This window comes from Euleptes europaea, chromosome 13, assembly GCF_029931775.1.
Source record: "Euleptes europaea isolate rEulEur1 chromosome 13, rEulEur1.hap1, whole genome shotgun sequence".
NCBI classification, from domain to species: domain Eukaryota; kingdom Metazoa; phylum Chordata; class Lepidosauria; order Squamata; family Sphaerodactylidae; genus Euleptes; species Euleptes europaea.
The window spans coordinates 37,723,412-37,866,792 of NC_079324.1; the positions used below are offsets into that span (position 1 = coordinate 37,723,412).

Genomic DNA, 143,381 nt, shown 5'->3' on the forward strand with positions numbered 1-143,381 from the left:
GCTAGTCCTAATATTAATAATGACTGGCTATGCTTATGGAAAGCCTCATTAAGAGGTTTTGGATTGGATTCTGTGCCAGGGTTGGCAGCTCTTGGTTGGGAAATACCTGGAGATTTTGGGGGTGGAGCCTGAGGAGGGTGGGGTTTGGGGAGGGGAGGGACTTCAATGGGGTATCATGCCATGGAGTCCACCTTCTAAAGTGGCCATTTTCTCCAGGTGAACCGATCTTTGTTGCCTGGAGATCAGTTGTAGTAACGGAAGATCTCAGGCCACCACCTGGAGGCTGGCAACCGTATTCTGTGCTGACAGAGAATTAATTCATGGGAAGTGGTCAAGTCAGAAAGCATTCCAGAAAGGCTGTATAAATCCATTTCTGCTAATACTTCTTATTGGGCTGAAAATTGTGACTCGGAATCATGTTTTTTTACCGCAGGGCATTCACAGTTTCAAATTTTGGCCACGTGTGTTTTTTTAAATGAGGATATTGGAAGGCTTTTCTAGACTAGAGACCAGTTCATTCACATGTGAGACTTTAAAAAAATATTAATTGATAACCCACTTTTCCCCCACTGAGGAAGCTAAGTGATTTACAACATCATTCTCTTTTCCTCCACCTTATCTTCACAACAACCCTGTGAGGTAGGTTAGACTGAGAGAGATGATGGACACAGGGTCACCCATTGAGCTTTCATGGCAGAGTGGGGATTTGACTATGGGTCTCCCAGATCCTAGTCCGACACCACACCACACTAGCTGTTCAGCAGGGCTGAAGATGAACGTAACTGTTTTTCCTTATTTCAAAATGCTTTTTCTGATGTTCCAAGGAAGTAACTCTTGAGAAAGCTGTTAACACAGATCAGGGAAGTTGCTTACAAGATTACTTTCTGGTTGTTGTGCACTTAGTATATGAATTGTTGTTGCTGCTGTTGTTAACTTCGTTTATAGTCTACCTTTCTTGTTAATATTCATTGTGGATTCCCCAATTCGAAACAATGCCATAATAACAGTTGTTCTGCTGCTCAGAATCTCAGGAAGGAATTTGTGCAGTATTATGTGGTCGACTGCCAAGATTTCACACCACATTTAATGTTACATTTTACCATCTTGTTTCTCTCAGTGGTGGCAACTTCTTTCATTGGTCAATAAAATGAGAGTTTAATACTTTTAGATTCAACATACTTGATGTTTGTGAAAATAAAAACATTTTACTAAAAAACAAAAACTAAACATGTTAATGGACATATTCAATCTGATTAAATGGGCATTTTCAATCTGATTTTAAACAGCAGAACCTCCAACTGTGGAGCAGGAGCGTTGGGACAAGTACTGTAAGACAATGTTCCACACAGTGAATGGAGCCTACTTTTATTCCAGTGGGGACCAGGGTTGCCAGTTTTGGCTTGGAAAGTTCCTGGAGATGGGGGTGGGTGGGGGTGCTTGGTAAGTGCAAAGTTTGGGGAGAGGAGGGAACTTGGCTGTGAGGATATGATGCCATAGAGTCTGTCTTCCAAAGGTATCATTTCCTCGAGATAGGGTACTAGCTGGAGATCTCCTGCTATTACAACTGATCTTCAGCCGATAGAGATCAGCTTGCCTAGAGAAAATGGCTGCTTTGGCAATTGGACTCCATGGCATTGAAATATCACCCCAAACCCTCCCCTCCTCAGGCTCCGCCCAAAAAACCTCTCCCCGGTGGTGAAGAGGGTCCTGGCAACCTTACCTTGAGGGGAACCAGTCTCTGTAATTCCAGTAGAATTCCAGCACCCATTTGGAGGTTGCCGATCCTGTGGGGCATCCACTTCCCCATTAAAAATGCTGGAAGCTGGAACTACAAGACATTGGGTGGTACAGCCTGCATAAGGTATTTCCTCTTATGTTCCATACTAAAATATCTGGTGGGCTCTGTCATGCAATAACTTACAGAAATGTTTTGTAGAAACTGAGGTCCATCAGTACTGGGCAGAAAAGAATAGCCAAGCTACCTTGGAGTCATAGAGCTAGCTTAGAGTCCAAAGTGTACCAAGAAGTATTTCCTGTAGAACCTAGATGTCCCTAGGCAACAAAAGTGGAAGTTTGTTACAATTGAGTAATGGTAGAAAAATTGATGAGTCTGTTTGGCTATAGATCTCTTTTCCATGCTAACTGCTGGCTTGGCTACCATTTGCACTGTGAACACACCATGCCTCCACAATATACAAGAATCTCAATGGCATCCAGGAAACCACTTATTTGAAACCAGCTAGGTCAACGTCACTGTGAAGGGAAACATTTCCCAGTTCAAGCAGCCCCTTTCCTGGAGGCCTCTAGCTGCTCACAAGAGACAGCAATTGGCACTGCGGCCAGTTGGTGACAGATAGTTGCTGCCACCTGCTGGTTGTTTGGTTTGCCAAACCACAGAATTCAGTGTCATTGGTCTTTTATGCATGGCTCTTTCACTCGCCATCACCCTTCTGACGACTTCAGGTCTTTGTGTTGATTATGCATGCCGTTTCTGACCATCAGGGGTTGCCTCGTTCTCTCCCTCCGTCTCCCTGAGTTTTCAAATTTGAGATAAAACAGGTCTCTGAAAACGTGGGCAAAATGGGGGGGGGCTTAGGGGGAGAGAGAGGTGACCTCTGTGCATAAAAGACCATAGCAAAGAGATCAAAAAGTGTTGAAGCAGGCTACAGCTTAGAGAGAGAGAGAGAGAGAGAGAGAGAGAGAGAGAGAGAGAGAGAGAAAGAAAGAAAGAAAGAAAGAAAGAAAGAAAGAAAGAAAGAAAGAAAGAAAGAAAGAAAGAAAGAAAGAAAGAAAGAAAGAAAGAAAGAAAGAAAGAAACTTTGTTTTGGAGAATATCTTGCTTTATGGTTTTTCCAGCTGGGCCTTGAGAGAGAAATGACAAACATCTGAAGCAATACCCGCCATCTCCTCCTTTCCAAGGTGAAACCGATATGTTTGTTCAAACTGCTTTCCAAATGTCCTTCCAAACTACTTCTGCTGCTTTATGCTCTGGCTGTTTTTTTTTTTTTTTTTAATGGCTGGATATTTTATTGGTTTGCTCATTTTAATGACGGTTTTGCTCTTTTTTCTTTCATTTTATCATGTTTCGCTTTGCGAACCACCCTGAGCAGATCTCTGGAGAGGTGGTATATTCATTTTCCAAATGAATAAGAAAGCAAAACATCCTCTGTGTGGTGATTTGTCAACTCTTATTTTTGCTATGAAGAAATGCAGTGAGGAACATAACAAACCTCCTGTTCAAGAATGGCCAAATGGAGTTTTTCGTTTCACAGTTCACACAGTCCGGCCGCCAGTGTATTTCTTTACTCTTCCATAGTGCGATCCTAAACTGAGTTAGAAGGGTGTAATTCTGTTAAAGTCAATGGCTTAGAAGGGAGTATCTCTGCCCAGGATTACACTGGCAGTGTTGTACTTTTTTTCAATTTGAGCCTCAGAAGTGACAGTTATTACAAAGAATTAACAAGACTGTGAAGCTTCTAAAATGGTTTTATTAGGTGCATTAGTAGTTCATCACAAACAAATCTGTAAAAGTGCTTTCCAGGCCACCCTCCCCCAAACCCACAAAAGTTCCACCCATATTCCCTAGGAAGCGCACTCACACGCAACTCTCCTTCCCTCCCCACTCGAGCTGTGTTGGTTTCTGATCCCAGTGCACAGAGGGAACCAACGGCAAGTGGCTCTTGAAGCCAAAGGTTTGGAGCTGCAAAGGTACCATGATGAGGTTCACTCATGCCTCTAAGTGTGCCTGAGGACAAAGCTGAGGGCCTCTTCCTTCCCATGAGACTCTCTCAAAATAGCAGTGACAGGAACTGGCATGACAATGGCTGCCCCATCGGCCTCAAACCAAACTCCATTTGCCCCAAGGGTGACATCATGACCTGGGAGTCTGTAGTGGAGGCTTGGAAGAAGAATCTGACTCTGGTCTGTGGACCGCAGTTGTGCAGAACTCTCATTGGTGTTAGGTTAGATGAGTCCATAACTGTGTCGAGGTGATCCCAAACCATTGTTAAGGAAGTGGCAGAAAATCAGTAGGGTTCAGTGACCGACTCCTTTTCCAGAGCTGGTCTGGATCCACCAAGCGGGCAAAGTTACGGCAGAGTGACCATACGGCTTGTGTTTGTTAGTGCTGTAAAGTGACGCTTGTGCCACAGGCCAGAGAACCTTTCATTCAATGTCAAGCTTGTCTAAGGAGAGAGGGAAAAGTGTTAACCTGCGTTCACTTTCAGCCCCCCCCCCACTTAAACACACACAGCTTTGGAAAGAGAAAATTGCAAAATCATTCTGGACACTACAGGGGTGTAGCTCCTGGAGCAGGAGTAGGGTTGTCAGGTCCCTCTCCACCACCGGCAGGAGGTTTTTGGGGCGGAGCCTGAGGAGGGTGGAGTTTGGGGAGGGGAGGGACTTCAATGCCATTGAGTCCAATTGCCAAAGTGGCCATTTTCTCCAGGTGAACTGAACTCTATCAGCTGGAGATCAGTTGTAATAGCAGGAGATCTCTTGCTACTACCTAGAGGTTGGCAAACCTAGGCAGGAGTGATTTTGAAGCTTAGAAAAGGAAGCCCAAATCTTCTATTGCAGGGGTCCCCAGCATGGTGCCTGCTAACACCTTTTCTGGAGCCCATCAAGTGTTGTTAGGAAGTGGGTGGGGCCAGGTAGGGCTTTTGCCCAGCAAGGCTTCTGATTGATTACTGGAGATTTGATCGGCTGTACAAATTTGTTTTTAATGTTGCTTTGGCAGCAGCTGCCACCACAGCACAAAGATCTGCATTGTGTTACTGAAATTAAGGTGTAGCTATCATTTTGTGGCTGGCTCCGCCTCCTGTGGCAGCCATTTTGTTGCTGTGTCCACCATGCTGTTTCAGAATTCCAAATGTTCCTGCAGGCTCGAAAAGATTGGAGACCCCTGCTCTATTCTGAAACCTCAGAACTGATTCATGCACACAAGCAAATCATTCCATAAGCAGCAGTGGAATGTGTGAACTGCTGCACTTTTTGCACAGCCTTGAGGAACTCTCTCTACCTGGTTCGCCATGGCACGGAAGTTGAACCTCAAAGGCACTCCCTTGGGCTTGGGATGGATCATCTTTGTTGAGGTGCTTCTCCCTCTCAAGAATGGGCGCTTGGCTCCTGGCCTGTCAAACATACACAGAATGAAAAGATGTCTTTCTCACTTAATGAGGAAAGAAAAGTAGAGTAAGCCACTCCTCTAGATCTTTCTTCACATGAGATGGACTAGTAGCATCACCTACTAATTTCTTGCACTGTCCACAATGAGGGAGGATTTTAGAAATATAGAATCTCCAGCATGGCAGAAAAAAGGAAGTTGTTCCCATCTGTTGGGAAAGATGGACGTTTATCCAGATCCATGTTGAGTTAAAGAAACAGGGATCTAGAAAACTGGGCTGACCCCACTTGAATAGCCCACTGTTTGGGGTGTCTTCTCTTCCTTCCCCATTCACCAGTAACAGAATATTATAGTTCAGTGCCATCAGGCACAGACAGCCATAATAAAAACAGACTGTTAAGCAGTGTGGTGTGGTGGTTAAGAGCAGAGGACTCTAATCTTGAGAACCAGGTTTGCTTCACCGCTCCTCCACATGAAGCCTGCTGGGTGACCTTGGGCTAGTCACAGTTCTCTCTGAACCCCCTTAGCCCCACCTACCTCAAAAGGTGTCTGTTGTGGTGAGAGGAAGGGAAGGCGATTGTAAACTGCTTTTAGACTCTTTAACGGTAGAGTGGGATTTAAAAACCAACTCTCCTTCTTCTCCTACTTTAAACAGGAGACTCTGCAAAGCCCTAGCCTGAGCATTGGTCATGAGGCCTTTTATACAACCACCTTTCTGGCTGCTCTTATACAACAAAATAATTGCATGAAAACAGGCCATGTGCTGGTTGGCACAACAAGCCAAAAATACGAGGCTAAGAAAAGAAGAACAAAGGGAATCCAAGTTGAACGTTCACTTACATTTTTATTTGACCAGCTTGGAAGTTAGACACAGAGATGGTCAGGACAGCTCCAGAGCTGGGTTGAAGCTGCCACCTGCCACAAGAGGGAAATGTTCTGGTTTTATTATTGCTCTTGACCAATTTACTTTCTTTACAAAGGGGGAGGGATTCTTCCCCTGAGTACCTTCTCGTCCGTGGCTGTTTTCTGTCTGTAGACTCTTTTTGCTGTAAGAGGAAAGGGAACAAAAAGCATAACATTTGGCTCCTCCCCAAAATAAATTCTGACAGGAACTATTCTTTGGTGGTGTCAGTGAACCTCATGCTGAAACTTGAGCCTTTCAGAATTGATGCAAAAAACCTGGTGTGTCATAGCATGGGCCAATACATCTGCCCATTACTCACTAAAACATTAACTGTTAATAGAACCGTCATGTTCAAAGGCAGTCTGTCTCAAATTGGGGTGGGGGTGCAATGGGAAGGAGGAATTGGTGAAAATTGCCAGTTTAGTTCAGATCCTACCCAAGGCATGTGAAGGACCTTGAAAGCTGAAAATGCTATATAAGTGCTAAGAAGTACTATTATTAGTTTTACAGCTACTTGTCTAAGAATGGATTTCAGAGGCAGCTGAAACCAAAGAGTGAGACTAGTAAACTCTGCATTTCACCAAATCCTCAACATAAAATAACTCACCCTTCTGCTGAAGTTGAACCTGGTTTGCCTCTGCATAAAAGCTGGTCTTCGATTTAGTTGGAAAGGCCTATTATTGGAGAGTGGGAACGATCAAAAATTAACACAACTACACTCTTTGCAAACTAAACATTTATAATGCCAGCCTAAGCAGAGTTACACCCGTCTGATGTCAATGGGCTTAGAAGGGTGTAACTCTCCTTCAGATGGCACTGCTAGATGCATTTCCTGAAACTAAATGTTGACGTTAGAAATATTTAAAATCTGTCTTGCTCCCTGCTCTCACCCCCTCCAAATCAAACTGCTGATTGGAAACTCCGGATTTGGAACCATTGCCCTGAATTTTGTCGGGCAAACTGATGGCTAGATATCCTTCCACAACAATCTGAAATTTGCTTCCCAAACTGGACACTATATATTTACAAAGCAACATTTGAAATCCAGAGAGGATGAATGCACCAAGCTTTTACCTTTTTGCAGGTGGGAAAGGATTTGGATGTCTGAACCGCTTGGCCCATGTGGGCTGCCCCTGCTGCAGACTGGCTGCCACTCCATCACTGTTCCCCTCTGATATGGTTTCATCCTGCTTGCCCTAGAAAATAGCCAAAGATTGTCCATTCATTCACCATTAATATTCCGAGTTTGACTTCCTCACTAAAAAGCTCTTTGGAAAAAAGGGACATTACTTTGGCCTTACCTGCTGTTCAGATGATGCTGGCCGATTTAAGGGACTTGTGCCATTTGGCCTGGGGGCCATTCTTTGTCTGGGACCAGTCATGCCATTCCAAAACTGTTTTCTGTAATACTGCTGTTTTCTAAACCCTCCTCGAAACCTGTAGGTTCCTAAAGAAATACATGGTTGAGATTGTGGATTCTTGTGTTGAAAACAAAGACTTGGAGGTCTGTTGCATTTAAAATGCTTGCTTTTTATTCTTCATGTCTTTACTCACGTCCTCCAGAGAGCTATACATTGGGTTCCCCTCATTTTTATCTTCACAAGAACCCTAAGAGGAAGGTTAACCTGTGAACGATCCCAGGTCAAGATCACCCATGGAACTTTGGGGATGAATAGTTTTCAGGGCCATCATCGAGGCATGGCTTGGCTAGACATCTGCTGACACCTGCGGCCCAATAGAAGGCCCATCCTTGGCTAGAGAGTCTGGGCCCATTTGCTCCCATCAGGAATGAGAGAGAGCCCCTGTGATAGTCGCCAGTAGCCCATGCAATCCATTTGCTTCTGGGAATGGTGTTTGGAAAAGGGAGGGAAGCACGGCTGTTTTGTGCTCCTACAGAGATTGCCAACTCTGTTTGAGCTTGACAGTATGAAAACATAGCACTTCATTCCTTCCTTGAGGATTGTGTATGAGTATAAATATATGCATATGTGGAGAAATGCATTTTTCTTTGGAGGCTTGAACTGAGAAAACCCTTCTCCTGGAGTTTTAACAAGCTTTTCTCTCTTGGGAAGAGAACAGGCAGGAGGGGGGAAGTCAATTCAATTGCTTTCCAGCCTCCACGCAGCCACCCTTTTAGAAATACTAATAGGTCCAGCTAGAGACAATGGGATGGTCCAGTGCTCCCCCACCCCAGCTAGATGGGTGATATCTAGCAGGGAACAGAAATTTGTAGGAGTTAAGTGCTAGAAAGACTTGAGGGGGAAAATTCCTGGCAACTTGAGGAAAAGCTTCTTTGACCTGGCCTGACCTGGTCAGTGGGAGGTGAAAGGGAGATGATAAAACTCCTGGGAGCAAGAAGGAGGCTCTCTTTTGGTGCTGATTCCCTCGAGACAGACAGAGCTCTTAACTTAGGTCTGTAGGAGGCAGCCATTGCCATGTGCTGGAAAGGTAATGGGAACCCTGCAAAACACCTGTAACTGTCTTAGCTAAGGAGCCTGCATTCTATTTAACATCTGCTAGGCACTGGCAAACCACCTGTGGTAAGCTGCAGTACTGCAGTCCAGGCTCTGCTCACAACCTGAGTTCAATCCCGATGAAAGTTGGTTTCAGGTAGCTGGCTCAAGGTTTCCTTCCATCCTTCCAAGGTTGGTAAAATGAGTACTCAGCTTGCTGGGGGTAAAATGTAGATGACTGGGGAAGGCAATGGCAAATCACCCCATAAACAGAGTCTGCCTAGTAAACACCGGGATGTGAAATCACCCCATGGGTCAGGAATGACCCGGTGCTTGCACAGGGAACTGTGTGTGTGTAAATTGCCGTCAAGTCGCAGCCGACTTATGGCGACCCCTTTTGGGGTTTTCATGGCAAGAGACTAACAGAGGTGGTTTGCAGGTGCCTTCCTCTGCACAGCAACCCTGGTATTCCTTGGTGATCTCCCATCCAAATACTAACCAGGGCTGACCCTGCTTAGCTTCTGAGATCTGACGAGATCAGGCTAGCCTGGGCCATCCAGGTCAGGGTGCACAGGGAACTACCTTTACGTTTTTAAACGACCTCTTAAACTTGATAGCGCATAAAAACTGATTGCTGCCTTCCTTCGCCTCTGAAGTCTCCTCTTCCCACTTTTGTGTTTTGTACTTACCTTCCATCTTTTGTGGTACCCACCTCCGGAACGGAGGTCTTCCATTGCTATAGGATGCACTTCTGTTCTTGAGCCTCTGCCTCCATCTGTTCCCTGTTGCCGTTATATGGGTCTGTCCTTTCTTGTTACGCTTTATGATGTCATCTAGATTAGGAAAGACACCCCCCATAAGCAAATCAAGGAAGCTTCTTTGATCTGCTTTCCTTACAGTCCCATAAGGAAAGGATCAAAAGCTAAACTTTGTGAAAGCAAGGACAAATGTGGCTTGGAGAGCTTACCCCATACACCCCATGGACCAAGCTTAACTAGATATTTATATCCAGCTTTTATCCCCAATGGGGACTCACAGTGGCCTACAACATTGTTCTCCCCTCCACTGATTTATCCTCACAACAACCACACTGTGAAATACATTAGGCTGAGAGAGTATGACTAGCCCAATGGCGCGGTGGGGATTCGAACCTGGATCTCCCAGATCCGAGCCCAAGACTAACCACAGCACCACCCTGGCTGTGTTGCTTGATCATTGCATGAAACTCCACAGCCTTCACCTCTAGGTGAAAGTATTTGGCATTTGACAATCCCCCTGTGACATGATTGTCAGGTGCCAGGCAACATAGTGTACCATACACTGATCAAATGGGTGAGTGACAAAAAATTTTTTGAAAGAACTGCAGCTATTTTAGGGGCTAGGCTAGAAATTCAGTGGTCCCAATTGAATGGAGACCCGCTAACAAAATGATGAAATTCAACAAATAATTTCAATAAAATGTAAAGTGATAACTGAAGAAAAGGCCATTTATTTGTTTAAACATGTCTACACTATTTCCCTGCCCAGCTGTCCCAAAGTATGTGTGTGTAGGGGGGGATATACTTTGCCAAGAATGATTGAGGGCAGGCTACAAAACTGAGCATGTCAACATCGTGATCTGGGTCTTGACAACTTCAGGATTATATTCAGAGCTCCATCAAAGCAGATAGGAAGTGTGGCTTTACTCTACCCAGAAAAGCCCAAATCTGGAATAGCGAATTCATATGTGTTCAAGAAGGTCATTTACAAATGAAAAGATATGCAGACAACCACAAAAAGGATAATACTCTCCAGAAAGAAACCTTTAGGAAGAAGCCGAGGAATGGCACCTGACGCTGCCACCTTGCTTAAGCTGCGGCTGGTCATTGACTGGGTGGAAGACTACTTGGGAACAGCCACGCACGCAGCCTTGAATTCCATAGCGGAAGAATGTTGGGATACTAATGCCATAAATACATAGCTTTTACTTATTGCCATCACATATGGACAGCTCCCGAGACTCAATCTTTAAAAGAATGTCAGATAAGAATCGGCCCCAATGCGACCAGCAGATGCAGGCTGTGCAGACAGTTTCAAAGGGTACCTGTGTTGGTTTGCAGTAGAAGGGCTAGCTTTGAGCCCAGCATCATCTTATGCAAAGTGCAGTCAAGTCGCAGTTGACTTATAGACACCTTGTAAGGTTTTCAAGGCAAAAGACTAACAGAGGTTAGGTGGATAAGGTAAGGCTGCCCTCACTTCCTGGGAGCTTTTCCTGAATTCTACATCCCTTTCTTCCACTTTCCTCCCCTTTTATTAACCGCTGTAACAACACAACAAGCCAAAATGGCTGTACTGCACAACCCATGGATAGTGACTAGAGACAGAGGGGTACCTTGCCTGGGGAAGACCCATCCCCTTCTCTGGCATCTACCCTAGTGTCTTTGAGGTGTCATGCTTTTAACTAAGGGGGTTGATCTTTTACATTGTTTTCAAAGTCGTCTTCTAGATTGAAGATCGAAAAGGAGGATCATTGTAGGCTGGTACCCGAGCCTCAGACCTCTACCTGAGACCCTGGAGGGCCGCTGCCAGTCTGAGCAGACAATACTGACTTTGATGGACCCAAGGGTCTGATTCAGTATAAGGCAGCTTCATGTGTTCATGTGAGAGATGGGTTTGCCATTCCCTTCCTCTGCATAGCAACCCCGCTATTCCTTCGTGGTCTCCCATCCAAATATTAACCAGGGCTGATCCTTCTTAGCTCGGAGATCTGATGAGAGCCCACTAGCCTGGGCCATCCAGGTCAGGGCCTGCAGCAGCTTATAGCCAGTGGCGGACTGGCCAGGGTGTCAGCTTGCCCAATGGTAAGTGGGCCCTGTGGGCTCCTGATGAAGTGGGGCCCCTTAAACATTAGACAATATGTTTAAAATGTTAATGACCTTTTCGTAGCTTGAAAATATAATAGATTTATTTAAAATTTAAAAATCAATTATAACAATCTGTATTTACATTTAGTATCTACTGTATTCTGCCAGTAATATGTACAATATGTGTACATTGTAATTACTAAAATATACATTTATTTTGCAAAAAAATTAATTGCACCTTTTTTCCACTTATGTATTTTTTGACAATTTTATTTATTTCTTACAAAAATTAAAATATAGCCTTATAGTTGTGGGTGGGCTCCTCTGTCTCCTGGCAACCAATATTTTTAGACCCAGTCCGCCACTGCTTATAGCCCAACACGATTTTTCTGGGCATCAGCTTTCCCGAGTCGAAGCTTGGTCAGATATCTGCGGGTGGGGGGGGGGGGGCACCAGAGCAGCCCCGCCCAGTTCCAGGAGGCGGGGATCTGTCCGCTTCACCGGGCGTGGGCCGCGACTGCCCGCTGGGGAGCTGCTTCGCCCGCCTGCTCAGCTGCCATAAATAGCCCGAGCCCGCATCGGGTCAAGTGACTACCGGAGACTGGCAGCTCTATTCTGGGAGCTTGCCTGGGGGTGTGTGCATGGGTATGAGTGTGCATGGGGGGGTGCATGGGGGTGCATGGGGGGGTGCAGCCCGCCTCGCACTCTCTTTCCCAACCCCCCCCCCCCCCAGGTTTCCAGCAAAAACATTGCAAAGTTTGCAGAAGGCTCCCGGGCCGGTTCGACGGCCTTTCCTGGCCCTTCTTTAAATCAACCCCGTTCTCTCCAAGGCCACGAGAGGCTGACTTCAGTGTTGAAGGTTTTTTTTGGGGGGGGGGGTCTTCTTTGGGCAGCGACGCTTCGAACGGTGCCGCCCCCTGTCGAGCCTGGTGGAAGGCGCCAGGAAGGGGCTCAGCCCCCCTACCCGCCCCTGGCGCAATGGGGGTCAGACCTCCCCCGCCGCCTCCCTCGCTGCCCCTTCTAGCGGGACGCGCCCGCCCACCCCGGCCCGCCTACCCAAGGACAGGTCGATCTCCTCGGAGCCGCTCGGCCCCGATCCGGGCCCCGCAGATGGCTCTTGCCCTTCGCCCGCCGCCTCCATGACCGAAGCGACCGAAGAACGCCTAGCTGAGCGCCCCACCAGCGCCTGCCTCCAGACAGCTGTCTCGGCGGCACCCCCTCCCCCTGGCACTGGCACAAGAGCCTCTCCCGTCCCGGATTCCTCCCTGGCCTGCTGCTTCAAAAACTTTCCTCTTGAGCCTGGCATGGGTACTGGGGAGTAAGTCTTTGCATTTCCAGGAAAGCGCGCATAGAATTGTAGCCTGGACCTTTGCAAATCTTTTTTTCCATTCCGAATGATGAAAGGATTCCAGAACAGCTCGACGGAATTGCTTTCCTTCCATCTTTCTGAAATTTGGTATTTAAGATTCCATGGGTGAAGGATGCAGTCCCGGAAAATGTCTCTCTAATTGAATGGGAAATGGGAGTTGCTGCCAGAAGTGGTCCCGGCTGAAATCACACCCCTTCTTCCAAGGGGCTTAGATTGACATGCATGATGTTTTCCTTCCTCCATTGTATCACTGCAAAATCGCTGTGGGGTAGGCTGAGTCCCTTCAGTCTTAGACCAGCACTAGTCACTATACCAGACTGGTTCTCCTCATTTCATTTTAAAAAAAACCTACATACACATACTGTTATCCACATATTTGTCAATTCAAAAATAAGTTACAATGTTGAGAGCTACAAGCTGAAACACTTCCAAAGATTTCCTGAGATACAACAAACACACCACTTGTCAATCTGCTTCCTCAGTTTGGACAGCTTCCCTCCCTCCCACTCAAATCTGGCTGGTAAACTTTCCCTCATGTTGCAGGTATCTAATAACTTTTCGATCTGCCAATTTTGCCTCCTCCCGTCGCTGGCACTGAATGGAGAAAATCTGTGTATTCCAGCATAAACTTTGTGTGTTTACGTCATCAGATGCATGAAGCACACATCTGTAGGCAGATATACATATATTTAAAGCTCACTTCATCAGATGCATGAAGCACACATCTGTAGTCAGATACACATATATTTAAAGCTGAAAACAACAGAAAGGCCTTTCTTTGTAATATCTTTCTCCTGTTATCTTTCTATTGAACTATGAAGAAAAAGTAGCGGGGTCAGTGGATCATAACCAAACAATTCCCCCCATAGCTTTCTGAAAAGGCTATGATTAAAAGGGAATGATGCTGGTCTTGCTGCTGTTTGAGCGCTTGGTCCCTGCCCAATGGGGAAACTGCTGTGGTTGCATCATCTGGAGTCCCAGTATGAACATTCTATCCTGCAAGCTGCATGTGGGTCTTCGTAAAATGCCCTGCAGCTCAGACATGGGTGCCCGTCCTGCTCTGTTAATGTACAACTGAGAATCAAGGGTAGCTTACCTGCTTCACTTCTGTGACTCTGGCTGTAGTTAGTCATAGAACAAAGGGTGACAGCCACAAGAACACAGTGGTTATTCCTAAACCAGATCCCTCCCCCAAAATCACAAGGAGACCTCTTGTACACTCAGTGCTGTTATCACAGTTTACCCTAGTAGGATAAGATGACAGAGGAGGAGTAAGTTAGGCTGATGCCCAGTACAAGAGGAACTGCAATTGAGAAACTAGCAATCAAATTAATCTTTGTGACTGTTCCTTCCCCCCGCAGCAATTTATCAACCTACCTAATGTATAATATAAAGGTCAGATGTTTTTGTTTTTTTTAATTTACAGGTCCAGGTTGCAAATGCGCAAATTGGCACCTGTGCTTCGGATTAGCCCTACTAAATCCCACTAAAAACAAGGCCAAGGCTTGTGGCCTTGTTCATTGTATCTTTCCCAAGAAATGCCCAAATATATGCCTGGGGGGGGGGGGGAAGGACAGACAGCTGACTGACACATTTAGAAACAGCCTTGCAGTGGGGGAAAGCAGCAGTTCTCCAAACAAGTCATTTCTCACTCCGTTTCACATTTCAAAGGCATTTCCCATTGTGCCATGCAAGGACATTAGGAAGTCTGCTACACAGACACAACTGAACCTAAGATTTTACCGCTTGAATTACCTCTGTCCACTGGTGAATCAATTGACAGACTCAACACCATTGATTTTGTTTGTTGAAGTCACTTTTCTTGGATTGTATCTTTTATATCTCTGGCAATTCTCCCCTCCCTCCATGAAGTAGATAAATATAACAAAGAATATTGGAACACCTTAATGACTTATTGATTGTAGAATAAGTTTTTGTGGGCTACAATCCATTTCATCTTATGAATGGAGCATATCCTCAGGTGGCAGATATAGATATATCCTATCTATATATAACTATAGATATATATAGAAAAAAGAGTTGAAAACAGTAGGGTCCAAAGGCCACTAACTGTGACACTTAAATATTGAGGTTTTGATCTTATTTGCATGGTACACATAATAAGGAAGACAGCAAAGTGATAACCACATTCATTTAAGTTTGGTGGAGGTGAGCAAAAATGGATATCAGGTGGTGGGTGTGTGTTTGCGTGGGAACCTTGGATACATATTGCAAAACTGTGGCTGGATTCATATGCCCCTTTTTAGTGCATTAAGTCAGGATTAACGTTACCCCAGCTTGCTGCTGGGCTCAGGTACACACCTTACTCCTTCTCGCCTTTTGCACAGAAAACTAGAAACTAACAACAGCAACCCGTGATGTATGAATATAGGAGCAATGCACGTGTTAGCAGGAGTTTTCTGTCTAATTTGGTCTAATAATTAGCTACTATACTATTACTATGTTAAATAGCCTAAAGAACCCTAAGAGGTTATCAACAGTAACAGCATTGCTACTATTATTTAAAATGCGAAACAAAACAATAGCAATAATCCAAATAAACAATGGCAATACTAATTCCCAGTGGGTCGCCGTGTTAGTCTGTCTGCAGTAGTAGAAAAGAGCAAGAGTCCAGTAGCACCTTAAAGACTAAGTGAGCTGTGGCTCACGAAAGCTCATACTCTGCCGGAAAATATTTTTGTTCGTCTTTAAGGTGCTACTGGACTCTTGCCTTTTTCAACTAACGGCAATACGAGTTATTTAAAACGTTCTAAACAAATGAATGAAACAATAGCAACCATACTGGCATTTATTTAAATAACAGTAGCGACATTGACACTAATGCAAGTCCATCAGCTAGGCGCTGTACCTAAAATAAAGAAGAAGAAAAAAACACAAAATAGCCTTATGGCTCCGCCCTCGGGTCTCCAAATTGGGCTTTCCCTTTTGTCGGCTCTGAATAGCAGCAACCTCTAACCCCGCCTTCGGGTCCGCCCCCTTCTCGGCGCCGGCGCAGGCGCGCTGAGCCGCCCCTCACGCCCTCTTCTCCTGTCGCGCCCCGCCCTCTGCTCCGCGCCTGCGCGGTGGGCAATCCTGTGGCTGCTGCTGCCGCTGCTGTTGTTATTATTATTGTGGCGGGCGAGTCGGGGCGTTCTTGCGGCGGCGTCCATGGCGGCCGGGCAAGGCGGAGGCACCACGGCCGGCGGGGGCGGCGAGGGTCCCGGCGGGCCGGCTCCGGGTCCTGTCCCCGGCCCGGTCCCCCCCAGCGCCGCCGCCGCCTCCTCCTCCTCGGAGCCCGGCTCGGGCTTCTTCGGCCTGGGCCTGCCGGCTCACCTGACGCTCTCTTACCCCGGCACGGGCCCGGCCTGGGGCGCGGCAGGCGGGTACTCGGGCTGCGGGGCCGGCGCCTCGCCGCCGCTTTCTTCCGCGGCGGCGTCGGGCGGAGCCGCCTCGTCGTCCCCTCACACCGGCCGCAGCCTTGACAAGGCCCTGGAGGAGGCCAGCTGCTCCGGCATCCTCTGCCTCAGCGGCAGGAAGCTGCGCGACTTCCCCGCCAACGGCTCCGCCAACGGCGGTTACGACCTCAGCGACACCACGCAAGCCGGTGAGAGGGGAGGGGGAGGTCTTGACCTGGGCGCTTCGGGGGAGGGGGTGTGATGGAGACTGCCTGTCACGGGGGACCTAGAGAATGGCCGTCCAAGGGGGCGGGGCTCCGCCTCTCCTGCTCAGCGCGCCCTCGGCGCCTTTACGGCCCTAGCGAGCAGCCCCCCCTCCCCGCTCGAGATATTTTGTTAGGGGGTGTGTGGGGTCATTGGGGAAAGGGTGGTTGCTGTTGCACGGTTGACGACACTATTGCACGGTGCTGCGCTGGAAGGCAGAAGAATGCCTGCCCAGACGGCGGCATTGCAAAGCGGGAGGTGGGGTGAACTTGTTTTTTTTTTTTTAAAGATTTTTTATTTTGTTTTTCCAAATTAGTTCATATTCAATTACAAATATTAACAAATTATATATCAAACGTATTCTTATCATAACTAACATATATATCGTTGACTCCCCCTCTCCCCTCCTCTGTCTCTTTCGTATCATTGTTGCTCTCTTTGTAATTATTGTCTAATTCTTTATAAGAAATCACCCATATCATTTACATATAGATATAATTGTTTCATATCTTCTCTTAATTATTTCAGCAAATCTGAATTAGATCAAAACATATCCCTTAATATCACAGTTAAATTTATTCATACAGTACTTTGTCCCATGCCTCCCATTCTGCCACAAATTCAGTATCTTCTTTTTGATGTATTAATGCTGTAAGTTTTGCCATTTCAGCTAGTTCCATCATTTTATCTATCCACTCAGTCTTATTTGGTATCTCAGTCAGTGGGGTGGACTTGTGGGGTGCACGAAGGAAGGGGTGAGGCGGTGTTGAATGGGCTTTGTGGAGCCTGATGTCGCAGAAGGGGTGTTGTTGGGGGTGAGGGGCTGCACTGCTGAGCCGCCGGGAGGGGTTTTATTTGGGGGGGGAGGCCAGAATACCGAGGGGAAAGGGAGTTGGCGCTCCCGATGAAGGAAGGGCAGGTGGGCTAGTGGTTATATTGCGGTGTGGCAGAGGATTTCAGGAGGGTGTTTCATTGTCACTAGAAAAGACAATCATGCTAGGAAAAGTTAAAGGCAGCAGAAAAAGAGGAAGACCCAATAAGAGATGTATTGACTCAATAAAGGAAGCCACGGCCCTCAATTTGCAAGATCTGAGCAAGGCTGTCAAAGATAGGACATTTTGGAGGACATTGATTCATAGGGTCACCATGAGTCGGAAGCGACTTCACGGCACTTAACACACACACACACGCACACATTTCATTGTGGTTATTGCCCACTTATCAAGCTGGAGGGAATGGGTTGAGATTCTTTTGTGGTAGATGGTACCAGTTGTAGGGCAGGTGGGACTGGCGGGTGGGAGGAAGGTGCTGTGGGGATTAAGGAGCATGCCTATTATCTTAGGTGCTGTGGAACGCAGGCAGAATGCTCCTGCGGTCATCTTGTTTGTGGGCTTCCTAGAGGCACCTGGTTGGGCACTGTGTGAACAGACTGCTGGAGTTGATGGGCCTTGGTCTGATCTAGCTTTGTTTTCTTATGTTCTAAGGTAAATGGGGACAGATTCTGGGCTGGAGACTGCATGCATGTGGAGTTGACATTTTGTGTGATCGCTGCATAAAGCTTTGGGAGGTAAGGCTAAGTTGAAAGCTTGTTGGAGTGAGCACAATAGGGAAAAGGTTAGTGGGTTGGGACTGCAAGAGGAAAGGAAACTGGAGGTCTCATTCTAGGAGAATGATGGTGGATTTCTATTGTGCCCAGTGAAGAGACCAAATTGATATTATGAGTAGCTGCTGTTCATGAGTTGGTTCAAATACAGAATACAATATTGGTTTGATTATGAAGAAGATTTGTTGTTTGTAACTGTAGATCCATCCAGGTATAATTCCCCCCAGTATGCTTTTGAGAGGGTGTCGCATACTGAGAAGACAAGGATGAAAAAAATACATTCAGTGGCTACAAACAGTTTGTGTTTTGCTGTTTTATGCAGCTGCTGTCATTTAATAACCCAGATTGGTCTTTCAGCACTGCATTTAATGTAGATGATATGAAATTAATGGAATGTGTAACTTCTGTTTTACTGTAACTTCAGTAAGATTATTGCACACATACATGTCTGTTAGGGTTATCCTCAATTATTTCTGGTTGGGTTTCTTTAAGTACTGTGTGAAAAGACAATAATAGAGTTCAGATGCTCATGTTAAATCCAGCCTGGTGTTTTCTCTTTTTCAAAAGTGTCAGTTACATTAACTTGGAAGCTGAGGGGGTGGCTTAGAATGTGATGCTCGATAATTGTTTTATCATTCTGAATGACACTCTGAATGCCAGAGTGCTGTGTTTTTGCTTGCCTGTAACAATTATTTGCTCCCTTGCTCTCTACTGAGTCTCTGTTCTGGACCGCATTTAGGACTGTATATTGTACTCTGTGTTTAAAGCAAAAAAGTTCGAAAAGGAGAATGTTTTGGAATAGTTGCTGATGGTCTTGTTTGTGCAACTTCAGGCTTCAACAAGGTACAGTTGCCTTAGAAATGAGGTACAGCTTCAACAGAGCATTAAGTAATTACTGGATTTCTAACCTATAGACATTCTATATGAGATTTAGTTGAATTAGTCTAGATGAAGACGGAGCTACTGCATAGTCAGTGACTTGGCTTATAGGTGATCTTGGGACTCCTGGAGCAGTTTGTTGACTTAAAAGGTAACAGCCACTGTAATATGTATAGGTCATGGTACCTTAAGACATCTTGGGTAAGCAAGGTAAGCCTGGGTTCATGGTCCTGTAGAGATCAGTCAAGTGCATCTGAAGCTAGGTGAAAGCATGATTTTCGAACCTTGACTTGACAGTTCATGTTCTGTGGGCCTAATGGATAAGCAGGCATGCTTTCTGTTTGCATGGGTTGCATTAATTTAGAGCTTCAGCAGTCTTGGAGTAACATCAGCTGTTAAATTTGTGAGATGTATGAAGGTTAATAAGAATTGGGGCTGCTCAAAATGGTATAAAATGGTGTTAAGCCTTTATCCTTCTTGTGAAAAATTAATTACATGAAAAAACCTTGGCAGCCTTACATTTTGTTTTAAACTAGGTTTGGTATTGATTGCTATGCCTTTAAGGAAATGCTAGTTTTGAATTTGAAAGGCTTTTAAAGTTAGGAGCACTTGAAATGTTTGAGTTGCTGGTGTTTAACTTTGCTTTGTAGTGACATAGGTTTTTTATATTAAGAGCTATAATGTGTGTGTGAGAGGGTGAAGGCCCTCAACCACTGAATGCAGATTCATGCATTATAAACTAGACAGGCTGAGTCTGGGGGCCCTAGCTTGTGACATTTGCCAGTCAGATATGAGTTGCACATCCTCCTTAGCTTCTTTCTGTGGTGTCTGATTTGGATCATGACCATAATGCACATGGAGAAGGGCTTTCCATACATACAGTACACCCACATTGTATTCTCCAAATAGTTGCACATCAGGAGAACAATCTTTAAGGGAACCCATGTGGATGGAAGCCAGTGGACACCATGATGTGGCTACTTCTTTAATTCTTCCCTGACCTGTAAATAGTGTGCATATTTCTCCTGGGTTCTTCCAGGCATTCCGTACTACATAAATATGCTGTTATTTAAAAAGAAGCATAACATTTCAAGCTAGTCTCCAGCAGAATATGTAAAGTGAAGCCTATTATGTGGACAGGAATGCAGACAGGAAAATTCACATTCTGTACATTTGCTTGCTTCACAGGAATGGGATGTGGTTTCCTGAGAATTACTTTTTTAAAAAAAGGTTGTAGCACCCCTAATTGCATAGAGAAGTTTTAAAATGTAAGGGCAGTGTCTAGTTAAGGATAAGGGAACAAGTTCTGGCTTGAGCTGCCAGTGGTTAGAGGGATTTTGGTAGGAAGTGGTGAAATGTACTTTAAATTGGGCAGTTTGTATGTTGTGGATGCAATACTTTAATTTCTTTTTTGTTTAGAGAAATGCCAGGTCCTGTGTGCTATGCCAAGCTAAATATGCGCTTCCACAAAAGAGCCTTGTGTGTCAGTCATAGGTTCATGAGGCTTGGAGTAAGGTTATGCATCTTTTTTCCCTGGTATTTTTTGGGTTCAAGTTGAATAAACCCAGAATTTAAATTTGTGTGTGTGTGTATATATAATATATGAGATTCAGCTTTTCCAAAAATTAAAAAAATTCATGTATCTTAAACCGGAATCTGAAAAATGCATTCAGTTCTGTGCTGCTTGCCCCCTCTGAAGGTACTTTTCGGGCGGGAGGGGGGTTCAGTTTGGCTTTAGACGAATACACACCCCTAGCTTGGAGTGCTTTCCCATAACTTCCATCAGGATTCCCAGTATTGCTGAGCCCCTGAGCACCTTTTTGGAGAGTCTAGTGGTAAAGTGTCACTGACTGGGTAAGGCAATGGCAAACCACCCTGTAAACAAAGTCTGCCTAGTCAATGTTGTGCTGTGATGTCATCCCATGGGTCAGTAATGACCTGGTGCTTGCACAGGGGGCTACCTTTACCTTTAGTGGTACCAGCCCTGACCTGGATAGCACAGGCTAGTCAGATCTCATAAGCTAAGCAGGGCCAGCCCTGGCAATGGCAAATCACCTCTGAACATTTCTTGCCTTGAAAACTCTACGGGGTTGCCATAAGTTGGCTATCACTTGATGGCAAAAAAGTGGATATCACCACAAAAAGACTGCTACAGAGGGGTAGCCAGTCACAAAATAGCTGCTATGGAAAGGTAGGGTAAGGGTTAATAGCTAAATGTTGGGAGGCTTCATGCAACATTGGAAGGTTCCAGGCCAAATGTTCTCCTATGATACAAGCAGGTTCTTCCGAATAGCTGTTCCCTGCAGATGCAGAGGTGATGCTTCCTGTGCTTTTCTGAAATACCTCTTATACTGAGAAGGTGGAGGAAAGTCAGAGTTGGCTCTTTGCTGTGGGGAGGAGATGGTTTGGTTTCAGTATGGAAAGAAAAAGGAGAACAGTAATATGCATGTGTTTATGACATAACCAAGGGTGCACAGCTTTGATACACCTAACTAAGAGCTCAGCATTTTGCTAATGTGTCAGCTGATAACTTGAAGGTCCCTTTTTTCTCTTTCATTCAGTACCTTTTGGATTTTACTTTCAAGCCTCAGGGAGCAACCGAAAAACACATTGGCAGTTGTCATAGTGTCCCAGGTTCCATGTGGGGTTCACTGCCTTAGATATTTAAATGGAGCATTTTTGTGTTGTCACATATGCTTACCCATAACATAGCTTGTTTTGCATAAGTATTCCCTTTGCCATCTTTTACCACACATTATAATGGAGGTGAGCTGTGAGGCATTTGTGTGGGGAAGGTATGTGGGAGGAGAACATTGTGGCACTTGGTCTTTGGAATTCTATCTAGAGAAGAAAACTTTCCTTGAGTGCCCCCAGTTAGGAAAGATTAATCAAACCTGTACAGAATAATAGTGTTGGAAGGATCTGTTTCACCCCCTTGTCCTGGAAAGCTACCTTGTGTGTATATCAGAGAGTATTGTGGCCAGGGTTAGTTTCAAGTTTGGATGGGTCTTGGGTGGTTCCTTCCCCTCTTCTGCCTACCACTGTGCCCCACTCGCACTTCCCTATCTACCTTCCTGCATTCTCCTTCCTCACTGCCCACCCATTCATCCTTCCCCCATCCACTCATTTTCCACTCTTCCTAGTTATCACACACCCACTTTCCCTGACTGTGCTGGGCAGTGCATGCAACTGGGAGCATTGCTTCTGTTCACCTTCTGCACACCCTTCCCCCAGTTGTCCTGGCAGCATGTGCAGGCAGAAATGTGGGTGGTGGGAGGACTCAAAGCAAGCAGATGGGCAGCAGGGAATGCAAGTGTGTTTGGGGGGGACAGCCACTGCCGCACCTCATGGTGTATGACTTTGAACCTGACTGTGAGACAGTACGGAGAGTTCCCCTCCAGAACATGTTTGAACCTAGAAGCAGTTTTTTCTACTTTGTTCAACCTTGGGGGTTTACCGTGTTTCCTTAGCGTATATGTCTTCCTGTCTCCTCTTTCTATTAAAAGTGTTTCATTGTGGCTGTGTTGGCCTTTACAGAAAATACGAAGAAAATCTAGTTTCACCTTTTAGATTAATTTCTTATTGATAGATTGTGAGCTTCAAATTGGCTTCCTTAATTCACCATTTTAGTGTAGGTTTTGCATAGTAATCTTTGTCATAGTTGACTTTCCATTTTCTGTACTTATTTTTTCATGTCCAATCCAGTCCAGCAAAGCCACCAAGACACTTTATTCTATTTTATACTGTTAGATGTTTCTCCTAAATAGAAATCAGTTCTGCTTTTAGCCAGACTTGTAGCTGGCTTCTTCTTTTACTTCCTCTTTATGGACAATTAAGGCAAAAGTCCCTTGGAGACATGATTTATTTGCATTTGCTCAGAACTAGTAAAACAGAAGGGCTGGAAATGTTGCTTCACTGCCCCGCTCCCTACACTTTCCACAAAGCCAAAGCATACTTTTCCTATTTAAAGTTGTTGTTTTTTGGTTGAGATATTAATGCAGTACTCATTAGAGAGGAATTGTGAGGATAGACATCCCAGGCTGCTTCGTTTTCTGGTGCCTTTGCCTATTAAGGAGATTTCCTGCAGCTCATGATCAGGTTTGTCATGCTGCTTTGAGTTTTGAAGTTAGGTATTTCAATTCGGGGTCTGTGCAAATAGAACTTAATCCATCACCGACCCCTTGAGGCCCTCAGGTATAATTTCTCATCAACCTTTTGTGACTGTGGCTGTAAATCAACTTATGTATGGTATTTTGCATGTGCTGGCCATCATGCTTGCTTGTACTGGATTAAAAGAACATCCAGTCACATGAACGTCGGAAGCAAGGAGGCAACACCTCAAACCCAGCAAAACCAAACAGGTTCCTGTAGATGGGCAGTATCTTATTACAAAGGCTTGTGAAAGTATTTTTTCAAGGGGGGAAAGGTAGTAGTGTGAAAAATGTGGTTTGGCACTCAGAGCAGTGTAAAGAAGCAGCACAGAGGAGCCCACCATGACAGATCCGGAGGAGCCCAAAGATCACATGGCAATATTTTGGATGTGAACTCTAGACACTGGAAAAATGGCTTCAAATATACTTGTAAGACCAAACTTTCTTGGTGTTTGGTTGTATGTGCCCTCTACCATTGACTATAGCCAGACTTTGATTTTTATTTATTTACATTTTTATAGTCTGCCTTTCTCACTGAGACTCAAGGTGTATTACATAGAATAGATGAAAGATTAACAGGAAGAAAAAAAAAAGGAATAAACCTTACCAAACAAAGAAAAAAATAAGCCAGACCCTTCTTTCCCAAAGATTACCGTATTTTTCGCTCCATAGCACGCACCTGACCATAACACGCCCCCCCCAGCTGGCCATCGGGGCGGGGAAAGCCGGCTCGCACTGGAACGACACAAGCCGGCTCTGTGCGCCCCGCCCGCCTCCCAGCTGGGAGGCGGGCGGGGAAAGCCAGCTCGCATCGTTCCAGCGAGCCTGGGGCGCACAGAGCCAGCTGGGCGCGCTGGAACGATGCGAGGCGGGCGGGGAAAGCCAGCTTGCTGTTCCAGCGAGCCCAGCCGGCTCTGTGCGCCCCGTCCGCATCCCAGCTGGGAGGATGCACAGACATTTCCCCTCACTTTTGAGGAGGAAAAAAGTGCGTGTTATAGATAGAAAAAAACGGTAGTTGTTTTACTGACATGGTACATGCATGCTCGTTCCAACCCCCCCTTCTTCATGATTATATAGAAACAAGCTGCATTCCTTAGCAACAAAAAGATAAATTTCCTTCTGCAGAAATGAATTAATATTATCCTCTGACCCTCTGGTTGAATACTGTGAAAATAACAGATGTTGCAAACCAGCTACCATGTCCTCTGTTTGTGTATAAGCATCTGTAATGGATCACTCTTCAAGATTCTGCTGTTCTGGTTCAGGGCAGATAAGCCAGAAGAAGAAAGAAATCGATGGAGACTTCAGAGGTGAGCCCTTCTTATTCTTTAGGAATGGGGCAGTGCAAGATGAATACAAAGCATACATTTAGAAGCTTGTTTTCTAGAATAGTTGTGATTTTGTATCTGGTTTCCCCCTGCAGAAAACATGTAGTTAATTAAAAATAATAGATACCAACTGAAGAATAAGCAGGAGGAAAATAGCCTTAATTTGCTATCCTGTCTCTTCATATATACATATAACTATGAACGCTAATTCAGAATGAGAACACTATGTACACCATGCGTAAAGCAGAATGATTTAGCTGCTTGTTCCCCTACCACAGCTTTTACACTTTCTTTGCAACAGAAACCCCGTACTCTTAATCAGCCAACTATCCTTTGTTTAGAACCAAGTGAGTTATAATTGTTTACAATTAAAATGTCATGTTTAGGAAATGATGGCCAATTTACTTTGATGGCATGTGTCTGTCATTCCTTGTTGGGTACAATTAGTCTTTTGTATAGTCTTGAGCAGGACTTGTATACTGAGCTAAGCAAAGAGATGCATTGGGCTAATTGCCAGAACCTCTCTCTTTGGAAGAGTGAAGAAATAGGCTTCAGGTATGCAAGCTGCTGTAGTCTTGTTTTTTCCTTATTTCTTTTAAAAGGGCTTGCTATGAAGGCATCAGACAAGCACAACATTGGCCATTTGGGCTGTGTTTAAAATATCACATCAGCTGCCCCTTGCTTTTGTCTGCCTCTGCTGTTTGGTATCTTGTCCAAGATCATAAACAAGTCTGTAATAGAACAGTGTCATAGATCTGAGAAGAATTGCCAGGTCACATTCCTAGGCTTAAGCAAATGTGGTATTTTAACTTGGCATTTAGCCAGTGCCGTGTTTCCCCGAAAATAAGACATACCCATAAAATAAGCCGTAGCAGCATTTCTAAGCATTTGCTTAATATAAGCCATACCCTGAAAATAAGGCACCCCGGGGCTGGTGTGGAGAAGACCAGGAGGAGCCCAGCTGAGCAGATGCAGTCTCCCGTGGCTGCTTCAAAGGCCCGGCAACCAGCGCGCCCGGGGCTGGGGTGGAAAAGACCAGGAGGAGCCCAGCTCAGCAGAGGCGGTCTCCCGCAGCCGCTTCAAAGGCTCTGCAACCAGCGCGCCCGGGCCTCTGGGGGCGGGGAAGACAGGAGGAGCCCAGCTGAGCAGATGCAGTCTCCCGCGGCCACTTCAAAGGCCCGGCAACCAGCGCGCCTGGGCCTCTGGGGGCGGGACCGAAAGGGGGTGGTAAGGGGAGAACGGGAGCCGAGAGGGAGGACAGTTCTGATTCCCTCGGAATAAGACATCCCCTGAAAATAAGCCATAGTGTGTCTTCTTGAGGAAAAATAAATATAAGTCAGTGTCTTATTTTCGGGGAAACACGGTATATTGAATTGAGCATTGGTTAACTGCTTGTGGGATACTGAGATCTGTGTTGGTCCACTTAAAATGCAGAAATGGCAACCAAGATAACACAAATCAGAGAGCAAGTGCTTCAGTTCCCCAGACTGCCATGATTATCTTTATGACTACTCTCTGCCTTATATGGGACTCATATGCTTTAGTTGGCACTAGAGCAATCAAAATTACTGTGGCTTTTATAATGTCCAAGGGAGGCTTCGCCATTTTTTCAGTGTCTCAGATGAGTCTGCATAAAACTTCTTGTGCACTGTCTGAAGGCTGTTGTAGTTTATTTTGACATCCCCCTCCTTTTGTGTTTGACATCAAGCCTCATAAAGAGATCTGAGGAACTTCAGAGTTTGCTTACCAATTTGTGACTTGATATATTGGAAAGCAAGCTTAAACATGTGAAACTGTCTTATGCAGAGTCAGACCATGGGCCCATCTACCTCTGTATTGTTTACTTTGATGGACTGGTCTGTTCCAGCACCAGGGATCTGATACCATCTCTGCTACCAGTGATTATCTTAACTGGAATGATCAGGGACTGAACCTGCAACTTGCTGCATGCAAGGCATGTCCTCTACTACTGCGCTGCAGCTCTTTCCAGAAAGATGTCTCTTCCTTCTGCTTTGTAAAACCACAGACAACTGAAGCACTGTTATTCAGTTTAAAGTCAGTGATTATGTCTTTGGTCAGGCGTTTCTCTAGTATTAGTAGGATTTGTACCTTCGCTGACTCTGGTATGATAGTAATAAAGAATATTTTATATTCCAGATTGTTAAAGAAAAACTTTAAAAATGTTCTTAATGATTGCTAATGTTAACCTTCACTAAGTTAAACTATACACTTTCTTTAGCATCCCGAAAAATTCACCTATATTGATATTTTGGTCATATGCAGATTTGAAACTTAAAAGGTACATGTGACTTGAATGGCCCCTTCCCTTACTCTCTTATTTTTGTACCACATTTCTTTGTGTGTGTGTAAAGTGCCTTCAAGTCGCAGCCAACTTATGGCGACCCCTTTTGGGGTTTTCATGGCAAGAGACTACCAGAGGTGGTTTGTCAGTGCCTTCCTCTGCACAGCAACCCTGGTATTCCTTGGTAGTCTTCCATCCAAATACTAACCAGGGCTGACTCTGCTTATCTTCTGAGATCTGATGAGATCAGGCTAGCCTGGGTCATCCAGGTCACGGCAGCACATTTCTTTACATCATTTTATATAACAGATCTGTACCTTCTCAGATCTCTTGAACCTAAGGTGCAGTCTGTTTCCGGGCCTCCCTCGGTACCATTCTACCACTATACTGCCACTAGGATCACCTTTGATCCTCACTCATTTAAATCCCCATTTTCAATTAACAAACAAACCCAGTTAGCATGTAGAGATGTGGCCGGGAGTGGGGGGGGTGGGGTTGAGGAAACGCTTTAAAATCCTATGAAATATTTTCTCTCTTTGAATTGGAAAAACCTTGTCTTACAAGCATTTCATTCATTCCAAATGTACAGCATGAAGCTGCCTGAGGTTTTTCATAGTGTTTCTATTGGGAAATTTTAGATGGAACTGGGAAAAAAAAGATGTTGTAGACATAAACATTTTCAAGAATTTGTATTTAAATGTAAATTATTTGGGAAACAATATTCTGTAATGTGCTTAATGATAAAACATTGTTCAAGAGTTCAGGGTTTTTAATATTTACAAAGTTTAGCTTAATTTCCAAACATATTGGTTGTCCTACTTATTGTGACTCTATGAGGGTCTTATTTACTATGGAATTTGTTTTCTACCTTCAGTTCCCCCCCCCCCAACCTTTCAGATGGTAAAAATTAAAAATACATGTGCTATGGTATCATAGGGTGCAACAGTTTGCAGCTGTTCAGTACTGGGTATACTTGCACTTTTTCTTATAGATAAATGTGTAATTTTGAAGTCCATAAATATGTCAAATTGTATAGTTCTGTATGCTAACTAATTAATAAAGGGTTCATTTTATGTTGTTAAATCAGAAAAAGATGCTTAGGTTTGATAGGAAAGTAAGAATTGCATATATTTAATTCTCCAAAAAGTGGGAGAGAACCATATTTCCCTCCATGGCTTTGAAATTACTGCAAATTTTACAGCACTACTAGTGTGAGTGTTGTCTCTGAAACCATTAATCTTAAAGAACAGTTGAGACACACTGTTTATAATATAAACAAGAATAAGCTTTATTATAAGAATCACAGAGTTCGGAATATTCCGTCAGTTATCTCAACCTCCAGTCCAAAATTGGAAAAATATGTATCAGTAGGAGGCAAATTGACAAAAGACACAACAATAAAAAATCTCATTAATGACATCTTCTTTTTCTAACTACTTCACTACATAAATCCTTATCTATCCAGCATAACCCCTCCTAATTTGACCTTCTTTTCCAAAGCTCCTGACCTGTTCTGTTTTCCTCTCCTTGGCCTCTCCAGTATGTCCTCTTGGTCACATCCTCCGGTTCAGTCAGAAAAATGTCATTCCTAGTGTGTGTTCTGTCTGTTGCTCTACTTCTGACACACACACTTTCCTCCTTCCCAGCCTGTCAAGAACTGCATATACAACTCACAACATTTTAGGGCATTATGAACAGATCTCAACGTTCATTGCATCACAGTAGATGCTTTGCCAGACTTTTAAACCAGCCAAAATCCTTATTTCAGAGAGATGGGAGAAACCTTGGTCTACCTCCTTCCCTGTGTTCTTTTATTGGAAGTGAATCTATCATGGGATGGTAATATTGTTTACTATAAGAGGAAAAGTTGCGGTTGTGCTCCTGCTTAACTGTGGGCCACTGTTTATACCAGTTCATTAACTCTTTCCTTCCTTTAAGAGAGGCACTTTAAATCAATCTTTGTGCCTAATGAGGCAATTTAAATACTTTTCAAGGAATTATATTATAGTTCAGAATTGGAATAAGTTGTAAACATCAGTTGATATTTATTTAATGTTACTCATTTGGAACAAAGCATGCAAGTTTTTCATTGCAGACTTTTAACTCTACCATTGAAGGCAGAACAGCTTTCCTTGTGTATAATTGTTTAGTGCATACTTAAATCTAGTTATATTACCGGTAATACTACTAGATAATTTCTTGCTGCTTTTCAGTTCCTGCATTTTAAGCTTAAATGGATTTCTGAGCCTAATCCTGGTGATTTGTGGCTTAGGCAACATGCAAAGGAATAAAATCTTGAACTTGGCAGCTTGAATGAGAGGCCACTTCACCTAATTCAACTCAAGATGTGCAAGAACATCTTTGACATAATTCCTATTTTAGGCATATGCCAGGAAATTCAAGTCACTTTGCATCCAAATACATCTCCTCACTGATGTGCAGCAATTATTCTGCCATGTAAAGCTATAGGACTATATTGTAAACATAGAGGTTGTAGTACATGGATGTCAGATGTGCACTTGCTGTTTTGTGTGTGTATTAAGGATGTGTGGTGATGAAGAAAAGAGATGTAGGTGGATGAAACACTGTTTCCTGGATGCTTGTTTATAAAATTCATAAACTAGTGCCAGAGCTCCCAAGCCTACACGGGGTCCCTAAAGGCTGTTCAGGTGCACACAAGCTTCAGCACTGTCCTTATAATGAGTAATGCCAGGTTTTATTTGCATGGGTACTTTGGCCTTCAGGAGATTTCAGTGCTTTAAGATAATTTTTTATTATTGCGTCCAGAAGTGCCCCTGTGTTGAAGGGATTATGATTTTGATGCAGTGTCTTCAGCTGTGGAGTCTGGATTTTAGGGGGAAGGCCAAATTAGGTTTCCCCCTCAAGAGAGTGGAAAGGAAAGAACTGAGTTGGAATGGAGCCACTGTGCCTGAGGGATTCATAACTCCAGGAGATTGCTGGACTAAAGCGAAAACTCCAGGAGATTGCAGGACTAAACGCTTCTACAATCCATTTGTCCCACTTTAATGTCATACATAGCAGATGGTGTGAGTATACTTACCTCTCTTTAGAATGTTCTTCGGAAATCCTGCATTTGGTTTGTCATGGAGAAGAAAACTTAGTAATATATGGCATTACAGCAAATATCTGTGAATATTAAGCAGTATTTGTGCAGTATTTGTCCCATGTCCTTGGGTTAACCTTCATGTTCTGTCAAGAGGCTTAACATTTAGTGCAGAAAAACTGAATGAAGCTTTCTGTAGTGTAGCATGATTATTATCTCATAATTGTTTCGGTACAACCTGTACAATATTTTGTAAATACCTGTCTGGCATAATATGGCTTAGTTGCTAGTATCACCCCCCCCCAAAAAAAAAAAATTGAGGTGACATGAGATGAAGTTCTAGATCAATTGGGGAAATAAAAACCAATAACTCATCAAGTCCTGAAGGAATACACCCACAAGTTCTTCGGGAGCTCAGGTATGAGGTGGCTGATCTACTAACCCATATATGTAATTTGTCACTAAAATTAGTCACTGTACCAGAAGACTGGAGAAGAGCAAATATTACACTGATTTTTTTTAAAAAGGTCCCAAGGGGAACCTTGAAATTACAGGTCAGTTAGCCTAACGTCTGTCGTAGGCAAATTAGTAGAAACTAATCAAAGATAAAATTATTAGGCACATAGAGGAACAAAGCCTGCTGAGAAAAAATCAGCATGGCTTCTGCAAAGGGAAGTCCTATGTCATCAGTCTTTTGGAATTCTTTGAGAAAGTGAACATGTATTCAGATAATGATGACTCGGTAGACATTATGTACTTGGACTTTCAAATGACTTTTTTCAAAGTACCTCACCAAAGACTCCTGAGTAAGTTAGCAGGGATAAGAGGAAGGGTCGTCTTATGGATTAAAAATGTGTTCAACAACAAGAAGTAGAGAGTAGGAATAGAGGGAAGTAAGCAGTGGGGTCCCACAAGGATTGGTATTAGGCCTGGGGCTCTTTAATTTGTTCATAAATGATCTGGAACTGGGGGTGAGCAGTAATCAATTTCAATACCTTTATTGGCATATCATCAAGCAGTTGATCAAATAGAACCAACCCTCTCAACATCATTTAACGGGTGAGCAGTATACTAGCCAAATTTGCAGATGAGACATAATTATTTGGGATGGTGAAAGCCAAAGCCAACTGTGAAGAGCTCCAGAAGGATCCCCACAAATTGGGTGAGTGGGCAACAATGTGGAAAGTGAGACCTATCCTCCATTAATCTGCCTAATCTATCAGTGGCTACTAGCCCTTGTGACTAAAGGGAGCCTCCACATTCAGAGGCAGTAAACCTCTGAATATCAGTGCCAGAAGGCAATATCAGGGGAAGGCCTTGGCCTCTAAGCCCTGTTACTGCACCTCCAGAGGAACTGGTAGGGCACTGTGTGAGAACAAATGCTGGACTACAATTAACCATTGCTCTGAGCCTGCTGGGCTGCTCTTATGTTTTCCACCTGCAATGCTCTTATTTTAAATATAGTGTCTCCAACTTTGAAATATTGAAATGTTTTAATGTTTGCCACCTTGGGGACTCAGAATTGGGTGGAAAGGTGACACAGAAATGTTTTAAATAAACTTGCAAAGACCCTTGCTGGATCACAGCAAAAACCCATCTGTTTCATCAGTAGTGAGTCAGATGCTTCTGAGAAGTCTACAAGTAGGATATTCATGGAATGGCCTCCCGTATTGTTAATGCTCTGAATAAGGCCATTTCTTAACCTGTTCTCCATGAATTTGTCTATTTCCCCTTTTAGAGTAATCAAAGAGCCACCTTACATATTTAGTCCATTGTGTGGGTCTGCTTATTTTACTGTGTTAAGTGTTTTTGTAAATGCTTTCCCACCTGATTTGTATTAAATTGTGCCTTGAAATATTCTCTGATCTCTGATTCTCCTTCAAGATACAATCTCTGAGATAGGCTATGTAGAATGGATTGGATATGCATGGATTATTGTTTTGTAATCTTTATGTACTGATTTATGTTGAAATGTGGAAAAACCATTTGCTTTTTTACTACCTTTAAAGCAGATATCCTTAAATGAGAGGGTGGAAGAAAAAGCATGTGAATCTAAAAAAGACTTATAATTTCAAAGAAAGCTGAAATAGGAAGTAGTTCTTCTTTGTCTGTCCTAAATCTGCCAGTGTTTTGATGACATTAGAGTATAATGCGAGAGAAGTGGAATTCTTTGCTTTTCCTCTGTATAATCTTATAAACCTCTGTTGTGCCCCTCCCTGTGTTTTTCCCTAAACAACAGCAGAAGTCTAAGATGCTTTAGCCAAGGGGATACCAACCTATTCTTTAATGAGAACTACTCTCCCTACCCCTTGGCTTGTTATCCAGTTTTGTTCTCTCCTAGAACATGCACTAGGAAGAGCACCAGGAAAGAAGCTATCAGTGCAGCAGCACAGAGAAAAATGGTATGGAAATAAACCCTTTAAAAAGAATCCTAGATCAGATCTGTCCGAGATCTTTTCCTCAGTCTTTTATAGTATGCTCAAGCTATTCTGCAGCAACTGGTGGCAAGCAGCAGGTAGCTCGTGAACTATTTGTTGAAGACCCTTTCCTTAGCCTTTCCTCGTAGGGAAAGCTACCAAGTTTTTGGTTGCTTTGGTTGGCCTCTTCTGTAGCTGTTGTAGCCTATGATAACCTTTTTGAGGATGGAGTGATGGTGTCTAGTTTTCCAAATGTAACTGCACCATAGGTTTACATAAGGCATTACTGGTTCTGGCAATCTTCTAATTTCTTAGTTTGGAATTTGCTTCTTACTGCCACTGTACACTAATCTGCCAGTTTCCTTGAACTATATACGTCATGACCCCAAGAAACCATTTCTGGCTTGTCATTGACAAATCAGACCTCTTCAATGTATGTGATTTCCCTCCCTTTTGAGCTCTTTACAGTCTGTTCTTGCCATTTTAAGTAATTTGGCGTCATATTCAAATGTGACAACATCTCTCACCTCTCTCCTTTATATTAATATGTTAAAAGGCACCAGTACAGGTCTTTGTGGGACCTCATGCATGCTGCCTTCCATTTATTTATTTTCTTCATTTATACACTGCCTTTCTTTCTAGTGTCTCCTCCATATTCTCACAACATCCTTTTTTACAAGAACTGTTTACTCCTTTGATCTGTTTCCTGTTCTTTAGTCTACTGATCTACAAGAGAATTTGTCCTCTTGTACCATGTTGACTTCTAAAGACTCCAAAGGGTTGGCGAGGGTAAATTTTTCTTTGTACGAGCTGTACTGCTTTTTCCTCTGCTTTTCAGTAATTCTGGCTTTAATGATGTTTCCAACAAATTCCGCTAGACCTAATGAGTCTGCAAATCCCTGGTTTCCCTTTTAAATGTCAGAGTTAGGTCAGGTACCTTCTACTCTTCCTGTGAGGAAACTAGTCTTAGTGACAAGTTGCATATTTATTGCAAGATCATCCGTTTAATATTTGAATACCTGATGTTCTCTTGGGTGTTTGCCCTCTGTATATGCAGACGTGTTGCTTTGTCAGCCTGAGAATATTGTTTCTTCTCACTTCTTCTCACACACACACACCCCAAATACATTGGTTCAAAAATAGGTATCTATCCAATACCTTCCTCAGTAGATTGCTAAAGCATTCCTCCTCAACTTTGTTATCCAGCAATCATGTCACCTCCCTAGCTGATTTACTCCTCCTTAATTAAATTGTTTTTCATTGCCTTGTTCCTTGCAATATGTTTTTCAAATTCTTATTGTCAACTCTTTGTGTTGCCAATGTTTGTGCTCTGTATCGCCACTTTTTAAAAAGCCTTTTTGCCTTTCATAGCTTTCTTGACTGCTCATTAACTATGCTGGCCTCTTAGACCTTTCCTAAACTTTGTACATTGTACCTGCTGATTATTATTGTGGTTTGGCTTCCAAGCATCTTGAGGATGCTTGAGGTGATAGAAAAGACATGGGCTATTTGTGATCAAATCTCCCAACTCCATTCATTTTATTTTATTTAAAAGCAGTCAGGGGATTAATTTGACCTGGATCCATGGGACAGTGGGCCCTTTTCTTTTGTGCCATTTCCTGGTTAGAAGGGGCTGTGGCTCAGTGGTAGAGCATCTGCTTGACACACAGGTTCAGTCCTCGGCATTACCAGTTAAAGGGACTAGGCAAGTAGGTGATGTGAAAGACCTCCACTTGAGACCCTAGAGAGCTGCCGCCGGTCTGAGTAGACAATACTGACATTGACAAAAGTCTGGTTCAGTATAAGTCAGCTTCATGTGTTCATGTGTCTCCTTGAACCAGAAAGGGGCAAAGTATTATTTCCCCTCCCCCTTCCCCTGTGCCATGGTTCTGATCTACATTGTGGTTCCTTTCCCTGGCTGTTTTAAAGATGAAGTTAAAGACATGGGATGAACTGATCATGGATCTCTTACATTTGTTAGTTATGTCCTAAGTTTTGTCTTTTGAAATGCTACCAATATGAGAAGTTCTGGATACTGAAAATATTGCTGTGCTTGGGGTAGTGAACAAGCCCAGGGGCTTTGTTTAGTTGTAACTGTAGTACAGAAATTCTACACTGGGGTTTTTCATGTATTTAACTTTTTCCCTATTAAATTTGCTTTCCTGCCATCATAGGGGCTGTGCTTATGGACTTGCCACTTTTTAATGCCTTCCTGTAAGTCAATGGTTTTTGCATTAAGTAGTGGATTATTATACTGTGTTTCCGATTCCATGATATGGTCTCTTGCAGATAGTCTTTCTAACTCTAAGCAGGGCAATGTCTTTTTGGTATGTGAGACAGAAAAGTACTGATTTTTCTGTTCAGCTTCCTTTTTTTCTGGTAGAATGAAGTAATAGCAATATTCTGCAGACAGGGAAGGAAACACTGTAGCCTTGGGAAGTATTAATCAGCGTTTGGGGTTTGCTTTTGTTCACATTTGTTCATGTGACAGCACAAAAAGATGGATGGAACCAAAGATGTAATTTTTTTTAAAACTAAAATTTAGTGTTAGTGATGCCTGATCCAGTAACTGGTTCTCTTTGTTGTTTATTTGAAAGGATTTATTAATTAGAAGACTTGGTAGAAAAATGTCTACAAATTGCTTTCAGTAAATTTTTTGAAAGGCTGTACACTGCTGATTTTATCTTCATAGACAATGTGGGCATTTTATAGCCTAGCTTCATTGGTGCCTGCATCTGATAAAGGGTGCTCATGAAAGCTTATGGCATTATAATGGTGCGATTTTATGCAGGGCATCTCTGGATTAAGCCCATTGATTCCAAAGATCTTGGGCTGTAGTAACTCTGTGTAGGGTTCCAATGTGCATCTGTAATTTTTAAGTTGCCACAGTACTATTCTTTTATCACTTATACATGTATCAGATATTTTAAGCCAGCAGTTGCAGCAGAATATCTACATAATGTTGATTAGTACAGTGCTATATTTAATACAGTGCATGCAGCTTTACAGAATCAGTGCCGTCCTTACCAGTGTTGTAACCTCCTAAATCCATTAAAGTTAGTTGGCTTTGAAGGTTGTAGCCTGGTTTAGGACTGCATTTTTAAAAGACAAAGAACTAGCTAACAATCGAAGTCCCAACCAGTTTGCAGTCTAAGGGCCAAAGTAGACATGATGGTGTCCTTATGGCTGCCACGAGGATTACTCTGCTATTTTAAAGATACCACAAGGGCCTGATCCTGATTGGGCCTGCAGCACAGCATTCTTGTTCACTCCTATGCCTTTTCAAGTGCTGAAACAGCCACGGTGGGAGTTGCAGCCATTTCAGAACTCGATAAGGGGTGTGTATGGGGGGGGGGTAACAAGAGTGCCTCAGCCTGCTGCACTATGGGATCTGACCCTCACGGCATTTTAAAATTATTTAAAAATGGCAGCTTTATCTTTGTGGCAGCCACAAGTACACTGTCATGTCTAGTTTAGGCCCTAGATTTCAGCCTTGGCAGAAGAAAGGGATAGGCTGGGTTAATTAAGGGGTTGAGGTGAAGCAGAGCAATAGGTAATGGTACATGAAGGTGAGCAAATAAAATTACACATACGTTTCCATTGGGGAAGGAGATAGAATACAGGGATTTTAAGGAGGGTGACTTTGTTTAATCAGGACAGAATAGTTTTTTAAATATTATATCACTCTGTGGCTGCTGAGAAAGATGGGTAGGTGTGAAGAAGAAGCAGCTCCTCTTAGACCAGAGTCTCAGAAAGCCAGCTCTAGGAGGCTTTCCTGCCTGGTTGATAGTTCTAAAAGTTTGTGGAGAGGACCTCCCTTTTCAAAATTCCAAAGAAACAAAGGCGAATTCACATTTCCACCCATCCGCAATGCTAAATGTTTGATGTAGCATTACTTTACAACATCAAATATGCGAACAATTACACTAAAGCTTTGGTCATACTGTAAGGGTAGCACATTTCTTGTACATCTTTTCACTTTAGTAGAATACTGACCCTTAGTATTTTTCTCCCTTTTAGACCTTTCCAAGAACAGATTTGCTGAAATTCCTCCTGATGTGTGGCAGTTTGCACCACTTGAGACACTGAACTTGTATCACAACTGCATCAAATTGATCCCTGAAGCAATCAAAAATCTGCAGATGCTAACATATCTGAATATCAGGTCGGTAATCTTTTTCAGCCATCTAAACTACCGGTAATTGTTAAGACATTCCAGCTCATCAGGGCTTCAGTTTTCCAGTCTGTAATCAGATGTTGCCAATGTCTAATTTTATTTCTGCTAATCCTGTTTCAGATGATGATGATTCACATGTGAAGGTAAAAGTTTGGTCAGTTTCAGCATTTGGGAATTAATTAATGCTGAAAGAGCTGTGCTGATCTTGCATGCTTATGAATAATGATTGTAATACTGCAATACTGACGGAAAAGTTTTTAGTTACATGCAAATGTCATAGCTTTACATGTACCAACTGGCAAATGAGTATTGGATTATCGTACACAATAGTGGCCATGTGTTTTTTTTTTTTGTTTTTTTTTGCTGTTCCAGAGCCGCATATTCAGGAAAAACCATCCTGTGTGAAGCAGCTCTCTGAGGCATTGTGGAGCTGCTAACTGTTCCCTGTGTTAAAATTGATAGTTTATTAGATATTATTATTAACCACATCATTTCTTTCATCTTTTTAGTCGAAATCTTTTATCAACCTTGCCAAAATACCTGTTTGATCTGCCACTTAAGGTTTTAGTTGTCAGCAATAATAAGCTTGTGTCCGTTCCTGAAGAAATTGGGAAGTTGCGAGACTTAATGGAATTGGTAAGTGTCCATCTCTCCGCTTAGTTTTTAGAGTTAATTTCTTAACCTTTTCATTTAGTAGGAAGCCCAATATCAATTAATTGAGAAGGCTTACAATTTAGGCTGTGTGTTTCAGTATCCTAGAGTGAACCTCCATCCCTGTACTTGAATACGTTGGTAGTAGTGAAGGGTGGGAGCTTCATTTCAATTTTTAAAGGGCACCTGTTTTGCATCAACTTTTGCTGTAACTAGCAACTTAAGAGCAAAACAATATGCTGTAAATTTTGAAGATTTAGTTCTAGTTTGATCTTGCAATGAGAACTATGTTGACCCATGGGTAGAAGTAATAATTAATTCTCAGGTAGCTTATCACTGACACACTAAAGTCTCCCTTAGAGAATCTGTGAGGTCATTTGTCATGTGGAATGTATTCCTCTGGAAGGGACAGGTTTTTTTTTTTGACACTTAACACTTTTAAGACAAGACTGTTTCAAAATCCTCTAAATTAACTTGACAGCAATATTCTATCTCTTTGACACTTAAGATTCATAAAGGAGCCTACTTTGTATCCACTTGCTTCCCACAATTCCAGTGAAATACCATGTCAGCAGCGTGCTGTCATCTGTTGGAGTATTGAATAAATGACTTCAGTGTGAAAATTTTTGCCTTGAATTAGCATCCTCATCATGCTCTGACTTGGTTTTCTGGGCCATTTTCTTGTGGCTACTTCTTAATCCCATGCAAGCTATTTGGCATTCTGACTCCTTGTCTTTTCACATAGGATATTAGTTGCAATGAAATCCAGGCCCTTCCGCAGCAAATAGGAAAGCTGCAGTCACTTAGAGAATTAAATTTAAGAAGAAATAATCTGCATATACTACCTGATGGTAAGCTTCCTCTCCAAGCTTCCTTGTCAGTTCATGATAAAATGTAAATGTCTTTGAGTGTCTGAGAACCTGATCTTTTGTTCTTTCTAACAGAATTAGGAGATCTTCCCTTGGTAAAACTAGACTTCTCTTGTAATAAAATCACAGAGATACCAGTCTGTTACAGGAAGCTTCGCCATTTGCAAGTAATGATTTTGGATAACAATCCAATGCAGATACCGCCAGCACAGGTTCGTTAAAGCATTTGATTTTCTTCAGTTCAGAAGTGGAGAGGGTGTGTGTGAGATTGCTTATTCAGCCAACTTCCTACGCATTAAGGAAGTAGACCACTCTTGGCCCAAAGCCATCTGCAAAAGCACCCTTTGCATTTGGCTGCTTTTCAGTGTTGGTTTTAATCTGCTTTGTAGGGATGTAGCTGGAAGGGAAGGAACATGTCTCATGCTTGCCTTTGTAAATTGTAAACTGTTGCTCAGCTTCTGAAATGAATGTGACACATGCATCACTAAGATGTAGAGTAATCTAACATGAGGAGCAGCTGTCCAATGCTGTTTTATGTCTTCATCCATATTGTATAGGTGTAGAAAAAGCGAACAGCTGCTCTGGCCATTGGAGTAGATCAGGGGTCTGCAAACTGCGGCTCCCGAGCTGCATGCGGCTCTTTGGCCCGTTGAGTGCGGCTCTCCGAACTTGGTTCGGAGCCCCTGCTCTCGCGCCGGCAGCTGGGCTGCGGAGCCGGTGCACCTGAGAGCTCGAGAGAGCAGGCGAGCGGGCGTGCTGTCTCTCCCCCCCCCCCCCGCCGTGGAGAATGGCCAGGTCCCCCTTTCCCTTGCCCTCAATGGTTGGGAGGCTAAAGCCTCCCCTCCCGCCGCACTATTGCTGGGCGGGCGGCTCGGCGGTTCCTGCCCCCCCCCCCGCCTATCAGCTGTTGGGCGGGGCGGGCTTCCTTTGGTAGACCTGGCCTCCTGGTGAGTCCCATTGGGAGGCCATGTCTACCCACTGGCTTTCTTGGCGGTAGACCTGGACTTTGAGGAGGGGAAAAAGTCCCCCTTCAGAGGCCAGGTCTACCAATTGGCTTCTAAGGGCCTCCGGAGGCCAGGTCTACTGCCAAGAAAGCCAATGGGTAGACCTGGCCTCCCAATGGGACTCAGCCGGAGGCCAGGTCTACCAATAGGCTTTTATGGCGGTAGACCAGGCCTCCAGACGAGGACTCCAGACGGGGAGGGGGAAATGGCAGGGACTTACAATTTAATTTTTATCAATAAATAAGATCACTTTAATTTTTATCATACTTAATAAAAATATTAAGTATGAGATCAAGTTTTATTCAGTGTACCTATAGTTTAATTAAGACTTAAAACTTTAATTAAAGTTTATTAAGTTGATAAACAGTGTACCTACCTATATAGTTTAAGTTTAAGAAATTTGGCTCTCAAAAGAAATCTCAATCGTTGTACTGTTGATATTTGGCTCTTTTGACTAATGAGTTTGCCGACCCCTGGAGTAGATCAATATGACCTGCCTTGTTTCCTTTGTCCTGCAGGCATAGCATGGGTAGCATACATATCTGGGCAATGGGAATTTGTCTAAGCTAACTGCTGTGTTACAGATGATCTTTTAAATACGTTATCTGGTTATGTTAATATTTCCTCCCATCTGCTTCTGAACAGATATGCTTAAAAGGCAAAGTACATATATTCAAATTCCTCAGCATTCAAGCATGCCTCAGAATAGATAAAAAGCCAGATTCCTTGGATTTGCCATCTCTGGGTAAAAGAATCCCTTCTCAGCCCCTCACAGACAGGTAAACCTGTTTTTTCAGCATTTGTGTGTAAAACTTGTGAAGTCCTGTTCTGGGTCATTATTTAGGTTATTGCAGGCCTTGGATGCAGTTTTTCTATTGCCACTGTTGCTCAGACACCCTTTTTTATTTCCACAGTCCTGATTTTATTTATTTATTTACGTTATTTATAGTCTGCCTTTCTCTCTTGGACTCAAGGTGGATTACACAGAGTCAATACAGTTGATGGATGAGACATTAAATAAACAATGCAATAGGATTAGGGTTGTAGAATGAACCAGAAATCTAAAAACAGAACTGAAGCAAAGCCTAAGTCTTAACATAACATATTAAATTATGCAAAATTCCATAGTAGAATTCTAGTTTCAACAAGCTATACACAGTAGTATAGACCACAGTCCCTAACAATTTTTCTAAGTAACTTTGTGAATCATTTAGTACTGTGCAAGTCTATTGCTTGTGTAGAAAAGCCCTCTTGAATAATTCAGGTTTGCATAGTTTGTGGAAAGCTATGAGAGTGGGATCCTGCCTGACCTCCTCAGGCAGGCCGTTTTAAAAGATGGGGGCCACAGCAGATGAGGCACGTGTATGGGCAGTTGTTGATTTTGCCCATTTGCTGGTTGGCACCTGCAGAAAACCACGTTCCCATGAGCAAAGCTGTTGTGGCAGAGCATAGTGGAGAGGACGTTTTGCAGATATGAGGGTCCAAGGCCATGAAGGGTTTTGTATGTGATAGCTAATACCGTAAATTAAGCCTGGTGGGCAGCCAGTGAAGTGCCTGCAGGATGGGAGTAATATGCGCGCTCCATCCAACTCCTGATAATAACGGAGCTGTGGCATTCTGCACCAGCTGGAATTTCCGAATTGATTTTGTGGGGAGACCAATGTACAGTGCATTGCAGTAATCCAGTCTCGATGTTGCTGTGGCATGTATCCTTATACTTCTAGCAAATTTGTTCCTGTGGTAAATTAAAGCATATGGCAGAGGTGATAAAAAATGTTTCATCATCATGTGGGGGCCCATTCATGGAACTATTTCATACTTTTTAAAGTCTTTTAACCATTACCCTTTCTCTTGTCATACCTTGTTGTACTTTTAACAAGCGGCCAGTCCTTCCTTTGCAGCTCTTCCTTCTTCCTTGTAACATTTGTGATAGACAACATAGAATGCAAAGCAACATGTTCACAATATAATTAGTAGTGTATGTATAATGGAGGACAAATGGTGACTGTGGGGTAATCATTGCAGCAGCAAAGAGGGCTTGAAATGCTATATATAATGAGAAGGTTGTACACAGAGTAATGGTGAAGGGTTGGGTTTGTGTCCCAGCTCAACTGTGGGCTTGCCTGGGCAAGTCCTTTCACACCTGTGAGATCTACTGAGAGCTGAACAAAATTTTTGAAAGTATTTATCGTCCACAGAGGTAGTAAATCTGAAACAGTATCAACATCAGTTTTTTGTTCAACAGGAAATGTTCCACCTAATGCCCAAACAATTTCTTTATTTCTCAATTGAGTGACTAATATCTCTGCAGGCTTTCAGGGAAAGCAGCTTCCATTTCTGTAACATTAAAGTACTGTTAGAAGACAATCCCAGAGCAAATAAATGTTTAATATCCTGAGTTTTTAGGGCTGTATCTAACAAGGTCATTTGTAAATTAGGAATGCTTACAGAACTCTTCCCATCTGAAATGCTAGCTGGGCTTAGGCTTCCAAATAATCTAGTCTTCTTTCAGAGGCATTAGAGGTCTGCTGTTCTTTTGTTAATTTCCAAAATCCCACTGGACTATTTCATGCATGCAGCTTGCTGCAGTCTACAATTTCTTTTTTTTCCCTGTAAGCGACTGAGGGTGCCCAGCACATATACACATGGATTCAATCACAATGCAAAAAGCAATGCTAATGTAGTTGTACAGTTGTAACATTGTGGTAGGGGGGAGTTGAAGCAAAACTGAAGCAAACTGTACATGCGCAAGTTCCACAATAAAATTTACAAATTTCCTTGGGGTGGCTGATGTGTTTCTGAGGATGCGGTTCTGAACCCCCTTCCTAGGCCTGTTGCTGTGTATTTAGAGGACTTCTGGGGCAGTTGGCAGGGCATATAGGAAGGCTGTGGTCTTGACTCTTGGTCAGAAATTGGAAGATCAAAACATAGCCTTGCTGAGTTTCCTTTAAGTATAATTTACATGTGGAAAACCAACCCTATAAGCTTCTCTCCCTGGTGGCTGAAGCATATTCTACTCACTAGGAGATATACTGAGCATGCTCAGGTCGTCAATAGACTCTTAAAGGATATACAGGCTTTGGAACCATTTGGCAAACAGGCAACCCTTTAATAATTCGGACATGTCTTTTGTTTTGTAAGATATCTATTTTGTATACTGTCACTTAGGAAAATTAGTTCTATGCCTATGGGCATGTTTACAAAGACTCTTTTTGATAGGTTTCTGGTGAACACTTGTCTATAAGTTTTTGAGCCTTCAGTGTTTTGAATAGATGCAAGGGTGTGAAATAAGCCCCCCCCCCCCAAGAACTCTGGTTGTGACTTTGTGACTAAAACGAAGCACAAAAGGCTGCTGGGATAAAATTTTCCTGTTATCTGGGTATTCATTTCAGAAGTGCAATGATGTCCATCTAGGTGGCCTTTAAAGGCTCTGAAATTGATAAATGTGTAGGCCTGCCAAGATAATCGGTCTTTTCCATATCTATTCTCAACACCCAGCAGCGTCTTAATGGGGTCTGTGTTGTTTATATAAAAAATCTCTGCAAAGAAGCATCTTGCCCGTACAGGGAAAGGACTTTATCATTTGGGTTGAAATCTCACTTGCAATGATGCGTCATAAGAATGTTCCTCTTTGTTACAGTATGGAAGATTTTTATCCAAATAAAAACCATGGCCCAGACTCTGGAATTGGTAGTGATAATGGAGATAAAAGATTATCCACTACAGAAGTAAGTATGCTCTCTTTAAACTGCCCGAAGCAAAGAGATAGAAGGAGGTAGATGGCTTCCCACCCCACCATTCTGTACCAGCATTTCTAACCCTGCCTTCAGGGTAGTCTTGAAAATCTAAATTTGCCCATGTTGCCCTGTATTCTCTCTAAGCAGAAAAGCCCCCCCCCCCAACTTACCTCAATAAGGAGTGAATATGCTCATTGCCCTTAGAATGTCGTGTCTGTTAAAGGAGAGAAAAGAACACGAAGACTGGGAAATTGGAAGCCTAAGCCTGTAAATTTATATTGTCTTGGCGAATGGGATTTGAATAGGAAGGGAGGAAGTAATTTCTCAATTGTTTCATTTTAATTCCGTAAACTAAATCTCTTTGCAGCAATTTTTAAAGTATAAATCACAGCAATATCAATGTGTCTGTTTTGTTCTATAATTAGTGATATTACAGATTACTATTAATTTTTGTTCACATAATATAAATAATAATTCTTACAGCTAAACTGCCACTGAATCCATATTTTACAAGTAAAGATTGATTTGATTCATACCAGTGTTCTCCAAATGTGGGTACTAACCCAAAATTGAATTGGGAAGTCTGTGAAAATAGATCCCAGGCGTTTGTAGTTAGGTAGGTAAAATTTATTGTATGAGGCCAAAGGCCATAACAATATAACAAAACAACAACTGCTGAGGCAGTAATACAGCAATAAAAGATAATTCAGCAGAATTAAAAACAATGTTAAAATTGTTGAAATCAGTGCATCGTATAAATTGCAGCACATTAAACTTCAGGCCAAGAGTTCCGCATGGAACTTCTTGGCTTGCCAGTGTATACAGTGACATCATATATGTTACATAATGATGCTCATCAGATAAAAGATGAATAATTTAATCTGCCACTCAAGATGCAGGGCTAGCCTAGCTAGAATGGCTGCAAGAAACTTGGCCCTGGAAACTGAGTAAAGTTGGCAGGACATAATGGGGAAGGTCCTCCAATTCCAGGGTTCCTCAGACACATACCCATCAGGCAACTGGTGTAGGCTGATAATGGCCTGCTGACATGGCAGTTGCCATTGTTTGAAATCTGAGATCTGTAAGGCATTTGCAGTTTTAATGATTTATGAATATTGTTTGGTTCCCCATATTGAGTAAATTTGGACCTGTGGGGCACTGTACCAAAAAGGTTGGGGACCACTTATTCATTGTGTTTTGCTGTACTTCTGTTTAATTGTTGCTGCATTTTATGTATCCTTTGTCATTTGGTTGTTAGAATTTAAATCAGTTTCTTGATTTGTCTATTGATTTACCTATTAAAATGTATTCTCAGCAACTTGTTTCAGTGTGTGAGGAATACAGTATATAAAGGTGAGAGGCCAGCCAGCCAAAACAACCATGCTGAAATTTTGGGAAAATGTAACAGACCTGTTAGCATTCTTTCCTGGAGATTGTTTTATGATGCAGATTTTAGCTGGTGGACTAACAGAATATGCAGATTATGTTCTAAAACTGCTCTTTTTAGCCATCCGATGACGACACAATCAGCCTTCACTCTCAGGTATCGGAATCGACGAGGGAACAGGCGCTCAGAAATGACAATCAGTTACTAGGAAATAAGCCTGAATTGCAAAAAGGTAAATATTATTCTCTAGCTCTCTAGAATGTAGGGAAATACTTTCTTTTGGGTACCCATAGCTTTTTTGTGAGGCACTATATGGAACTGCAGGCACCCCATGAGTGCTCAGCCATTGTCTTGCCCACATGCTTGATGTCAAGGGAATAAAATTATTCAGGCCTTGTCAGATGTATCAAAAAAACAGAGGAATGTAACTCCAGTTTATATAGGCACTATGCAACTGTTTGTTGGTAGGATTATAGCTCACTTTCCCATTAATTTTCAAAGGTGTTCAAGGAACACCTACAGTACTAAGCAATGGTAGCAGTTTGTACAGAAACAAGCAAAATAATTAAAGGCCTAAGACAATGAAGAGATCTTTCTCTTGATGCCTAAATGACTGTGTAGGAGTTGGGCAACAATATTGGGAGAAAGCGTTCCAAAGACATGGTGCCACCATCAAAAAGAGTCCGTCACTGTCAGCCACCTGCCTGACCTTGGGAAGTGGAGCACCAGTGATGATCTAGTGAATGGCAGGTTCATATAGGAGGAGACGGTGTCCTTGAGATACCTGGGTGTAGGCTTTGAAAGGCTTTACAGGTTACAACTGGTATTTAGAATGGCACCAGAAACCTAAGTGGATTTCAGGTGTTTCAAGACATTTTTATTATAGTGAATTCCAGTTTGCAGCCTAACAGTTCTGTGCTGATCCCAGTTAACTTTCTAAACAGACTAAGTTGTTGTCACTAGAGAAGGTGGTTGTGAGGCTGTGTTAAATAAATGTGTTCTGCCCAAAGTCTGAGGACTGAGTATGTTATATATGCAGTTAAATCTTCTTTCTCCTCACCTCTCTGCTATCCCTCATGCTGTACTGCTAGACCCAGATGTGTGTGATTACCTTGATCCCACCTCTGAGGATGTGGCTTCTTGTGACCAAGGAGATATACAAACTGGACCAGCAGTCTGTTATATTAAGGTAGCTTGGTAATATAATTCAAATATATTAGCCATGTAGTATTTCCTTTTATTAAAGCTTCCTATACTTTTTTTTCATTTGGAAGGAGCGAGCAAAGCAGGCTGAGAAGTCAAAGAAAACGGAACGGAATGAAGATTGGGGGGATGAGAAAAGGTGAGTCCCCAGCAGTCCTGGGATATTTGGGGGGGATTCTAGAAGGGCTGTTGAGCAACTGGGGTAGGGACCATGAGTGGCTTTAGGTGAGATCTTTTGTTTTTCCTGGCTCTTCTCCAGCCATTGTCCTGACATGCTTGTGCATCCAATATTTTGCTTTTTTAGGAGTCAGAGAGAACAGCTGTTGGCAGAGGAAGATGATGAATTGAAGGAAGTGACTGACCTAAGGAAAATAGCTGCCCAGCTATTGCAGCAGGAACAGAAGAACAGGTATTTAAACTGTGGTCGCAACTGTGTGTGAACCACTGTGTACGTTGCTTGGCAGCATTTTTAAAAAGCCTTCAGGGTACCCCCTAAAATATAATTCATGTGTACAGAGAAGATAAACAATCAACTCTTTATGAGGTTTGGTTACAACAAAAAAGCATGCATTTTCATGCTTCTCTGCATCTAGTGTTTGGAGAAACCCAGACTTTGGTAGAATGTAACATGATCTGTGTTCTGCACTTTGAAGGTCAACAGGTGGATTTGTCAGTATTGTACTGTGATATTTGTAGAGGAAATAAAATATGAAAAGGTGTATGTTGGATTCGAAACACTTTCAGTGTATTTGTAAAGATCTGATCACTAAGTCCTCTAAAAAAATTTTGCATCCTCAAAAATATAAACCATTGCTCTGACCATTAAGCATTTTTATCTTTTTAACCCTGTAAAAACTATCCTCTTATTCTTTTCTGCTGACTATATTAATTACTTCCCTGTCCTCTCCTGTCAATCTTTACTGCTTCCTTCCTCCATCTCTGGGTTCAGACGGAGGCCTTTAAGCTATAGAACATCATTCAGTGAAAAGCTCTTCCAGAGGACAAGGGCAGCAGGACGCGCATCAAGGTATTTGGTGTTTATGGCGCATGAATTTCACATATCAGCACATTGGACAAAGTATTTCTTATTATTGTGCTGGTGAGAATGCACTTGAAATAGGGGAGTTAGAATTCCAGTAACACCGACTTATTTTGAGGACCCTTCATGTACAGATACTGCCATCAAAATAAACTCTACAAGGCAGTTTTTTCCCCATGAGGGAGAGCACCTACAAGTGGCCTCAGTAATAAATTTCCCACTGGAAGCATTTTATAATTCTCTCCTGCATGGCACACCAGTCTCCTTAGGGTTTTCTGTGTACTTGCCTGTTTAATTTTTAAGCATGCCATGGCCAACATGCTGCATCTCTCAGCTGCTAGATCAGAAGCATGGCTACTTCTGTGGTGTGGGGCTGTTGTTCCTGTCCTTGGTTTTTGCAATAGGGCAGGATACATAGAGAAATAACTTGCTGCCTCCTTTCTTCATCCTTCCTTTCTGTCTTTCTGAATCTTCTCTGAATCTTCTTCATTGCTCCTATCTTGACCATTCACAACATCCTTTTGTTCCCTGATATAATTCTCATTAGTCGTTTGCCCAATCTGAGTGCTTCACCGTAATTCATAGTCCCTCCATATTTAATACCTTAACTGAGAGCAATGGGCTTCAAATAGATAAAGAACAATAGGCAATAGCATGAAGGTAACTTGTTGGTTTTCCCAAGGCAACACAGAGAGAAAAAACAAGGGGTGTAATGCTTTAAGAAAAGTAAGATTTTTGCTTGGAGTTCCAGTAAAAGAGAAAAAATACAAATGCAGGTTAAAATAAGTCACCTCCGCACACTGTGTTGTTTCAAGTGTGCCTGTTTTGGTTTTAGACTTCTGAATCACTCCACCTCTGTAAGCACAAGGAACAGACCAAAACAGACTGTGGAATCCGAAAAAAGGTATTTGCATTCAAGTAATTTGGGGTGAACTGGTATAGTATAGCATGGTGGAGATTTATGGAAATGTGATTTCTTAAAGCTTAATTAATCTTTAGATAACGAAAATAAATTCTAAATTGCTACTGCTATTGTGTGAGGGTGCTTTTGGCTACTGTTAACGCTGTAGTGGATCCACAATACAACAGCCTACTACATTTTACAAGAGCTAGAATTGAGTCCAGTAGCACATAATAGCCCATTCCTGAGCTTGGTGGCTGAATGGGCTTAGGTGACACCTAAGCTGGTGTCCATGCTGCTTGCACAGCATGGTGTAGGGGCACAGTGTAGGGGCACTTACACTGGCCCCCCTGGACTGTGGCGGAGTCCCAGGAGGCATTCCTGGGGAATTCTGGGGGGCGGAACTGCCATTAGGCAGCTTCCTAACCCCTTTCAGCCCGGGGACACCCCCTTAAGCAACATCGATGCTGTGCCACCTTTTTGTTGGTGCAGCATGACTGTTTTCAATGGGGCTTTTCCCCCCTTTTCCAAATTTTTATTTTAAAATAGCCCTCTTTTCCCCCTGCTACAGCAGTGAAACCTCTTTAGAGGCACTGCGCTGCTGCCGCCACAGCCACGCCATCCCCAGCCGCTGCAGCTCTTAGAAATGGGCTGTTAAGAGACCAACATAGTTTTCAGGGAATAAGCTTTTGAGAATCAAAGCTCCCTTTGTCAGATACCATCAGATGTTCATCAGATATGTTATGAACTTTGACTCTCAAAAGCTGGACATGAATCTAGCTCTTCTACAGTAGACCAACAGGGCTCCTGAAACTACATTGTACAAGAGTTTCAAGAGGATTTTGAAAGGAAGCGAGAATAAGGGCACAAGTGTGCTTTTAAGAAACGGCCCTTTTGAAAGATGCATATTTACAGCCTTCCTGAAGTATTGAGTTCTGGCAGAGTAACATTTTCTGTATTCTCTGTTAAAAGCTGAACTCCGGATTGCATAAGGTGTGGAAGCGAATAATAGAAACCAATGTTTTTTAGTTCTCTGTACTTGAGAAAACAACTAGCCTCTGTGTTTTATTCATCAAAACTGACACTTCTGGGTACTGCTAAGAACACATTTACGAATGTTTTGGATATCTAAAGGCAAGCAGTGGTCTGAATACAACCCTTCTACTACAAAGATGTTTCTCTTTTTGGAGTATAGTTCTGGAATTCTGTACTATTTGTTGATTGCAATTATAGTAAGACATTACCATTTTTATCTTTGGGGGGTGGGGTCACCTGTGCCCAGCTCACCTTATCTATGTTTTTCTCCTTTTTTGCCATGTGTGTGACCCACAAGTTTCTAGTCTATATTGCTATTAAAAATATTTCAGTCCCTGCTCTGCCTAATTATAAGTTGTCTGTCTTGATATCAGAAGTTTGTGTAAAGGAGGATGACATCCAATGCAAGAAACAATAATGATTTGCTTTTTTCACATAGCCTTTCAGCAGATGAAGCAAATTCTCCATCATCCCCATACAGCTGGCAGGTAACGTGATGATGTGCAAGCATGCAATATTCCTCTTAGAGCACTTGTTGGGCTTGACTCTTGCCTGAGTTATTGGATTACGATCTATATATTGATATTGGTCATGTGGGGGGGGGGGGTGTCAAAGGAAATTCTGGTTTGAGAGAAACTAATCTAGATTTAGTTCCAAATGCCACTTGAAGCATTCTGGGTATTCCTTCTCCATCAACCCATCCTTGATCAGACGGGTTGTTTTGATATTTTGTGCAGGGTTTTATTTTTATCTTCAAGGGTTTGTTTATCAAAGATGCATAGACTTAATAGCTTTGTTTTTTGCTGTAATGACTATGAGGGTTTTTTTTTTTTGTTCTAAACTGATTTGGAATGTAATGCATTTTTTACTTGTAATAAATTCCTAAGAATTCTTACTTAGCCCTGAACCTGCAATAGCAAGAGAAAATACACTGTTCATCTTTGGTCTTCTGTGCAGTCCCACATTAGGACTGTGCATGAGCAGGCCTGCTGTGGAGAGATTCTTTTCCTAGGTTAAAATTCCACTGGGGGAGCTGAACTCTCTCTCGGAGCCATTGTGACCATTTCCTGCCCAAACAGCCACGTGGTCCAAGCAAGGAGCGCCCCTTCCCTCAGTTCCTTCTTTGCCACTGGCAGAGTAGGTTCTTCCTAACGGCTTTCCAGAGTGTGATCAACTCTTTCTTCAAACTGGACCTGTGTTGGTTTTTCCTTCAGCTTGCACTTAGTAAGCAGCGCAATTGTAAGAATTTTTCTTCAACCTTGCTTGAGTCTGCCTCAAAAGATTTCTACTGAAAACCCCACCCCCTTCATCTGAGGCAGGTGGCTGGTGGTGAATTTTTGAAATGGCCCAAAGGCATCTTCAAGGAGTGATCCCAATTCAGAACGAAAATTACCCAGACAGAAGATCACAATCTGTCTTTTTTTTGTCTGGGTGAGGGGTGCAGCGTTGCTGCTTGTAAAGCCTGTCAATAACTTACGGCCAAGGCTTAGAGCTACAGGGCATCAACACTGAAGGCTGCCTTCTGGGAGAAGGCTGTATTGTCCTCAGACGCTCCCCTCCTAAACTACGGTGCCCGAGAGGCCTTCCAAATAGCTCTCTGTGGCCTCTACTAAATCAGTCCCAATGGGCCTATGGTCAGATCCCCAGCAGTCATGGACCCGATCCTGCTACCCCTCGGTTCCAAGGAGTTCATTGGCACCTCAGGCAAAAAAAAGTCACTATTCAAGTCAAAGCACAAAGGTTCTGTGAAGCCAGAGCCAAAACATAGATCTCACTTGGTTCTAGATCCAGAACTGTTACATGACCTCAAGGAAACCATCCCCCCTCCAAGAACATCATCCCATCCGCTCATTATCTCCACCTCATTCTTTTTCTGAGGGTGAACATGACCTGCATCCAATATGATCATCGGAACTGATCCAACCACTGGATCTGAGGCAAGGGTGTGCAGAGACCATTCTGTCCTCTCATTGGCCGCCACTAATGCACATGCCTATCCTTATTTCATATTGCCAGCTTACCTACAGGACTGGGGCGACTGTGTTCGGTCAGTTCTGAGAACGGATCCGACCCCTACCCAACACCTACATCACAGACATCCATCAGTTCCAGCAACATTATCTGCACCTCCAGCATCTTCTTATGTGGAGCCCACCTTTGAATCTGATGTGGAGGGCACGGAGGAAGGCACCCCAGGTTTAGAGGCCACCTCTGAGTTCCCCTTTGACCCTTTCTCTGATGAAAGGGTTGGGAATACATTATCAGTGAACCCATCGGTGGATTTGAAGCTATATGCGGAGCAGATGTTATGAATGACCTAGTCCCTGGAAATAGATGTTATTACTACTGCTCATAAGCCAAAGGACAAAATAGTATGTCATTTCTATTCAGAATCACCAGGTATGGTAGCCTTCCCCATGCTAGAGGGCTTCTTAGACATGACCACTGAGTTGCAAAGGAAACATGCCTCCTTCCTGGCTACCTCCTGTCACTTAGAGAATCTCTACAAGGCTAAACAAAATTGTTCCTTTTTGAGCACACCATCATCTTCCCTGATTACGAAGGAGATGCAACCCAGGGGCAGGCAGAGTTAACATGCAGCACCCATTGACAAAGAAGGAAGAAAGTTGACTCTTCCACTGTTCTCAGTTAAGGACTGCTTACTATCAGGCTATCCTGGCTGGTTACCAGTTATTCCTTTGGGAGAAGATGAACACTTATTTTGATCTCCTCCCAGAAGATAAGAAGTCCCTTACACGACTGCTACAGTCAGAGGGGTAAACTGGAGGACTGTGGACTGGACTCTACGATAGTTAGGAGGATAGAGAACCGCACCCAAAAAGTGGTTGACGGTGGCATTTTATCTGATTGGCGGGAGGTGTCCTGTGGGGTGCCACAGGGCTCAGTTCTGGGCCCAGTACTATTAAATATTTTTATAAATGATCTGGATGAGGGGGAGGGGGGGACTACTCATTAAATTTGCTGGTGACACTAAATTGGGAGAAGCAGCGAAGACCCCAGAAGATTTCTCAAACTATTTGACAAAAGGATTATGTTGAGGACAACTATTGAGTTTTTACCAAAGGTGGTATCTAAATTCCACCTAACTGAAGAGAGTATTCTGCCCACTTTCTTCCTTGCCCCTAGTTCCAAAGCAGAAAAGAAACTCCATAGTTTGGACATGAAAAGAGCCTTATTATTTTATCTGAATAGAACAAGGGTTTTCAGGAAAGACAAGGCATTGTTTATTTGCTGTTCGGGCCCCTCTAAAGGGAAGAGAGCTTCATCACCAACCTTCTTGTGGTGGACTGTATCCATGATAAAAACTTGGTACGGCCAGGCCAGATTGCCGTGTTCGCGGATAGTACTCACTCCACAAGAGCACAGTCCGCTCTTTTCAAGGAGATCTGCAGGGCCATAACGTGGTTTTCTGCTTGCAATGTGGTCTTCTGCTGACGTGTTCATGAAACACTATGCACTGGAACTGTGTGCAAGAAGAGCAAATTCAGTCAGAAAGGCTGTGCTTCAATCTATGTTCTAGTGATGCAATCCTGAGTCCTCTTCCCACCTCCTTGGTGAGTAGCCTACTAAAATCCCAATGTGAGACTTGCATAGAAAATCGAAGATGAAAACAGGGTTGCACTTGCCTGTAACTAATGTTCATCAAATGTCTTCTGTGCAGCACACGTTCCCTCCCACCTGCCCCGCTACACGCTCTCAGGTTCAACATAGTTAATGCTTGCAGCACCTCAGGTGGAACTGAGGGAAGTGGCGCTCCTGACTCAGACCACATAACCATTGGGTGGGAAACCATCACTTTTGAGAGAGGGTTCAGTGTCCCCTAGTGGAATTTTAAGCTAGGGAAAGAATCTTTCCGCAGCAGGCCTCCTCATGCACGATCCCAATGTGTGCCTGTACAGAAGACACTCAATGAGCATCAGGTACAAGTAAGTACAACCCTGTTTTCTTTTACTCTATTCCAAGGGCTGAGAGCCACAGGGAAGTCATACTTCCTTTTAGGAGGAAGATCATGTCCAACAGCAGGCCAGCAACACCACAATGATGAGCCACAGAACATGCAGTTATAGGGAACTTGCTTCTACCTTAAAAGTGCTCTGTTCCACATATCAGTTGTCCTTTGACAGTAGCAGTGAAGGACATTTTGCCTTCTGCCACTGGCCAGAAAGCCAAGAGCCACTGGGTCATTGCATCACCACTGTAGCAAAAACAGTCATCAGCAGAAGGTCAGCATTGCCTTGTCTAATAGCCCTGATTTGGAAGAAAGGCAAGATATAAGTTTCATAAATAAATGCCTGTTAACTAACCTTCTGATCTGGCATTGTTAAGCTGGTCTCCTTTTTGGGGGTTTTTTTCTCCACACCCTCTTTCGGCCTCTTGTCTTGCCTTTTGGAAGAAAGGCAAGAGCCTGTGTCTTACTTTCACTTGTCGACATTGACTGTCACCAGCTTTATGCACTGAATCTTAATTTATGTGAGCTGTTCAGGGAGACAATTTAGCCCAAAAGTGGGCTAAAAACAGAATAAATCTATTTGCAAACTGGCAGTCTTGGTGCTATGCTTTCCTTGTCTTCTAAGCCCATTGCTGCGGACAAGCCCTCCGAGCATTCATTCGGGCAGAGTACCCTTAGGATTCTGTCACACATAATAAAATCTCAACTGATCACCTCTAACTAGAATATCAGAGTCCTGCTTCGATGTTGTAAGGTGGCATTATTTCCCTCCCTCCACAGTCACTGGAAAATCAGAAGGACCAGTCAGATGTGCAGCATTGGCCAGACACGCAGCCAGTCATCTGGCAGAATGAGGAGAGGAGGCGGAGCAAGCAGATCAGAAGAGAATATTTCAAGGTTTGTTGCCTCTTTATGGTGATAGGTCTAATGTTTGACCTGGTCTGTATAATAAATAGGTTCATTGTTTTAAAAAGCATTAGCTGAAGCAGCAGTCTGGACTGATTTAGCTCCCTATAAGCAGGGATCTGCAACTTGCCTGTAAGCAAGGAGAGCCAGTGTGGTGTTGTGGTTAAGAGTGTCAGACTTGTTTCTGGAAGACCCAGGTTTGAATTCCTACTCGTGCCATGGAGGCCTGCTGGGTGACCTTGGGCCAGTCATGCACTTTCAGCCTAACCTACCTCACAGGGTTGTTGTGAGGGTAAAATGGAGGTGAGGAGAACGGTGTAAGCTGCTTTGCATCCCCATTGGGGAGAAAGGTGGGGTATATGTGAATAAATAAATCAAATTAGAATTCTTGCCATCCATGCCAAGCTGTTGCTGGACAGCCATTTAAAGAAATAGTTAAATGTTTTCTAGGTAGCTTTGGGTCTCTTTCCTTAAAACAAGTAGTGCTGATACTCTTTTAGAAAGTCAACATAAATACTCTTCTAGGGTATTGAGGGTTGTATTAAATAAGGGTGCTGTGAATGAATATTCTCCAGTGCCTGGAGAATGGGTTTCTAAGCCTATATCCATTGAGGAGCAAGTCACTGTGGCTCAGCCTTGATTTCCCCATCTTAAAAAAGGAGCAGTATGCATTTCAAAGGACTGTAGTGAGGTCCTGAGAAGCACTTTATGAAGTGGTAGGTAATTCACGCTGCCGAGTTGGTACAAGTTGAGAGTGCAATAAGAAAATGCATTTGGTGAGCAAGCAAGTCTTCTGGCTCTCATTTAAGATTAGGTATAATTGAAAGAGGCTCGGAGTGGAAGGAACAACTTGCCCCTGTCCTCTTATGCAAGCCTTTCTCCCCTATGTGCATGCTCAGTACAAAAACTCCTACTTAAAAAATACCCTTAGCTCATTGTCAGTTCTAGGGGATTCCTTTTCTTTACCCTGACCAAACAGTACAAGAAAAATTCTCAGTAGGATTTGTCCTCAACTGGTGGCTAATGCCAAACCCATCTTTAAAAGGAACTTAAGGAGAGAGTAGATTCTGCAACAAACCCTGTGCTGGGAATAGTGAAAATGTAGAGCTAAAGAAGGTAGAAATGTGTGATTGCTGTGGTGAAGTTGCTAGAATAATGAAAGACACCTTAATGGTGTCTGAATTTTTGTTGTTGTAATGCAGCAGAGCAAGATACAGTAAGAAAATAACACAAGGGTATGTTGGATTAGACCAAGTTCCATTATTGTAGCTGTCTGTTTCAACAGCAGCAGCTGACACCCCTGAGACTTGATGGTGATAGACCCGAGCACTTGGCAATCAGAGGAATGCTGCTGTTGAATGTGGAGGTTCTGCTTTCAGCTAGCCTGCCTATGTAGCTACCATGAAACCTTCCTTCCATGTATACATCTTTTTCAAAAAGCTGATTAAAGTTTGTGGCTTTCCTTCCTCTGCTGCTAGTAGATTTCAGGTTAAGTATTTGTGGGTTTCACAGTAGATCCTTATAAAACATCATCACAACATTCAGATAACAGTATGGTTATGTGTTGGACCAAAGATCCTGGCAAGGACATGCTGTTGCCTCTTTGAATTAAACATTTAGAATACTCGCCCACATCCTCCAAGCCTCATCTCCAGCCACCTATTAACTCTGTAGAAGTATTCACATGAAACTGCCTTATATTAGTCTCTCAAGCTCAGTACTGTGTACTCTGACTGGCAGTGGCTATCTGGGGTCTCGAGTGGAAATTGTTGGTATCACCTACTACCTGATACCTTTAATAGGGAGGTGCTAGAGATTGAAGCTGGGACCTCAGTTTTTTTTAATATGCTGCCTCTCCAGAGTCCTGCTCAGGGTGGCTCACAAGGTTAAAAAAACCATAAAATAATAAAACATTAAAATACAGTATTAAAGTAAGCCATAGGAACCACATGCCATAAAACTGCCCTCAGTATAGAATCATATCACTGAAACAGCTAAAAAAGATGGAACACTTAAGTTAAGCCTGAGTGACAAGAAATGTTTTGGCCTGGCACTTAAAAATAAAATAGGTGCCAGGCAAACCTCAAGGATCCACCCTGAGCCGGTTTGCTGGGGCAGGCGGACTACAAATATGAAAAATAAATGAATAAGGGGAAGAGCATTCCAACAGGTGAGACCATATCACTGAAAAAGCCCTGTCTCTGGTTGCCACCTGCCTAACCTCTGCAGGTGGGAAGAGCATCTTAACTGGGGGCTGGACAGTATGGGAGGAAGCAGTATTTCATGTATCCCAGCCATGCTGTGGATTTCGCCCAGGGATGAATGGGCAGCCAATGGAAATCTTTCAAGTATGGGGCTGATACAGTCCCTGTATCAAGCTCCTGACTGTAGCCTGGTAGCTGCATAAGAGGAGGGTGTTTCTTTTCTCTATGCCTGAGCAATTTCCCTTTCCCAGACATATACATAAATAGGATTATGTTGAGGATGGTCTGTATGTAACCTCATTTCCTGGTTGTCTCAAATATTGGCATTTCTTATCAGCTTTCTTTGAAATTGCCTTTTAGTATGGATATGATAACGTAGCTAAATCTGAACATAAACCTTTACCACAGGGTGGCACTGTCTGTCTGTATTCTGACCTACAAGGGTTGTTGTTTTTTCATCCCCTGAACATAAGTGAAGCCTCAGTGCCATTCATTTTCTAAGGAATAGAAAAACAGAATGTTCTCCATTGTGCAACTGGTACATTCTGATGTTTCTCTCATGACAAGGACGCAAGCTGAGTGCAACAACGTCACGCGCATTCTCAGTAAAAGTAGCTCTAAGAATAGATAATAGTGTTGCCTCAACTGCTTAATTTAGGCATGTAGGGACATTAAGGAATCCTTCCCCCATGCACCCAAGTCAGATTTCTGGGAAGTAGACTCTATTTGTCATTTGAGAGAGGGAAGGAGGAAGTCTTTACTTCTCTGCCAAAGAACTCTTTTGCATCAACTGAACACTGAACAATGACTCATGGCTTGTCTTTAAAAATAAATAAATTCACATATACTTTCCAGGCTAAGAGTGGTTTGTATTCTGTGTGTGAATTTAAATGGCAGAGGTTACACGTGTGAACGTGTTTTGGTGTAGCAGGGATGGATGTGAAGCTTCATTACTTGCAAACTGAGGTCTCCCTGCACCTTTCTCAAAGCAAGGTGATGTGAATATATAGGACGTGATGGAGGCCTGATGTAAGCATGGAGCAGAACGAGTGCAGGAGTTTTGAAGAGTTTGGACTTTACCAGTTCAGACCACAGCAGGGGCAAGTTTCACATTTTTAACGGGCTTCTGCGTGTCAGTCTCTCATTAGTAGAAAACTGGCACAGTTTGGAGGGGATTGGAGTAGAACTTTTCTCTTAAGTGCTAGATCTTTGCTTGCAGAGTTTCTGACATAGGGGAACATTCAAAAATAGTACCCATCGCCTGCCATCTGAAGTGATGCAATCTTTTCTACCACCTTTAGATTTTCCTACTTAATGATGCAGAATGAGCTGCCCCAAGTCTAAGAAAACATTTGTTGAGAAGAAGGAAAAATTAGAGGCATTTTGGAAGATGTTCAGGTTGGGATTTATGCTAAGTAAAAGGCATCCTATTGAAACGCAATTTTGAAACACAGTTGTTTGCTTTTTCAGTATAAGTCTTCCCGGAAGAGTTCAAGTGGAAATGAAAATGAAGAGGTGAGTTAGTACTATAATAGGACATAAATTGATCACAAAGTGAAACCTGTGCCTATTAAAGCATAATTCCTACTTTGTAGGCCACTTCTGTACAGCCAGTGTGATGTAGAGGTTAAGAGCTGTGGACTCTAATCTGGAGAACCAGGTTTGATTCCCCACTCCTCCACATGAAGCCTGCTGGGTGACCTTGGGCCAGTCACAGTTCTCTCTGGATTTTCTCAGCCCAAGTGGAGGTAGGCAATGGCAAGCCACCTCCTAACGTCTCTTGCCTTGAAAACCCTACAGGGTCACTGTAAGTCAGCTGTGACTTGACGGCGCTTTTCAGACCACTTCCGAAGTATCTGAAGATGTTCCTTCTTTTAAAGATAGTTTCCATACATTGTAGCAAGGATTTTTAAAAGTTTTGCTTCCTTAACATGTCAGTATAAACTGCTGGCTTTAGTACTTGCACATTAAAATAGCTTTTAAAAAAGCTAAATACATAGTCCTCAGCTGAAGAATTCCTGTGTTTTAATAATTTTGCTTGCTTCCTTTTACATTGCAAAGAATCTCTAAATGATTACCAGTGGCAACTTGACTTATCACAGTTGCAGTCCATTGCAAGCTAACTGATAGAGCTGTTGGTACACCTGTATTAAGAGTGTTTTCCACATGTCTTGCTAGTGCTGAAGTTTCCAGAGCAGCAGTTCTTTGTCATTTTAGCATTTTCCCTCTTGCTCTGTTCCTTCAAATAAAAGGGAGTGTCGGATGCCTCAGGGGTAAAATCTGACAGTTTAGACTGAGAGAAACTAGCTCTCCTTTTTTTCAAAAAGCTCTTTAGAAAGAAAATGTAGTTTTTTCTTGGCCTTTTAAAGACAGCAATAGTATTAATGTAGATACTGGCTGCAATCCAAATGAGTATCAGGAGCATAGTTGGATTTTATTACTATTGGCAAGTGAAACTGCTTTGGGCTGAGCTCATCTTTAACTAGCCACTGTTGAACAGGCACCTTGTTGATTTGCCTCTGTGCCATTATAAAAATATTAAAGAGGCAGATGTAATAGGAAAGAATTTTGCTAGCAATGGGATCCGAGTTCTGAGATTTTTCCCACAGGGAAAGCTCCACATTGTAATATAGTTAAGCATGTACATACCGTCCTGGCTTTTTTTTTTTGGTGTGCATGCATGTTTAGTCATATATGTGTATGTACAGGAAAAGGCATGCATGTTTGTAATTTCATGCCAAACTTTCTTTTTAAAAGTCATAACTTCCATTTTATAATTCCATCTTTTTGGTTTCTTTTTAGCAAGACAGTGATAATACTAATGTGTCCCCACAGTCTCCTGTGTCGTCTGAGGTACAAGTCTGTGTGTGTGTCTGTGTTTATTTGAAGCAGCTTTTCCCTCTCCTACCTGCTAACTTGTTGCAGTGTGGACCCCAATTCGAAAGCCCCTCTCTGCAAAACTAGAAACGACTGCACCATAAAAGTTGCCTTGAAGAATTGTCTGGAGTATTTTACACGTGGCCTGCAATTTAAAGTAGGAAGGAAGTAGCAAAACAACTTCAGGCTTCTAATTTTTAAGTCATGCTCCTTTTCCTTTATGAAAATTGCTCAACTGTTTTTTTGGGGGGAGGTAATATTTAAGGGGCCCTGACCTGGATGGCCCAGGCTAGCCTGATCTCATCAGATCTCAGAAGCTAAGCAGGGTCAGCCCTGGTTAGTATTTGGATGGGAGACCACCAAGGAATACCAGGTTTGCTGTGCAGAGGAAGGCACTGGCAAACCACCTCTGTTAGTCTCTTGCTATGAAAACCCCCAAAAGGGGTCGTCATAAGTCAGCTGCGACTTGACGGCACTTCACACACACAATATTTAAGGGATACCCACCCACTGTCCTCTTCAAGAAAGCAAAAAAGCTGAGGCAACTTTGGTCTAATTAAACTGGTTTCGTTTTTTTTATACAGCATTGCCTGGTCTGTTTTTAGACATGGCACTAAAATGGGGCTTGTGTAGGCAAACGACCAAGGGAAATGTCCCCAGCGTCTGTTGCTTCTCCCTTCTAAGAGTGGACAGTCTAACTCTAGCATCTTCCCAAACATATAATTCCAGCTAAATTAATGGAAAAATCTCTAGGTTTGCAATGCAGGGAATTGATGACAATCCTTTTGAAGTGTCTGAATGCTAACTTTCCCCCTTCTGTCTCTTCCCTCCTCCCAGGATTATGACAGGGCAGATGGTAGTTCTCATGGCCCCTTCGGATTGAAGCCCAGATCAGGTGAGGCACTACTTCATGTGACAGAGTATTTAAGTGATATATGGGAAAACAGATTATTTAAAACGAGGAAGTGGCAGGGAGGTAGAGCTGCTCTGAAAATAAAGTGATCTCTTGCTGTAGATACCTTGGAGAGTGGGAATTATGTCAGGTGAGCTCAGAGGGTGAGCCTTTCAGGAAGAATTCAAGTGCTGCTCAGCCTACCTTAAAGAGAATCAAATTATGAGAGGGATAAGGCTCTGGGACCGGTGATCTCTCCCTCTGCTGGGATTATTTGGCAGTGGATGTGAGCATTGTAAACTTTTGGCCAGCAGTAGCAATATGCAGGGTGTCATGATGACTGTGTCACCGAGAACTGTGGTTGAGCTCCCTGTGTCGCCCGCTTGAAGATGGCTTGTACCAGTATTCATGCTGACCACGGTGACACTCTGCCAGCGTGTCAGTAAGGAGTCCCTTCCTTCTGCATTGTGAAAAGTTACTGCGAGCAAGGTTTGGGAGGTGGTGGTTCAGGCAATGTATAAAGTAGGTATGGGGAGAGGAATACACATTCATAGTTGTCACAGCGTGAGGTGGGATTCTCCCCCCACCCGTACCTGTGTGGGGCTTGTTGTTGCATCTCCAGTTGGGCAAGTGGAGGCTCCCCTTTGGTGTCAGTGTCCTCAGATTAAATGAGGGTTCTGAGCAGAGCAACATTATACAAATGCTACAAAAATGTTTTCTCCTGTGGCTGTTTGTGCAAAGTGCCCCTTTTGTGGGGTTCCAAGTGTGCACAGCATGGGTTTGGAGAGATACAGCAAGGGGCTTTACACTGTCACCTAAAGTATACGTGTCCTATGGCATTGAGACTTTTGATTGGCTGCACATTTAGGCAGGTATCTAAGCTACCGTAAGTTTTTAAAACTTACGCCAAGGTTGTTGCTGGAGTTACGTTACACTTGCATCGGGGGAGTGACTGGAGCAGGAGAGGCTTACGAAGGTGACTGAGCCCTGCTCCACCCCAGATGCTGGCCTCCTCTGTGCTGCACTTACATGGGCCAGGTGTGGTTTGGCGCAAGGATGTTTCTGGGATATTTATTTACTTTGCGTATAGTCTGTCTTTCTTATCGAGACTCAAGATGGATGCATTTATGTATGCTGATGTAAGTCTTAGCCATCCTAAGCAGTTCAAGGATAGGACGTGCCATGGCTGAGGTAACACAGCTGCATTTGCACACATTCACTCTTAAGCAGGCTGATCTGTGGACTGTACCTACGGAAAGTCTCCCCTTTTACCCTGCCATGATGCAGTAACAAGATTGTTTATTGAACTTAACAGAAGTGATGAAGTGTGGGGTTTTCTTGTCTTTTACTGTTGTTTCCCCCCCCCCCCAGCGGTTTAAAATGCAGAACATGTACCTTTTTTCACTTGGCAGCTTTTGGCCGTTCTCGTCAGGACTACAGCACCTTAGACCCTGGATTCACGATGAGAAGGAAAATGGAGCATTTACGGGAAGAGAGAGAGCAAATAAAACAGCTACGCAATGTAACTTTTTTCTGTCTAAAATGGATCCATAGCTCCCTTTGCAGAGTAGCAGAAAGCTTTTAAATATCATGCCAAGCCACACTGGAATGGCAGTTTGCTATGGCAAGCATGAAAGGGGCTTGTTCATGCCATGTGCTTCCCTGTTCCTCCCACCTTCCCCTTCCTGTCTGGCACAAAAAATAAACTCAGTGCTTTAGTATTCTGGCTTGTAGGGGCAAGCAAGCTTTAGTTGGCTTAGAGACCTGCATTCTGGCACCTGTAGTTTGCTTTTGCACTGCACACAAAAAGAAGAGGGTGGAGAAGCAAGCAATAACAAAAGCCACACTTGTACCCTTTGCTGCCAATTGAATTGTGGTTTAAAGTAATATCTGAATGCGGCCATAGTGATTTGAAGTTCATTAACAGTTAGATGCAGAAAATGTAGAACCTGGTCTACACTAAAACCATTGTGACAGTGGCCATTATTTTCACTGCAGACTGTTGTTTTTAACAGAATCTTGAGTCACGGTTGAAAGTCATTTTGCCAGATGACATTGGAGCAGCACTGATGGATGGGGTGGTCCTGTGCCATTTAGCCAATCACATAAGACCACGCTCTGTTGCCAGTATTCATGTCCCATCACCAGCTGTGGTGAGTAAGCTGCGCATTCTCAAGTCTAGCAGACTTCGTGTACCGAATTTTTTTCAGCCTGTCTTCACAGTGCATGAAATAAACATCCTATAACCTTATGAATACAAATGTGAGTCCTAATTAGAGTTCTCAAGGAATATGGACTCTTTCAAATGGTTGGTAGAACGTCTACTTTTATACATGTATAAATCATACCTATCAATTTCCTTGATAAATAATGGTAGTGATTACCTGTGTCTTTTTAACAGCCTAAACTCAGTATGGCGAAGTGCCGAAGAAATGTTGAAAATTTCCTTGACGCTTGCAAAAAACTGGGTGTCCCACAGGTAACTGGTAAAAAAAACACCTAACTGTGATCATTGAGTTGGTGACATTTCAGCTTTTGTAGGAACCCTTCACAAACTGTAGAGCTTTGTATAGAGAGGGATAACAGCCTGTTCTGGTGAAGAGTAGAGTTGGCCAGGTTGCATAGGATAAGCTGGAGGAAGTGCATCATAGCTTTAGAACTTGCAATACAGTGGAGGCATACCTGCCTCTGTCTTCCATCTGTGAACTGCTGGGTGGATGGGTGGTGAGACTCTGCTTTTATTAGCTCTGCTAATAGAATGTAAGAGCCCTGTGGCGCAGAGTGGTAAGTTGCAGTACTGCAATCCAAACTCTGCTCACGACCTGAGTTCGATCCCAAAAGAAGTTGGTTTCAGGTAGCCGGATCAAGGTTGACTCAGCCTTCCATCCTTCCGAGGTCGGTAAAATGAGTATCCAGCTTGCTGGGGGTAAAGGGAAGATGACTGGGGAAGGCACTGGCAAACCACCCCACAAACAAAGTCTGCCTAGAAAACTTTGGGATGTGACGTCACCCCATGGGTCAGGAATGACCTGGTACTTGCACAGGGGACCTTTACCTTTTAATAGAATGTACAGAAGTCAGAGTCATGCATCTAGATCTTTCCCTCCCCCAATTCCCCTTCATTGGGAAAGGTAGGCGAATAGGAACAAGCAGCAATTCATTTTCAACCAAAGACCGAAGAAGAATAAAGCTGGTGATGTGTATGTACTTTAGACTGTTGTGGTTTGCCTAACCTACCTTATCTAGTACATATCTGCCTGCCCTTCCTCTGAGGAGCTCAGGGAAGCACATGTGGTTTTCTGTCCCCGTTTCATCCTTAAACTAACCTGTGAAGCAGGTTAGGCTGAGTAACCAGACTAAGGTCACATGAAGTTGCCTTGCACTGAATCAGTCCATTGTCTACTCAGACTGGCAGTGGCTCCCCAGGGTCGCAGGCAGAGGTCTTTCACATCACCTATTGCCTGGTCTTTTTTAAACTAGAGATGCCAGGGATTGAACCTGGAAGCTTCTGCATGTAAAGTGCAGGCTCTTCCACTAAGCCACAGTCCCTCCCCAGAAAGCTTCATTTGATAGCATGGATTTGAAGCCGGACCTGCCAGATCCTAGTATGACACTAACAACTACACCACCTTGTGTTGCCATGTTTTTATTGTGGGGGGGGGGGTAGAATACAGGTAGGGCACCACACGACTAATTCTGTATACAGATTGGTGCTTGACTTGTATTTCTTGCAGAACGGCATTCCGTAAAACATTCTAAGCTTATCTTGAAAGCTGGGAAAGCTTCAAAAGCAGTTTGAATAACCTCACACTATGTCACCAAGGGAAAATGCAAGAAGTCCCACTTATGGGCATGTCTAAAGTAGCCAGTATCTTTACATGCTATATACATTCATATTATTAACGGAGTGGGGGCGGAAATATGTTTCTTTTCCCCAAGATGTATGCTTAAACAGGAACAGATAGTGGAATAATGAGCTTCGGGGAATAATGATCTAAAAAAATCCATTCAGCTGCACCAACTGATACTAAGAGTTGTGTTCATTCCTTTCACAGGAGAGACTTTGCCTGCCTCATCACATTTTGGAAGAAAGAGGTCTTGTGAAAGTTGGACTCACAGTTCAGGCTCTTCTAGAAATACCGTCGTCTAAAGCACCACAGCTTTCCTGTCTGTAAGAGGACGGTCAGAGAACAAATGTTGCCATAATGTGGTTGCTACAAATTGATGTCAACCAGTCCAGCTTCCTCCAGAGGAACACCCCAAGCCATCAAAAGTTGTTTCAGGCCAGGTGGTTTAGGTGGAGCCTTATTTTGGGCCTTTGCGTAGAATCTTGTTGTCAAACTGACAGTGACCCAGCTTAGTAAAGAATTGTACTGCTTGTTTGCTGAACTCAGAGCCATCAGATTTGGAGATCTTCAGTCCCTTGCCAGGTCTTAATTCTCCCATTAACACTTCATGAAGTTGTTTTTCCCCCTTCTTAAAAAAGAAAAGATGAGCCTGGGATTTTATTATGGTGTACTGCTTTAGGCTCTTAAGAGTTGAAGCACACGTTATAGGAGACAATAGGTGCATATATGGGCAGGGAGTCCTGCCCAGTTGCTCGCTCTCTGTGATCATGGATTCATTGCTTATAATATGCATTAGTCTCCTGCGCCAGGCTGTGTGCGCACTGCAGGTCCAGGCTAAAAATGTGATTTGAAAAATAGCTCTCAAATCGCTGCTGCTTGGTTGGTAGAAATCTGGATGATCATTTACATTGTCCATTTTTACCATATTCCAAAATATTTGTCCTTCATTTCTTGCACTTCTTACTGTTGTACCATCCCCAAAAGTTTAGTTGGTGTATGATGATGACGAAGAATAGTATACAGTATAAAGGAAAAAAAGTTGTGTGGGGTTTTTTCAGTATTCTAGGTTGGTGCCAAAAATTTTTTTTCAGTTGTACTGTAGATTGTTTACATGTGAAGTGCCTGTGTAATTGATAACTTTTACTAGTCTTAAAACATTTTTGCAATTCTTTTTATGTCTCAATAGATACAATGCGTATTTTTAAATATTAGGTTTTTTTGTAAGATTGGTAATAAGTGAAGTTTAAAAGACTAACATCTGGGTGTTGGATGTTTCTTCAGTTTGCACAGTTTGAATTTATTAGGTTTGATTTTTTTTTTAAAAAAAGAAAATGTAAATACACTTTTATTTATCCTATTTAATTTGATACTTAACCACTTTTTAATGTATTGTTGGACAAACAGATGTCACTTTTTAAATTATTTTCCTTGTCTGGGATAAACAATGACTTCTAGAGTGAGTAAAATGAGTCGAGTGGAAGCTTACGAGTTTGGGGGTAAAACTGCCAAAAAAAATTCTCAGGTTTATATTGTGACTGTTAGGATTTCACATCTTGCCCCTGACTTCACGTTGTTGTTGTTCTTTTTAAAATTAGAGGAAATGCCATAGAGTGATGAAATGGAAGCCAGAAATTGCTCAATTTTTGCAATGTTTACAGAACCATTGTAAATTTTGCTTGTTTAGGACCCTGAGCAATTCTTCCTGTGCTGGGTTCTTTGTTGCATAATTCTTTGTTGCAAATCAGTGTTCCAGGCACCCTTGCAGCAAACCCATTCTGCATCTGTATTTCCCATCATTTTAAAAGCCCTAATACTGGCCTAATCAGCAACTTTTGGGTACTGAGACAGTCATTCTCTACAATGGCCATACTTTCAAACTTTAAACGTTCTTATTGAGTTGCATTCTGTGTGGAAACAGTGGATTGCAAATTGCCAAGTCTCTTAATTAACCTTTCAGTTAGTTTATTTAATAGTCATTTACTCAGATTAAAGGGGAACAATTTTGTTTTGGTTTGTGTGTTTGTTTTGTGGTTTGCCTGTCTAGTCAGAGTAAGCTCCAGCTCCTCCTTGCCCAGATGATGGGGAACAATATTCTTCCTATTTAGTTTCTGCTTCTGGAAGAATTTGCTGTTGCATTCCTATTGGCTGTTGCAGTGCATGGTTGTGCAAACGGAACCCAGCGACAGTAGATTGGGTTGGGGGCCGCCCTTCTCACCTTGGATGCTTTGCTAGACTTGTGCCAAGTGAACCTCAGCTCCTCTTGCTCAGGTTTGATAGCTTGATGTAAACGTGAGGCAGATTTTGTAGATGGCCTCCTTTGGCCAAATGAAAAAAACACAGCAAACTGCATATCAAAAAGATGTTAAGAGGAGTTATTTTAGATGATACCTCATACATTCCTACTTTTGCTAATTAATTTTACTTTTTTTTATAAGTACTGTCTTTTTGAAAATTAATTTGAATTAATCACGACAAACAAAAGGTAAGGACTACTGTTGTGTGGACTGTGCCCTGATCCAGGTTGGTGACAGGGTCTTCTCCATAGTCCTGCTGGCGACACTTTCAAGATAGAAGCTGCTTTCAGCACAGCACTTCAGCACTGCTTACATAGTTTACTGTCATCAATGGCTGAGAGGGCAGAGGCTAGACGGATGAGCAACTGGGGGTTGGCGTGCAAACTCGGGGTGTGCCTCTTAGTTTGAGCACAAACAAGGCTTTGCAGCTTTGCTTTCCATGGACTTTGGGTGTAATTAAGCAGGTCTTTTTGATCTTGACCTCAGATTGAAAGCTGCATCTCTTCCCCCCCCCCTTTTCTTTGCTCAGTAAGCCAAGCAATATAGCTAAGCTTGTCTGTCGAATTACATCTCCTGCAGATGTTTTAGAAGTCATCCTTGCCAAATCATGGGTTCTGAAGAGTGGAATGTAGTGTAGGCTACCCGATGATGGTGTAACCTTTCACTGCTAACAAACCCTTTCCTCATAAAGGACTCCTTCCCATTTCCCCAGCTAGGTCAGACCTACTTGCTTCCAACATGTGGACTACTGTGTATGTCTGAATTTGCAAGATTTTTGCTGGTAGCAGCTTGTTTTTGAAAATTCATTGTTCCTGTGACCTAGTAAAATTCAGAAGTTACTACTGTGGACCAAGGTTTCCATTCCATGAGGACAGTATTGGCAATCTGCCTTGACATGCTCTTACAATTCTGAAACTAAAATTCCTCCCTTTGGTCTTTAGAGTAATCCACTGAAATAGATGGTAGATCAAAACACAGTGTCTTGAGGATTTATCCAGTTCTCTAGATCAAAATCAATGCAGTGGTGTTGTGCTGGCCATGGCTTTCCTCAAGAGACCTTGAGTGAGGGTGCCAGGAATTGTGTTAGACTTTAGCTTGTCTCCTACTAGCTGTTTCCAATGATAGAAAATACCCTTCCATCATTAGAAAGGAGGGGACAATTTTTGCCGATACCCCCTTCCTGCTGCAGACCCCCACTTTGCCCCAGTGCTGTTCATGAAGGCACTCCTGCCCACAGAACAACTCAGTGGACTGAAACAAGAAGGGGTGGTGGGAAAATCCTGCCTTGTGAGCTCCCTTACCAGATCTCATTGGATACAAGGTCTTCTCTCTGTCCCTTCAAAATGCACCTCAAGGTGGGGAATCCTTGGATTCCGTGATGGGAAGTACTAGGTTAAGGCTGCACTGGAGGGTCTCGGAAACAGCTCTTACCAAAATTAAGTTTGGCAAAGTTGCTCTTTGAGATCAACTAAACAGCACATACGCAAAAGCACTTAGGATGAAGTATTCAGATAAAATGTTTTGTTCTCTGTACAGTGTACTTGGCATTGTAAATGGGGGCAGGAGGGAGCCCTGTTACGTGAATCCCCCTCCAATTTGTTCTGCATTAAAGTGCAGCTGTTGGGTTGTGCTTAATCAAAGAGTGTGGAAATACCCCACTTTCTTGGTAATTTTAGACCTGCTTATTGTTCCTTTGTTTGGAATGTTCTTTTTATAGGCGTTCCCTTTTCACTTTGTAATGGAGACATCCTGTCTCTTAAGAAAGGTATGAAAAAGTACAGATCTATAAAGCCTTGCTTTCCCTGGGGAGGCTTAGAAAATTGTGCAGAATCATAGTATTTAATTCAAGAAGGGTGTGTATGGTAGGAATTTTTCCCGCCTTCGTTACATTGTAATTATCAAGCACAGCACTTCTTACCTGACCCTGATCTTGTTGACTTTTGCTCATGGCACACAGATTTGCTGATACTTCTAGGACTGTTTTCATGGTCACCTTGGTTTTCCCATCGTGCTTCCCAAGAATGCCTTTGTGCAGACTATAATACCTGCCTTGTACGTGCCAGGTTGTCTGGATTGCGGCTGCTTCTCGGGGGGATGGTCTGAAAAGTGCAAAGTGCCCTGCCTCATTCCTACAAACGTGTTGAGAAAGAGCATCCACAGAAATCCCAGTTCATGCAAGAGCAGCTCCATGTGAATGTATCCTTGCGCAAATTCCAGGCGTGGTTTTCTTTCATCTTAAAAAAATGAAATGTTGAATTGTCTTCTTTCTTTGAACCAGATAGTGACGTGTAAGACTAATGATTCAAAACTCAGTGCTACCACTATTTTTTTTTGGGGGGGGGTCAGATTCAAATAAGCACACTTGTAAAAGGATTGGTGGGGTGGGGTGACTAGGAAAACTTGCAGCCTAATGTGTAATCTGTAGAATTGGGACAACACCTAGGATTTGGGTTGGTGAGTGTGCTTTTTTTTTTTTTAAAGTAGTATGATCTCTTGTATTCACTTTCATATTTTTCCTTCCTTCTAACTAATTCAATACCTATTACCAAATTGACAGCAGCTGCTTTATGTAAATGTGTGCAAAACTAATTTCAGCAGTTTGGAAAGTAAATCAGAAGTAGCAAAGGACTATTACTTTTTCTGTGGATATATTGCCATATCTATTTGCATTTTAATTCACTTTGCATTCATGTTCGGTAAAATGCTTTCCCCCCTCATTGTTCATGTTCTTGTATATGATTCAACACTCTCTTTTCAGGACTATTTTATTGCTGGAGCTTCCAACAAGTATATGTTTATTGAAAATGGTCCTGCTGTTTAATTTTCTTTTGTAAATAGTTTTGTATTGAATTTGCATGGATAAAGCCCACATGTCCAAAACCGATGTACATATTCTATGTATAAAATTCAAACTCTTTCATAATTCTTACGTTGTCAAATTGTGTTCTTTTGTGGTTTGAAGTGGGTAATGTCATAATAAGCAATCTAGTTTGTAATGTATTTTCACAATGCTGCAAATTCTTTAGGAGCTGAATTTGCGGAGTAAGTAAGCTTTTTTTAAAAAAACAACGGGCTTTTTCCAACTCCTGTTCAGTCTAAACTATTGGTTTTTCATTTCTTGTCAGATTCCTGAAGAAAAATCATAGTGAACACAAAAAGCTTAAAGGCCCTGTAGTTGGCAGCAGTTAAGTCTTCCTTTCTCCTTGAACAGGAAAATATTTTGCTTCAGCTCATGTCACTGTCCTGAATTTTTGCCACACTGACTGTAATCCTAGGTGGGACTCTCTTACAAGGGAGTCCCTGTCATGGAGAGGACTGGAGGCCAGAATCATTGGGGAGGGGGCTGCTTCTACCAGTGACTTATACATGGCCTTGAACCTTGTAAACTTGTACTGTCCTGCACACTGAGGGCTTACCACTTCATCTGACGCCCTGATGTAGCTCTGTACTGGTGGTGGAAAGTGTCAGCAAGTAGCTACTGACTTAGGGCAATCCTGTGAGGTTCCCAAGGCAAAAGAGGGAACAGACGTGGTTTGCCATTGCCTTCTTCTAGCTCTGTACTGGGGATGTGTATTTTGGAATGTAATCAACAAAAACCATGTAGAAACATGCTCTGTTAAATTTATGATAACTCATCTGAATAAAAAATTAGCATTACTGTTCCTTAAGGACCCTAATAGGCTGCATCAAGCTGTTTTTGGTCCTGCACAGTGTGGTTTTGTTCCCTGGGCATTGGGTGGGGCCACAAGGGGAGAGTGACTCAGCAGATATATGCCCGTCGGGGACCTCTGTGTACAGCGTTTTCTTTAAGAAATGCATTAGTTGGGGAGAGGGAATCCCTGTCGTCGTTGTAGCTGGGGTTTCATGTGTTCTAGGAGCACTAGGACAAAGCTTTGCTGGAGTGGGATAGAGGCAGAGGGCCAGGCTTCGTTGTTTCTTCTTTTCTTTAGTCTACTTCTTTGCCACCTCTCCATGACAAAGCTGCTCAAGGGGCTCGTGCAGTATCAAAACAAGATAAAGACAAACAACAGAGACGATTAGCAAATCAAGTCCAGCAGCAGTAAGGAGGAAGGAGCAGATATCTCTCTAAGTGAGAGAGAAGAAATATCAAGTCCAGGATCTCAATAATCTTGAGGCTTTGTCACATCTGCTTCCCAAGTTTCATGGGAAGATCCTTGTGCATTTCATCCCAATTGCTTGGGAGACTCTTACAGGTGGAAATTGTTTCCAACTGAACCTTGGTAAATGTTGCCCAGATACAATAACTGCACCAAACACGCCATAGATTTATTTCTTTACTGCATTTATATCCTGGCTTTTCCTCAATGGGAACCCAAAGGAGCTTACAATGTTCTGGATTATCCTCACAATAACCTTGTGAGGTAGGGTTAGGCTGAGAGGCTCAGGTCACCCAGCAAGCTTCCAAGGCAGAATTGGAATTGGGTCTCCCAGATCCTAGTCCAAACTTATTAGTGAAAAAAATGAGTCAAATTAAATTCCGGTGTGCTTCTACTCTACCCAAAACATCTCTGACAAAGGAGGGAGAATGGGCATGCAGTTGTGTGACTTTAATTCCAGTGCTGATCTCCCAAAATGTGAAGTGCTTACTTAGAGCCTAACTAGTCATTACAAACTGCATGACTTTGCCACGGGGGCTTGCAGGTATATTGTAGCGCTAGGTCCCCGTAGCAACTCATTCATGAACGCACAATGGGGCCCAATTCAGATTGGGACTGCTGTGCAGGAGAAGGAGGAATCCCTGCCTTTCTCCTGTGCTGCTTTTGGTGGCTTGAAATAGCCTGGGGCCTTTGAGGAAGCATTATTTGCTCTGTTGGGAGCTGGCATGTGCACAGAAAAAAAAAATAATGCTCTCCCCACCCCGTAGCCTTTGCACAACATGGGGCAGAAGGCGGGAATTCCTTCTCCCACGCAGGTTCCCATGGGGAACTTGTGCAGCTTGTAATGTCTACTTGGACTCTTAGTCTTTGCCTTCTGTGGATTAAGTAACTTCTGTTGACTGTCTATGATCGCTACTTGGACTCCTAACGAGAAAAACCGGTAGAACCGGCCAATGTATTTTTATTTAGATGCTTATACTTCACTCTTATCCCAAATGGGAGCAGCATACGCCCTTCATTTTATCCTCACAAAGCCCTCTTAAGGTAGGCTAGCCTGAGACTGGTCCAAGATTGCCCATGGCAAACTGGGCATTTGAGCCTGGGTTCTCCTGATCCCTCTAGTGCCCCTTGTAAACTTTCTTCACCACCTTTTATGGAGCGGGTGGAGACTTCTGCTAGCCAATGAGAGTTTTTGATGGCATGGGAAGGGACACTATGGTAACGTTCCATTAGGCAGCCCCTTCTTCCCATTTGCAATGCTTCTGACTGCCAGGAGCATACCATTGTTGTTTTATACTGCTCTCTGTACTCTGAAGATAAATTCCTAGATCCTAGTTTAAAGCCTCAGGCTCTTGAAGTGGCAGCAACAGGAATCAAGCTTAACATTAAGGAGGTGTCTGATGGCCATCAGGCACAATAGTCTCCTTGAACATGTTCCTGAGATCTCTTCATCATATATATTCAGCATAAATATGCCTATATAAATAAAGCTGCCTTGTCTGGAACGCTGGTTTTTCTTTTAACTTGTGGTGCTTTGGGGCAGGCAGCAATGCCATTGCATACTTGGTGGGAGGCAATGGGAAAAGAGTTAAGAACCACTGGACTATCTTTCTGCAGCCTTCTGTTCACCTGCCATCCTCACTAGGTGTGTTCTGGAAGCTAGTAACAGCTTGACCCACCTTTCTCTGATAGGTTAAAAGATGCTTCTGGTATTAACTTAGCCATGTGTACAATCTGTTTCTGCCTCTCCAAACTATCCCATCTTGAATATCATTTCTCATGGAGAAGAGAGTTTTGTGCTTGAATTAAACTTCTTGTCTGGGCACACACATGTGTGAAGGAGCCTTGGTGTTGTGTGTTCATCTGTTGGCCTTGGAGCATTCTTCCTCCCTTTTCAATCAGCCTTTCGTGCCAGTTCTTCTGAGGTAAGGATGATTTTTATTGTAATGGATATCTTATTTCATGGGTTTAATTGGATTAAGCGTTACTGCCCACCCTGCCTCGATGGGGATAGGTAAGTGTAGAAATAGAAGTAATACATCAAAAGATTAAAAAACAATCGGATTAAAGTGAAGAACCGATACTAAACTGATTACACTGGGCTATGGTGGACTGGCTGACCTTACACAGAAAGATTACCTCAAAGCCGGACTGAGCCATGCAGTGGGCTAAGCGTTTGAAGCAGCACTGAGGGCTGATGCTTCCCTATTCTGCTGGAGGCCTCACCTTTATGGCTTCCTTACATCTGCCCTCCCTGTGAGCTCTACTTTATTTAGCTGCTGTTTTATTAAGTCTGCTTTGTCATGCATAGTGAAGCCATAGAGGAAGAGTAGAATGTCTTATCCTTTATTTTCACCCAGGAGTATGAAGCCACAGAATCCCTATTTCATTCTCAGTTACATGGCAAAAAGTTCTGACTGGCTTTAAAAGGAGATTAGACCCTGCAAGAGGACCCCCATGTTCAAAGAAGAAGAGTTGGTTTTTATATGCCGACTTTCTCTTCCTACTTAAGGAAGAATCAAACCGGCTTACAGTCACCTTCCCTTCCCCTCCCCACAACAGACACCCTGTGAGATAGTTGGGGCTGAGTGAGTGTGACTAGCCCAAAGTCATGCAGCTGGCTTCATGTGGAGGAGTGGGGAAACAAATCCAGTTCACCAAATGAGCATCCACCGTTCCTGTGGAGGAGTGGGGAATCAAACCCGGTTCTCCAGATCAGACGCCACCGCTCTTAACCACTACACCATGCTGGCAATTTACCTGTTCAGTGCCAGTTGCAGGGAGGGGGGCAGAGGAAGGCTTTGGCCTCTAATCCTTTTTATGGTCCTTCTAGGGCAGGGATCCCCAGCATGGTGCATGTGGACCCCCGGTGCCCATTGACACCTTTTCTGGTACCCATCAAGTATCTTTAGAAAGTGGGCAGGGCCAGGTGGGTCTTTTGCCCAGCAAAGCTTCTGATTCGCCAGTGGAGAGTGGATTGGCTGTGCAGATTTTTTAAAATACTGCTTTGGCAGCAGCTACCCCCACAGCACAAGGATCATTGCTGTGCGACTTGAAGGTAAGCTGTGGCAGCCATTTGTTGCCACACCCACGGTGCCATGTCAGAATTCCAAAGGAGCCCACAGGCTCAAAAGGGCTGGGGACCCCTTTTCTAGGGTATCAGCTTGCTTTGGGGAATGTGATATTGGGCTGGATGGACCTTTGTAGCAGGGCTGGTCTTTATGTGCTGAAAAACTCAAGCTCTTGTGGGGACCCTTGGCTCTGAAACAGCCGGTAAGCATGAAGGAACCAAATTACAGAACTTTGCCTCAAGGCACAAGCACTTTTCAGCCAGGCGCTCCTGTTAATGCAACCTCCAAGGGCAAAAGCACCTTCATGGCGCCTGCACAGGGAGGCCCGTGTCAGTCCTTGAGCTGATGGAGAGGCAATAAATTAAATTTGCTTTGCATAAATGAAGCTCTTAAAAGGGAAACCCTTGCCAGGATCAAGAGCCTCTTTGGCACATCATGTTTCTCATTGTATCGATCGTTCTGCTTACACCTGGTAGAGCAGCAGTTCAAAGAAATGAATGAAAATCAGCTTCACCTTGGGATCAGTGTTTTTGCTTTAGAATTAATATTTCCAGTTGAATATTGTTAAGTGGTGATGTGTGTTTGATTTTAAACTGGTAAAGTTACAGTAAGATGTTATGGCAGGGAGACTTAAATAGTACACACAAATAACAGTGAATTTCGTTAATTTGGCACAAAGGAAGCAAGTTATAGTAGCCAAATATGATTAATTTTAGACAGCAGCAGCTCATAAATTCATAATTTCTATGTCAAAATCTATATCCAATTGTTATTCAGGGTGGTGAAGTTAAATTGACTATTTCAAGTAATCAGGGGTCACGATGAATGTGGTGGGCTTGAGCACTGTGGTTGTGTCTTATTTCCTTTGCTTTCCCCTTCCTTTTCTATTTCTGTATCCTTACTATAAATATATATTAGAAAAATATATATAAAATGGCTTTTGCTAGGATGTTTCTCACATAGAGCCACGATGGCGCCTCTCTTTGTGAATAGGAGAACCAGCCCACCAGCTGCCAGAGGCTTTACTTGCATCTGTTTTGACTTAGAGGAGTTCACTTATGCAGGCAATGGGTCTCGGCGGCTTGTGCGGGACTTCTGTATGAATTGTATTACAAGCTGATTAATGGGAGAAGCAGGCCCAGAACAAATGCATCTGCGGTGGTGGTGACTAGCTTAGATGGCTTTTTTAAAAGGCCTAAATGTATGCAGGACAGGTCTTCCAATGGCCACTATAGACCCTCCATGTTCAGAAGTAGTGTACCTCACGTATCAAATGCTGCATATGTGCAGGATTATTTCCTGCCTGCTACCTGGAGGAGGAGGAGACATCCAACAGTTTGACCCTATCATTTTATTTTAGTTGGGGCTTTTCTTCTAAACGTGATTCCTGTTGGGTTTCTGGGGGGGGGCAGTTTCTGCCTGTGGGGGGGATTTTCTTTGGGGCTTCCAGCTCCAAGCAAGGGGCTCTGGGGTGTGGTGTGATTTGTTGTTTGCTTTACTAGTGCTGCTTAACCAGGCCACCAACTCCAGTGGTTCGCTTCGGTTCTTATTGGACTCTTGCATTGCCTGTTGGGTTGCTGCCTGCCTGTGTGTGAAGGGAGAGGCAGAGGTGTCTGCCTGAGGTGTCGTGTGGCTGGACGTGGGTTTTGTGGGGCGTGTGCTGCCAGAGTGTGCCTGGGTGCTGTGTCCAGCCTCCGCTCTGCGCACAATGTAGGTTTGGTAGGGGATGGCAAAAGGGGCCCCACTTTTGATTTTGGTGTGGTGTATTGTGTTTAGGGGTCTTGGCTACATAGACTTTAGACCTGTTTTGCGGCTTTTCGTGGCTCCTGGGGGAGAATTTTTGCAGGTAGAGGTGCCAAATTTTCAGGGTAGCTGGAAGGGACTCTCCTTGCAAGAACCCCCAAGTTTGGTGAAGACTGGGTGAGGGGTGCCAAAGTTATGGGGTCTGGAAGGGGTCGCCCTCCTTCATAGAAATCCAATGCAAACATTGTGAGGAGGTATGATCACTCAGAAGAAGGAAGTAGAAGAAAGAAGGAAAAGTTGTTTTTTATAGGCTGACTTTCTCTACCACTTAAGGAAGAATCAAACCGGCTTACAATCACCTTCCCTTCCCCACAACAGACACCCTGTGAGGTAGATGGGACTGAGAGAGTGTGACTAGCTCAAGGTCACTCAGCTGGCTTCACGTGGAGGAGTGGGGAAACAAATCCAGTTCACCAGATTAGCCTCCACCGCTCCAAACCACCACTCTTAACCACTCTGCAAATGCCTGAAGGGCTGTCATGTAGAAAAGGGCAATGACTTGCTCTCTGCTGTTCCAGACACACAGACTCATCCTTCCTATAACTAATGGCCTTTAGACTAAGTTTTAGCTGAACATTTGAAGAAACATTCCAACAGTGAGAGCAGCTCACTAATAGAACCAATTAGGGAGTCACCATGAATAAAACCACTCTCTTGCTAGTGGATCCTGGAGAGTAGTCTAGGGTCTGTATAGTTCTCCATCTGACTCTGGGGCTGCCAATTGCTATTTAAGATCTGGGAGGAGTAGTGGGAAGAGGGAAGCATAATGTGCCTTGAAACAGAGCAAATAGAACAAAAAATGTTTAGTGCTACTTAGGAGTTAATGTGTTACCTTCTCTAAAGAAATGAATGCTCCATTGCTCCAAAGCCCTCAGTATCTATTTGTTCTGGAAATCCGCTTTCTGCTCATGCAGTACTAAAGGACTGTGCAGGGCTCTTTATCCTCAGAGCAACAAACCTGGCCTAACCAGTGCTAAGTACTGAAGGCATTTAAGGGTTTTTTTGGGGGGTGGGGGTTAACTTTGAAAGGTTAACTTGAATGGTGATAAAATGTGATTTTAAAATAATGCTTACATGTCAGTCAATATTTACAATCTTTTTTTACTCTGTCATATAGTGAGCAATCTTGGATATGCATTCCTTGGTTTAAAGGCATGCCTTGAACTAAGCTCGTCACTGAACTAAGCTGGCAACGCATTTTATATGAAATTGCCCTACACTGAATCAGCTCATTGGCCCCTGGAGCACTGGATTGGGCTGACTCACTGCAGATTCCCAAGGTCTCGAGCAAAGCAGAGTATTTCCCTTTCCTTTGGCCTGAAATCCTTTTAATGGGAGAAACCAGGGATTGAATCTGGAACTCTGTTATTATTATTTCACATGGAGCATGGAGACTTGTCTATGTGCGATTAGTTGGGAGATGCCTTTTCAGTACTGGGCAGCTTTGCAAAAGTCAAAGCCTGGTAATTTCCCCAGAGTTTTTTGCCATGTGAAAATGCTCCTTTTCTTTTTACATTGAATTAACAGCCTCAGATTTACAGTGTTCAGAGACCTTGTTTTTCGGAGTTTTGCGACTTACACATTCCTCAAGTGCCTGGAGCACGTAACACCATATTAATGCAACTTCACCCTGGCCCCCCAAATATGGTACCTGGCAAAGCACAGAATGACAGATCCCTGCCCCCAAGGATCTTCCCAGTCTAGAATTTGAGTCAGCAAAGTGAGGCGGTAGAGAAAAGGACACCCATGGGAAGAGATGGCATTCCTTCCAGATCCATCTTCTTCATCTTCCACAGCAAAGGAGGACTCCGGGATTGCACCAAAGCAGCTTCCTTGATGAGAAGGGTTTTGAAGGAAGTGAGCCCCCATCAAGGCAGAGTCCTTTGAAGACAGAAGACTTGCATGCCAAGCATGCGCTCTGGCACTCACTGTAGGAGATGGTGTTTCAGGCAATAAATGAATACTGTCATGGCAGATGAAGAGACTTATGAAATAGCTGCCGATCACATTAGCGGGCACTGGAGCAGCAAGGGAGTGATAGTGACATGTGTGTTGACTTAAATTTTAATTGGATCAGGGGGCTTCTAGGGCACCATGTTGCTGTTAGGCAGGATCATGCACACACACGCGCGCGCGCAACCCTCTGCATTGCCAAGGGCCCCAAGTGCTGTCTCTGAACAGTGGACTGTGCTTTGCCAACAGCCTGTGTCAAAGGCACTTGCCAAGAGGCACCACAACATAAAGCTAGCTACAGCCCTCCCGAGTGCATCATGCCAGAAATCAATATTCATTTCCTTGCCTTCTCCGAGCGAAGATCTTGTTTTTGGAGGCAGCGGTTACTCAAGCCCTGACACCGGAATCACTGCTCAGATCGGGAGGGAGGCAGCCGTTCTCACTTGGACAGGGAATGGCTACAGTCTGCATTTTCAGCAAAGTGTACCCATTCCATGTGTTTTCCCAGTGACAGAGACCAGGACATGCATATCCTTGCCAGCCTTCATGGGGAGGGAGCAAGAGTCAGAATCTATACCTGACAATGCAGGATAATTAGGAACTCACTGTAGCCTGCAGATCTGATTGCTAAAGTGTGAAGAAACAAGCAGACAGTGAGTTGGATCCATTCTGAACTGACAATTTCCTCTGATTTCCACCCTTCCCGTTGCACACCTCTGCCATGTCATTCCTTGGGGGTCTCCTGTCCCTCAGGAGCAGCATTTGTGGAGATCAGTGGGCTGCAGTGGGAGGGGAGAGGCAAGAAAGTTCCATTCTGGCATTGGAAAATGTAGTCTGGATTGAACCCATTAGATTCATAGTAGCATCAGTTAGATATTCCAAATAATTGCATACAGCACTGTGGTCAAATCATACTTGATCCTTTCCACTTCTGTGGTGGTCTCTTCCTCCTCTCTCCTTTTTGGCAAACCACTTTCAGCTGTCTCCCACCCAGGAAATGGGTGTGATGCCTTCCAAGGTGACTTTAGTCAAACTGCAACTGAATTGCCCATTAGTGTCCATCATCAATGATTAAACCAGGCCAAATTTACACAGAACGCAATTGCTCCACTTTGCTTGGCACAGCTGCATGATTCATTCTACCATCCCGCAGTTTAAGGCAGCCCTTACAGGCTTTCTTGGAAAGCTTGGGGGGAGGGGCAAGCAGTTCCCAGACTCTTACAGAGGGACTCCCTGACGTTGGAAAGACATAATTCAAGTCTTCTGCAGAGCAACAACCCCTTACCAAAATCAAGGCACAGAGCTTCATTGGGCACAGAGCTCATCATTCAGAATGGAAAAGAAGAAAAAGAGTTGGTTTTTATATGCCGACTTTTTCTACCACTTAAGGAAGAATCAAACTGGTTTACAATTGTCTTTTCTTCCCCTCCCCATAACAGACACCCTGTGAGGTAGGTGAGACTGAGAGTGTGACTAGCCCAAGGTCACCCAACTGGCATGTGTAGGAGCAGGGAAACAAATCCAGTTCACCAGATTAGCGTCCACCACTCATGGAGGAGTGGGGAATCAAACCCGGTTCTCCAGATCAGAGTCCACTGCTCCAAACCATGACTCTTAACCACTACACCAAGAGGACCTATGGATTAGCAGGACCATATCATACTGTCATGAAATTCACTGGTTGATCTTGGGCAAGTCACATTCCCTCAGGGTTGTTATGAGGATGGAAAGGGAAAAACCCTGAGCTCCTTAGATGAAAAGTGGAATAAAAATGTACTAGACAGATACATACTGGCTCAATGACAATTGTACAAAATTATGCAGAAGATTCTTGAGAAGGCAGGAAGAAGAGCCTCGTTCCTGTTCTTGTCTGTGATGCTGTAATGTCATGGAATGTTCACACATTCTAAGTGAGAGAAGGGCCAGACAGCGAAATATATGCATCAACTAAGAAAATAGTTGACAAAGTCTGGGAATGTGTCAGGCTCTCTGCCGGCCCCAGATAAGAAACAAGATGGTTTCCCCCCCACGGACAAAATGGAGTTTTTGTGCACTCCATCCCTCCCCCTTTTGCACCTGGTCTCCTGACCAAGATCTGTATCTCAATGGAGACCAGCCCGAGTAATCGCTGATCTGATACTGGGTCCTGCAAAACAATGCCGGGAGCCCGGGAAGATCAGCCAGTTAACGCACGCATTTATTTCCTGTATGCGTTGCCTTAAGTCGTTACTGGTAGTTCATTTCTGTATTTTTTCTTTGTTTCTATAACCTAATCAACCCCATTGTATTTACCCTATATATGTACTGATTCTCCCCCATGTCTGTATTCTAGCCGTATGTTTCTATGATCTGCTGAACTCGCTGTCTTGCTGAAATAAAACTTTTAACTCGCTGCACCGTCTGGAGGAAAGTCTTTATTACCAGGAACGCAACGTGTTGCTGAGACCTGACAGAATGGTGGGAGAAGTTCTGTGCTGTAGAAAGCTCAGGCAGTCAATAAGACAAGGAATGGGAGAGGGAGATGGAAGATGCCAGGGATTAGGCCTGGGGGATCATGAGAAGCAGCCATTGTGAATCTGTAACCACCCAGATTTGTCCTGATCCCATAGTTCTCTAAGAGCAGTGGGAAGTTTACTCTGAGAAAAACACTTGGAGTTACTGACATTGTATTGCCCCATAGAGAAAACACAAGAATCCCACTTGGAAGTTTTGCCAGCTCTGCTCCTTTTGTCAAAGCAAGGTGAATCAGGGCAACATTGATATTTGCAAAGCTAGCACAATAATTCCTCCATCCCCAAGTGCAGCATCCTTTATCACATGGCAGACAATTGTATTATGATCAAAATCTAAGCAGCCTCTGATGAGCACCTATTTGCATACTTTGCAAAGATGAGACATCTATGAGATGCATCTGTATTATCAATGCAACACATTGCTGCAAAGGAAAGTGAGCTGATTCTAATTAGACAAGAGGATAGGATAATTTCTAACAATGTGGGCATGGTGGAATTCCATAAACGTATATTGAATAATAAGCTTGTCTTTTAATCAGATGCTTGTCTGAGTATTGCATGGTCCCTGGGAGGTCTCCCAAGAACTGACTCTGCTTAGCTTCCACGATCTGATGGGACTGGGATATACCATGCCGCCTTCCTTCCCATTGCATTGCTAGGGCACCTGATAACATAGAAAATACAGCTTGGGGGCACTTGAGAAGGTAGAGACTGAGATAGTGGGCAAGAAAATTGGATTAATTTCTACTTGTATCCTAAGGTTTAGAAAGCAGTCAGGTTGTTACACTGTTACGCTGACATTTGATTTGTCTCAGGGGCCAATTCAAAGTGCTGGTTTTGCCCTGTAAACCTCTACATGGCTTCTATCAGGGATTTGAAGGTTCACTTTCTCCCATGTGAACCAACCTATTCCTTGAGGTCATCACAGCTGGCTCTGCTCTGAATGGCCCTGTTAGCAGGTTCTTACCAAACATTGGATCATCTTCTTTGGGGCCTTATAGTTATTAAAGGCCTTGCCTGAAGACACTTACTGTACAGGGTCAGGTTTGAATTTGTCCGTAATTGAAAAACAAAGACAGAACATTCTGGAGGCTAGTGGTTTACGGCTTGAGTGAGATTATGACTGACATGGAATGCAAATCCCAGCTTCATATTTGGAATAGCATTTCACTGACACTTGTAATGTTTTTTTACAGAAAAATGATGGGGTCCCAGAAGATCTCCCTTCACGGCCATCTATAGTCAAGGAGGAGATTTTGCAAATCCAAGGACAAAGCTCCCCAGGAGGCTATGGTCCTCCTGGAATTGTCTTAAATCTCGTGTTTATTGGTGAGTTCCTATCCTAGCCAAACTAGCTGGATGGGACGTATTACAATCTACACATAAAAGTGATGTAAATGAATTCCAAAATTAGTTGCCTACATGTAGCATTCAAAAGCATGCAGCCCGTTTCTCCCAGGGAAACTGGAAGACTGGGCTTCAAGACTGCAAACTATATTGACATACACGCTGGCTGTCAAAGTGATACTGTGGCCCAGTGCTTTGTTCTTGCCATCTAACAGCTATGGCCTGATTTATTTGCTATGCCAGCTAGGGGAAAAACCTGTAGGACATTGCACTCACACAGCCTTTTATTTAAATCTGTCTGCTACCTGTGCAAAGCCTCAATGGGGTGTGCCTAACCCTACACAGCACACAGAGTTTCTTAGTACACCTAGTAGCCCAGTTGAGTGCATAGTCCTAGAGGTGAGTACTTTTTCATCTGCCAGCATCATCTTTAAATTGGGCCTTAATATATGTGGAAAAGGCAGGGTGACATACCTATGTTAGATTTTATAATTTAGAGACATTTCCTGATATTTAACAGTGCCGAGGAACTGGTAATTTGCGGACATGCCCTAAAATTATATGACTTTCTATAGATGATACAAAAAAAAGGCTTAGAAATTACAGTACAAGATATTTTGCTTGCTCTCTTGCTAAGTTGTTTTAAGCCATTAATCATTCTATTCATCTTTATCTGAAGTCCCAGAAACATTACAATATCAAGGTGGCATTTGGTGACCTGGCAGCTACCTTTGAGCTGGTTAATAGTAGGGATGCTGTGAATTTCACATCAAACACGCTTGACAGTCAAACTTACCATGTTTGACTGTGACGATCAGCAAGTGAGCTACGCGAGAATGGGCATGTGCAAAAAGCCAGATGTGCTGTACTGCACTGTTCGGAAGGAATATGGTACAGCTACCTGCCAAACAACCATGAATGATTCAAAGGAAAAGACAGTCCATCAGAAAATTGGCTTTCTGTTCACAACTGGCAAACATGATATGAGCCGACCAGTGGGTGTTCATGAAAGTCTAACCCTGAATCACCAAAGTTAAAAGAGAATATGCCACCTTGACCTTTAACCATTGTCACGGGTGTGCCCTTTCTCCACCATGAATTTGGATACCTTCATTGAGGACGACTCACCTGCGCAGCCTTTTCTTTCAGTCACATTGGAGTGTCTGCCTTTGCCATGTAGGTAACAGGAAGCAAAAGAGCCTAGTTGGTTGCTTCTGCTAAAGAGGTGCAAAGATAGGAAAGGAAAGGTCCCCAGGGAGATTGAGGAAAGCATTGGTGGGAGGGGGGGAAGAATCAGTAACAACTGAGCAACAAAGGAACATTAGACACCAGAGAACTGGCATCTGGTTTTATGTTAACAGTTATACAAGAGGAGCAATGCAGATTATTGGCAAAACCCAGCCCATCGGCGAATACTTCACTTAACAAACATGGGCCCAAATGTGGTTTCCAAAAGGTTGTAACGTCTTGGCTGAAATTTCATTATCCATTTGAGAATGGCTGATGCTGACACTTAAAAATAATCGGCACATAGGTAATATAAACAATATGACCCATACATATTATGCCAATGTCCATATATTTATTTTACATCATTTATTCAGCTCCTACTTGTCATGCAAAGGGTCAAGGTGCATTGAAGAACACTGAAGGCCAGACCCTTGGGAAATCTCCCTCAGACCTCTTCCTGTCACCCACATGCTTCCAATTCTATTGTTGTAGACACAGGGAATAGACACTTGCTCTCTTTTAAAAAAATCAAATGAACACTGTGATTCCCAGAACAGTGAATCCTGCAATCTATACCAAATTCTACATTTTCATGCACTCGTCTTGAATCAATGCACCCCTACTAATATCAGAGGCTGTCGTTCTGATCGCTCTTTTGCCAGCAAAAGCTTCTTGGATCGGAGCAAATAAAGGCAAAATTGATCCTCTTGACTTCCCTGAGTAATAAGTCACTACATTTTAGGATTATTTATTTTTTTGCAAACATACGCTTTCACCACTCTCAGCTCTGCCCACTTATGGGCAGTGCCCTTAGTTCTCAATACTTAGAAGAAAAAGAAACCCCTCCTGTTACCCTCGTATTTGCAACCAACTAGCTCTGTCCCCTTAAAGAGTCCTGCCTCCCACTGGAATGCCAGGTGAAGAAACAGAGATGGAAAATACAAACCCCCCTCCAAAGGTTTGCAACAACACAGTGTACCTGAACTAAAATTTAAAAAAGGAGAGAGAAACTCCTTCAAACCAGCCACTTCCTGCAGACGTCTCCCAAGTGACACATTTTTGGATGACTTTCTGTATTTTGGGGGAAATAGTTTAGCTCTGTGCAAGTTCGTGATAATGTAACTGCCAAAAATGAAATAATTTCCAGAGTGGAAAACTTATAAATATTGGTATGATTAATCAACTAATGCTTTCAACCATACATTAAAATCTGATCCTCCTTCCAATTGCTTTATGGGAATGGCAATGAGCAATGACTCAGGAACTCTTGGAAGTTTGCTTCTGTGTAGGCCTCCCAGAAGCACAGTTCTCCTCTTCCTGGTGCCAGATTTGCTATACAAGATACTTGTGGATGGCTCTTCTTTACCGTTGGCATCTAAAGCCAGCCCACAAAGTGCTTGTGGGATTGATCCACCATGGCTATTCTCATATCACTCGCCAACTTGTGCTTCCTTTCATTACACTTTTCTGCCTCTTCGAAAACAGCCTTGCAGATCTCTCCCCTGCCTGCACATCTGTCCCTTGGGCAAAATCTAATTATGGGGAATAGGAAATGCAAGTTAATTGTGTATCCTGTCCCCTGCCCTCTCTTTGTCATGGCCCCAAAGGGCTTCAGAGACAGTTTCTTCTAGGGGAGCAGCCAGTGAGTACAAACTCACCTGGGAAACTACGCTAATCACTTATCTTTCCACTTAGGAAGAAGTGTCCTTAGAAACGATACTCCCTCCTTTCCAGCCCAAATTCAACCACTTGCTTCTAATTCTGTTGATACTCGCCCCATCAATGTAGTAGGGTACTGGAAAGCCCTGATCAGCCCCACTGGCACAAGCATTCTGTTTTTCTTAAATCTTGGCTGGTTACAGTATTTTCTTCTTGTGACTAATACTATGGGAAGATTCATATGTTTTTATCCAGTATTTACAATCAACGTCGGAATAAGAAATATTGAACTGGCCAAGCCCATACCCCCTTTCATTTGATATGCGACTACTCATAACGGACCATTGAGGACTCCGAAAAGTACCACCTGAGATTAATAGTCAGCATTTTGTTCATGCACCAGAAAATAAAAATTAAAAGGTCAACATTTTAAAAGCAAAATAAGGGACACCGCTTTGGATCTGCACCTCACTGTTCCTGCAGAGGCCCCTCCTGCTCTGCTTCCAACAGTAAAGACAGATCCTGATTGAGAATGACAAAAACCAATGAGCTACGAAGATGAAGTTTTAAATTAAAAAAAAATGGCTTTGTTCAGAATGCGTTATTTACATCATTCTTTGACTAACACAGATACTTTTTGCTTTTGTCTTTTTTACACAAGCGCAGTCTCTAGCTGCGTCACAGCAAAATCCAGAGTATCGGAGTAGCTCCTGTCCCCTTACACACTACTGGTCTTTTCGGCGCTGCAGCTGTTTATCGAAAGCTCAGAGGTCCCTACGTGCATTTCCAAAGCGTCCTCGGTCTCGTCCAGCTCCAGGCTGTTCAATTCATTGCCATTGCGGTAACTGTTTAAATTAAGGTCTTTCCCATACAAAGCTGTCGAAGAGACGTTGGGGCACTGATTGTGCCACTGTACTGACTTTTTGCTGCTGGCGTAGCGGCAGCGGATGTAGTTAGAGAATGCCCTGCGGTAGATTTTGTTGAAAAGTGTGTATACCAGGGGGTTGACCCCGGAGCAGATATAACCCACCCAAACAAAGACATCCAGAAGCTCCCCAAGAAGAACCTCGTCACAGGCTTCTTTGCAGAGAACGGACATGATGTTGGTGATGAAAAATGGGCACCACATGATGAGGAACAAAAAGAAGACTATGCCCAAGACCTTGGAGGCCCTCCGCTCGTTGTTGATAGATTGCATGGTACCCTTCCGGAAAAGCACGGCTTCTTTGTTCACGGGAGAGTTTAAGTGGGAGGCAGCCTCATGGTTCTGCAGCATGGAGAGGTTCTCTGTGTTGTTCTCTTTCTTGAGGAAGTTCATGCTGCTTCGCCTCTGCTTGGGGGCCTCCCCATACATGAACACGGAGGCCTGCTTCTGCAGAACTCGAATGGTCAGGAAGTATGCAAACACCATGATAACGAGAGGAATGAAGAATGCTACAAAGGAGCCAATGAGGACAAAGTTTTCATCGTTTAGGACGCAGCTTCCATTCACGAACACCCGAGAATCATCTTGCAAGCCAATTACCGGGATGGGCAACGAGATCCCTAGACAAGCCAACGCAAAAGGAAAGACAGAAAGCAAAAGGTGTTATCTCAATTAGACTGGTTGCAACCCAGTCTCTAAGTCTAGGATTGGTAACAATTGTAATTTAAAATTACTGTTCCCACCCACTCACACATTACCATCCTGAACCCCACTGCTCCATTACCTCTCCAGCATAGGTTACCTCCCCCTTTCACCTTTAGTTCTAGGTCTACCATCTTGAGATTTCAAAGACAATCAACAGCAGAAAAGGATGACTTAGGAACCTCTTAAGCAGTATTCAACATACTAGGAGATCTTACCTGAAGTGAGCTGAGTTATCACAACATCTTGTCGTTAAGAGAAATATTTTTTAAAAGGTTGTCATGACTTGTTCCACCAGGGGGCTCCATAACCCCAATGAGAGAAAGGCCAACCATTTTGAAACCATCACACCAAATATTTCAGGTCCCAAATATTTTCCTCTTTTTTCGTTTTACAAAAATAAGCAGCTCAATTTTTTCCCTTCATGTTTAACTGGATTGATGGTCCAGTTTGCAAATATTGGTCTCGTCAAGAACAGACAAACAGGTATGCCAATGACATCCATCCACCAACGCATGGACCACTGGGCAAGAACGGTGCTGGTACCAGGGTAGCAGTGGTAGAAGTTATGGTAGAGAAATTATGGTTACCAACCTCAAGATGGGGCCTGGGGTTCTCTCAGAACTACAACTAATCTCCAGACTATAGAGATTACTTCCCCTAGGGGACATGGCAGCTTTGCAGGGCAACGCTATGGAATCACATCCCCACTGAACTCCTTCCCCTCCCAAGCTCTGCCTTCTCTAGGCACTACCCCCAAATCTCCAGGAATTTCCAAAGCTGGAGTTGGTAACCCCAGGGGAAGCAAATTCTCCATTTTCATTGGTCCACCAACCTTCCCCATATGGTGAAGGTTCTAAGAAGACACCTCACAAAGTATTTAGGAATTAGACTTGGCCATGGCACTTAACACACACACACATTGTTCTACTGAGTGGAGCCCAGGTAGGGAATGCACCCTGTTTCAGTACACAGACAGAGAGATATACAGTAATTCCCACAGTTCCCAACCATAGGTGAGTTAATAATGTCTACCTGCAAAACTTTGCAAAACAAAATCAACAGATCTGCACCAAGAAAATTTATGCAAGGATGCAAACTTTAAACAATTAAGCAAAAAGGCATACATTGGCTTATTTTCCATAATCTGGTTGTGGAATTCATGCAATTTTTCAGAGGCACAGGGTGAAGTGGGGCTAGGGTTGCCAACTGCCAGCTAGTAGCAGGAGATCTCCTGCTAATTCAACTGATCTCCAGCCAATAGAGATCAGATCACCTGGAGAAAAATGGCTGCTTTGGCAATTGAAGTCCCTCCCCTCCCCAAACCCCGCCCTCTTCAGGCTCCGCCCCCAAACTCTCCTACCGGTTGCAAAGAGGGACCTGACAACCCTAAGAGGGGCCCTTTTGAAGAGGCCTCCAGTCTAATGTGCTGTTTTAAAAATGGGCTCCTTTGCAACTCCAGTTGCAAACCCAGAAGACCACAAATGCTTACATAACTGTGGCTGGGCTCTTCATGCATTTGGGGTCTTTTCCTTTGCAACTTGGCCAGCTGAATGTTGCAGAGTGCTTTTGCAGGCAGATGTTCCTCAAACAACTCTCTTCCCAGTGAACTGCAACGCACAAGTGCACTTCGAGGCCAGCTCATAAAATAACTTAGCAACCAGTTTCAAATGAGACAGATCTGATGGAAAAAACAGTTCCCAGGACTAACATTGGACAGGGGGGGAAATGAGACCCCCAACAGATAAAATAATTGCACGTATAAGCTTTTTATAAAGTTTACGATGTAACTTTTTTGGGCGAAAACCTGTGGGAGCAACACAGATGGCAAGCATGAGCAAACTTTCAATACACAAAAAAAGCCCTATGTTCCCAGTGTTCTGTGGCACTCAAATGCAACCAAGAATCAGGACGGAGGCTGGAACTATGGCAAAAGCAGAAGGGGCAGGATTAATTCTTTATAGATGGGCTCATCTCATCCAAACAGGAAGAAAGGATTAACCTCCAACTCAATGACAGTTTTAAGAGGACATTACTTTCTGCCTTCAACAAATGATTTCTGTGTGTTTCTGTGGGGGGTGGGGAAGAGAAAATGCTGCATTTGGGGGCAAATGATCTCACTACCTTCTGCCACTGGGCATCCTGCAAGGGGCGTAATGTGTGTTCATACCCATAACTGCACCTGGATCCCTCAAGGGAGACTGAAACGCACATGCAATTTGGACCTTTTGCTAGCTTCATAAGGAGAGGGAGCCAAAAAGGGGAAAGGGATATCTGTTTCATCCTGTAACATCTCTTTGAGTCCTGTCAAGAGATTTAAATCTTAGGACAATAGATAAGAAATGCTCCATGCACAACTTTTTCCTCTATGTGGATACCACAAATCTATAATCTGGGCTAAAAAAAAGTTTACGGTTACAGATGATGCTGGGTATGTGGTTTGGGGTGGGGCCAGCACTGTTTTTATTGATTTTATGACATCAGAAACAACAATATTCAAAAACCAGTGGGAGAACATTTCAACCTTCCAGGACATTCTGTTGCAGATTTAAGAGTAGCAGTTCTCTCATAAAGGAATTTCAAAGGGAGATTGGAAAGAGAAACTGCTGAATTACAGTTGATATTCAAACTAAAGTCAATGCATTTACCTGGGCTGAATAAAGACCTTGCATTCATGGCTCATTACCAATGCTGATTTCTCCACACCCATCTCTCCCCTGGACATCACAGACTCTTCTGCATACCACACCTAATCCCATCACGCCTGCTATTCACACTGACATACTGTTAACATTTACATACTAATGCTTGTCTGAATTCACTCTCCTCTACTTAAAGACAGATGGATTCACATTCTAGCTGTATCTGAAGAAGTGAGCTGTGGCTCACGAAAGCTCATACCCTACCAGAAAATATTTTTGTTAGTCTTTAAGGTGCTACTGGACTCTTGCCCTTTCCTTTATTGATTTTAATATGTCTAGAGATGGGTCCTTTCATGTGGTCGCATCCCAGTTCAAGCACTCTCTCCCTAGACTTATTAGCCTGGGCCCACTTCTGTTGTAATTTATCACATTTCTTTAATATAGTTTGGGGTAGCATCCGTAATTCTCTCTTCCTCACACCAGCCCTGTGAGGCATACAAGACTGTAAGGAGTACCCTGATGGATCAGACCAGTGTGCTATCTAGTCCCGCATCCTATCTCACACAGTGGCCCAGCAGTTGCTGCCTCTGAGGTTTCCTTTAGTCATCATGGCTAGCAGACAAGGATGGCCCTCTCCTCCCTTAACCTATCTAATCACCTTTTAAATCCATCTATGCTACTGGCCATCACTATGACCACTGCCAGGCTGAGAAACGGTGACTAACCTAGGGCTGTTGATTCGGTTCGGCCCTAACTGAAAATCAGCCGAATTTCCCCTGATTCTCCTCCCCCGGCATTCTCCTCCCCTGGCCAATCGGTGGCCAAGCTGGGTCTTCTTCTGGCCAATCAGTCAGGATTGATTACTGGAGGAATCAGCTGATGTGCGGCCCGGCCAGGGAGAGAGAGAGCGAGCGAAATCCTCGTGTGTGTGTGTGGGGGGGTGCTTGTGCACATTCGCTCCTTTCTGTGGCTGCAGGGGGTGTATTTTTTGGGGTACAGACACAAAACTTTCACTGGAGCTTCAGATGAAGCTTCTTAAGATACCCCCCAAGTTTTGTAAACATTGGGTCAGGGGGTCCCGAGATATGGGCTCCCCCCTTTTTCTTTCCATGGCTGCAGGGGGCGCATTTTTGGGGGTACAGATCTCAAACTTTGAGCGGAGTTTCAGACCAGTGTTCTTAAGATACTCCCCAAGTTTTGTAAACATTGGGTCAGGGGGTCTCGAGATATGGACTCTCCCCCTTTTCCCTCCCCCCCTTTTTCCATTTATGTGGCTGCAGGGGGCGCTTTTTTGGGGATATAGCCCCCAAACTTTTAGCATAGCTTCAGTCAATTATTCTTAAGATACTACCCAAGTTTTGTAAAGATGGGTTCAGTGGGGGCAGAAATATCGCCTCCCCCCCTTTTCTCTTTCCATGGCTGCAGGGGGTGCATTTTTGGTGGTGCAGATCCCAAACTTTGAGCGGAGTTTCAGACCAGTGTTCTTAAGATACCCCCCAAGTTTTGTGAACATTGGGTCAGGGGGTCCCGAGATATGGGCTTTCCCCTTTCCCCTTTCTCCTTTTCCCTATTGGGATGAATGGATCAGCCGATCCTGTGCATCTCCAGAGCAAAACGTCCCGTGCCTAATTGGAATAATCTTGGATTACAAGTCCTCTTCAGCCCCTCTTGATGGAACAGAAGACAGCCACAGTAAGACCCCTTTGGGGGCTTTAATCTATAATTTTTCTCCTGTGTATGTGTGTGTGTGGGGGGGAAAGCAGAGTCTCTGTGTGTGTGGGGAGGGAGGGAGCAGTTTCTGTGGGTGGGGGGGGGAAGCCAAAGGGGGCTTTCGTCGGTTCTGCCTGGGGTGTGTGTTCCCCCTCGAGTCTCTCGCTCCCTGGTTTGAGGGGGGAGGTTTCAGTTGTGTGTTGCAAAGGTGTTGTTTAACAAGGTTGTGTTGTTTTGCAGTTGTTTTGCAAATTTCTCAGCTGTTGTCGGGGCTGGGAGCTTTGTGCGTGGGTGGCAAGCTCTGCTGAGAGATGCACATTAAGGGTGGGGGGAGCCCTTTCAGGGCCCATATCTCAGCCCCCCCCTGACCCAATCTTTACAAAACTTGGGGAGTCTTTCAATAAACGTCCTTTGAAGCTCTGCCGAAAGTTTGGGACCTCTAACCCCAAAAATGCCCCCCCCCGAGCCGCGGAAAGGCGCGATTGTGTTTTTAATGGCTTTATTCGGCCGAATTTTTTTTCGAACTTTGAATTCCCGCCGAATTGAACGGATCCGAAGTGGGGGAGTTCGGACTTCGGCATATCCCGAATCTAAACGGGCTGAATTCGGCCGAATCTGAACTATACCGAATTTTTTTTAATTCAACAGCCCTAGACTAGCCTGAGGTCATTCTGTGAGCTTTTTGGCTGAGTGGGGGGGGGTTCAACCTGACTCTCCCCAGGCAAAATCCAGCACTCCAGTCAATGTGCCACACACACTTGCTCCCTCTGCCTGTTCTCCTGCATGTATTGGTGACTGGCAATTAAATTAGTTTCCATTTACTTACTGCTTCTGTTGCTCTTTTATATTATTCTTGTAAACTGCTCAAAAACAAACCCCAAGAATGTTTCCTGACTTATGTTTAATATTATTTGCCGCTACTCCTTCAACTGGCATTAATTTTAAGTTGTTGGGGTTTTTTTTGTAAATTATCATGCTAGAACTTTAGTAAGTTGCCCTGACAATCAAGTTTGGTGGAAGGGAGGAAAAAATGTTTAAATAAGCAAATAAACAAAAAGGGCTCCTTATCTCTTGAATGAAGATGCTGTGAACCATGGAATTAAAGGCTGTAGGATCAGGCAGTAGAGTGAGGCCAAGAGCCACTAGTACAAAAACGATTGCCGGAAGGAAGGGCAAAATTCTCTGCAAGGTTCAAAAGAGGGTTCATGCAATATATTGACAGCAAATGTGTGCTGCTCACACAACCACTATCCCATTGGCTTTGATTTGGCTGTCTTCAGCCAATAATGTCCTACAGGAGGTTAAATCAAAGACAATGGGATAATGGTTGTGTGAACATCACAAGTGATGGCCGAGGATGATTATTATGTTCAATAACTTTTTGACCAATACACAAAAAAAGGCCTTTGGTTTCCCAGCAACAATCCGTTACCATCATTCTTACACCAAAGTTAATTTATGTTCATAGATATTATTTTTTTTGTAAACAGAAGCCCTGAAACTGGTAGCTGATGCAGAAGTAAGAATGGCTTACCTATGGAGATGGTCCAAACAGCAGCAATTTTCATAATCGCCTTGGTGCGGGAATTAAACCGGCTATGCTCAATGGGGTTACGGATCGCGACATAGCGGTCGAGGGAGATGGCGCAGAGATGCATGATAGAGGCAGTGGAAAAGAGCACATCTAGGGAAATCCAGATGGGACACAATTGTTTAGGCAAAGGCCAAGCATAATCTGAAACACAGAGAGAGAAAGAGGGAGAAAGAAAAGGCGAAAAAAGAAAAAGAAAAATGAGTTTGAAGAGGGTTGCCTGCAACTTATAAAACAACGCAGCTCAGAACTGCATATGGGAGAGCCTCAAAGTCAGCATTCCCAGAACTGCCTGCATGGGGGAAACACTGGTGTGTCACAATGAAAACATGTAAATAACCAGAGCCTGAAGTACCCATCTGGTGCCTGCCACACCTCTGTAGAAGTCACTGCTCTGGTCTTTACACTCCAAGAGGAAAGCAGGTTCCAGCCCATCCAAGTTTCTCATTCCATAAATCTGTAGATTTTAAGGAGCCACAAGACTCTTTTTGGGTTTTGCTCTGGTCTTGCTTCCTTCTAAAGAGCATCTCCCAGGAATGGGATCTCTCCACACCTCTACATCCAATGCAACTAGGTTATTTGTTACAAAGCCCTTCTGGTGCCCATTAATAACAGTTATCGGCACCCCAAAAAGGACCCTTCGGCTTAAACAGACCAGAGGTTACAGGGCAGCACCTTCCTGAAATCTGCTGAGTTGAAAATATCAGGCATGTGGGATCAGAATACCACCAAAATGTCTGGTCTCAAGGATGCCAGATGTGATGGGGAAATGCACCTCTTTTCACATTAAAGAAAGACACTCAGATCAAAGCAGAGAACTGATAAGAGGCACTCCCAGCAGGGAACAGTCGAACATCCTGGAAACACCAGAAAAGCACTGACAAAAGCTTCTTTTGAACTCCAGAGCCCCTCATCTCTTTTGGGCCACAAACCATGACCTGTTGCAGAATAATACACTAAGCTCTTATATTTCCTTCTATAAACACAGTTCCTGGACGGTACAGCCACAAACCCAGGAAGCACCCTTTGCCCATCTCTCTGTTAAGAATGTTGCCTTGTCAAATCATCCACCCTTCTGCAGAAACATCTTAAGGTATTTTATTCAGATGCCCCTTCTTCTACAGGAAGACTGCCCTATCCAGTCACAGTCTGCAGCACTGGGGTCTAGAACTCTAAGATAGCACAGAACACAGCTCAAAGTCCAGCAATGGGAAAATAATGTCCGTTTTGATTCAACACCAGAGTAGACACTAGTTGTGCACCAAATCAGACCAATAGCAGATTTTCCTCACTAGTACTCTGATAAATTCATGTGCACAATAAAGTCTTCTATCTTTGTAGCGAGTTCTGCTCCCAGACCTGCTTCAAAAGGATGGTTCCCCCCCACTTCTTCCATACCACTGAATGCTGAAATCACCAGGACCCTCCACATCAAGACAGGTATATTATGCTTCGCTGTTTCCCTTCCTGGAGTTCACCCTCCATGTATTCCTAGCCATCCTTCTCTCTTAGCTTTCTCCCTCCTCTCTTTGCGGCTGGTCTGTCTTACTGACAGCAGCCTTTCCCCATAGTATCCTCGCTTCTTCCCTTTTCATTCCAAAATCTCCTCTCTCCTTCGCTTGGCTTTTTGCTGGACTAGCCAAGTGGGAGAAACATAAATTGGGCTAACAGTAACTTCAATTGGGTATTTCGTTTAAAGTAACACGGTTACACATTAGATAAGTGCAAAGTGACTGCATTTTGTTGGTTTTCATGATATAATTGCATGCTATTTTGTTTTTTCATACTGGTTCCTCATTCTCTAGGCTGTACTTTTGTTAGGACAAAAAAAATTACTTTTGGTTAAATATCTGTCTTCCTTCCATCTTTCCCTCACTGTGATATTTATTGTACTCAACTAGGAACTGTATAGACATAGGCTTCAAGGACCCATATACCACAGCACTTGGTGTTCTGGGTTTTTTCATGGGTAAGGGGACGCAGGGGCTGATCTGGGTAACACACATGAGGCTGTCTTCAAGGTTGCCAACCTCCAGGTAGTAGCTGGAGATCTCCTGCTATTACAACTGATTTTTGGTCAAGAGATCAGTTCCCCTCTGGCAATTGGACTCTATGGCATTGAAGTCCCTCCCCTCCCCAAACCCCGCCCTCCTCAGGCTCTGCCCCCAAATCCACCCGCCAGTGGCAAAGAGGGACCTGGCAACCCTGGCTGTCTTATACTCAATTAGAACAATGGCCCATCATGGTCAGTACTGTCTACTCAGACTGGCAGCGGCTCTCCAGGGTCTCTGGCAGAGTTCTTTCACATCACCTACTGCCTGGTCCTTTTAACTGGAGATGACTGGGATTGAACCTGGGACCTTCTGTATGCAAAGCAGAGGCTCTTCCGCTGAACCACAGCCTCTTCCAGGAGGACACTCACTCCCAGCTGCCCCATCAGAAGGCACACACTCTGCTGCAACAGGCCCTGGATGTCTTTCTGAAACTGAGCAGACATTTATGGGTCGGGATTTATTTATTTTTCTAACTCTTAGTTGTATAATATATGCAGTTAGTTCCTCTGTTGTATTTTATCAGAGTGAAAATTGAATCTTTTTTTTTTAATGAAGCAATTCATTTTGTTAGCTGCTTGGGCCTTCTTATCAAAGGCAGAATTTTAATTTTTAAATTCACACAGTTCAGGTCAACAATGGGGCAGGACCGAATCTTGGCTGTTTGCCTCTTCCCCAGAATGTACCATCTGGAAGCCGTACCTTTGTATTCTTTCTCCCCTGGACTGCGGAACGTTTTGGCTGGAGCTCTATGACACTCTGCCCCGAGCTGCCAGGATGCAAGGCAGACTGCATGCCCTGGAGAAGGCCGCATCGAGTCCTTTTTTTAAATTATTTGGTTGGTTCTTTAGACAAGGAGGCAAAAGCGGCTCGTCGGTTTCAAGGGGCACTCTTCCAAGACAAGCGGGAAGTCAGAGGCTGCCTCTGTGAGCCCCCTTTAATTAAATCAGGTTCATGCAGCTAAATGAAACCGAGCTTGGTTCAGCCTCTGACTAAGCCTGGCATTGGAGGGGCAGCGAAACCTCTCCACGAGGAACAACGCTCTTCCCATATCATTAACCTAGAACAAAAGCAGTGGCATAATCAATGGGGCATTCACGAGCAGGGATACTTGTGAAGCCCCTCTGCCAGGTGCTGCTTCTTGTGGTGAGGAGCAAGGTTTATTTCACTTTTGGCTTTTGTTGGTTTCTATTTATGTAGCGGATTTCTATTCTTCCCTTCCTCAGGCAGCACGCCTGATTCTCTCTTCCCCATTGTATCCTCACAACAATCCTGTGAGGTAGGCAATGCTGAAAGAGCAAGACTGACCCAAGGTCACCCAGGGGGCTTCATAGCAGGTCAGCAATTTGAACCAGGGTCTCCCAGATCCTAGTCCAGCAGTTTAACCACTATAACAGACTGGTCAGTCAGGACAGTAATCCCCAGAGCCAGGACAGCCCCCCTGTAGGAGGAAATTCAACTGGTGAAGCTTTCCCAGAAATTCAATGCTGGGAACAGCTGCATCAGCCAGTGTGATGTAGCGGTTAAGACTGGTGGATTCTGATCTGGAGATCCGGGTTTGATTCCCCACTCCTCCACATGAGCGGCGGACTCTAATCTGGTAGACTGGGTTGGTTTCCCCACTCCTACACATGAAGCCAGCTGGGTGACCTTGGGCTAGTCACAGTTCTCTCTGAACTCTCTCAGCCCCACCTGCCTCACACGGTGTCTGTTGTGGGGAAAGGAAGGGAAGGCGATTATAAGCCAGTTTGATTCTCCTTAAAAGGTAGAGAAAGTCGGCATATAAAAACCAACTCTTCTTCTTCGTCTCTCTGTCATACTGCTTTAAGCTACAGAAGCCCTACCCCCCCAAAAAAAGTGTCAGTCCAAGCTAGGGATGCATCTTAGAGGGTGAAATTCAGGGGCTGATATTTAAAGATCAGCCTTGAATTCCATTTCCAATCCATGCCCGGGAGACTGGAAGCAATCACATGCAAGAGGGATTGCAGGTGAGCAGCTGTCCTTTCTCAGTATGGTTGTTGAGTCTCTCATCTGTGTGACTTAAGCCCTGCACGTGCCACACTGGTTAATGCAGTGCAAATCATGCAAATGCAAATCATGGGGCATCAGAGTGCCACAGAGAACCTCCCCAAAGCAAGCTGACTTTTATTCAGAGCTACAATCCAACCTAACAAAGCATCTTTTCATAAATGAAGGCTCTGGCCAGACGCACCAACAGTGTACTTTCCAATTCCTAAGAGGAGGGACCTGGGAAAGGCACCGGGCCTCTTTGACTGGTTGCACTGGCAGTCAGCACATGGGACAGAACACACACCTCTTATATGGCAGAGCTGGAGTGGATGTGCTGACCCTCTGCTTCCTGGCCCAATCCAGGCAACATACGCAAGGAGGCCTGGCTGACACTTGGAAAGAGGCTGGTCTAGCTCCACCTGTCCTTGAGGGCCATCAGTCTCAGCAACCAATGGCCATCTTTCCCACAAAACATCTCCTCCTCCCTCTCTGCCACACCATTGTTTGGAACCACCAGCAGCCTAGTTTTTGTCCTGAGGTTGTGCATGCCTCCTCTCTGGTGCTGTAGTTAGGGTTGCCAACTTCCAGGTACTAGCTGGAGATCTCCTGCTATTACAACTGATCTCCAGCCAATAGAGATCAGTTCACCTGGAGAAAATGGCTGCTTTGGCAATTGGACTCTATGGCATTGAAGTCCCTCCCCTCCCCAAACACCGCCCTTTTCAGGCTCCGCCCCAAAAACCTCCCGCCCGTGGCAAAGAGGGACCTGGCAACTCTAGCTGTAGTGAATATCCCATAAGGTTAAGAAAAGAATCAGGAGAAGGCTTGAACAGCAGCAAGGCTGTCCCACCCCCTTCTGAAAGCCTACCCACCCTTTCCATTAATACAAGGATGCTGTTTGAACTGGACTGGCTTGGGGGAGTATCATAGAACAAAAAGAAAATGTGCTCGTGTGACTGCGCAAAAATGCCAGAAATGAAGGCAGCACCAGAGCAATGAGTAGTGAGTTCTTTTAAGGATGGGGCATCCAGATTAGGGCCCATAAAGTCCAGCATTAGTCTTGGTAAAACACTAAGAACAGACAGGAGAGCTCAGACCAATGGTCCATCTAGTCCAGCATCCTGTTTCCCATAGTGGCCAACAAGAAGCCCTACAAGCAGGGCCAAACTGTTATTGCATCCCCAGCAACTGGCATTGAGAGATATACTGTACTACCTCTGAACCTCAAGGCTACCAAGAGGAACTTCTTCTCCATGCATTTGTCTCACCCTCCTTTAAAGCCATTAGCATATCACCAGGCAATCAAAGCCATACTGTCATTCTGCAAACCTTCCCTTGGAAAGGGCAAAGAATGTCCGATGCAACCACTGCATCCAAGGATACTAACCCTGTTTCCCTGCTTCCACTTTGCATATTCTGCTTAGCTGCTACAGATTTTTACAGAAATAGCAAGCAATTACATGCAGTTTTAACTTCCCTAAACTTCGTTACCCCCATGGGAGCACAAGGTTTTTACGATTCACATCCCTCCCTCCTGTCAAAAGTGAAGAGTTTCTCCAGCTTGAAAGGCTGCTGCGTCTCTACAACAGATGGAAGAACAACATTCTTGTGGTCTGATACATTTCCAGACAAGCCATTTGCAAAATTCTCCCTATCCTCTTGAGCAGGCATGCAACTCATGGTTCCGTCCTGGCACGGCCCTCTCAAGCTGGAGGTGAGGATTTGCCTTGTCAGCCAACTTTATAAACAGTTCTCTTTACAAATAAGCAAATCTAAACCGGCTGATGAAGGAGGGTTCAAAGGCATTCTTTGCATTTATCTGGCAACATCCGGAATTTGCCTAGATTTTGGCCTAGTTCTCATCTGTCTGGACTGTACCACTTCAGATTGCAGGTGGAGAGACAACCGATCATATGTTCCTCCATTCCTGCACATAGTCTACCCCTTTCCTGGATGGGCAAGTTTTCTAAATGTAAAAAACTTTTTTGTACAGAGGAGCAATCCATCAAGAGAGCTCCCCACCAGCATTTTGAAGTGGTGCAGGCCAAACATGGCTTGTTTACATCCTCAGTGAGAACTAGCCTCTTGCTGCAGAGGCCTAAGACTCTGAGAGGTCTAGCACTTGCCAGAACCTACTATGGTTTCTGGTAAGATTCCATGAAAAGTCCACTACAACTTTGTTAGTGGCAAAATTTGCAAAATGTTGGCTGAAATTCCGTCTTGAGCAAGATCTGTAATGGGAGGAGGGAATGAAAATTCTCCAGAAAATATCCTGATTCACATTTTCTTCCAAAAGGGCAGGTTCTGACATCTACAGCTAGTTTGTCAATTAGATTGCAAAGAGAGGCTGTCATTTTAACTGCCTTTGGCAAGGCATAGGAGTCCCACCAAGGGGCTGTCCCCTTTACACCAGCTGCATCAGGCATTCCGAGGCAGATTTACTCGGAGACATTGCCAACAAACTGCTGCTTTCCCTTTCAAAGGGCGGGTGCTTCTTCATCAACAGGAGCCTTCAAGATGTCAAACATTGCTTGGCTGGTTTACTGAGGATATACTGTTTGCAAAACATGAGGCAGTGGGGCTAAGTCAGGGATACATAGGCAGAGGGTGGAGAAGAGACACAAGGAAAGGGAAGAAGGAAACTGGGAGAGAAAAACACAAGGAAAGAACCTTCACAGAACCCTTATTTACCAGGGACGCCCCCCCCCCTCATTTTCTGGTCCCCAAACCAGGTAAACCATTTTGCTTTGTTAAAAGTTTCTAGTACAGTCATCTTTTGTGGGTCAACACTCCTTCAAAAGTCTCTGAAAGTTAAATTTCTCAGTGGGTAGGAGGATTCACCCAGTTTCTAGCACACATTGATGACAACTGGTCACATGAACCAAACTAGACGTGATGATATCCGTGGGTCCACACTGGTGCCATTTAAAAGAGATTTTAAAATGCTGTGAGGGCCATAGCATAGCAAGTTGGGGCACTCTTATTCCTCCCCCTGCACCTTTTCAAGCGCCAAAAAGGCGGCACCCCCTCCCCCTGTGGCAGCTGTTTAGGCACTTGAAAAGCTGTACGGGGAACAAGAGTTGCTCAGCTCACTGGGCTGGGACCCTCGCAGCAACTTGAAATCTCTTTAAGCTGGCAGTGGCATCCATGGATCAGACCTGTGGATGTTGTCACATCTAGTTTGGACCTAAGGTACCATGCAACGTGCAGCCTATTTCACACCCTGTTCCTGCATTTTCCGAATATATCTTGAACCAAAAGCACAACCATGTTAACACAACATGCAGAACAAAACCTTCAGCAATATGTAAAAGGAGAACGGGAAGAGGGATTCTTGGTACAAGAGAGAGGATGTCACAGGCATGTTGGTGTTTTCAGTTGTGAAAAGCTTGAGGGGACAAACCTCTGAAGGCACTGGAGCATCTCTGAAAATTGTCACTGAGTTGGGAATGTCAGAGTTTTGTTTGCTGTGTTCCACATAGGAGCTCCAGCTCTTGATTAACAGCTCGCCACCCCAGCCCTTTTTAATTTAAATCTTTCAAAAAAAATTAATCACAACAAATGTATTTATTTTATTTCCCCAATTTACAATTGGCTTAATTGCATTTACTTGGAAGCCAGCCCTATACATTTTAATAGAGCTAGTTCCCTGATAAGTATGCCGAGATTTAGGATGTACACTTAGAAAGTCTTCAAGCCATTTATTCAGCTCAATGAGAGGGAGGGGTTCTGCAGCAGCAAAATTGGAGGATATCCAAGCAATGCTTTCTTTGAGACAAGAGCTGCATGGAGGATCTGTGGAAGAAGGCTTCCTCTACCACCATCATCCCACCTCTAAGCAGTAACTGGGAATAGTTATCCCTTGGAAAAGCTGTTAAGGACAAAGAGTAGTGAAATGACAGGATGATTCAGCTGCGTAATTAGCTCAGTAGGAAACGAAACTCAACCCTTCAATATCTTCAAGTGTAACCTAAACTAGGAACAGAGGCTAGGGGAGGAGAAACAGCAGAAGTCCAGCCCCCATGGGAGTTGCATCCTAATGCCTGTAGGGCAAAACAGGTAGGGCTGGCCACTTGAAAGCTCCAGCATGATCTATTGGGTGAAACTGAGGAATGAGCTTGGGCCTTCCTGGATGGTGGGTCTTTTCCCTGCCTCTCAGCACCCATAGTCTGATTATTGGTTATGCAGGCACAGCACCACTCCATTCCTCCACAATCTGGTAGCATTTCACCCATCTGGTACCATCCCCCACATAGTTATACAAGTCGGGCCATAGCTCAGTGGTCACGCATATGCCATGGCTCAGTGGTAGAGCATCTTCTTGGCATGCAGAAGGTCCCAGGCTCAATCCCCGGCATCTCCCGTTAAAGGGACTAAGCAAGTAGGTGTTGTTTAAGACCTCTGCCTGAGACCCTGGAGAGCTGCTGCCGCCGGTCTCAATAGACAATACTGACTTTGATAGACCAAGGGTCTGATTCAGTATAAGGCAGCTTCATGCGTTCATGCGTTCATCTCTTTCTCCTGTATTGAAACCACCACAGAAGATGTTTTGGCATGTGATGCCTTAAGGTTTTAGGGCTAATAGCCCCCTTTCCAAATGGTATTCCTTTGAATCCTTCCTCAAAACCACATCCCCAAGATGCCTTTCGCTTTCATCTCTAACCACTGTCTTGGAATCTTTGGCTACAGTGAGTGGCTCCAATTAGGGATTAATGAGGCGGGAGGATCTAGTAACCTGAACACACAGAGAAAGAGCAAGGAGGAGATGCCAGCTTCCTGCCCAGCCAATAAACAAGATGCCAAATGTCAGGAACAACCATTTTAGATGCCAGGAGTAAGCTGGCAGCTGGAATTTTGTACCACACCCCATAGTCACATAGTCATACAAGTCGGGCCATAGCTCAGTGGTCAAGCATATGCTTTGCATGCAGCAGAGCCTAGGTTCAGTCCCCAGCATCTTCAGTTAAAAGTACTCAGATACCAGGCAGTGGGGAAAATCTCCATCTGCCTGAGAGAGCCCTTGCGGGTCAGTGTGGACAACCACTGTACTAGATGGACCAATAGTCTGGCAGGATAAAAAGCAGCTTCACGCATTTATATGACAGTCTCCAAGTTTCTGTGGAGGAAATCATGAACATGAAATTGATATAAATCTCCAGCTTAATGCAAAGCTAGCCATGTCCTGAAAGCTACAACGATTAAACTCTGGCAAAAATCTCACAAAACTCCTAACTTTTGCATCATTATGCAAAGACAAAAACCACTGAGTGTTGGCAGCTTGAGACCATCCATCAAAGCACTGGAGCAACAAAAATTCTGCAGTCAATGGAAAACTAAGCATCTGCTTAAGGATTTCCCCCCCCACCCGAAAATCTAACACAGCAAGTTCCACCTGCTTTCCTGCATCTGAAACGCCCTTCTGAACTCTTCAGCGGCTCTTAGAGATGATGGATTAATTTTCCAGCTGAACTCCAAGCCTTTTGTAAAGTTAATGGCATTTCACTTGCCTGACAAGGTTAAAAAGCCAACAGACTCTGCCTTTATGAAAGGTCACGGAGATGGGCCGATGGTTTCCCCCGACAGCAACAAAGAGCAACGCTCTGAAGACAGGCATCAGCATCCGCTGCCAACATTCGGTGGCTTTTTTCCCTTGCCAGTTCAAGGTTCTGACAATGCTCATCGTTCATTTGAATTTCAGGACACAACAAGGGCATCACGATAAGTCACATGGAGGTGGCAGGCCAGTCAAAGGCATCTACACTTAACTTTCCAAGGGATGAGGCTGTTCCTTTAAGGACCTTCCTGCTCATCAAGGAAGGGCTTGGGCAGCCATCAGACCTATTACTGGTACATTTCAGCTACGGATGTACACATGAGCCCTTTCCTATTGTATTTTTAATTTGATGTGAGTCTTTTTGTTTTGCCGTTCTTGTTTCTGAACTCTGGGGCCGCATGTTTCTTTTATGCTACTTTTTAATTATCTGGCATTGTAATGTAATCAATGGGAGGGAATCAATTTCAACAGTAATATGTCATTGAGTTTTGTTAGTTAGACGGGGGCGGGGGGAGGACCACTGTGTCATCCCAAGCAGATGACGTGCCAGAAACAGATTTTTAAAGAAAAACAAAGCATAATAATGAAATTCCGTAGCATTAAAACTCAGCTGAGCTCTGCCTGCTGATGGAATAATGCCTGTGCTCACCTGGAGCTCTCCTGGGTCCTGAAGATCTTCCCCAACTCCCGCCTCAAGTGCCATTCACCACAAACAACTCTACCCCATGGTGATCCTCCTCTAGCGGTCTCAGCTATCCTTGTAGGAAGAAGGGTAGCCCAGCCGTGTTTGGCATGAAAGTCAGGTTTCTTTAAGCTGACCATTGGCCCAAATAGACTTTGTGACTGAACAAGAGCTCAGGACTGTGTGTCTACACTCATTTTTCTGCTCACCGCATCTCAATGGAGATAGCCAGAAAACATCACTTGGGACTATAACACTTCAGAATTCTGAATCTGGTTGCATGATAGAAAGAGAGGGCTATGTACAACCACATTCTGCAGCCTTGGGCTCTTAAGCCTTCTGAAAAGAAAGCACGGAACTCTGCCAATTCCTTCCTTCCACTGTAGACCATTCACTATGCTGCTTCAAAGGGTCTGTTGATCCTCAAGAACAAAATTTCAGGGGAGGCTTCTGTGGGCAGTAGTAGAGAATCACCACCCTCTCTTTAAAAAAATGTAAGCACCCTTACGTCTTCAGAACAGTGTGATTGAATACAGGCCGATGCCTCTGCAGATTAAAAAAATGGTTATGTATGGGTGTGAAAGCTGGACAGTGAAGAAAGCTGATAGGAAGAAAATAGATTCCTTTGAAATGTGGTGTTGGAGGAGAGTGTTATAAATACTGTGGACTGCCAAAAAAAAAAAAAAACCAAACAAAAAACAAATCAGTGGGTTGTAGATCAAATGAAGCCTGAACTGACCCTAGAAGCTAAAATGACTAAACTGAGGCTATCGTATTTTGGTCACATCATGAGATGACAAGAGTCACTGGAAAAGACAGTCATGCTAGGAAAAGTTGAGGTCAGCAGGAAAAGAGGAAGACCCAACAAGAGATGGACTGACTCAATAAAGGAAGCCAAGATCTGAGCAAGGCTGTCAAAGATAGGACATTTTGGAGGACTTTCATTCATAGGGTCACCATGAGTCTGAGGCAACTTGACGGCACTTAACACACACACACACACATTGAAAAGTGAGTGAAGGGTTCTAGCTTAGCTTCTCCCTGATGTGCTAATTTTCTATGTGCAGGAAGTTTTTAATCTAGAAGAACATCTAATTTGCAGTGTAAATGAGACTAAGGGCAGGGTCATATTAACCAAAAATGTGGATGGCGTTGCTTATACTGGTCCAACACCAGTTCCTGTGAGCCACAGGATTGATGGGAGTCCAGTAGAGGCTGAAGGTAGTCGTTACGTCTTTGTGGTGGAAATCAGAAAGGATGAGAGACTTGCTGTGCAAGCTGAGAGTTGTCTGAGTGTGCTTCTCTTGGGATACAGAACCTCAAAGAGGAATCCAGGAACTGCTGGTCCATCTCCCACCCACCCCATCATCTAAAAAAATCTCTGCTGTAGAAACACATTAGTAACTTCCATTTATCTGCAAGTCCTCCATTGTGACAGGAGACAGGGTCTGTGGAACAGTAAAAATAACTGCGGAAGTGTACGTTTTAATTAGCATTTTGACAAAACATATGGCAGGAACATAAAGCATCATCTCCATTTTTAACATATTGACTAAATACTTGGTTTTTTTTGGGGGGGGGGTTATTATTTCTCCTTCACTTTGATTTGCTACCGTACATGAACCGTTCAGTTATTAAAAATTGCTTTTCAATCCAGGACAGTACAAGCTTAATTGCAACAACAATGATGGGGATGGCAACGATGCTACTGAAAGGGATGGATGGAGGAGGACCTTCCTGCAAAAATGAGCAGGACTTTGAGCATCCGACTCCCACGACAGAGGTGTGACAGGATGCCTGGATAAGGGTTAAAGCAGGCCCCAGGGGTTTCCCATCTGGCTTCCAGCACAGCTTTTGCTGCCAAGGACTCGCCCTGGCTCCAGGACGCATCTCAGCTGCTTTCCACCCCATTACCCACTAACTCAAGAGCACAACTAGCCATCCTCAGGGTTGTGATGGCATCCCCAGGGATGGATCCAGGGACACTGATGCCATTTAACCGCCTAACAGGAGAGATTTTAAAGAGCCACAAGAGTCAGATCCTGATAGGGCTCACAGAGCAGCAGGACCAGGAGCCCTTGTCCTCCACCCCCCATGCTTCTTCAGGTGCCAAAACAGCAGTGGGTGGGGGGAGATGCCCTGTTAGGTACTAAAATGGCATTTTCCCTGGGTCCAACCTGGGGATGCCATCCCATCTAGTTGGGCCCTTCCTCCCAGGTGAGCAAAGAGAGCAGCAAAGGGCTGTTTAACCCCTGACTCCCCAGTATGAACTGCAATTAGGGTTCTTCCCAAAGACACCTTTCCTGCATACTATAGAACACAGGCCACTGGGACCCTCTCCACAGTCAATTGTGTATTATTTGTTAACTTCATTTATACCCCATCTTTGTCTCCAATGGGGATCCAAAGTGGCATACACGGTTCTCTTTTTCGCCACGGTATCCATACAACAACCCTGTGCAGTAGGTCCGGTTGAGAGTGTGCAACTGACCCAAGCCAGCAAGCTTTCATGGCAGAGTTGGGATTCAAACCTGGGTCTCTCAGATCTTAGTCTGACACTTTAACCACTAGACCACACTGGCATTGCAGGAGGGGGTGGTAGAGTAAGTTATACATCAAGAGCCAAATAATGCCATCATTTGAGAAGTTCTCGTGCACAACCCCCATTGAAATGAAAAGGAAGCTGCATTTGTTTTGATGAGGCACAAGCAGGAGTAGACCTTCCTGACATGCTGAGCCCATGACACAAGAGCATGGGGGCCTCTTACGACAGTCTCGTTTTAGGAATACCTGTAAGATGTTAATTTATTCAGTGTACTCTATTACCACCACTCAGTGGGGTTCCAAAGTTGTAGAAAAAAGTTAACGCATTTAGTGCAAAACAAGGAGCGTCAACAACTATATAACAACATGAAAATGGCGGCATAAAAATGTAAAAGGTTTTAAGCCAGCAATCCAATAACAAACAAATAAAAAACATAAAAATGCATAGAGGAGAAGGAAATGTATAAGAATGTAAGTGTGAAAATAAGCAAGTAGAAAATTCAAAATCTGAATGTGATAAACCTGCATGTAGACCTAGGTATCCTAGAGGCAAGCAAGCCAGTGAACCAGGACTCGATGTAGCTCGTCCTGAGGAGGATACGCTTGATGTGTCTGTCCTGCATAATGTGTGAAAGCGTCCTGAGTCACTTAATAATCAGCCTGATGGGAAAGTTTGCATTCCAGATTTTGAAATACCAAAGGCTACATGCATATAAAGGTAAGCGCTTCACTCACTCTCCGGTTTTATTACTTTTTTGTCACCTCTCTGTTCAGGGCTTATGAAAGAAGCAGGAAGATTAATCTGAACTGCGGTGACACATTTGGGAATCTTCCCCGACTCCCCCTCCCCCACCCAAGTGCTCTGCATCTCTTATTGCCGCTCACCCTTTAATTCCTGCCTCAGTTGCAATACATTTCGTGTTCAGTACTACCCGTGATGCCTGTTAAGAAAAACCTCGAAGTATATTACAGCTGATAATCTCAGAGGGGGGAAAAAACACCACAAAAGCGAGCAATGAGGGAAAGACAAACGGCGGGTGCTGCTGCTTATAACATAGGCAAGTATTTCACAGTCAATAAATACATACAAACTTATACACATGCGATGTAAAATCTTACAATGACCAAAGTAGGGCCCAATAAGGACAAAACGCGTTTTGGCCTAAAAAAAGGCCTTCCTCAGTGGTTAGACATAGAACTGTAATCTAGTACACATCCTAATAATAAAGTAGTGTCATAATGCACAGTAGAAAAATACATACTGTAAAAGCCCTTCTAGTATAGTGAAGCTTCCTGTAAATTTATTTATTCCTTATATACTAGAACATGGCTTCCATGTCTCACCTTCTATTGCATGCCAGGCTTCAAAGGATGTGTATACATCAAGCAGTGTATTAGGTATGCATTGATTGACTGTGAAAGACTTGCCTATGTTATAGGCCTTATGTTTTTAACTTTACTGTACACCTTATTAAAATGTATATACCGTATATACTCGAGTATAAGCCGAGTTTTTCAGCCCAAAAAAAGGGCTGAAAAAAGCCAACTCGGCTTATACTCGGGTCAATACGGTAGGGTAGGGGAGGGGGGAGGAGGGAGGAGGAAAACCTACCATTGCCGCCATCCTTCGCTGCCGGCCCACTCGCGTTCCCGCGGCCTGGGAGCGGCCAGCGGGGCCTGCCTGGGAGCAGGCAGGCCTCACCGCCGGCCCCGCCCGCCGCCGGCCCGCTCTCCTGGGAGCGGCCAGCGGGGCCTGCCTGCTCCCAGGCAGGCCTCGCCGCCGCCCCCGCCGCCTCCCCGCTCGCCTTCCCGCGGCCAGCGGGGCCTGCCTGGAAGCAGGCAGGCCTCGCCGCCGCCCCTGCCCCCCCGCCCCCCCCGCCGCCGGCCCGCTCTCCTGGGAGCGGCCAGCGGGGCCTGCCTGGGAGCAGGCAGGCCTCGCCGCCGCCCCCGCCGCCTCCCCGCTCGCCTTCCCGCGGCCAGCGGGGCCTGCCTGGAAGCAGGCAGGCCTCGCCGCCGCCCCTGCCCCCCCGCCCCCCCCGCCGCCGGCCCGCTCTCCTGGGAGCGGCCAGCGGGGCCTGCCTGCTCCCAGGCAGGCCTCGCCGCCGCCCCCGCCCCCCCCGCCGCCGGCCCGCTCTCCTGGGAGCGGCCAGCGGGGCCTGCCTGCTCCCAGGCAGGCCTCGCCGCCGCCCCTGCCCCCCCGCCCCCCCCGCCGCCGGCCCGCTCTCCTGGGAGCGGCCAGCGGGGCCTGCCTGCTCCCAGGCAGGCCTCGCCGCCGCCCCCGCCGCCTCCCCGCTCGCCTTCCCGCTCGCCTGGGAGCGGCCTGCGGGGCCTGCCTGCTCCCTAGCAGGCCTCGCCGCCGCCCCCGCCGCCTCCCCGCTCACCTTCCTGCGGCCTGGGAGCGGCCAGCGGGGCCTGCCTGGGAGCAGGCAGGCCTCGTCGCCGCCCCCCGCCGCCGCCGGGCCCGCGAGGGTTCCTCCGGCCAGCAGGGGCCTCCTGCAGGTCCAGCAAGGCCTCGCCGCCATCCCCGCCGGGCCCGCGAGGGTTCTTCGGGCCGGCAGCGGCCTCCTGCAGGGCCGGGAAGGCTGCGCCGCTGCTTCCTGCCGCCGCTTCTCATGGTGAGTAGGGGGTTCAGGGGCTCTTCCCCCTCCCCCCCTTGAATGGCACTGGGGTCGGGGTGGGTTGGGGTGGGTTGGGAGGTCCCGGGAGGCCGGTGGGAGGGCGACCTGGGGCAGGGGCAAGATCTTCCCTGCGCTCTAAAATGGCGGCCGCCATTTTAGAGCGCAGCTTTACCAGAAAAGGGAATTTCTTATTGACCCTCGGCTTATATGCGGGTCAATAAGAAATTCCCTTTTCTGGCCTCAAGTTTGGGGGGGTCGGCTTATACTCGGGTCGGCTTATACCCGAGTATATACGGTATTTGTAATTTTAGCATTATCTAGCTCAACCTCTTTGGTTTGGATTCAGCATTTTGGTTGAGTCCCCCCCCTTTTTTTTTGTCGTTGGGTGCTGCCGCTTGTCAGCAACACACTTAGAACAGTTTGCACCTGCTGTTTGTGAGGAAAATTAGAGACCTGGAACACATTGGTGGAACTCAGAATCAAAATTAGGGGGGAGCTGATAACAGACACAGGCATCTCTTTTGCTTTCTTTCCGTCGTCATCAGTTTTAGCCTGCCTCCTTTTTTATTCCTGTAATTGATTATTCTTTTACAGTCTTTTAATACTTTTATACACAGTGGATGCACACTCATGGAAAACATATCCATTTTAATGAGTGGGGGGGGGGGAGAAATGCATCAGAAGGAAATGTCACAGAAGTCACTGTGCTGTGATTCTCCCGGGTTTGTTTCTCAAAAGAAGCCCAACTGAGCTGGAGTTCTTTGAATCAAACCGGAAAGCTTGTGAAATTCAAATCACATCCCTAATCAAAATGCGTCCGCACTGACAGGTATCATTCCCACAATGAGACACAACGGGGGGAGGGGGGGCACCTTAGGCAGAAATGGCCATGCAACAAACAACCCCAGGATTCACTCTTGAAACCGGAAATGTTTGCCTCTCAGCCGATGTCAAATGGGAGGGGGGAATCTTGATCCTCTTCAAAAATCATCTTTTGGATCACATTCCTGATGGGCTTATACTGGTCATCGGGTCAATGGTCCAGTTTCCTATAAAGTTAGCCTATAACCATCTAGCACAAGTTTTTCCAACCCTGGCCCAATAACATTATCGGGACCAGTAATGGGCCAGGGACCATCTTGCTGCATCTCCTACCTGCTGCTTTGCCACTTATGCTGATTTGAAGACAGTGAAACCTGCTGTATGTTAGGAAGCTAGATTTTGTTGTTTTATTGTCCCTGCTTGTCCTTTGCCTTGTGCCTAAGCCTGAACCTTTTCTTTAATATTTTCAGTAAGGCAGGTTGCTTTTATTGGTGTGTTCTACTGTGTGTGAGAGAATCCAAACCCAGTTTCTGTCAAACCATCAGAAGGAGATTTATTCCTATGTCCCAAGTTTGTGGACAGGGGAATCAAATCATTCTTACAAGGATGTGGTGGGTCAGAAACCCCTGTCTCTGACAACATGGAAAAGTATACACAGAAGCTTTGTGTTCATCCCTTGTATTTTCCCCCATGACCATGAGAACTAGAAGCATTTTCATTTCTTTAAAAATAAAAGCTAGGATCTCCAGGATCAAAGGAGCTACCAGTTTTCTAAACATCTGCATTTCAAACTCTGGCATGCAGAAACCCTGCTGAGGCACCCATGAGCCCTTCTTAATTCTTTCTTTTTCCTCTCCCCTCTAGTAGAGGCAGGAATAAGATTTCAAAGTGAAAGCTTAATAAAGATGGTGGAGAACCAACCCAACCTGTCGCCACACAGCATCTGCAGATAACATCATTGCCCCAAAATGCATCTTGGGGGCCTTTTAAAAGTTTGCACAAAGGACTGTGCTGCAGTCTCCAGTTCACAGGCCAGCCGGCCGGCGTCCTCCATGGCCATTTCTATGCTGCTTGCTCTTGAAGTAGCAGCTGTTTCTGCTCTGCACTTTTCTTCCCCATGCACTCTTGACCAGCCTGGGCCAACTCTGCCATTGAAACGGGTGCCAGCTCATGCCCTTCTGCAGCAGGCTGCTAGGCACAGCTGCCAAGGTCCCTCTCTGGACCAAGAAACAGGACCAGTGGGCAAAAAACAGCTAGGAAAGCCACCTATCAACAGTTGTGCCACCAGCCTCCAGTCCCAGGTGGATGCTTCCTTTGCAAAAACAAAAAAAGCCAACCGAGGAAGCACGTAGAAAGAAGCAAGCAGCCACAACAAGCGTTCCTTGGCTGCTTCAGAGAACTGCCAAGTTTCACCTTCCCTGGAGAGTAATGAGAGGACAGATGGGAAATACCGTAGGGATGATATAAATTACCACAGCGGAAAAGCGTTCAGAGTAAACACAGCTATTTAAATTAATGGTCTCCTCCTAAGTTGGGGCAGACAGGAAAGCCCTGGGGGCCCACAGTACACAGCCCATGAGAAGAGACACCAGGGGAAATCAGAGTTGCTTCCCCAGTCCTCAGCAAGGTTAATTTCTTTAAGGTCTGTGCCTCAGTGGGTTGGCGGAGGGAGGGCTGTGGTTGTTATTGACTTGATTTGTACTGGTCTATTTATGTAGCAAATTTTTTGGTGTAAGATGCTTTGGGTCTCTGCAGGGTATACATACTTAAGTAAATAAAATAAAATAATAAAATGAGGGTCCAGACCTTAGTCCAATTCCAGAATTCCTTCTTTCAATTCTCAATGTCCAAAACAGAGGTTTCAAATATGATTCCAGCCAAGGCAAACCAAGAGTTAATTTTTCATCTGCTCACTGCCCAACTTGCCATCTATTAATTAACACACTTATTTAATTAGCCCTTTAGGAATTAAATGCTACAGAAAACATTCTAGGCTGTCAAATGTAAGTTGTCCATTAGTGCAAGACATTAAAAAAAAAGAAAGAAGGTTAACTGATAAATGTTGCAGAGAGCAGCAACTTAATTGGCAAAGGCTGGAGTTGTGCCACTTATTATCAGTTGCTTTGTAATGGGCGCGTGGTGCAATTGGACTATTTTAGCATATTAGGAAAGGGAAGGCGAGCCTTTGGAGGGGAACCAAGCAACCAAGCAATGTGTAATGTGAAAAATGCTTAATTGGGTTCATTAGACTGAAGTGATGGAAACTGGATTTCCTCAGCAAAGCATTTTATCTCTGGGAATGGGGTCGAAGTTCCCTGGAATAATGGCTTTCAAACAGGGAGGCTAGACTCCCCCATAAAGGAACGAGCAACCAGAAGAGGAGACCCTGCTGGCAGGACTCCATGGACCATTCGCTTCTATTAAAAGTCTGGTGGTTCTTTGTAGCACAAGGAAGGTCTCTGGCTCAGTGGTAGAGTTTCTGCTTTGTATGCAGAAGGCCCCAGGTTCAATTCTTGGTATTTCCACTTAAGGTAGGAGGTACTCAAAAGGACCTTTGAGAACCAGCGTGGTGTAGTGGTTCAGAGCAGTGGACTCTGATCTGGAGAACCGGGTTCAATTTCCCACTCCTCCACATGAGCGATGGAGGCTAATCTGGTGAACAGGGTTGGTTTCCCCACTCCTACACATGAAGCCAGCTTGGTGACCTTGGGCTAGTCACACTCTCAGCCCCACCTACCTCACAGAGTGTCTGTTGTGGGGAGGGGAAGGGAAGGTGATTGTAAGCTGGTTTGATTCTTCCTTAAGTGGTAGAGAAAGTCGGCATATAAAAACCAGCTCTTCTTCTTTTCTGCTCAATGACCAGGAGAGCTGCATCCTCATTGCTTGACCTTGGCGGACCAATGGGCTGGCTCTGCATATGACAGCTTCTTTGGTGCATATGGATATGGTGCTCTGCGATCTTCGGGCATTTCTTCTCCCAACAGGTATAGTGTCATTTCTATACCTGATCACAGTCCTAATCCCTTATTATCGACAACATTTTCTGCGATGTCCCTTCTATAGTCTGGAAACATCCTAGAATGTTCCTCATCCCAGCCGTAGTCCTTCAGCTGTTCCTCCACTACGAGAGGGTTCATTAATAAATGTTACGTTCACAGCACGGTAAGCCATTTAGAAAGATCCATAATTAAACTTCAACAAAGAGCTCCGGGGCATTGTAAAGGAGAAATTTAAGTTGATTCATGATGTGCCATTTAACCAATTTAAGTCTGAAGAATAGGCATATTACCAGAAGCCCAATGCAAGTGTGATTCGGGAGCTCTTTTAGGACAAGGGTGGGTGGGTGAACATACATAGGGTATATTTGTTACGGACAACATTGCAGCAGCAAGTCCCACTCCACCCAACGTAAGTTTAGCCTCCTGCATGCAAAATTTGCAACTGGAGGAAAGAGGGGAGAGAGGAGCTGGTGATGAAGCAGAAAGAACAGGCTATAGATAGGGTTGCCAACCTCCAGGTACTATCTGGAGATCTCCTGCTATTACAACTGATCTCCAGCTGATAGAGGATTTTATTTCTTTTTTGCCAATATAATCTTATTTAACAACTGTGCCAAATGTAGAAATAGTGTGGCACAAAATAATGACTGTTGTTACGTTTGAGAGATTTTTGCTTTTGCTTTTACTTCAGAAAAGTTTTTCTCTTCAGGATTTGATTTCCTTTTTGCCAAAATGGTTTTATGTAACAAATGTGCCAAATATGAAAGGATTATAGCACAAAATAACCATGATAGTTGTTCTGTTTAAGAGACTTATGTCTTTTCTTTCACTTAGAAAGGTCTTCTCTTCAGGATCAGGGTCAGACGGTTTGCAACCTCTTACTTCACCTTTATAAGGGGTGTGTCATTACTCATTAAATGATACTAGCCTGGCAGTTATTCCCGTCAAGCACATCTGGTGGTCATCTCAGCCCTCTGTTTCCTGATTAATTCTTATTCAATATTTGCAACACCAGTTTGCTAATGGTTTGAGGGACTTGGCTAGTCAATTTTTTTCCTACGCTAATGCCCTTATGCTTTAAACCTTCGGTATAATGGCAACGTCTAACCTGTTTTTCTTTTATCCACTAAGGTGGTGTTTCTGGTTGCTGTCATTTAACCTGTTTAACTTATTGGTCTGTGATCACTTTCCATCAGGTTAAGGTAGTATTACCTAGATTGGAGTTCGACCTTGGGTAAGGTCCCGTTGCCGAACCTGTTTTCTTCTAAATCCTCTGTCGCTAACTGAGCAATCTCTTCATACAATCAAGTGCCTGAAGACCATGTCCTTCAGGTTCCATGTAGCACATAAACAACCTATTGGTCTAGTGCACGGAAGGCTGAACCAGCAGCTTCTTTGGAAACTGTTTCCGGATGGGTGGACACTACAAGACTTTGTGTTTATAGCAATGCTGAACTATGCTGCCCACTCCATATGGAGGAGTTTTGCAACAGGGCTCATGTCTCTTTCGCTGCTTTCCTTGCCATGACAGATTTCTGAGGCTTCTCTAAAGTGGCAACCTGGTCCTTCGATCCACATACCTCTGGCATTGCCCTGTAGATGAGGTCTCCAGGGAGGAAACAGCTGTTTGGGAGAGTTGCCTTTTAATTAGGTGACAAGCCCACACCCACCTCCATGGTAGGTGAGCTTGCTATTCTCCCATGCGGGACTGCACAGAAGCCACGAAGATGAAAAACAGAGTGGCACTTACCTGTAACTGTTGTTCAGAACTGTTGTTCATCGAGTGGTCTTCTGTGCAGGCACGCATCCCTCCCTTCTTTCCCCGCTGTGGGCTACTGCTTTGTGGCTATGGTGGTCTTCCACGGCGGCGAAGGGAGAACTGAGGGGGGAGCGCCCCTCCTCCCTCCATCACATGACAGTTGGGCGGGAAGCCGGCTTGCTCTCGGCCTGGGACGGAGGGGAGGGGGAGAGCTCCAGGCGTTCTGAAGCTCCTAAAAGCTTTCTGGTCAGTTCTCCGTGGCTGGCCTGTGCAAGCGCAGTCCCCATGCGTGCCTGCACAGAAGACCACTCGATGTACAACAGTTACAGGTAAGGGCAACTCTGTTTTTCCAGCTGTTCCAGACAGAAATATCCCAGCCTTCTCCCTTCAAAAGCCTGTAGAGCAAAGGTTCAATTTAGGCATGAAGATTTCATCTAGTTTTTGTATCCTGACTCAGATACACACACAAAGGTGTATTGTGCAGAAAGGGACACGAAAATTGTCTATGCAGAGGGAACCTTTTTAAGATGGAAAAAATACAGTTTCTAAAGGGTGAGAAGCAGCCCTGCAAACCAGGGGCTCACAAGCATATTTGCAGGGGCCAGGCAGCTTTTTCTGTCTGACCACCGTGTCACACACTCCAAGGGCACTTGAACACATGCCGAATAATGCACTCAGAGCCAGCGTGGTGTAGTGGTTAAGAGCGGTGGTTTGGAGCGGTGGACTCTGCTCTAGAGAACCGGGTTTGATTCCCCACTCCTCCACTTGAGCCGCGGAGGCTAATGTGGTGAACTGGATTTGTTTCCCCACTCCTACACATGAAGCCAGCTGGGTGACCTTGGGCTAGTCACACTCTCTCAGCCCCACCTACCTCATAGGGTGTCTGTTGTTGGGGAGGGGAAGGGAAGGTGATTGTAAGCCGGTTTGATTTTTCTTTAAGTGGTAGAGAAAGTCGGCATATAAAAACCAACTCTTCTTCTTCTTTCAGTCCACTCTGAAAGCACTTTGCAGCTGGATTTTACTGTGTGCAAACTATCGTTAAAGTGGATTGAAAGTGCACTATTCAGTATGTGTGAAATACTGAGTTAGGAAACAGGTTGCCAATCTCCTGGGCTGGTCATGGCAACCCAAACAGAGGCAGGCCACCACTGTTCCAGCCGCACGCCTAGCCCCTAAATACTACGGGGAAGGCTTTTGCACGCGAGTGAAACTGACACAGCCACTCCTGTGTATCCGGAGCAGCTGGCAGCTGAGAAACAGGGGCAAGGTCAACCTCTCCAGTGAGCCAGAGGGACTCAATTTCCTGAGCATCTCTGTTCCAGCAGAAACCATGTCAGGGAAGATGCCCAGACATGTAGCCTGCACCAACATCCCTCCCCTTGCATCATCAGCAATGATTAACCAGCCATCGACAGACATTGAGAATCGTTATCACACCTTTGTGTCAGTTCGCTAATCTCATCAACCAGAGACTGCTGGTTTCTCCTGGGGTTGCGCAAGTCACTGTGTTTACAATAGATTTCAAAATTGTCACCACCCCACCCAGGCAGCTGACCATTAAGGCCCTTTGTCACCTTTTGTCACCTGGGAACCTCGGAGGGTAATCCAATCACCTTCCCCCCACCCCATAAAACAGTATAACTGAGCTGCTGAAAGTCCAGACGATCCCTTGGCCCTTCCCCTCCATACTGCCTGGCATTCTGCCGGAGTGGGCATTCTTGCTTGAACACACAGAGGGTTCCCCCTGTCCCCTTTTTATCCCCCATAGCCTACTGGAACCCAGGACGGACAACTCCTCTACTGGAAAGGTGTAGTATATCCCTTAATCTGCCTGCCACATAGCAAAAGTCTCTTCCTACCACCTGTTATTCCTAGATTTTTTGAATGTATGTGTGTAGTGCTATATTGAATGCGTGAACTACATAAACTCTCTTAATTTGTAATCCTTTTGCCTCTGTCTTTATTCTAAGGTCACAGAATGGGCTCTGGTATAGTTGGTTGGTCTTGCTATATAAATATTGTAGTTTCCGATTGCTCAAGCTAATTTCCCCATTTAAAGAGCAATTCGGGTAACAACTGTCCCTACTTACCAGTGTCAGACCCAGTTTTTCGATACCTTCCTTTCTTAAGTCACAGTCTCTGTCTATGACTTTGGCAGATGCCTTGTTAAAAAATGTTAAACGAGTTGCTTGAATTGCCATTGCTCAGGGTTCAGCTCCCTCCCTGGGGATGTCTCCAAACAGGAGGGTGAACGCATCTCCTATCTGGCACTGATCCATGCTTAAGCATGAGCACCATGGTGCCAAGAACTGAATTGCCTGCCATTTCATACACTGAAATTATCACCATTCCTTACAGCGGTGTATTATTCAGATCACACTATCAACGTGCATGAGGCTTTACAGAGAACCACTGCACTGAGGAGATGCTAATAATCAAAAATTTAGCTGAGGGAGTGGAGGGAGGTGAAATTAGAGAGGGGAAGAAGTGGTGCTCCTTCCAGTTAAATGTGCGTAGGGTTGGGGTTTTATGAAATGATGGGATTTGCAGGGGGAGAGAGAGGCTCTGCATCGCGCAGGTGTTCTGGGAGGCACTGCTAGGCATAAGGGAGAAAGGGCCGCATTATTTGAGGAAGCAGAAGAGCTTTGGATAGTTGCGAGTTTGGAGCTGGTGGAGTGACACTATGGGAGAGATGTCTTAGGATAAGAGACAACGGGGAGCAAAGCCATATGGTAAAAAGTTAAGGATGAAGACACATGAACACATGAAGCTGCCTTACACTGAATCAGACCCTTGGTCCATCAAAGTCAGTACTGTCTACTCAGACTGGCAGCAGCTCTCCAGGGTCTCAGGCAGAGGCCTTTCACATCACCAACTTGCCTCGTCCTTTTAAGTGGAGATGCCGTGGATTGAACCTGGGACCTTCTGTATGCCAAGCTGATGCTCTACCACTGAGGCACAGCCCCTCTCCTATCAAGACATTATACTATTAAGACATTATACTTGATCCAGAGCACCCCAGAATCCAGTTAGGGAGTTAAGAAAAGGGCATCACATGGACAGAATGACAAGAGAGGTGAATGATTAGGGTGGCAGAATGCTGGACAGGGGGGAAGGGGATTTGAGCAGGGCTGGACTGGGGGGAAACAGCCCTGGAAAAGGGACCTGACCTAACCTGCATTAGCCCTGCTCCTCCAAGGAGGGAGGGCGAGCCTGTCCAGTCATCCCCAAGGAGGAGGTTCCCAGCCAAAGTGAGCAGCATGGCAGGGTGAGGCAAAGTGGGATTGGGTGAGGCCTGGTGGGCCCCTCCTGTCCCCCACCACAGCTGGGGTGGGTGGGCACATCACTCACCATGGCAAGTCCTCCTTTCCCATGCCTCCAGCTTGCACCCACCCCTCTCTTTGGGCTGGGGTGACCCTGGCAAAGGGAGGGTGGTCCCAGGGTGAGGTGGCCCCAGCAGGGGGCTCCACCAGCCCATCAGTCCACCAGGACTCTTTCCGGTGGCATTAATGGCCAATCTGCCCCCAGGATTGAGTTGTGACAGCAGGAGACCAGATAGGTAGAGGTTGCAATAAGTAAGGCAAGAGGAGGCCAGAGCATGAACCAGAGTTTGCACTGAGGGGCAAAGAAAAGGGGCTGTATTTTTTGCACCGCTGTAAAGGAAGAAGTGACATGACTTGACAACAGACCACGCATGGGTTGCAAGAGAGAGAGAAGAATCAAAGGAATATTCAGAATTCATGCCTGTTCTACACTAGGGGCAATGGACAATCTTCCCACTTTGTTTTGCTTCAGAGGTAAAAAATGTCCAGCCTTCATTCTTCCTAGAGCATGAAAATGCAATAACAACAATAATGTGAAAGTTTAGGTATGGAAATGCTTTTAGACTACAACAGGTATTAATGTCCATGTAAACACTACCCGCATCACAATCAGAGGCCTTCAGATTGAAAAGGTAGTTATTAAAACAGAAGTCAGAAATGCACCTTGGTCCGAGATGGCAGCTTAGTCTCATTTTGCCTCTAGACGTGTGAAAATGACCTTAAAAATGTACAACACACTCAGAGGGCAATCCTATACAGAATTACTCCAGTCTAAGCCCATTGATTTCAGTGGACTTGGACTGGAGTAACTCTGCCTAGTCTAGCACTGTCAGAAACCACAGCCAGCTTCAAAACACCTGCAGGTAGTAGTAGGAGGTTATTAGGCAAAGGTTGGTACTTTGGAGCAATTGCTCTCATTTCATAGTGAGGAGTTGCTGGTTGATCAGTGGTACTTACTCCATGACTTGTGGTGAGCCACGCTTGCAATTCCTACCAACCAAAAGAACCACATGACTATTGTGTGCCCGACAGACTGTACTAAAGGTCTGAGAGTGGATGGCAAACCACAGACACGCAGACATATGCACTAACAGGAGAAAATGGCAGCAGGAATTGACAGTAAGCTCTTCAACAGTCTTTCGGGTGTGGGTCAATGCTTGACCCATATGGATGCCAGACATGTGCAATGGATGACTGTGCTTCCAAAAGGAAAGAATGACATTTGTGAAGGTGTATCCTGGGGAGGGAAAAGGGTCACCATGGAAGGGAGTATAACTAATTTGTCACTCGGCTCGTACTTTTGGAGCAACTGGCTTTTGTAATCCCTGCATAGGCAGGAGGTTCTTTGTTTCTTTACAAATGGCATTACTGGGAGCTACAGAAGGCTGGCAAGCACTCCCTGGGTAGAAGTGTGGGTTGAAACACAAGCTGGAATCCAAAGAGCCACATTTGGTACACCCCAAAGACTTGCCTGGGATTTTTAACAGCCTAGGCCATATCAAAAAGTGTTTTGAACGTCCAAACACATTCTCTCTTGCAGCATGTGGGGGAAGGCTGTGGACGGGGATGCACAAATTCAAAGTTCCATTGGGTGCACAGGAACTAATTTTATGATCTTTTGGGTCTTGGCCCAAAGGACACAGGAGGGCACTGTGGTCAGTGTTTGGTGGTGGAGGGAGGGTACTGGAAAAAATTGTTCAAGGCAGCATTTTGGCAGCAGGCTGAGATAGGTGTGGGATGTGGGAGAGAGAGGGAAGCAGAATTCAGCAATGAGGCTAAGGAACACTAGAATTCATAGTCAGAAAGGACAAAGTTCTGTAGCCAAGGCCTGCAGCAGCTCGGGCCAATGAGGAGCCATCCTTAGGCATAGACCATACAGGAGGACACTTTAGCTGGAGCTGGACTGTTGGTTCTTATCCCAGCATTGCCCCCAACCAGTCGGAGCTCTCCAAGGTGGCAGCTCTTCAAGCTCTCAACCAGATAACTCCCTCAACTCGAGCTCGAGACTGAACCCAACACCTTCTGTGTGCTCTACAGCCCCACCCTTGGGACAGCACCCCTCCTTCAAGATCCCAGTGCCCAGACTATAGCAACCTCCTCTAGATTCCCACTGCTCTGTTGCAGTTCTAAAGACAGCAAGAGGGCAGCACCAAACAGTGGAAAAGCCAGAAGGCAAAAACCCAAAGCACATGAGATAAAGGTTTATAAAAAGCCCTCCAAGTTTTGGGAATGTGCCCTAACCTGGGTAGCTCAGGCTTGCCTGATCTCATCAGATCTCAGATGCTAAGCAGGGTCAGCCCTGCTTAGTACTTGGATGGAAAACCACCAAGGAATAACAGGGTCATCATGCAGAGGCAGGCAATTGCAAACCACCTCTGAACGTCTCTAGTCTTGAAAACCCTACAGGGTAGCCATAAGTCAGCTGTGACTTGAGGGCATTCACACATACACAAATATATTTATCTCGCAAATTCTGTGATGTGCAGAATATCCATTAATGTGACAAGCCCAAACCCTGCTCCCACCTCATTCCCAAGTCTCTCTCTCTCTGTCTCTCTCTTTCTCACACACACACATATATACAGGCATGATTTACATGTATGATTTTGTTATGTACATGTATGCTTGTGCACATGAGAGCACAGTTGCCATGACCTGCCCTATTGCCTTTTACAGTGCCCCTCAGCTCACAGCAAAATGTTATTTCCCGCCCCAGGGGCACAGAACTAGCACACCCCTCAAAAGACTAAATCTGTGCCACGAAACCAGAGTAGGAGTAAAGAAGAGATGCACAACTGCTGTTTAGTTCCCTGTGTTGCTGGTGAATGTTGCTGCCTCCCATTTTGCAGCACAAAACTGAACAAAGGCAAACTGAACTTACCATAGAGAATTGTGATGAGGGACACCGGCATGACGAGGATTCCCACCAACATGTCTGCCACCGCCAAGGACATCAGGAAGTAGTTAGTGGCATTCTGGAGCTTCTTCTCCAAAGAAACAGCCAAGATGACTAAAATGTTCCCCCCAATTGTCAGCAGGATGATGATCAGGATGAGGAGGGCTGGCCAGTTCTTCTCCCTGATGGACTTCCGAAAGACTTCTGCCCCCTCAGAGATGTTCAGAGGATCAGACGATGGGGAACTCTGATTCAGAGTCAAATTGTGGCTCAGCGGCCAAGCCATCAGACCGCTGTGCTGGCTGAAGTCCAGTGTGACAGACACTGTTGTAAGGCCAACGAGAACTCCAGCCCCATTGATGGCACTCATAGTTTGCAACGGATCCTCCACGCTCCTTAAAAGCGCCTCAGCGCTAGTACCTTTCACAAATAGCAGAAGGTCCAAGGCAACAACTGGATCTCATGATCCCTGGGTCACCAAGGTGCTTGACCTTCCACAGGGGATGAAAGCTTGCTGATGCCAGAGTGCAACTCTTCTGGAACGCCATTAAAGCAGGGCCCCATGGCTTGAGAGGGGCAACCAGCAAGAAGCGATGGGATTTTTTTGACGTCCAGCTCTCCCTCAAGGCCAACATTCTGCAAAGGAAAGAACAGAAGCTCTTCATTTTCATAGACATCAGAGCAGACTGATGGCTGGGATCATAAACGAACAGTCACCCCACCAAGCTGAATATGGCTGCCTCCAACCACCAGCCATGACTCTCCAGCTTGCCAGCTGCTTGACGGTCCTCCCTAGCTCTGTGCTTCACATCCTAGGCAAGACATTTATGGACCCACTGGGGGACCACTTTTTAAGGCTGGTAGGCTCCTCTTGGCTTGGTGGGATACAATTCTGGGCAGAATTGTTGAACGGCAATATGTGCTTCAAAGGTGAATTCTGTCTGTCTCACACAAGCTTCTGCCACACAGCCACATAATTTGTCAGTCTTTAAGATATCATAAAACAGCCTGTGGGTTTTTTTGTTTGTTTGTTTGTCTGTTTTTTTTTTTTTGTTTTTTCGCTGCAACAGACTAACACGGCTACCCCTCTGGAATGTTCTCTACAATCAGCTGGCAATTCCAGTCAATTCCAAGCATCCAAAGAAAGTCAAAAATAACCCATTGCCCTAAATGGAAGCATTTGGGATCATTCCATGTATCATGAAGTGAAGCAGGAGAGCTATAAAAACTAAGAAGCCAGACATAACTTCTCCCTGGGATTGATATTTTTGGCTAAAGAAATTTATACAATAGTCTAATTCAAAACAGATCTGTTGGCAATCACACGGAATAAGTAAGCTGTACAAAACAAAAAAGGAGGGAGGAAAAAATGGAGATCTGAGGTATATCACTCGTGCTTTTCCCCCTAAAAAACAATGATAACGCCACCTTTGCATTCTCTTTTTAGGCAGCTTTTTCTACATTAACCGTGGAGCAGGTGGCACAATCAATACTACCCAATGTTCAATATTCAATCCCATTCTATGCCAAGAGCAATTCAAGTGGGGTAGGGTGGGATTAGATGCAAGGGTTTGTTTAATCTGTGGAAAAGCCTCTGGAGCTTTTCATGGCAGGAAGAGATGCATTATTAGCTGCTAAAGCTTGCAGATAAAGTTACTGTTGAAAGCACAGGAGTAGCAGCCAGTTGAAAAGTTCCTGATCCTATTCAAACAGCAAAGCTTTCCCCAAGCTTAGGCTACTTGGTCACTAACAATGGATGCTAATCAATGGGCAGATCCCTTCACCTTCTTTGGAAGCCTCCTACCTTTCAAGTGGGTGTGGTTCAGAAAAATTGCTGGGAGCCACAGCCATCTGAAGGGCAGAAGCCTTGCCCAATCAGAATGAGAGCTGGCAGGAGCAGTCTGGGTTTGGGGTCTATGGTTGAAAAGAGCATCTGGAAAGCAAGCCTGGAAAGCAAACAATAGGGGATTTTGTGGAATTGGGCCCACCCTGTGTACTTGCTTCTGCACCCTGTAATTTCTGATCAACCAGTGCATTTGAACAGCAAATGACTAAAAAGGCAGGTTTTCTCCTTCAAAAGAAACGGTTCTTGTAAAGACTGTGGTCTGAAATTCTCATTGCGTATAAATGGCAGCAGAAAAAAATGGACCAATGTAGATATAGCCCAGGGGTCAGTCCAGCTGTGTGCAAACACAGGTGACAATTTACTCCTGGTGAAGGCAGTCTGTTTTTAGCATTCAAAACAAAGAGTTCACCGGCAGTGCAAATTCTACTTAAAAAGGAAACAAAGCATCTCCCTTTCTGGAGATGACCCCACAGAGAGAGGCACTTTCCATGCCAAATGGGTTTTAGAAAAAAACTGGCCTGGGCAGACTCAAAAGCTGCAGAACGGAAACCACCTATTTCATTCTCTCCAAAGCCAACATCCTTGCAGTTTCATTACACCTGCCGGCAGTTTGAAGTGGCACATAATTACAGCAAGAGGAATGGCTGGGCTGCAAAAGCCAGAGGCGAAATCAATGTCAAAAACAGAGAGGGAACAGTAAACAATTAACCCCACTTCCCTATTTCCAGCATCGCAGAGGAAAACAGAACGATAATTCCTCCGAAACCTGGCACAGCCGCCTGCCTATTATTAATAGCGAAGCCAGGTGGAGGAGTCATTATGAGCCGCAGATCCACATTGCAGGACAATGACGGCAAACAGAAGGAGAGCCATTCAGCTCTAAGGAGCTCCGAAGGAAATGGTATAACACTGATGAGGGTTTATTAAAGCTCAATTACAGAGCCGGTGATCAGACCTGCCAGAGAGAGTCTTGTGAGGGCTGCGTAACAGTGAGGGTTGGGGGAAGAAAGAGTAAAGAAGAGGGAGAGAGAGAAAACTGCAAAGGAGGAAACCACAAAGGAGTGACAGCACTTGGGGACAAAGCCGGAAAGGGAACACGTTGCATTCAAGCAGAAATGCCAGCCTCCCCCTCCCCTCCCATTCAAAATCCAGCATGCTAACATACATATCTGAGTGAGGATTTCTGTGTGAGAAGCTTCTTTTGCTTATCGGGGGAGGGGCTGTGGCTCAGTGGTAGAGCATCTGCTTGGCATGCAGAAGGTCCCAGGTTCAATCCCCGGCATCTCCAGTTAAAGGGACCGGGCAAATAGGTGATGTAAGAGATCCTTTACTGCCTGAGACCCTGGAGAGCTGCTGCCAGTCTGAGTAGACAATACTGACTTTGATTGACTGAGGGTCTGATTCAGTATAAGGCAGCTTCATGTATTCATGTGTCCTCGGGGCTCTTGGACTCTCTTTACCTCCCCAACAGCTGATCTTGTGGGATGCTGCATTGCTACAATCCAGGTTCCAGGGAAAACAAGAGTCCTGGTTAATGGAAAGTTGGAAAATAAGGGTTCTTCACCCTCAGCAGGACTAATTCTGCACTAGGGGACAATTCGGCAGACTTTGATGTGAAGCACATGCACATTGGCCAACATGCGCTCTGCACAATATATTTTCAAATGTGCTTTTTCTCTGTGTCCATGGGTATGTGCAAGCCAGAATGCAACCCACCCAGCAATTTTCTAAATGCACAGTAGGGGTGATGCTGTCAACCCCAAGAAAACAGGTGAGAGGCTGGATGGAGGCACCAAGCCCCAGGTCAGAGATTCCCAAGGAGCAAACTCAAATCAGTGTTTAAGTAGAGGCTCAGCCAAGCAGAGGAAGTATGAGCAACGAGCAACAACAGCACCTAATACAAGAAATGCAGGAGAGATTCCCAAGAAATGGCTTCTCCTAAGAAGAAACATCTCCTAGCCTTCAGTATAGAATTTGAACTACAGGCCCCAAGTCCCAATGCAATCCTGAATGGCATTTCTGGCACTAAATTCAGCATGACCACTACTCTAATGGACTATGTCCACCAAAAAAGGTATGCATTATAGAGATCCTGGGGTACGGCAGTCCTGACCAGGGGTAGCTTTCTGTTCTTTATTGGAAGTTCAAACTGTGTATCAATGGGTACATCTGCACATTACCAGATATTGAGCTACTGTTGCACTATAGCAATCATGTGCCACTGGATTGCCTTGTGCACACAAGATAATCCGGCAGAGACAATTGTCATAGAGCACAGACAGTGCAATACCCAGTGATGAGTGTATGCAGCCATTGTGGTCCAAACTACAGAGTTAAGAAAAAGGCACTAGCTTCTGTTGATTTTGTAGCCCAACAGTGACAAATACAGGCCGAGGCCTCAGATCCTGCCCACCCTCAATAGCTTTCCCAATCCCTGTAGTTTATGCCAGGGCTGACGTCCCCTTTTTACTGTAACGGATGGAGAAGAGAAGGAGCAAATTTCCAAGCACTTCAAGCCTTCAGATGATGGATCAACACCCTGCCGGAAACTCTTGTTCCAGTAACGGGTGAAAAGGTTTAAGGTGCCAGCAGGGTCAATCTCAGACTCCTTGACCTTTACATCTGTGAATAAAACAAAGCAGCACTTAACTGACACAGCAGGGCAGGCTGAACTCAGGAAATGAATATTAACATTTTGTAATAAAAGCATGAATTATGCATGGATTGCCAGCATTAGCAATGAACGTCTTGGTTCTGTTTCAGCCCCTGGACCTTAAACCTTCCTTCCTTTAGTTAATATCCAGGCTCATAACTTCTAATATATATATATATTAGTGCCATCTCTAGTTGGGGATGCTTTAGCATTGCATGTGATGATTTGCAGGGGTGGCTGTTGCCTCCCCAAAGCAGGGGTGATAGAAGTTCCACCCACTCTTCCTAGCCACTCCCACATCTTCCCTCTGCTCCACACACCGAAAGCTCCTTCCAAGCTGGTCATGTCATGCTCCACCTCCTACCAAAGCCCATCTCAGAAGAATGCCCTCAGAACACATCTGTTGCCTGCCCCCACTTGGTATGAGAGAGGTTTTCCTTCGTGATCCTTGCTGGGCTGCAAAAGTCCCAGGGATTCAGTCTCTTCCTCCTCCAAGTCCCTTCTGAGTTGGGCTTTGGCAGGGCATGGGACATGGCTGCTCCCCTCTGTCGTTGCCCTTTCCTTCAGTCTCTTCTGTTTGTCCTTTACTGTCCACACTTAGCTTGCATCTACGTGGGGACTCCAGTCAGGTGAGATATAGCCATTGACAGTGCAAAATTCAGGAATCAGATGCAAATCATGCTTTAGCACAAACCACATTAAAAGAATGGGGAACCAAGATGCCAATGAGTATAAGCATATGATTAGAAGGTGGACTGTCCACCTTGCAGCAAGGGACCCTCCTGTATGCGGCCCAGCTTTTGAGGAAAAGTCTTGTACTTAAGTATGACCAGGATCAGATCCACCAGGAAAGGGAGGAGCTACAAGGTGAGCCTTTCAGTAGCTGCCTAATTTTTGCTGGTGCCAGGCCTCTGTCTCATCAGCTCCAGCTCCCACCTTGGTTGACAGACAGGGAGTTGGAGTCTCATAGCTCTTGTCATGATGGAATGGGACAGAAGTACGTGTGAACAAAGGCTGAATGTGAGCAAATGCAGTCATGTGCGCTTCAGGTTTTGCTGATAAGCTATCGGCTTCAAGGGACAGGTGGATTTAGGGGACAGGTGGATTTTGAAAGGAGAAGAAAGTGGCACCATGAGATTATTCTGAGAAGGAGCTAAACATACCAGGCAGCAATGAACAACAGATGCAATTTAGAAGACCAATCTATGAGTAGCCAAAGGTGGCAGAGTTGAAGCCCCAGAGACAATAGTCTCCATGGATTGTTTTGAATAAAGAATCCAACATACAAGGATGATGGTTTTGATTTAATGTTTGTCTCCAAAGAAAAGTCAAGAAACTATTTGGGGACCGAGAAAAGCCTATGTATCCTCAAACTGTCTTGCAAATTATCTTTTTTCCTACCAAAGTCTGAAATTGGCTGTCATCCTATCATCTCTCCAATTGACCAAAGGGAATCAGTAATTCCAGCACAACGTGGGGTGAATGCCTCATGGCACTGATTTACAGGTGGCCAAGCAACACTTTTAGTCAACAGGAATGACAGAACAAAGAAAAGCAACCCTTAAATAGATTTCTGTAGAGCCCAGGAGGAGTCTGAAGGAACAATGGAGTCTTTTCTATCAAAAATGACTCCTAAATTGCCTCACATTTTGTCAAAGGAGTGAGAGCATCATGGACAGCTGAAAGTTAGGAGACAGCAAATTGTTGGTTTGATTGGAGCGATAGTGGGGGTGGGGAGGAGAGGAACATCTCTGCAACAGCGAGATGCTTTCCCCTGCACGAAGAGAATGCCAAATGTTTTTCATATCTCCCAGGTCATATGGGGGGAAAATTAAGTTGCAGCAATGAGCACATCTAATGCGATGGCTTTGCAGAAAGGAAATTGAGATCGTGGAACCCATAAACTTGCAATCTGCCAGTTTACTACTTTTTTTGTTATTAAACAAGAAATAAAAAATAACTTTATGTGGCGGATTATGCTCAAATACATCATCTTGTAAATATCACATTTGCAGTATAATCCCCTTGCTGATTTTGCATGCATTCTACAGTCTGCCTTCCAGGGAAATCTGCACAGAATTTAAATGCCAAAATGAATTTTAACTTCCAAAGTTGTTAGACTCAGAGGCTGATCTGAAGGGTCACTTCTCAGGTTCTCTTAAAGAGGTATCAGGGGGTTTCTGTGAAGTCTGATTCTTGTCTAGTGAAAACGCAACACTTGGATCCTCCCTCAGTCTTTAGCTTGTATCAAGTTGGGGCAGGGTGAGGAAGAAGTGAAGGAATGCCTAGAAAACCTATATCCAGCACATAGAGCAATAGAGTCCCTTCGCTGATCAAACTAGTGTGAGTTATATAGAAGCTTACATAGAAGTTATATAGAGAGCCAGCATGGTGTAGTGGTTAAGAGCGGTGGTTTGGAGCGGTGAACTCTAACCTGGAGAACCGGGTTTGATTCCCCACTCCTCCACATGAGCGGCAGAGGCTAATCTGGTGAACTGGATTTGTTTCCCCACTTCTACACATGAAGCCAGCTGAGTGACCTTGGGCAAGTTACATCTATTAGAGCTCTCTCACCCCCACCTGCCTCACAGGGTGTCTGTTGTGGGGAGTGGAAGGTGATTGTAAGCCGGTTTGACTCTTCCTTAAGTGGTAGAGAAAGTTGGCACATAAAAACCAACTTTTCTACTACTACTACAAAAGTTAGGGAGCATCACCTGACCCAGTCTGGCTTATTGGGGCAAAGAGACTTTCTTGGATGATGAATTGCCATATGACCTAGTTGTCCAAAGCTGATTTCAAGCAGCAAAGCTATGAGAGCTTGAGATTCTGGAGAGCCACTGCCTATTTGGATTGGCCCAGCTGTGCAGGCTGGATCCATTGGTCTAGCCTTTGTCAGTCTCTAACCCCAGATTTTTGCCCCCCTTCCCCCATCTGTGCTGTTCTTGGGCAACAAAGCAGCCAGGTGTGACCAAGGCAGTCACCCCTAGATGCACACTCCCTTTGCACTTGCCTGGAGCTCAGACACACTGCCAAGATCCTCAAGCACAAATGGCAGAAACACAGCTAGATAAAACAGCATCCATTGCTCCAGACTCAGAGAGCTCAGTTGTGCCCTCCTTTGGGGAATAGCCTATTGGAAGAAGTAAAAAATACACTTACAGGGCATGTTGTTTTGCAGGGGCTTCCTGCCATTTTTAGCACTGTGGCTTTTAATCTACCTGATAGTGTTAGCTGTTTTGGTGAGTTCTAGACAGGTTGCAAGCTGCCTCGAATTCCGGAAAGGTGGTGCAGACATTTTTGAACAACGTTTTTAAAAATCCGATGTGTCTTTCTTACATTTGCCAGCAAATCCAAAACTCTGGCCACCTCAGGCTTTAGAACCCGACTTCCTGATAATATATAGAGAGAGCTGTAGAGATGCCACCCTCAGAAAAAATATCAGCTTGGGGAGTGGGGGAGGAATATGATGGTGCATTTTAAATCAGCAAGCCTCCATTATGGATTGTCCCCCTTTCTTTGGCACACATCCTCAGCTCGGCTGAAAAGAAATATTTATACATTTTTGGCCTCTGGCCGAGAAAGGAAGGGAGGCATTTATCTGCAGAGTGGCGAAGTCTCTTTAAGCTACTCCTCAGGTCGGCTCCTGCTTTGCTACCGCCAGCCTTTTGGAGTGCAATTAATTTTTAGAAGTAAAAACCTCGGGTATTTATTTTTATCTCTCAGGTTTTTTTACCTGAGGCTCTAAAATCCTTTAGAGAACATAACCATTGGGGCAGCGGGGAGGCTCCAAGACTTCCTTGCATGACAGCTCTATAAACAAGAGTTTCTCCCTCACCTCAGCAGTAAAGAGGCTTACATTTATACCTGCCAGCCACCCAAGCATGCATCCAACAAGGATTACACTCTACCAGGCTGCCTTCAAAGTACAGAATGCGGACATGATTCAAGTAACTCAATGGTTGACATATGCCATCAAGAACTTTCCCTACACCACTGAAAATGAGCGAGCATGCAAAACATGGACACATACAGACCAAGCTGCTTTAAACCGAGTCAGATCATTGGTCCATCTAGCCTAGAAGAAGAAGAAAAAGGAGAAGAAGAGTTGGCTTTTATATGCCAACTTTCTCTGCCACTTAAGGAAGAATCAAACCGGCTTACAATCACCTCCCCCTCCCCACAACAGGCAACCTCTGAGGTAGGTGGGGCTGAGAGAGTGTGAGTAGCCCAAGGCCACCCAGCTGGCTTCATGTGTAGGATGGGGAAACAAATCCAGTTCACCAGATTAGCCTCCGCTGCTCATGTGGAGGAGTGGGGAATCAAACCAGTTCTCCAGATCAGAGTCCACCCTTCCAAACCACTGCTCTTAACCACACCACCATGCTGGCAGGTGTATTGTTTACTCTGATTGGCAGGGGCCTCACCCCTGTCTCAGAGGCTTTGCCCAGCCCTTTTAACCTGAAAATGCCAGGGACTGAATTTGGGACTGTCTGCAGTTAAAGCAGGTACTGAGCTTTGGGCCCTTTCTGTTCTTCCTTGCCACTGCCATTCAATCCACTGGGGCTCATGTTACAAGTAATGGGTTTCCTCCACTGTTTGTGAGCTAACAAAGTGTTATACTCAAGTCCCACCATCTAGCACAAAGCAAAAAGGTGCTATTTCTCAGAAAATAACCATTGTTTTCTCCAAACTGGTTACAAAGAGGGAAAGCTCTCACTAAAATCTTGTAGCAGAAATGCATTGGTTTCATATGCAAATGTCAGATAAGGGTTGGGTTCTCAGCCAGGCAAGCAGGGGGAGAGGCCAATACCCCTCCCCAAACCTTCCCTACAAAATCCATTTGTGGGTCCTTGTCAAAGTGCTGTCCACTCACTCTCTCATCTCAAGCCAGCATCATCCATTTCTCCACAAGATCTGAGAGCCCCTTCAGATAGTTTAAGGAAGCAAGGAGAGGGGGAAGAGTGAGCCTGCTGTTTCTTCTCTCTGGGCTTTTAGGATTCATCCAAAGGGTGTTTTTCCTTGGAAGGATGGCTGACAATGCTGAGAATTTGAATTGGGGACCTTCTGGAGGAAAAAAGGTACACCTAGATTATCTGTAATTTGGCCAATCTGTGTGTGTCAAGTCACAGCTGTCTTCTGGCGACCCCATAGGGTTTCCAAGGAAAGAGATGTTCAGAGGTGGTTTGCCACTGCCTGCCCCTGTGTGGGCTGAGATAGTTCTGAGAGAACTGTGACTGGCCCAATATCAACCAGCAGGCTTCATGGGGAGGAGCTAGGGTTGCCAACCTCCAGGAACTAGCTGGAGATCTCCTGCTATTACAACTGATCTCCAGCTGATAGAGAATAGTTCACCTGGAGAAAATGGCCGCTTTGGCAATTGGGCTCTACAGCATTGAAGTCCTTCCCCTCACCAAACCCCACCCTCCTCAGGCTCTACCCAAAAAACTTCCCGCCAGTGGCGAAGAGGGACCTGGCAACCTTAAGAGGAGCAGTGAATCAAACCTGGTTCTCCCGAATAGAGTCCGTTGCTCTAAACCTAAGCTTCTTAAACTGTGGGTCACGACCCCATATGGAGGTGTGTAACTGAATGTGGAGGTCATGAAAAAAATTGGCAGCTATAAATGGTAACATTATATGTATACCAAAGAATTGTTTTAAAATAAATTTCTTTATGATTTATTATCAGTAAATGTTTGATCTGTACACCTATTTTATCTACCTATATATCCGGGGTCACATAAAAATTTCTTGGGCGAAAAGGGGTTGCGAGTGGAAAAAGTTTAAGAAGTCCTGCTCCAAACCACTGTGCCATGCTGGCTCTCGGCCAGTCTGTAAATGCTTCCAATTTAGGGCTGAGCTTTTGCCTGGGCAACTGCCGCATCATTCCCAGCCTATCTTCCATCATTCCGTTCTGCTCTCCCTGAAGCCCCCAACCCTCAGACTGATATGGCCAGTGAAAGATTCTCTTTTCTGTGTGTCCTGATGCCTTGAACCAATGGCTCTCATTGCTCCTGGGCAGAGTCAGCCTCTGGTCCTGCAGGGAGGTTTCAGTGACCCGTGGTCCAGCTGGGACCCCAACCAACACTATTTGGTTCACCCGAAAATTGAGCCCACTTTTTATTTACTGAAGGGATTTGTAGTCTGCTCTTGCTGTACTGAAATGCCTTCCATACCGTTTTGGCTGCTTGCTAGACTTTTGAGACAACCCAGTTTTACCTCCCTTTCATCCAGGGAAGCTACAGCTGACTGCTCTCCACTGGCATGGAGAAGCCAGGATCAGAATGTGGTGAGCTGAATGAATCAGCGGCCCAAGAGACAACTTAGGAAGGCTCCAGTGCTCAGCAATGGGCAGAGCAGAGCAGCCGGGTTCTCTGTGGCGGCAGCCCATTTACTGTCTTCGAAGGGTGCTGCTGATCTCTGTGGCTGGTGTCAAGCAGCTTAAAATCATAATGGCTCCCAACGTTACCTTAATAGTGAAAGCATAACCTCCCCATTCCATCCCCAGCAAAGATTATAATAATGTAAAAACACGGACTGTCCTTTTCCCCTCAGAAAAATAACTCCAGTCAGCGCTGCAATGCCTTGTGAATCCTCAATGAAGTTACAGCCTCTGCGGGGTGCTTTCCCTCCCTCCCTCCTTCTGAATTCTGTGCTTCAACAATGCCTGTCCTCCCACACCGCCTCTCTGGAGAACTGACAGCTGAAGTACATTCATATTTTCCCCAACGTTCTTGTGTGGTGTGGCTCATAGATAGACCCCTTTGCCTACTGCGCTTGGGAAGGGGGGAGGGGGGAGCTGGTTGTCTCGTGAACTCAGGTTGACTCCTTTTTACACCAGAATTGTGAAGCATGTGATGACACATGGAGCCAGCTCCAACATAGGATTGGCAACTCCAGGTTGTGCAATTCCTAGAGAGTTGGAGCTGGTGTCTGGGGAGAGCAGAGTTGGGGAAGGGAGGGAAGTCAGCAGGAATGTGATGCCATAAAGTCCTCCCTCTGAAGCTGCCATTTTCTCCAGGGGAATTGATCTCTGCACACTGGAGATCAGTTGTAATTCCAGGAGAACCTCTAAGTCCCACATGTGCTGACAATGTACCTAATCTTGAAACAGTTGTGAAATATTATATTTCTATCTCACCTTTCAACCGAAAATTGGTTCCCAAAGTGGCTTATGGGAATCAAAATCTGATGCAAATGACACTCAGTGTTGAGTAAAAAAAAAAGGTTATTCAGGCTGACAATTCTCATCTGTGTTGGATCCAGGTTGTCTAGATGATTCCTGCTGCCCTGCCAAGCCGCATTGGAAGCTGGATGGGAAAGAGGCTGTCAGTTATAACTAGGAAGAGCACAATAGATAGAATAAAGCCACACAACATCATGAAATTCCCTGTGTGATGGTGTCTCCTAACATGTCAAAAAGTTCCAAGATCTGCCACAGCAGGTCTCAGAGGACAGAACACTGGATATTTATAGCTCTGTTATACCCATTTACAGATACATAAGCTGAACAGGCAGTCACACAGGCAGACTTAGAGATCCCCAGTCAGCTGCAAAACTCTGAATATTCTCCTTCACTAGCCATATTCCAAGTTCAAAACTGTTGGCTCTCTAGCCCCTCCCAACCTGACTATGTGACATGTGTCATATCTAGCAGCCACCATCCACCAATGCACATTAATGAGGCATCTTTTAGCCAACAAAATCTATTGAGCAACCAGCCACAACCAGCTCTAAAATCAATTGGCCATTAGAGCTCAGGGATCATAATCTCCAGCATTGGGTATATAAGAAAATGAGTGCCAAATACAGGTGCATGGATTATTTCCCCCATACTCAACCCAGATTTGAAAAATGTGCTGTATCCCTAACAGCTCCAGTTCAGTCTTTTATCTGAAACAATCCAGTTTCTTGAGAAGTTCAGTAAACACTGCCAGATTTTACAGGAGCAATTAAAACAAGACATCAACAGTGATGCGCCACCAACCGAGCTCAAGTCTGATAATGGTGGGGCATGCATGAGAAGAGTAATGCAAGCACAAAGGTTACTATCACAAAGAAGCCTAAATACTATGCCACATCTCAAATGGCATAGTCACGTGTGACCTCCTGCTTAGGGCTGTGCATATCGATAAACCCAAACTGAAAATAAGCCCCAAATTAGCAGTTTCTGAAATATTCGGGTTTAATTTCAGCCAAATACCCAAACCTGAGAATTTGCCCGAAGCTGAATAGGCGATTCCCGAAAATCCGAATGGATATTTGGTGTTTCAGGTTTCAGCTATTTGCCTTTGCTCAGATGCACAGCTCCCATTTTTCTATCTTTGACTGGTTTTGTTAGGACCCCATAGCTGGGGGTGTTTTGAGGTAGGGGTTGGGTAATAGGAGCCAACTTGGCCAGTCTCTGCCACCGAGCCATGGGACCACCTCCAGCTTGACAGTCCAATTGGCGGACTTCACTCAGTCCAAACCCTAAGCTCTGTGTGTCTACATTCCATCTGAGGCATCAAATCACAAGACAATCAGGCTGTGTACTTTATATATGAATTGTTCTTCAAATTCCAAATCAGCTTCCCATCCTGCAATTTAAACCCATCAACTGTTAGTTAGCATTGTGCTGCCCCCTCTGCTTTCTAAACTTCCACCACATTTCCCTGGTCTAGGGAACTCCCACCACCTATTTTAAAGAGGAATAACCTTTTTTGAGGAAGGAGAAGATTGGGCCACAAGGTGCCCTCTCTCACCTCTCCCTCCACGATCCTTGTGGCACCCATCAGCCAGAATGCCACAGTTTTGCAAAGATCTATGACATGCTTTCCCTGCGCTATCGTCTCCCTCCTCCTCAAGAGTTATGCATTTCAGTTTCCAGCTCAGTAGGCTCGTCAATAATAAACACCTCATCAGTCATTTCTCCCCAGTGTTGAGAAAATCACAAGGTGTGCCCAAGGCTCTGTAGGCATTGCAGAGATAAGAGCTTCTCCCATTGATTTCCCTCCAGGTTTTGCAGGGGGATTTTAACAGAGAAATTGTCCCTTTATATTTTCTCTCTCTCAACCTACCAGTCTGAAAGGAGCACGAAGAACTCCCCCTTCATCTGCAGGGATGGCTTCCGGGTGAACCATGTGCCTCTATGGGAGGAAGGCTCTTTCTGGAAGCATCTGAAACTCAGGAAAGATTTAATTTCCACTGGGCCTGTCTCTTGAGCCTATTTGTGTTCCCCTCCCTGTTCCCTCCAGCAGTTTTTTCACAGGCATCTTAGGGAAGCCAGGAAACACATGGCTGGTTTAGCAGAGCATGAGCTGTTTGGCAGAGTAAAGGATTTCTAACATGGCTTCACTGTCCTTTACCTCTCATTCTCCATGTTGTACATGGACCATAACTCCAAACCTAGCTCAGTGACAGAGTATTTGCTTTTCCATGCAGGTGCCGCCAGGTTCAAATCCTCAGCACCTCCAGTTAAAAGGATCTGGGCTGAGAGAGAACTCTGACCTTGGAGTGCATCTGTCAATCACAGGGGGAGATGGACCAACGGATCTGACTCAGCAGAAGGCAGTTTCATAGGACCTCTTTATTTAAGGATGCCCTCTGCTCTTATCATATCCCCTTGTGTGCTTCAGCTTCAAGGCAGACATGTGTCTGAGCATTTCAAAGCCATGGTGACATACCCTGAGCAACAAAGGTCTCAAAGATCTGTAATACCAAAAGGAAAACAGAAGGCTGATGCAGCCCAAAAGAGGAACCACAAAGAATGATAAGTCACCAGGTGGCACACAGTTACCTTTTCCATCACTACATTGTTTGTTTGTTTTGCTTGGCTACTGCAGTGGGAACTTTGCCAAAGGCTTATTGGCACCAGAACAGATGTTGGGGCTTGGTGTGCATGAGCTCATCAGTAATGCACGGTGGACCAGTGTGGTGTGTACCCATGGATTGGGCTACATGCCAAAGTATGAGTGCAAATTCATGGCAGGAAGAGTCATGGGCAAAAGTAATTCCTGAACTTGAGTTCACACAGTGGAATGAACCTATGGCAATACAGTCCCAGCACGTGCAAATCAGTGACCTGCTGCCTTGACTGCCTGACAATCCTCAGGCTTTAGGGCTTTTCTTTCTACCCCATTTTTTAAAATCCTGCCCTTCCTCTGAGGAGCTCAAGGCAGACATGGTTCTCTCCCCTCTGCATTTTTCAGTAAAACAATTTTGACCAAAAGAAGCCCTTGCCTGCCATCAGACTTAACTCAAGCTCTGGCCTTTTCTTGTGAAATGTGACAGCCCTTTGCAACATGGTTGGATGGCTTGCTTGCTTTCTTCCTCCCTTCCCTTCCTTTTCTGCTTGGCTTTATTTTATTGCAGAGCCTTAATTGCAAATGTTTTCTAATTGATTTTTGTTTCATATTAAATTGACAGAGGCCATTTTCACAAGGTTACGTGCCATGCATGAAATAGAGAATGTCACAGATTGAGTCATAGGCTGTGTGCCATTGTCCAGCATTCTTGTTTTGCTCCAAAAAACAGTGTGAAAAGTGCCATCAAGTCACAGCCGACCTATGGGGACCCACAGGGCTTTCAAAGCAAGAAACAGACAGACTCAGGGCTGTGTGTGTGTGTGTGTGTGTTAAGTACTGTCAACTCCTCCAACTCTTCCTCTTCTTAATCTTTTTCTTCTAAATCTTCTTCTAAATCTTTCCCTTCCCCACTGCAGCCCAATGACCCTCATGACTATTACTCTATGCAAATACCATGATTCTTGGACTCAAGTTTCCTGGGGTCGGGAGGGAAAGCTTGGGTGGAGAGGAAAAAGCAGGGAAGATCCACAATGCTTGCATGAGCAGACCATTGGATGCAACCTACGGTCACACCACTAGCCCATGATCTAACCCAACACTGTCTTGTCTGGCAGGCAATTGCTCTTCAAGGGCTCAACCTCAGAAAGATCCTTTCCCAGCCTGAGATCCATTTTCACTAGAGATACCAAAGACAGAACTCAGAACTGTCTGCATGCAAATCACGTCCTCCAATATTAAACTTTGACGATGCCTTCTTAACCAATCAAAATTGGCTCTCACAGATATCTGCATAGAAGCTTCCTATGCTTTTGAACTGGCACTATTATGCTAACCTGGAAGTGCAGGAAACCAAACAGAAAAAAAGAAGTGCCATAGGGTTGAATCCAACCAACTTTTTAACTTAAATTTTCCTAATTCTCTTCCTTAATGTGCCAAATTCTCCTCCTCCTCTGGTCTATGTGGCTTTTCTCAACACAGGCCTCATGGTTGCCTGTATGGCATTTTTGATGGCCAAAGGGGACTCCCTCCTTTCTTTTCTACCATCCAAAAAAGCTGGTTGGATCCAACCCATACTATATCAAAAGGCTTTCTGCCATGTGAATTGAACTGCCTATTCTGACACCATCATTCCTCTTACTAGACTGCAAGCTGTAATGTAAGGTTTATTGGGGGAGGGGCAGAAATCAGGGGTCGCCACCAGCAGGTCAGGGTTTCCAACTCTGCATCTCCTGCAAATTTGCTTTAAGAAGAAGCCCCTGCAAACTCACAAGGCCCAGCACTCTCTCTCCTCCTTACCTACTCCATGTGGCTTCGCTCCAACAGTTTTAATCACTAGATTAAGCCCTTTGTTGCCTTGCGTCCGCCTCCTTCATAAGTGCTGCCTTTTAAATATATTTACAGGAAATGAATCCACTTTGTCCTGGCAGTTCTGATAAAGCCCTGCAGGGCAGTAATTCCACATGCCTGGCCCGCTCACAGTTTGTTTGACTCAGCCAAGAAAAGGGTAATGAAGAGAATCAAAACTGCTCCAGTAATAAGGCTGTCCTTTCAGGGAGCCAGAAGAAAGGGCAAAGATTCAGCCTGAGCCAATCAGATTAAAGACCTAAACCTTTGGAAGAACTTGGTCTGCAGTATAATGAGGATCTCTTTGGCTTTACTTTGCAGAATAGAGCTTCTCTTTGGGGAGGGGACATAGATTAGCACTACAGATTGCGCCTTGCGCTCTGAAGGTCCCAGATGCAATTTGTGACTTGGCATCTCTGGCTAAAATGATCTCAGGTAGTGGGTACCGGGAAAGATCTCCCTCTTCCAGAGACTAGACTAGGCAATACTAGTAGGGTTGCCAACCTCCAGGTACTAGCTGGAGATCTCCTGCTATTACGACTGATCTCCAGCCGATAGAGATCAATTCACCTGGAGAAAACGGCCACTTTGGCAATTGGACTCTATGGCATTGAAGTCCCTCCCCTCTCCGAATCCTGCCCTGCTCAGGCTCCACCCCAAAAACCTCCCGCCGGCAGCAAAGAGGGACCTGGCATCCCCAAATACTAGACTTGATGGCCAAAAAGATCTGATGCATTAGAAGGCAGCTTCATATGTTCATTTAAAAATAATAATCCTGTCCTTCCTTCAAAGAGCTCAGAGTAGTGTACTTTAGTCTCCCCTCATCCATTTTATCTTCAGAACAGCCCTGGGAGGTACATCAGGCTGAGAGAGGGTGACTGGGCCAAGGTGACCAAGCAAGAGCCGAGGCACAGCAGGGATTTGAACCCGGATCTTCCAGATTCTAACTTGGCATGCTAACCACTACACTCTGCCAGCTCTCTTAGACTCTATGCTCAATAACAGCAACATCAGTAATCAGAAAACTCAGGTATTTCCCCAGAGTTCAGATGTTCTCATGGCTCAAAGTCAATCACTGCACCCCTGGACAGAACACGTATTTAGCCTATAATGTTCTTGGCTATGGGGAGAAGTAATATTTGGAGTCTTGTAATATTTAAGAGTTTTTGGAGTTTTTCCCCTTAAAAACAAATTCATTCTTGAAACTTCTAAGACGCCCATCACCGCAATTTGTCGTAAGCATTTGTGTTCTCTGCAGAGGAGCTCTCAAATAGTTTTCTGGCTCTTTCTTCAGATGTGACTGACAGCTTCTAAATACCATGCCTTTCATAACAAACTTGATTGACAACCCTTTGGTGGATGGACAGCCACACTAACACAGCCATTGTTTGCTTGTAATTATCCCCTAAAAAGGGAGGGGAGGCATTTGTTACAGTTCCCTAAAACACCAACAGAGTTCTGAAAACTTGTGCTGTTCGCCCTGGTGACTTTAACATCTTCTGTGACATCTTCTGTGAACCATGCAAATCTCAGATGCTTCTCCCCTCTTCCTATACCGTTAATACTTTACTGTTCTTGTTACCACTATTGTTAGTGCATAGGTCCCTAAGTAGGATAGGTTGTAAAAGGAAGAACTGCATACCAAAAAGACCCCTCTCCACCTTGGCACACAATATTTCACTGAGGGCCAGGTCAGCAATGGGGCTGCCCTCCCCACAATGGCATCCTCCATTAGGGTTGCCAACCTCCAAGTGGTGGCTGGAGATCTCCCACTATTACAACTGATCTCCAGCCAATAGAGATCAGTTCCCCTGGAGAAAATGGCCGCTTTGGCAATTAGACTCTATGGCATTGAAGTCATAGAATCATAGAATCATAGAGTTGGAAGGGACCACCAGGGCCATCAAGTCCAACCCCCTGCACAATGCAGGAAATTCACAACTACCTCCCCACTCCACACCCCTAGTGACCAGAAGATGGCCAAGATGCCCTCCCTTTCATCATCTCCCTAAGGTCACAGAATCAGCATTGCTGACAGATGGCCAATCAGCATTGCTGACAGTCCTTCCCCTCTCCAAACCCCACCCTCCTCAGGCACCATTCCCAAAAATCTCCAGGTATTTCCCAATTCAGAGCTGGCAACCCTATCCTCCATGCATAGGGTTGCCAACTTCCAAGTGGCACCTGGAGATCTCCTGCTATTACAACTGATCTCCAGGCGATCAAGGTCAGTTCCCCTGGAGACAATGGCTGCTTTGGAGGGTGGACTCTATGGCATTACACCCTGTTGAGGACTCCAGGTATTTCCCAACCCGGAGCTGGCAACCCTACCCATGCAACACTTTATTATTTGCCACAGACATGAGGGGGTTGGGGGCATTAGGGAGAGCAGAACAGAATGCTGGAAGATAGGCTGGGGTGCAGCAGTTGCCCAGGCAAAAGCTCAGCCCTAAATTGGAAGCATTTACAGACTGGCCGAGAGCCAGCATGGCACAGTGGTTTGGAGCAGGGCTTCTTAAACGTTTTCCACTCGCGACCCCTTTTCGCCCAAGAAATTTTTATGTGACCCCGGATATATAGGTATATAAAATAGGTATACAAATCAAACATTTACTGATAATAAATCATAAAGAAATTTATTTTAAAACAATTCTTTGGTATACATATAATTTTACCATTTATAGCTGCCAATTTTTTTCATGACCTCCACATTCAGTCACAGGATCACAACCCACAGTTTAAAAAGCTTTGGTTTAGAGCAACAGACTCTGATCTGGAGAACCAGGTTTGATTCCCTGCTCCTCCTAGGGTTGCCAGGTCCCTTTTCGCCAGGTCCCTTTTGGGGCGGAGCCTGAGGAAGGGGAGGGACTTCAATGCCATAGAGTCCAATGGCCAAAGCGGCCATTTTCTCCAGGTGAACTGATCTCTTTCAGCTGGAGATCAGTTGTAATAGCAGGAGATTTCCAGCTAGTACCTGGAGGTTGGCAACCCTATGCTCCACCCACAGAGATGGACTTCTGGATGACGAGCAATGATTCATTTGCAAGCTTCACAGCTAGGAGTTCGGCATGTTGCAGAGATGCCCTTGCTAGGTGGGAGAACTATAAAGAGACAGAAGTGCTGGTGCTTAAAGAGACCTGTGGGATTTTTTTAAAGTAATGGAAGTTTTTATGAGCTATTTTATTATCATCTTACGAGGACACCAACTTAGTAAGACATTTCTTTTCCCAAAAATTCAAATAAACTTCCAACACAAACCCTTCAGACATCACTGCGCTGTTTGTAGGGTTGCCAGCTCTGGGTTGGGAAACACCTGGAGATTTTTTTTTGGTGGGTGAAGCCTGAGGACAGCGAGGTTTGCGGAGGGGAGGGACTTTAGTGGCCATAGAGTCCACCTTCCAAAGCAGCCATTTTCTGTGTGAACTGATCTCTATCACCTGGAGATCACTTGCAATCCCAGGAGATCTCTGGCCACCACCTAGAGGTTGGCAACCATAGCTGTTTGGGGTTTCGTCTTGATCAGAGAAAGTCGCCAGTTAAAGCTATATAAAGTGTGGGTGCTGGCAGAAATCAAATGGTAATTCTATTGGGGGCAGCCTTCAGAAGGGTTTGGAGGGTTCAATGGGTGAAAAACATGGCAGCCAGATGGGTAACTGAGCCTGAGCAAATGCAAACATGTCACCCAACATTCAAGAAAAGCTCTGCTGGCTTCTAGTTTCTTTCTGATTCAATTCAAAGTACTTTAAAAGCTATAATAAGCTGTAAAGAGCCAGAGGATCTAAAGGATCACCTTTCCCCACACAAACTGCCCTTCATTTAGGTCCGTAACGTAAGACTCTTCTCCATGTCACCAAGCCTTCAGAGATGAGGCAGGTGATTACCAGAGTCAGGACTCCTCTCCCTCCAGTCACAATCAGCCAGCACTGCCTTTGCCACCACTGAGCTACCAAAATTCACCTGATTTTCTCATATTTTTCATGGGATTTAAGAACCTGTAAATCTGACATTGCCCTGACCTGAACAACCCAGGCTAGCCTGATCTTGTTGGATCTCAGATGATCAGCAGGGTTGGCCCTGGTTAGTATTTGAATGGGACACCACCAAGGAACACCAGGGATGCTATGCAGAGGCAGGCAATGGAAAACCACCTCTGAATGTCTTTTGCCGTGAAAACCCTACAGGGTTGCCATAAGTCAGCTGCGACTTGATGGTACTTTCCATCACCAATATGAAATCACTGCTGTTCTTCATTTTGGCCTTTAACGCTGTTACTTTTAATTTTATTTTACAATGCATGTTTTTATTACTGTTTTATTTATAATGGCTTTTCGACCTTTGTGCAGGTTTAGGCCAGCATGTAGTAGTGGTTAAGAACAACAGACTCTAATCTGGAGAACCGAGTTTGATTCCCCGCTCTCGGGCAAGTCACCTCAGGCAAGTCACAGATCTCTCAGAACTCTCTCAGCCCCATTTACCTCACAAGGCATTTTAATTACATTTTAATTAATGTTTATTGCACTTTTTGAGCTGTAATCTGCCCTGAGGATTTGAGTTGAAAGGCACTCTAAAGGCTCAAAGTCAAAAGGCAGAGTATAAATTCCCTAGTCAAACAAACCATTTTGGTTCTGGTTCTGTACTCTGCACCCTCTCCATACCCACCCTGAGCTAATGTCTTGATTGTGTTCCCAGTCATATCAAATATCAGAAGATGAATCCATTCACCAACGTACCAAGGAAAATCAGATCAAATCATTACTAAGTCATTCTTGCTACCATTCCACTCCTTCCATTTGATTTAACTCCTTGCCTTAATCCAGGAAAATGAGACAATCTTAAAGCAGCTGGAAAACAAAAATTAACCACTTGAGTCAAAGCACTGCATCTTCTGCTGCAGAAAAAGAAGAGGCACCCATCTGTTCATCAAGAACCTAATAAGCATTCAAGTTGTCCACCAAACACAGCTTGCCTAATGTGAGAACCAGGAAGAAAATCAGCTGTGAGCAGATCAGTATAAATGAAGCTAGTATCAACCATTGGTTCATTGTGTTTGGAGAAGATCTTGCACACGGACTCCCCCCCACCATACGCATGTTTGTATCTGATGAAGGGAGCTTGGATTCTCAAAAGCTCTTAACCTGAAAATCTTGTTGGTCTCTAAGGTACTACTAGCATGACCACTTAAGTTACTTAATACAGCTAGGTGCAACCGGTATCTTTCTGCAGCTGCGGCATTATGCATCATGCCATTCTTAACCCTGGCCAGTTGGCTTAATTGTGCATAAAATTGGTTCTGCTTATCTATTGTTTCCTACCTATTTGGAATGTATTGGATGCTTCCGGGAAATTGTTTCCTAGCTTAGAGCTGCAGAGCACATTCTATAAGGCCCATTACATATCATTTTGATGTCAGTGAAACATGTAAACTTTGAACAGCGGCACAAGAAATAGAACAGGAATGACATAAGTTGGTTGCTTAGGAAATGTTCCGCATAACTACTTATTTTTAATCTGATGGCTAGGCATGATTCAGGCTGACCTTGACAGTGGAATACAGAATGAATCTAAGACTTTTCAGCACACAAAAAATCTAGGATAAACAGAGTAGATCTACTAATGTAACGAAGGGGGGACACTGTCCTGCAGTGAACAGAATGACAGACAACAACCATAGAGATGTTTGGGTAAATTTTCTTATCTCTCATCTTGACCTACAGCACAGAATAGAATGACGGGTGATACATGAAGATTGAGCCACAGTGGAACCAGATGTCTGTCCAAGGTGTTTCATTATTTAATGTTATCCAGAAGGTAATAACTTAATACTCCTTCCCAATGGTTCGGGGAAAGGGAAGCCTCCAGGGACTATGGTATGCCCGTCAGGGTTGCCAACCTCCAGGTACCAGCTGGAGATCTCCTGCTGTTACAACTGATCTCCAGCCGATAGAGATCAGTTCACCTGGAGAAAATGGATGCTTTGGCAATTGGACTCTATGGCACTGAAGTCCCTCCCCTCCTCAAACTCCACCCTCCTCATGCTCCACCCAAGAAACCTCCCACTGGTGATAAAGAGGGACCTGGCAACCCTAATTCCTGTGTAAGTGGACTCTGGCAATCCTCTGCAGCATCCTTGTACCCTTTACTTTGAACTCACTCCCACAGGAGCTGAGAATGGCTGCTTTCCTGAAGGCCTTCTGGATGGGTTTGAAGATCTGTCTTTCCCAGAAGGCTTTTGAGTTAGATCTAGAGTTTCCAACCTCCAAGTGGGGCCTGGACCTGGAGATATCCTGGGATTACAACTGATCTCCAGACCACAGAGATCAGTTCCCCTGATCAGCAGGGTGTGTGTGGCGGCGCTGGGGAGACAAAATTCCTGGGGACCTGGTCAGCTGGAGGCCCCCTAAATCCAGCATCATACTTCAGTCATAGAACACATTTACTTTTTTATTATTCTGATGGAGCCATTAGGGGTGCAGGAAAGGCAGAGCAGAATAAAGAGAAGTTGGCCTGACTCTGCTTGCTGGACTTTTCTGGAACGTTTACAAGGAGGATGAGGGTAAACCCTTGCTTCTTAGATCCTGCAAAACTATTTATTTATTTGTATTTATTTTGTGATTTATAGCCCGCCCTCCCCAGCCGAAGCCGCCTCAGAGTGGGTAACATCATAAAAGCATTAATACATCAAATCCAATGGTTGCCAACAGTGGGATATGAAATTTATGAAGATTTGGAGGGGGGGTGGAGACTGGGGAGGGACCTTACTGGGGCTTAATGCCAGGGCATAAAGCCAAACAGCCCACCCTCCAAAGCAGTCATTTTCTCCAGGAAAACTGATCCATGTTGTCTGGAGATCAGTTGTAATTCTGGGAGATCTCCAGGCCTCACCTAGATGTTGGCAACCCTGTGCTGAACCCATCAGCCAAGCCAGCAGTGGAGCAAGTCAAGACCTGCCAGGATAAGCTACAATCTTTGCCAGGATGCAGCCTCCAAATAAAGTTGAAATATGGTATATAAACTAACAAACTAGCTAGATCAAGGGTGCTTTCACACATGCCAAATAATGCACTTTCAATCCACTTTCAATCCACTTTAACAATTGGTTCTTGTAGGTTATCCGGGCTGTGTAACCGTGGTCTTGGAATTTTCTTTCCTGACGTTTCGCCAGCAACTGTGGCAGGCATCTTCAGAGTAGTAACACTAAAGGACAGTGTCTCTCAGTGTCAAGGGTGTAGGAAGAGTAATATATAGTCAGAAAGGGGTTGGGTTTGAGCTGAGTATTGTCCTGCAAAAGTAATGTGCTAATCATTGTCCTGTAAGTATCAAAATAATGTGCTAATGAGGGTATAGTATGTTAATATGGAACCATTGTATCCTGAAGTGATCTGTTAATGTGTGTAATCCAAAACTAATCTGCATGGCTATTGTTGAATGTTGTCTTTGGAGGTTTTTTAGAACAGGAAGCCAAGCCTTATTCATTCTTAAACTCTCCTCTTTCCTGTTAAAGTTGTGCTGATGTTTATGAATTTCAATGGCTTCTCTGTGCAATCTGACAAAATAGTTGGTAGAATTGTCCAGTCTTTCAGTGTCTTGGAATAAGACCCTGTGTCCTGTTTGTGTCAGTCCATGTTCAGCCACTGCTGATTTCTCAGGTTGGCCAAGTCTGCAGTATCTTTCATGTTCTTTTATCCTTGTTTGTATGCTGCGTTTTGTGGTCTCGATGTAAACTTCCCTGCAGCTGCAAGGTATACGATATACTCCTGCAGAGGTGAGGGGGTCTCTTTTGTCTTTTGCTGATCGTAGCATTTGTTGTATTTTCTTGGTGGGTTTAAACACTGTTTGTAGGTTATGTTTTTTCAAAAGTTTCTCCATCCTATCAGTGACTCCTTTAATAAATGGCAAGAATACCTTTCCTATGGGAGACTGTTTTTCCTGAGTTTTCTGATTTTTGTTTGGTTTAATGGCCCTTCTGATTTCATTCTTGGAGTAGCCGTTTGCTAGCAGTGCGTGATTTAGATGATTAGTTTCTTCCTTGAGAAACTGTGGTTCACAGATCTGTCTTGCACGGTCCATTAATGTTTTGATTATTCCTCTTTTCTGTCGGGGGTGGTGGTTGGAGTTTTTGTGTAAGTAGCGATCTGTGTGAGTTGGTTTCCGGTAGACCTTGTGACCTAACTGAAAGTTTGTTTTACGGATGACAAGGGTATCAAGAAATGGGAGTTTACCCTCAATTTCCTTTTCCATGGTAAACTGAATATTTGGATGGATATTATTAAGATGGTTTAAAAAGTCCATTAATTTTTCTTCACCATGGCTCCAAATAGTAAATGTATCATCTACGAACCTGAACCAGACTGTAGGTTTGTAAGGTGCTGATTCTAATGCTGTCTTTTCAAAATATTCCATGTAAAAGTTTGCTATTACTGGACTGAGTGGACTTCCCATAGCTACTCCATCAATCTGTTCATAAAATTCTTGATCCCATAGGAAATAACTTGTTGTCAAACAATGGTGAAATAAGGCTGTTATATCTTCTGGAAAAAACTGGTTAATCAATGAGATTGTGTCTTTTACTGGAACCTTGGTAAAGAGGGATACAACATCAAAACTGATTAATATATCCTGTGGATTGAGTCTCAACGGACTGATTTTGTTGATGAAGTGAGTTGAATCTTTGATATAAGAAGTGGTTTTTCCAATGTGGTCTTGTAGGAGGGTGGTCAATTGCAGGACAATACTCAGCTCAAACCCAACCCCTTTCTGACTATATATTACTCTTCCTACACCCTTGACACTGAGAGACACTGTCCTTCAGTGTTACTACTCTGAAGATGCCTGCCACAGTTGCTGGCGAAACGTCAGGAAAGAAAATTCCAAGACCACGGTTACACAGCCCGGATAAATTACAAGAACCAATGAACTCTGACCGTGAAAGCCTTCGACAACACTTTAACAATCGTTTGCAAGTGGACTTTGCCATTTCACACAGTAAAACCCATCTGCAAAGTGGATTGAAAGTGCATTATTTGGCATGTGTGAAAGTGCAGAGAGTCTTTGCTGGCTGCAAAGAACAAGAGCTGTACACAAAGGAAATATATGAAGAGCAGAGGAGAGGAAAAGCAGAGAATGAAGAACAGCTCCTAACCCCAGTTTTATGGCAGGACGTGGATGGTCCATGAACCACACTGTTCATAACAAGCTCAGCATGATTAATGACCCATCAAGGCACAGGCAACCAGGGATGGCAGCCCATCTGGAGCACAATAAACCTTTTCTGGGAGGGCAAGAAAAAGGAGAGTCACCAAGTGCCTGGAAGGCAGCCATACTTGGTTGGCAGGCCATGTTCAGCAGGAGGGGGTCCCAAGTTGTGTAGGTTCCATTAGAAGCAACAGAGAAGTGATGCCACCACGTTGCTTTCTTTTTCAGCCACTCGAAACTAACGGCTCCTTCTCTGGTGGCGGTGGCAGCCTGCTGGCACTCTGAATTCCCTCTCATATGCCACTTGCAATCATTCCCCCGCAGCACGCATGATCCCTGGGATCTGCCTTGTTCTATTCTTCCCCCTATAATTGCTCCTTTAAAGCCAGATGCCAAGAGGCGAGCATCTATTCAAGAAGCCTGCTCCTCCCCACCCCACACACGCCAACT

General features: G+C 44.6%; 3 protein-coding genes across 4 annotated transcripts; 1 reads left to right on the forward strand and 2 right to left on the reverse strand.

Moving 5' to 3' along the window:
* Positions 1-3,915: 3,915 nt before the first annotated feature.
* LOC130485864 (UAP56-interacting factor-like) lies at positions 3,916-12,631 on the reverse strand. Its single transcript, XM_056859010.1, has 9 exons — positions 12,382-12,631; positions 9,172-9,315; positions 7,331-7,476; positions 7,104-7,225; positions 6,637-6,703; positions 6,131-6,171; positions 5,966-6,040; positions 5,021-5,132; positions 3,916-4,184 (listed from the first exon to the last, which is right to left on the reverse strand). The coding sequence occupies exons 1-9, from the start codon at positions 12,629-12,631 to the stop codon at positions 4,089-4,091; spliced, it is 1,053 nt and encodes a 350-aa protein (XP_056714988.1). The 3' UTR covers positions 3,916-4,088.
* A 3,174-nt stretch (positions 12,632-15,805) lies between these two features.
* LRCH2 (leucine rich repeats and calponin homology domain containing 2) lies at positions 15,806-63,417 on the forward strand. The gene is made up of 21 exons (XM_056859012.1): positions 15,806-16,298; positions 36,118-36,262; positions 36,784-36,910; positions 37,671-37,776; positions 37,870-38,006; positions 39,444-39,577; positions 42,439-42,526; positions 44,043-44,154; positions 45,014-45,111; positions 45,197-45,264; positions 45,430-45,534; positions 47,000-47,068; positions 48,540-48,588; positions 52,851-52,967; positions 56,651-56,695; positions 57,983-58,033; positions 58,895-58,952; positions 60,362-60,471; positions 60,965-61,102; positions 61,351-61,428; positions 63,005-63,417. The coding sequence occupies exons 1-21, from the start codon at positions 15,863-15,865 to the stop codon at positions 63,122-63,124; spliced, it is 2,391 nt and encodes a 796-aa protein (XP_056714990.1). The 5' UTR covers positions 15,806-15,862; the 3' UTR covers positions 63,125-63,417.
* A 19,991-nt stretch (positions 63,418-83,408) lies between these two features.
* HTR2C (5-hydroxytryptamine receptor 2C) lies at positions 83,409-118,137 on the reverse strand. Of its 2 annotated transcripts, none has more exons than XM_056859390.1 (3): positions 117,599-118,137; positions 90,299-90,448; positions 83,409-84,330 (listed from the first exon to the last, which is right to left on the reverse strand). In XM_056859390.1, exons 1-3 carry the CDS (start codon positions 117,981-117,983, stop codon positions 83,504-83,506), a joined length of 1,362 nt encoding a protein of 453 aa, XP_056715368.1. In that variant the 5' UTR covers positions 117,984-118,137; the 3' UTR covers positions 83,409-83,503. The 2 variants fall into 2 exon arrangements, with proteins under 2 accessions (XP_056715368.1, XP_056715367.1); XM_056859389.1 differs by having other exon boundaries at positions 90,299-90,499.
* Between the last annotated feature and the right edge of the window lie 25,244 nt (positions 118,138-143,381).

Excerpts from the sequence above, each read along its gene's own strand:
- LOC130485864 (XM_056859010.1), bottom strand. The coding sequence starts at position 12,631 with ATGCCAGGCTCAAGAGGAAAGTTTTTGAAGCAGCAGGCCAGGGAGGAA. Across the intron at positions 9,316-12,381 it reads GGAGATCGACCTGTCCTTGG|ATGACATCATAAAGCGTAAC; the intron begins GTAGGCGGGCCG and ends TTCCTAATCTAG. Across the intron at positions 5,133-5,965 it reads CAAGCTGGTCAAATAAAAAT|GCCAGGAGCCAAGCGCCCAT; the intron begins GTAAGTGAACGT and ends TATGTTTGACAG.
- LRCH2 (XM_056859012.1), top strand. The coding sequence starts at position 15,863 with ATGGCGGCCGGGCAAGGCGGAGGCACCACGGCCGGCGGGGGCGGCGAG. Across the intron at positions 36,911-37,670 it reads TGCGAGACTTAATGGAATTG|GATATTAGTTGCAATGAAAT; the intron begins GTAAGTGTCCAT and ends CTTTTCACATAG. Across the intron at positions 45,535-46,999 it reads CAGCAGGAACAGAAGAACAG|ACTTCTGAATCACTCCACCT; the intron begins GTATTTAAACTG and ends TTTTGGTTTTAG.
- HTR2C (XM_056859389.1), bottom strand. The coding sequence starts at position 117,983 with ATGAGTGCCATCAATGGGGCTGGAGTTCTCGTTGGCCTTACAACAGTG. Across the intron at positions 90,500-117,598 it reads CCTCATCACAATTCTCTATG|ATTATGCTTGGCCTTTGCCT; the intron begins GTAAGTTCAGTT and ends TCTGTGTTTCAG. Across the intron at positions 84,331-90,298 it reads TGTTTGGACCATCTCCATAG|GGATCTCGTTGCCCATCCCG; the intron begins GTAAGCCATTCT and ends TGGCTTGTCTAG.